Raw genomic sequence first — 114,805 nt, 5'->3', positions numbered from 1 at the left:
AAAAATCTTTTTTACTAAGTAAAGGGCACGAACTTTACAAATACTGAATAAATCCCCAAGCAAACCCCAAGTTGAAAATTGCAAATTTATACTACTGTAATTCAAAGGCAATAACTCTAACAAAACTGAAAAAATCCACATGCAAAGTCCCAGGTTCATAGCATCACAGTGAGGTGAATCATTATTCCTGTAATTTAGTGATGTTGATCATTATTCCTGTAAAGTTGGTTGATTCTAACTCAAGCACTCAAGGATCGAATAACAACATAATGAAACAGTTTTTACTAAGTCAAGGGAAATAACTCTACAAATGCTGGATAAATCCACAAGCGAAACCCCAGGAACAAACTTAATATGCTGAGCAACTTTCCCATAAGGTTTAATGACTCTATGTCAAATCCTTTTTGAGTTACATGCGACACATGTTGAAAATTGCAAACATTTTCTAAGTCAAGGGCAATAACTCTAAAAATACTAAATAAATCCAGACGAAAATACCCAGGTGCACAACTACACATGCTGATCAACATTCCTGTAAAGTATCATGACTCTAGGTCAAATACTTTTTGAGTTACATGCGACACAAGTTGAAAATTACAAAATTTTACTAAGTCAAGGGCAATAACTCTAAAAATACTAAAAATATCCAGACGAAAATACCCAGGTGCACAACTTCACATGCTGATCAACATTCCCATAAAGTTTCGTTGAATTCCACCCATTAGTTGCAGAGAACTACTCCGGAAACGAAATTCGGACAAAATTTTACTGAGTCAAGGGCAATAACTCTAAAAATACTAAAAATATCCAGACGAAAATACCCAGGTGCACAACTTCACATGCTGATCAACATTCCCATAAAGTTTTCGTTGAATTTCAGCCATTAGTTGCCGAGAACTACTCCGGAAACGAAATTCGGACGGACGGATGGACGGACGGACGTACGGACGGACGGAAGGACGGACGGACAACGCCAAAACTATATCCCCCTCCCGATTCCATCGGCGGGAGATAACAATCTTACAGATGGGTTTAAAGTCCCATATGTTCAAGACTGCTTGGACCAGGATTGTCTCTAAAACTAGGCAAACTAATTAACTGTTGTATTTCAAAGTTCCCATTTATGCTATCTCACTCTTAAACTTTATCTAGATATATGTTTTACTCTATTATCATACATGATGTTTTGTAATTTACCAAGTTTTGTTAAAATTTAAAAAAATAAATCTCAATAGATGAATTTATTCATTGATCTTTTTTATTGACTTAAATTCCCATGAATGGTTCCGTTAATATTTTTGATCATTTAGCCACGGTCAAGCATAATGTCTCTGACTGATGAATCTTTGTACACAGGATTTGTACTCAACAATTCTCTTATTTATAAACCAATCTAGACATTACATTATCTTTGGAATTTAAGCTAAAACATGTTAATCTGAAAATAAGAATTATTGGCTATTTTAATTGACGTCACTTTGAACATAGTGCATGAAGATATAAATTAAAATACTGTTTTTTAAAATCCTTGAAATTATTAAAATAAGTCATTTAAAGAAAAATCAAATCAATCAGGATTTATGAAATATCTTAAAACGGGATTGTATCTCATATTTTTTTCTCATTTTTGAACTGGCACTTTAAACTGGTAAGATTTAACTTTCAGTTCCCCATAAATTAGATAATAAATGAAGCATTATTAGTTTTGTTTTGCCCTGCACTGATTGTGCATACTTCTTCCGTTTCTAAGGAAATATAAATATCATATTGTAAACAGGTATATTTATAGGTCAAGTACAACAAATTCAAATGTACATGTTTTAGTAATTAATTAAAAACATCTATTTTGGGGTTCAGCTGTGCGATGTAGTCACGTTGTTACACCGTCCATTTGTCATTATATTTCATTAAATTTTGCATTGGCACCCAACATATAGCATGTTTGATTGTACAATGTAATTTGAAGTGGTGATACTAGATGTTGGTGCAATACATGATATATTTTATTTTTGTGGTTTCCTTTAAACTTAATTATTGTTCCAAATTGACTATAGCATCTTTTATGTATATTTGTTATCAAATCATGACTTTTGTCTGGATAAGAGTTTTTTAAAGTTAAGAAAAAAAAATATTGATACTTTAACTCGTATTTTAAATTAAGTATCTTGTAAGTGATTGTAAAACTGTTAATTATAAAGAATAAAAATAAAAAAAACTAATTATATTGAACGTATCCTGCTAACAAAGAGGCAAATGACAGCAACATTGATTTTGAATGTTGAACTGCTTATGCTTAAATGTAATAAATTTTCAACAGAATGCACGACATAATTATACAAGCAACATACTTAACATATATATCAAATCCAGCAAGATTGTCTGCTTGCTTTTCGATACGCACATGTGATACTTTGTTTTTCATTTAAGAAGAACAAAACCGTATTAAGAATTAGTGTATATATTTACAGAACAAGAGGGGAAACAATCTGGTGTATGCTGACCTAGATATAGCCGAATATCCTGACCTGGCAGTTAAGAGACCCCTTGTTACTATGCATGAGCAGACAGAATATGTGTCGATAGATTTCAGTAGATTTCAGTAAGACCGGCGCAGCAACGATAGCAGACAGCTATGGAGACGACAACTAAAGCGACGTTAACTATATATGGGGCAATAAAATAGTTAGAGGATCAAAAAGTAAAAAAGAACCAATTCCTTCACAAAATAGAGGGGTCATGGCCCCCTCTTTACAGCAAAAGAAAATAATAATAGAAATAGCCCCACCTTCCGTTTAAGCAAAACCTCTGGGTCAACTGTTTTGGCGAGACATTTTATTCGATAAAAAAACCCTTTTGCTAACATAGAAAATAGTATTATAGATAAGCATACAACGTGGAGAACGATGCATGATTTGTGAATTTATCTTCTTTTTTTTCAATTATTCATAAGTCTTCATTTATTGTTCATGATGTATTTACTTATCCGAAGGAACTAACTTTACAGCTGGTTATTAAAAAAATAGTTCGTAGTGCATAAAACGTAAGTAAAATAGAACAAAGTCAATATTTTAGCCTGTAAAAAGCGTTATCTAAATAATATACTTGTAAATTATAACCCGCTTTGATAATTTGATATGTAACTTGCTTTTAATGTATTTAATTTACACTGGAATATAATGTATGCATAATGGGAAAGGAATAAGTGGGATTTGGTAGGCGTTCGCTTTACAGCTGCTTGGTCGGTTAACGCAGTGTTTAATTGCAGTTATCATAAACAAGGCGAATATTTTAAGGGGAAACTAATCCGTTATACCAAAGCTTTTAACCATTCATTCAAGCATTCCTAGTGTATATGCATGTCATCATTTATAAATAAACCATTCTTTGTAGTACACAATCAATACTCTCTTCACCACTAACTGTTTCATTATACAGTGTAAATAACATGGCATTGTCTTGAAGAAGGAAGCAAAAATAATAATCCTTACACGTGATAAATGTTTAAAACTTTCACGATTAACATCTTTAAACCATGTTCATCTGACATGTATACTTATTTGTGATACTAAATAATTACAAGAGGTCACTTATTTAACATCATTTAACAACCGAACTTTTAAGATGGCTTTCTTAATAAGGACATGATTACTTGATATAAGGTCATGAAAACAACAACAACAAAAACGATTCAACAATGTTTGTTTATATTAAAAGGTATAAACATATTGGTATATGTTACCCTCACTGTAATTTAAGCGTGTGCAATTGCCAATGTCTTCATTTGTTTTCTGACAATGAAGAATCTTTTAAACGGAAATACGATATATGTTATTTTCCTTACTGTCATAGTGATGAAACCAACATGTAAGTGTTCTTTTTATTACTATCTGTCTTATTCAGAATGTTTTTTTTAAAAACATAAAGAGTAAATATTTTGACATGTACAAAACAGATGGTGGACAATTGGGCAATTCCTATAAAATAGCATAGACGACACCATTTAAAAGGGGAATTATATTGGTTTTGGTAAATTTGAAACCTGAAGCATAATATATTTTTAGGTACATGTACATATCTTTTAAGACAATATTTCCCTAAATGTTTGCTTGTAATTTCCAATTCCTTTAACATTTTTATATTTATTATTTAAAACATTTTTCAGTATACTAATAAGGAGATGAGAAATTCATTTAGGAACATGTACATGTATCATTTTTATATCTTTTTATAGAACATATGATATATCAAACTTACCATTGTGGATTCATAGTAAAGAGCAATTACAAACTGTCTTCAATTATATTCATTTTTATTTTTTAAAGAAGAAAATATGGCGTATTTTTATAATGCTTTGAGTAAAGGATGCTTTGCACTTTTATAATACCATTTGACATACGATTAGAATAAAAGTACAATCATAACTTAAATACTACCAAATATGAAAGCTATTCATTACCACATACTTATATTGCCCTGGATACTTCATGATTCAAACTTCAGTTCATCTTAACAGTTAAATAATTACCTAAAAGTTTATTCGAAAAATTAATTCTGACTAGAAATACACGTAGTAATTATTTATAATAAACAAATGGTAATTATTCGCACTTTTATCTTGACTTTCAAAGATCAAATAAAAAGAAAATAATACGAGGGGTGTTCGGGAAGTTTAAGGACTTTTACTGTAGTTTGATAAATGATAGGAATTGAAAAACAAGAAAAACACCATAAAAGTATTAAATTCTTTTACAGCCAGCTGTAAAAATTACAATGAAATACATTCAACAATAAGTAAATTACAAATAAAACAAAACATACACCAAAGCATACCTGGAGCACGCTAACGTCAGTGCTAAATATGTTCAAGTCAATTTTCCCCGATCGTCATATTGACACACTTTTCGACGTAATCTCCATTCACAGCGATACATTTTCTATGCCTCTTGACCCATTTGTCGTACGTGTCCTCGTACCAGATGTTGTCGAATGACGAAACTATTATCTGGGTTTCAATTTATAATTCCAACCCGGAATTAAAGCATCGACCACGCAGCTGTGCTTTGATTTCCGGAAAATCTCGGAAATCAAACATCTATTGACTCTCTTCCATTTCAGAAAATGTCGTGCCATCTAAATACTAGCGATCTACAGCATTTCGTTGTTGTACTAGATGCTTGACTCATTTTACACGTCTCCGTTGGTGTCTTTTCTATTCCAACACAAAACCTGATGATTGCCCTGACTTCAATGTCGCCTATTGACGTCATTTTTCTCTTGAATTGTGTAAGCACCAGTGATGTTAAAACCGTTGTTATTCAAACAATTGTAATGATTTACGAGTAGAATTTTCAGGAAATGACCTTGACGTTGTATTGAACGCTCGTGTTTCTTCGTGAAATTATCCATTGTAATTTAAGAAAATTATTATCAATTAAATATATCGGTACCATTAACTTAAATACGATAAAATCGGAGTGCTCCGGGTATGCGTTTTGCTGTTACAATAGAAATAAGTTTCGAGCGGTATTTGTCTATTCTTGTTAGTGAGCGTTATACTACATATTGAGCACATATTTAAATTACATTTTGTGAAGTATAGATAAAAACGCACCATAAAGGAAAAAAATACAGCAAAAGTCCTTAAATTTCCCGAACACCCCTCGTATATATCAATTTTACCACCAGTAAAACCATGGATAAATCGAGTTATAAATAGAATTACTATATCCATTTTAACTACAAGTTGTAAAGATACTGAATTTAACATTAGATTTTATAAATTAAAGTCAGGAATGACAATATAGTGAAAAAGGACTTTAGTTTTTTGTACTCTTTCTTCTTTCCTGGCATTTAGTTTATTAGATTTTAAAGCTCTAATGCAAGATGTATATATAAAGACATCAGTAATATTTGAAATTTAATTTTCAAACCATCTCACAGCCGTTACAATAAAATGATGATTCTTATAAGATTATTCTTATAAATCCGTGCAGTCTTACACCATGTTCAATTGCGACTCTGTAAATCCGTGCAGTCCTACATCATTCAAAATCGCCAGTCTGTTTATCCGTGCAGTTTAACAACATGCGCAATTTCCAATCTGTACATCGGTGCAGTCTTATTCTTATGTATAATTTTAGTGGTTTGCCTGCCCGTGCTAGTCAACTGCCGGCCTTGAGTTGCCGTACCCAATGATTTCCCAGGCCAAGTCTTGGGACAACAGTTCTCGAAGGGGAGGGAAATAATGTCATGACGTTGGTGGAACGTCATAAAACTGACATTGAGCATAATATATGCAAAAATTTGAGTAAGTAAATTAACATAAAGGAATGTTTCCCATATTTAAGGACAAACACTACTATTGGAAGTCAGCCAATTTTAAACGACAGGGCTTGTGTGCCTCAAAACGTTACAATAACAACCAGCTTCAGTATCATCAGACATATCAGATACTTAATTACAACCAGTTCCTATCTCATCAGACATATTGAGATACACGTCATTAATAAATGAAGACCTAAATTTTGTGTTTTTTTAAGTTTATTTATACTGGGCGTCGGCTATGCCATATGTCCCGGACTATCGGCCTTTGTGACGCGCTGGTCGTAGAGGAAGACTTTTTAAGCTGTCTGTTGTCATAGAGATCTTCTCCCAAGGAACACATTCTCCGCATCGTAGAAAAAATAAAGACAATAGTTGAAAGGCACCTCTTTCGGGAGGCAGAAGCATCTCTTCGCCGTTAGTAACACCAGCAAAATGACCTTACTGGGTCATCCATCTGGTGTGAACTTTGCACTCCGAGCGACGCGGATATTGCGAAGGAATGTCGGAGTAAAGACTACCTTGTTTAAGTTTATGGTTTTATATATTTGCTACCAACTTCCTGCGTGTCCAATGTTATACATATGAAGTGCCAGAATGCTTTTTAGGAGACAGAAATGTTAGCCACTTATTATAAAATTCAAATAGTTAATTTCCGTAAATATCAAGATTTTCAAGATAATTTTTAGAGCAACGCAAATGTTATACAAACCAGTAAATCTGAGTTATTCCCCACCCTTAACAATGAAATTATTTTCACTCGATATTTAAAAAGACCCAATCATTTGTAAGTGTGATAAAATTGGATAATGGACTCCTTTGTTGTTTCAATGACTTTAATTGTAAAATATTTCTATATATCTAGATACCTTTCATAATTACAATTAATGTCCTTGTTTTTCGATCGTTTTATATCCAGTATTGTTGCGTTATTTAAATAAAACAGTTTAACAAATCACAATGAAATCTTTAAAGGCAGCATGTGTTACTTTCGTAATAGTTATAATTGTAGGAATAAGGCCCTCGTGTGAGTAAAACTCAGTTTAGTTGATTATTTAAAAACAATTTTATTGTTTTTCTTTTATAACCACAAGCGTTTCATCTCGGCAGGTATAAATATATTTACTTTTTCTACAGTGTTGCAAGTGCTACAAAACTTTAAGGAAACGTGAAATAAATACCAGTTGGAAAAAATGTTTACTAGATCAGGGGCCTGTAGGTAATTGGTGTAAAAATGCCTAATAATGCCTTTTAAAAGTATAAATATCTTTTAAAAAATCGTATATTCAATATAGTTTTGTTTTTCTTATTTCTTTGGGACTGACGGATCTTTAAGCGGGGTTATATCTTGTAACTAGAATAAAAAAAAACATGTTCATAAAAGAATTTCATGATGAACAATAATTGTATAAAAAAACAAATAATATCTTTCTTCTTACAGGTTTTGCCTTGGAGTGAATTATTTTCTTTAAGTATTTGCACATGTACCTGTATGCATGTTTACATGTAAGGCTAACTTAACTTTAACAAATTATTTTCAAGTTTTGTGTGAGTTTAGACATATATGTGTATATATTTTGTTTTCGAGGTGTGTACAAATATGAATGAAACTAGGCCAATATCTCGCTTTTAACCACATTGAACAATTTCCATTTATCGCATAAATGGATTGTTTAAGCTCTCAATTGATACAATATATGTGAAAATCAGTTCAGTCTAGCTTTGGTATTATCTCGATTAACGCTATATACTCGTGTATAAAAAAGCTAAAATGGTTGGGAAAAGATCTCCTTTCAATGACCAAATACGGTCCTGTATCAAGAACTGCTTCGTGGTGTCATGTTGTGTTGTTGCATGACAATGCTTCGTCACACAAAGCGGCCATTGTATGAGACTATCTGAAACAGGAAAAGGTTATCGAGCTTCCTCACTTTCTAATTAGATAATAAGATCTTGCCCTTTGTGCCTTTTTCCTATTTCCGAGGCTAAAAACACCTTGCTGGAAGAAAATATCAAACGTGACAAATCTGGGTTGGGCTATTATCCAGTGTCTGAACAGTATACCTCGTAAATATTATGAGAACGCATTAAACATATATTAAAAGAGAACGCATTAAATAATATTAAAAGACTAAAACCTTGTTATCAAATGATAGTAAGTATTTCGATAATTATTTCAGTACTGTTTGTTTAGCACTTCTGAAAATTGACCCAGTTGCATTCATATTTAAACACCCCTCGTATTCTTCTCAATTTTAAATTTTTTGTTCTACAATTTGACTTGATCTAGGGACTTGTAGTTTTAAATTTATTATAATATTTAGAAGTTTTGTAGCAAATATGTAAGTCATTGATTGTAACTTTAAAACCAATTCCATTTACTTATCTTACTTGTTATAAAATTTATAAAGCTTTTATCTAAAACGATATACTACAAAGTATTTTTTCCACGTGGTTGCATTCGTGAAACATTCATTTTTATTCGTCTATTTAATTTCAAATATTTTAAAGAAAGGCGTTTATCAATCCATTAAGTATTTCTAGTGTACATGTATATTAATGTCATAAATTATTTCATTTTATTCAAATCTTTTAAAATTACACATTTCTTTTATAAAATCTATTTTTGCGAAAAGGCTGCATTATCATTTCTGAGATGTAAATCAAGATTGATAACTTTTAAAGATTCTCAGTCGTTGTGCTGAACCTTTCAAAGGGCTCCTAAGGGTAATAATATATCGTTTAATAAAAATAATACCACTACAAATAATGATAATAATAATGATAATCATAAAATTCAAAAAAAAAAAATCTTGAATACAATTTAACTTTCATCATAAATTTCAGCGCATCGTGTTGCAGAAGAAAATGAAAACCTCCATTCTTTCCATATTATAAGTGGCTCAGTTATATCTTTAAAGAAAACTTCCCTGGCTATTGTCTTTGAACAATGCAGTTCTGACATTTGACAAGTAACTTTATTATTATACTCAATAACTTAATCCTTTACTAACGACCTATTTCCGATCCGTACAGATTACTCTCTTAGTAATAACGTGTTCCCTCATTAAGTTCCTGTAGAACAACAGCAATGATAGAATTGCAGCAGCAGCAACAACAACAACAAAAGTAAACAACAACATCAGCAACAACAACAACAATAACAATGATAATAATAATAATAAAAATAAATAATGGTACAACATTAACAACAACAACAGCACCACCGTCGTCAACAACAACAATAGTAATAATAACAGTTTTAATTACCATTATCATTATTATAATGATAATCATGAAATAAAAAAAAATGATAATTACAGTAGTAAAATTGGTAGTAGATAGTAGTAGTAGTAGAAGTAGTAGTAGTAGTAGTAGTAGTAGAAGTAGTAGTGGTAGAAGTGGTAGTAGTGGTAGAAGTGTTTTAGAACAGATTTTATATCTTGTATGCCGTTTTCAAAAGATTGGTATTGCTTTTTATTTGTAGGCCGTAGTGGAATTAATTTTATGGTGTTTCATTTAGAATTTCTATGCATGTAGACCTTCATTTGATGATAATCATATATGTACATTATATTGAAATTCAGATTTAATGAAATTTGGGACCTTAAAGTTCGAACCAGAAACGGTAATGGAATGCCAGACAGCACGTCTAATTTACACACCAAACCAGGATAGCAAAGAACGCAAATGGGTCAGAGAAAATTCGGATACAGCAACAGCAGAAATAATTTATAATCACAAGAGAATACAAGAATATGATGGAAGTAAATACTTTGAATCAAAACAGGGGGACAAGTTCATCTTATTTATATCAGAGATTAATTCAACAGACAGTGGGGGATATTTGGTATATAATGGTTCAAGTTACACCGGTCGTTCACGTCTAACCGTAATTGAAAACTCTTCAGAAGGAGGTATTAGTTGAATCAATTATTACATTTTCATTAAACAGAGTGAAATTGTTGCCACGTCACAAATTACATCACTCCATTTTGTGTAAGAGATGATAGGGTTATGAAAACACTATTAAGCAAATATTGAGATAAAATAGTAGAAAATTCGCAATATGTCATCTCATATGTATTGTTTAAGGGGGCATTTTGATAGGGTCATCACAATTTCGTAAGCTAGTTCGACATTGAATTATCGCATGGTTTCATTCCTCTGCTTTTGAACTATTGCTTCCGTATTACAACTTTCTTTTGAGATATTAAATATTTCCACAAGGTATGACGATTAATAGTTTAAATTAAACATAACATGAATATAAAGAGTCCCTTCACATGAACTGAAAGACAACACATCCGGTACGAAACATTGAAGCGTATTTAGCTTGCATATCCACTGCACAACCGGGAGATGTGTACACTATTTTCAATTCGTATTCAACCTTTTAAGATGTTTCCTTTTTTACCTCTTTTATAATAGTTTGTAAGGGGCCTTAATCAATGTAAATGACAAGTTGGAGATATCGTCTAGTTAGGCAATTGATTCATCATTTAGATAGCAGGCCTCGACACTTACTTTTTCAGCAGGTGGTAAGTCGGACCACTGGATTTGAAATATAGGTGGTCCTTCTTGAAGTCAAGTGGTCCATCATGTTTTTGTTGTTGTTTTTTTTTAATTAAATAAAAATATTCAGACTTTGAAAAAAATACACAGAGATGTATTATTAACAACTGAAGAAAACAGATATTTTTAGATATATAAATTATTTTCATCTAATCAGAAATTAAGAAGAGCAAATCAGTAGGTATTTGTTGTAAAGTGATTTATTATTTTTACCTCATTTACAAATAGATATCAGGGATGCACTTATTTAGGCTAAATTTTATGTTGAATGGAATTCTTATTCGATTAGCGATACCACATAAGTCTGCCAAATTCTCTTACTGTTATTCAAATGCTTATTGTTGTTACGTGATACGTCTTATAATAATTATCTGTAATTTATAGATTAACATTTTTAATATAATTATTATATTATTTTATTGTTGTCTTTGAAAACAAGGAAATGTAATCAAAATAATAAGTACATTATAGTTGAATTTATTTTTTCACAGATTTGAAATACAGAATTTTTACCTCTCTGTTGCTTGTTTGTTAATATTTTTTGGCAAGGTATTTCAAACCTTATAGAATTTAATTGCGGAAAACAGATCTGTTATTGTTTAAATAAAGATAGATATGTTTTTTAATTTTCTTTTGTTTGCTGCCATTTTTCAAGTATCTAAAATTTAAGTTTATCCGATATCCAATACAATATCACAATTAAATAAAATTCATTACTAGTGTCCTTTAGATGAATCTTTTATCTAAATTAATAAAGCAAGTTCTTTTCTTTTTAACATACGTAAGCAAATCTTTAAGGATTAAGAACTTCTTTAATTTATGAGATGAATGAACATATACATGTGTATCGGACAAATGATTTTAAACAGCATGTATATAACATGTTTTTTTACCAAATCGACTTCCTCCCAGATGAGCCTTGCACCACTCTGAAAATTCATGTGGTCTGACGGACCAGTAAAACTAAGTGGTCCTTACCAAAATCAGGTGATAATGTCGAGGCCTGGATACATAATGTAAAACATATATTTACAAGTATGCTCAATGGGTTACCATTTTATTTTACACGGAGAAGTCAAATTTTTGGACCTAGGGTATAGAATACACGTGCATATTTAAAAGGAAATCAAATAAAAAAAATAAAAATATATAGATTTCTATACCTATCAGTGACATTTTTAATGTCATTTCTAGTTGGGCGCTGTCATTTTCAATGCAACTCCAGATAATAGGCGGGATATTCCGATAACGGAAATATCGCAACTGTTTGGCTTATAATTAATAATAATTGTCCAGATGTTCCAAGTGAAAACGGAAGCAGTGCATGTAATACTGGATGATACCTTTAAAACAAATCAACGATTCGTTTTAACCGACTTCCCTGTTCATAAGCTTTGTCAAATTTCATATTAATTTTCGTTTAATTTTGTCAACATTTTTTTATTAAGGTTGCATTGATAAATGTGGCGAACTTTGGGTCACAAAATCAAACATCACAGACGGAGACCCAGTTGCATTTCAATTCTTTGTTGTTTCTGGCAAAAACGTGACCTGGGAAAAGAAATTAGTTTCGGCCTTTAATCAACTGGTAGATGGGAAGTATGAGATAGCAGAGACGGAAGAGAAACGGATTCATACCCTCGATATTTCAAAGACAGAATTAAGCGATAGAGGCGAATACAGAGTAAATTGCGGTAACACAGTGTCGAATTCAGTATATTTGAATATTGGTAACTATCTTTTATTTCTTTTACATTATTCTAAAGATAAATCGTTAACGTGAAATATTTGTTAAACTTCACCCCCTCCAAAAAATGAATAAATGAATATAATAATAAAGATAATAATATACTGTGCGCGTCTTAGTTCACGGTACTTGCCGCTTTGAAATAAGAAGGAAAACAAACGATGAAATAATAATGGTATAGATAGAATCATATGCTGTTGCAATTAGGTATTTTCCGCAGAAACAACAACATACTAAATCAAAATTAGATTTAATGGGTCAGACGTACAACATAGACCAACCATTTTGAAAACACTATGTCATAATTTACATCAAGGAAAATGGTGTTACACTCAAGTTTATTTATGTTTTGGTTAAAATTACGTAATGTTGTAATGCTCAATTTAAAATATTAAAACTATGTTTACTTTTGTTACTCAAAAGTATTTTTTCGACAATCAGGAACATTTAGAAAATGATGATTGTTTCAGACATATACATGCATATTTATACTATTGGGACTTTATTGCAGAAATTTGTAAATTAATGTTCTGTTTTAATTTTAATTGCAAAACTGACATACATAATAGTTCCTTTGTAAACCACGCGGTAAGATTATTTTCCCCTACATATTTAACATTATTGTAAATATGTTCTGTCATATTTATATTTACCAATATAATGAACATTAATGATATTCACATATACAAGTAAAAGTCGATGATTTAAATATTTCAGTTCTACCAGTACCAGTATTTTCCAACGTTGAAAGCAAATCTTATTGCAAACCTGAAGGATGTATATTGGCCTCTCTATATGAAGCCGTGATAGTTGAATGTTCCGTTAAAGGTGGTCGATCACCAGAAGAAGTTATCATGTCAAAGAATGACCTGATGCTTACGAATGCAATACACACTCATAAAGACAAATTTAATATGACCTATACTTATGTAAAATACAGTTTTGTGCCAACTAGATCAGATATTGACACAACATTTAAATGTATGGTGAAAAATCAAGGTCACTCAGAATTTTCGTCGGCATCTGTAATGGCGTATGTTTCAGGTATGTAATCAATAAATTCGTAAAATGGTTTATATAATAAAGGCAGCAGTTATTACAGTATTGACATCAAATTTGCATAAATGTACAACAAACAACCTTCAGCGTATGTTTCAGGAATGTATTCAATAAATTCGTTAAACGGTTTATATAAGAAAGGCAGCAGTCATTACAGAATTGACCTCTCATTTGCATTAACGTACACAAAAAACTTTCTGCTCTATCTGTATCAACCGAATTTTTGAAAAGATGTATATTATATAACACTATATGCGGATGTATTGATACATTAGATCGAGTCAGTATCTTTTTAGAAATTGACCGAGTATCTGATTTGAATAATATGTTAAAAATCAGTTACGGATTCATTTAAAACTACAAAGACAATAATGTTTCCCGATGCAACCAGTAAATGTTAGCCTTTTCTGATAAACGAAACAATTAAAACAATATGAGCCGTGACATGACATTTCCAACATAGTGATCAAATGACGTAATCGTACAAACACGACGTCAAAGTTGACGCCAATATTCCTTAATGATATGACGCGTGCTTTTCCAATTACCACTGTGCGAAAAATAATCTGTTCTATCATTTTTTCAGATATTCGCTAGATTAAGTGTTAAATCGATGTAATATGTCAATTGCAAACTGATAATATCGTCAGTGAACATAACATGGTAAACATCGATAGATGTTTATTGTATAAAGATATACAACACATCACAGTCAAGTATGCTTGGTTCGTTTTTTGGCCCATTCATGTTTTCCTTTTATTATCGGTTTAACCCCGCAGACATGTATTTACACAATTATAGCATATTTCATTTCTGAAGTACACATAATTTGAATTTTATTGTTTTACCATACATTTGGCTATAGCGAATAATTGACAATTGCGGTGGACGACTTGATAAGATAAAGGTTTTATATTCTGCTTTTATGGTAAAACGTGTTAACTTTAATCTAACGTTGTGGCTATCTTATCGTATTGAAGTATTAAAATGATAGTCAGAAAAGGAGATATTGTATGAAATATGTTTAATATATTAGAATCGATTACCTCTCTAATCCAAAGTCTACTAAGCTACTGTTTCAGAAATTACTGATGCTTAACGATAAGATATTTAACTTTAATTTTATTTTGTCACCAGTTTGGATTGTTATTTGAGATTCATGATAGGATTAATAGCTGTCATATGTTGCGGTTCAGATAAAAAAATCCGTCCCAAGGGGACTTACCCATCGGCAGGTTCCCAAAGGAACGATATTCCAATCCGAAACGCAAACATATTTTAGATATTTTTTGTCTTTCATATTCTATTATATTTTAAATTCTTGACCTTAAAACAAATTTACATGGAATTTTATGTCATTACACCCGTAACTATTTTTATACAGCAGATTACACGGCGAAATACCGCCATCCTAAGCATGTAATTGTATAGCACGCGACTATTCTGGCACCCCCATGACAGATAAAATATCCGGCATGAGTAAAATTAAATAACACCAGTCTGATATGCAAGAAATACTTTTTCAAATCGTTTTAAAAGTTCAAGCTTATAAATGAGATTGAATTTCCATTTAGTGATATGTAACCCAGAGCATTCCAGTCATAGTGTTGTAAACATAGTTTTACTGATTTTTATTGGCCTACGTATTATTTTTGATTCCGTAAATGTCCTAATAGGTGTATAGTGTATCTTGTTCTTTAAGTATATTTCTCGATTCAATGACACTAACTGCACTAACATTTTTTCCACTGCAATGATGACATAATTCCGCAGTTAAACTCGTTTTTTTACCTTCAGCCCCTGAAAGAAACTCGCTCAATTGTATTTTAAGTCTATAAGAAAGAGAATTTCAAAAAAATTCATGAGTTGACAAATGTAATTTCATCTTGGCACTTGATATATTGTCCTTGCATCGAGAACACTTTCATGGCTTACTTACTTTAAGTAATTAAACAATAATCACATTTATTCCTTCGATTGTTATTTTATTTCCAATGTCAAGATGTTTTCCAAGTATTTCTCTTTATCCATATATAAAGTGACATGTAGGAACTGATGTTCATTATGTAAACCAGAATTAACACTTTATTGCGAATAGAATAAGGAAGATATTACAGCAAGTGGATACATTAATTAATTTAACGGAAACTAAATGATAAGAGTATATAATTAAGAGACAATGATTTAGAAAAGATTGCATTTTGAGAATCTTTAAAAAAAAAAAAAAAAAAATGTCAAATTTGACCACTATGTTGGAAATGTCATGTCACGGCTCATATGCTTGTAAAAATAATTTAATTACGCTTAGCACTTACGAGTGTATTTTTGTTCTACGAACTCCTATACCAGGTTAATACATGATAATAAAACAGGTTGTTTCTCTATCATTTTTATATGCATAACATTTCATTGGTCCAATAAAATTGTTATCATTATAATGTAAGAGATAATCAAGTTATATTATACATTAAGTAATAGAAAGAGCATCGAAACACGAGGCTATTTGATTTGTACGAGGGGTTGTAGCCCCGAGTATTAATCAGATTGCCGAGTGTTTGATGTTCTTTCTCTTTTGTACCATAGTCAAACATAAAAACACGTTCCCTGTTGTCACAATATGAAACCCCAGAAAAAAGGAATCAATGAACAAGCATCTGAATATGATATTTCTATCGCTATCCCTTTCTCTGCAGTCACAATAAGTAAACCCAGCAGAAATGAGACAATCAATGGGCATGCTCTGGAGTGCGGGGAACTGCACCCCAGTTAACGCACTGTGCATGTATATGTATACGATTTAACTCTGACACATTTTCAACAGAAAGGTCCCCAAACTATGATACAAATTAAGATTTACATACTAGTAATACTGAGTTATTAAGTGTACTTTAATATTTCAGTTACCCCAGAAAAGATTGAAATCAGTTTCAACGAGATAATAGAAGGAACGCAATGTGAAGTTCAATGTATTGCAATTAACGGCAGACCACCACTGAACTCGAATGTTTATATAGATGGTCAAAAAGAAACTGACACGATGAAGAAAAATGAAACAGGGGCTAGAAACATGTTTACTATAACCACGTCGATAACGAAAAATTTTACCCGGCTTCATAATCAGGTTAAGGTAATGTGCTGCAGTACTGTTGGTAATGGAATATGTGGAGAGAAGAAAGTCAATGTATTGTGTAAGTTTGGCCTCATATTCAACCCGGAATAAAGATAAATTGATTAAATTTTACAAAATGAAAATATGTTTGCAAACAAAATAGAAAACAATTTATGTGTTTTATAACGTTTAACGATTCAAGGCAGATTAAATAACCAAAACAGTTAAGACGTTGTGATAATACTGACAGGTTTAAGGACATAAAATACACATGTTTTATAAAGTTAATTTGAACAGTTAGTCCAACTGTCGCCCGTTGTATGATGAAAAAAGAATTTGTTGATATCATGTCTTAAAAGTGATAGAAATACATCATTGTATATTATTATATTTTCTTATAGCTTACCTATTGGTTTTTGTTGTCCACACGTGAATTCTTTTAAATGGTGTCCTAAAAATGCACCAAAGTAATGTCACATGAAATGTTTAGTTATAAACGATGTAAGAATACATCTGCTAAATATGTATTTTTGATTATTTGCCATACTTTGACTTCTTTGTATTGTTGAATTTCTTAAGAACGGGAATGATGGCTTTCATTTATCACTGCTGTCGACGAACAAAAACAATGAAGTCTATCCACCAGCTTTGTCAGTTCTCTATTGTTGGACATAACATTTATTTACCTTTTTGATAGTTCCACCAAAAGACATACATGTTGAAGAAATGTTAAGACAAAATCAAGACAATGGTAACACAAGAATTGAATTAAAATATACTGTAGCGGAATCAAATCCAAAGAGTTCTATTGCTTTGAGTGGAGTTGAAAATGTTGCACGAACGTTGGTTGATAAAACATACGAGCGAAAAAGTGGAACACATGGATGGGCACTTACAGTGGTAGGTGAAATGCTAAAAATCATATATGAAAGGAACTACAATCATAGAAACATAAAATTTAGTTGAAACAATATCTTATTTATAATCCATACATTTACATAATAAAGTACATAAAATAAAATTTACCGATTGAGTAGGAAGCTTGTAAAGCTTCATTGAAAACTTTCTCCGTAAACATAACATTTGAATTACTTAGTACATAGATCAACATGGACACTTAAAATATGGAAAGATGTGAGAAATAAACAATAAAGAAATTTAAATAAATAAATAAAAATCGCTATTCCTAGCCTTTATGAGTGAAAAGCGTCGCAACACTACTATTATTAGTATTTTTCACAATTAGATTAATTGAAAACGGAGTCAACGAATGATGTGAAATTTTGCAAACAAAAAGCTCATCTAGACTTGCATCAATTGAATATTTATTACTTAAATTTGAAAAAAAAATGTTTAATACAGTCATGTCAAAAAAACTCAGCGGAGTTCCTTATTAACAGAAGAAAGTATGCCATGTCATATTTGATAGCTTTCCTGTTTTATTTGTTTGGTCGTCAGACCCAAGAAAATAGTTCAGACAGAATTTCCATAAAAAAAGTCATTGTATTGTTTGGTTTTATTAACCTGTCAATTCCTTACTAATTACACGGTCAATGCACACAATATATTAATCTTCGAAAGATTTTCGTTAATTTCCGTGAGATGTACTCAGTGAGATTTGATTAAATATAATTTGTGCCTACGGAGCAATTATACTGAGCGGTATAGCGGAATAGGGTAAGCTACAGATTAATGATTTCTAAGTGTCCTAATTGTTGTGAGATCGAGACCGCGTATCTCCAATGTTTTTTTTCTTCTTCTTCTTCTTCTTCTTATAACTATTTTCAACATTATCGGAACTATATTTGCTTGTTATGTTGTTCGTTTTGATTTAATATGTTTAGCGATTAAATTCCTTTTAAATAACATGCTTTCAGAATTAAAATTTATAATGAATTCGGATTAAAATTAGAAAATGACATTTCAATGGCGAAAAACACAATACAAATTGAGACAATATTTCTAAGTTGATTCATATATGTGTAGACAATATTGGAAGCACTCGGCCATTTTCATGAAAATATACTGCAAAAATAAAGAAAAAGAGTAGGCCTTAAAACAACGGCAAAAGTAGGGATCGAACTACATACCTATATTAGACATATATTAGACAATCACTCTACCGTCTCTGCTATCGCGGATTTGACATGGCCTATGCATTAAGCTGGTGTGACTTTTCAAAACATTAGTGATTTACTCCATATTAATTCTCGTAAACTACACGGACGGAACCGAAGTGAAATCGAATATTTAAATGAGTGCTATAATGTATTCAAAATTGACAGGTCAATAAAATCAGACTATAAGGTAAACAGTGATCAATGTTCCAACAATAATGACGTAAATATTGCTTTTTACACGCAAACATGTTAGGAATAAATACATTTATAGTAAACAATGATGAAATAAATCCAGAAGTTGTAACAGTAAATGTAGTTTTTTGCAAGTACTAAATTTTGTATAGCATGTGTGATTTAGGATCTTTGTAAGTAAAGAATATGTTATCGATATATAAACAAATAGGAATACAACATATATCAATTTCAGCGATCCCATTGTCTAATAAACACATTGAATAGCCTGACCTATTTTGTTTTTGTAATGTTTATTCAATAATTGTCTTCATTTGTCTCCAGTCCTTTCACATTGTAATTTCGAAATAAGTATGATAAATTAACATGAACTCAAAATACACATTATGGTTCTCTGGAAACCTCCTACTGCTGTAGTTTAGTTTGTAAAAATAAAAGATAAGACATGTTTGAAGTTGAAATATTGGCATTTATCAACAAAAACGCCAGAAAACATGTTTTATATCACTTGAAAAACGGATGAATACAAGTTAAATATAGACTTTAAGCAATGATGAAGAAACCAAAACTAAGGCGAGTAAAACGAGACGAAGGTAGGTACAAGATTTATGTGTAAATTATCTGAGAAATTGTCAGAAAGTGAAACTTTTTGATTGGCAAATTGCGCAAAAGTTGGATAAGCCGTGGATAGATTGGCTGATGCAAATAAGAAAGTTGAATATTCACGTTAGTAACAAAAACATCAAAAAGGGAAGAAAATAGTAAACACGAAAAGAGACTTATGTTATGTATGAAGGTCCAACAACATAACTTATTTTATGATTGATGACAAAAATACATTTATTATGCGATTCACAGACTGAATGGGATTGTTGATTGCATAACCTTGTATTACCGCTCGCCCTTCGGGCTGTTGCGAATACAACTTTACAAAATTCTCTCGATTGATACAAACCATCAGAATATCACATTCATGCAATATTCCTTTCATATTCTATAATTACTGTTTAATATGTCCCAAGACTAAATCGGACCTTTGATCGCATAAAGGTGTATTACAGCTCGTCATACGGACTTGTATGAATACAACTATACAAAATTATCTCGATTGATACAAACGATCAAAACAGCACATTCATGCAATATTTACTAAATTGTCTATAACTACTGTTTAGAATGTTCAAGATAATATTCTTTATAATAACAACTGTACCTGGAAAATTTAATATAACCTTATAAGAATACTGCTCTATCATGAAAATTCATAACAAAAGGTAAAGTAATATTATTTAATTGTTCTCTTTCTGAAACGAATAAATTTCCTTTTTCAGATTTGGACTTTCAATTTTACAAGATTTGATGATAAGCGAGAGATAAAATGTCAAGTAAGAACTGACGGGTTTCCAGAACTAAATTTAGAACACATATACAAGCTAAATATTACATGTACGTTGTATTTCATTATTATCTTTTCTTGTTTTTTATATCTGTTTCACTGTTGCTGGTTTTGATATTTAAGTCAGTAATACTAACGATCAATTTATTTAACAGTGAAAATCAGTGAAAATCATCGATTTCAAGATTTACAGTTAATATTGCAAACAGTCATATCAATCTAACAAGAAATTTAATTTATAGCTATATAGATGATCCCACGACAATAAGATATCATTGCTATAACGATCAATTGGGTGTCGCAAACATTAAAAATAGAATTCTTGAAAACAATGTCGTGCTAATTCCAAGAGACCATAGTCGTTTCATGATACAAAGACACTTAAATCGTAATTTTGTTTTCATAATGTTGTTCAGGTGTTTATGACCTCAAACCGAAATGATTATTAGACTATTTCAATCGAGATTCTTTAACATTATTTATATTCTACGTATTGTATATAGGTTTTTGATTTGATATATTCTTTGTCTAAATTAAATATAACAGCATGAAATGTATCAAAGCTGTTTAAGAGTCTAAAAACTGAGACATTGAACAGGAAAAAGTATCACGTGATGTCCAAGCGAATGATCGCCGGATTTTATCAGTTATGTTTGAAAAGTTGATGAGCTAAGTACTCCTGGTTCGATCGATGTCCTTTTCAAATTTGTTGTGCCATTAATAGTAGCAAAATTTGCAGATGTTTTCAAATTATTGCATATTAGCATTTCGTGTTTAGATATGTTATTTTGCTATAACCTGAATTGTTTATAGATTCACCAATTATTAACATATCTTGGCAAGAAAACAAAGATATATTCGTCGGTGATGACGTTCACTTGACTTGCCACGTGGAAAGTAATCCACCGTCAACACTATCTTGGTACAAACAGTCTGGTTTAATTCAAGGCGAGTATAATACAGAAACCTGTAAATCATTGACAATATGCTACACTTTATGTACTCAATCAGAATTATCAATAAAAACCAAAAAACTGTCAAACCCTAATGATATGAATCATTTTAAGAAACCTTTGCAAATTATGTGAAATTCAACATTTACTGGTAAAATATGTCTTTCTCACATGCTAGATTAAAATGTGTCCAAAGTGATATATGAAGTAACTATTATCATTTTCTCTTTTAGTGGTTTACGAAACAAAAAGTTTTGATATCAATTTAACAAGCGTCTCGACAGACTATTCCGGTACATACACCTGCACGGCACACAATGGTATAGGTGGGATAACATCAAAAAGTATATCACTTATTGTAAAAGGTATTGTCTGTTAACCACTTGCTATGGTTATATTTAAAAACAAAACAACAATTGTGGAGCTCTCTCCCTATTGTATGAGTTTTTTGACATTGTCTTAAGTTTGTCAAATAATTATATCAATTTTAACTACAACAATGTATTTACAAATAATTGAACGTATTTTATCTTGAGCTAACATATCAGTGATCGGTTGAAAACAAATATTATCTACCTACTTTTTGCTTGTTTTCTATCAAAATTTGTGCATTTTGTCTTATTCAGAATCAAGAAAAGCTATGGTTCACAGCTATGTTTTGGGTCTGGCTATAGGTATACCTATAACTGCGGTTCTGACCTCGGTCATATCTTTCATTATGGTTTATAAAAGAAGAAAAGGTGCATTGTTGGTGACCAGAACAGACGGGATTGACAATGAGTATGTCCTTATTCAGATGTTATGTAAATATTTTATAGCCATTGTGTTGTAGAAATGGCCAGTGTAAGTTATCATTGTAAAACACTAACATCGAGTTTCTTGCTTTTTTCTTTTACGGGATGTCCGTGAGAGGTATCTGATACGTATTAAACTTTCATTCAATAGAATCATTTATGACATAAAATGTGACATTCATTCAAGACATAAAATGTTATATTCATTCAGGACATAAAATGTGATATCCATTCATGACATAAAATGTGATATTCATTCATGATATAAAATGTGACATTTGTATCACTCATCTTCAAAATTTATAACAACTACGATTTATAGAAAGAAATATCTTACAGGTAAAATAATTATTGTTTTCGAAGTCTAAAAATGTATGTTACTGAAATCTTTATACATGTGCACTATACCAACATTTAGAGATTGACGATAAAAAACTTCTAAAAGGAAAACTTATCTGTATTCAAATGTTTGTTGCTATAATGTTGCTATAATGTTTACTATTAGACTGGAATATTGTTGTTTTTACTGTGTTTTGCGATGTACAGAACCATTACGGAATATTCTGAATACCAAAGAATATATGAAATAAGCGTGTTAAAATGTCCATGAATAGTGTACAACAGGTTTATATTGACTTGTGCTTATATATAGTTTTATATTAAATAATGTTTGTAATAATATCACAAAATGTTTAATGTCCCGGCAATCGTATTTTTGATACTCTTTTCAAGGTATAATGGAAGCGGAAACGACGGTAAGAAAAAGAACAAAGCAGTTATTGGGAAGCTGATCTTACATTTATGAAGGCATTACATTTTTTGTTTCATGAAAGCATTACCATATGTGTTTTATCAAAACATAACTGTAACAATATGTATGTCATAAATGTTGAAGTTTTACAATGTACCTTATGAAAGCATAACCAAAGGATCTGTCAGTTTCATAAATGAATTACAATATGCTCTTTATGAAAGTAATACACCTTGCGTTTGACATAGTGTGTCACAGTATTACACAGTGTTATGTTCTTAAATCAAGTCTCCTGAGCATTGAACTCGCTAATCTAAATTGCCGTAATAACACCAAGTATATGAAAAAATAATGGCTATTCAATTGTTTTACAAAGAAAAAGACAGATAACAATTTTAACAATTTGTCTTCAACTTAATAAGGTCATAATATTATATTGATGTAAAATATATCTAGTGTTAGCACTATCTCATGCGCATTTCCCTTTATTAAGGAGGCGTGTTAAAAAAGGAATTTATCAATTTGCAATAAAGTATTTTATGACGGAACACATCTAAACATTAAAAGTTGACGTAAAATGACATCAATCACATTGCACTGATTTTTCTCCGTTACTTTCAGCTTTATATATTTGTTTTATTTCTTTTAAAACGAAATAAGTCGAATAATCAAGATCATTATAGGCCTCTTGGGAATGTACATTTCTATTTTGATCATATTTATCACTAAGTTTTCGCTTACATTTTAAAGATTTGAATTGTTCTGTATTTGTCTCCACAAATGTAAACAATGGCAGTGCATGCATTTCGGCTTACATAATTATTATAACTGTCGTTGTTTTCAGTCACAATGTTTCAGATGTGCTTTTGGCTTCAAATTTATTGTGATATCTATTTCTGAACTAAATCTTAAAAACTTAAATAAAGCGCATGCTAGTGATAATATCTTTGTCTTCTCATTTATCATTGCAAATCAAGATCGATAGTTTTGTTTGCTTGCTTTTGCTTTCAATGTAGTAAACGTATATCTGTTATTTATTTCATTTTTCTATTTAAATCGTTATCTCTTATATTACAGTTTCATTCTCAGATTACGTCCCATTGTGAAAGTAAATTGATGTGGCAGTAGCTTAATCAAAGCAATTTGCTTGACTATTTGGTCATTCATTTTGTCTTACCATATACAAATGCATATAGGAATTGAAATAGACTCATCATTTTTACACATCATTAACCACTTATTTGGTTGGTATTTTTTAAGAAAGTAAATTCATATGGAAATCTGATAAATTTAAGGTCGCAGGAATGCAAAAATTTTAACAACTATTCTAGCACATAAGTTAATTTTATAACAAAAATACAAATTGAAAACACTATTGATAAATTGCATTTGATTTAGTCTTCTGCTATCGCGACTATCGCGATTCTCTCCCTTTATTATGCTTTACAATTCATATTAAACCTTTGAATATAATCATTTCCTTTACAGATGTTTTTAAATTCGGGATTAAATTTATTGACTGAAAGTCATTTGAATTCATTGACAATTGTTCAGATTTGGGAAGCGTATATTGTCTGAATCTGAAATTCTTGTTTTGCATAAGTTATTATCATCAATTTTTTTTTCATGAGATCACGGATGGAAATCACTGTGATAATGATAATTTACTCAATTCGTGAACACATTATTGTCGTTGTGTAACTTAAGTTCTATTTCTAGACGTATGCCATATTTGTATGCTACTAAAACTTCTATTTTGTAGATACTGCCTTACAGGCCGGATATGAGTCGTTGGCAAGACAGGACACATCGAATGAGGAAGAAATGTATACACAAATAGGTTTGTAAATTTGTGACCACTATTGATTTGCTTTACAAAAATAAATGGTCTTTGTTGAGAAAATAATTGTATAAGCATTTTGTTACAATCAATTTTGTAAATGCGTATGCATATCTGGAAATAGTTCACATTGGTGAATCAAAAATTGTTTCCAAAACCATGACACTTACAATCAAACACTTCTGAAATGTTGAAATATTGATTTTGATAATGTTTGTATAATTAAAGCACAGGATACTACATTATTTGAGAATTCAATATTTTATCCCAATCTGACTGAAGAAATTAAAATATCACAAAATCAGAGAGTTTGCTCGACTATATCTTTGAATGAAAATACATATAACTAGTCAATCAGTTTAAAACAGAATATTTTGTTTCTTCCTGGTTATTTCACTATACATATCAGTCTTCATTTTGAAAGATACTTTGAATCTATTTGGTATAAAAATATAATTTTGCTCGTCAAGATTAAATAAGGTCATAACGTTGCTATCTTACTGAACGTCTTACTGAAACAAAACTTGAGGTTGGTCTTGTTGGTATTGAGTGATTTGTGAGTAGTGTTAGTACACATACCTTGTTTTCCGGCGTTCCTAACTGTATTGGATAGGTCGTGACTTCTTTGTTGCAATGAATAGTGACCACCAGCCTTTATATTCTTCACTTCTAAAATAGAAAAAAATACGACTGAAACGCCATAAACGACATATTTAAAAGGGTGGGTTGCAGGCTATGTTTTATTGAGCAACTTAATTGATGGTTAGTGAAAGTTATAGTCTATATAATAATGGGTTTCAAAGAACACGACAATGGTGAAATTATGAGTATTTGACATTTACAGATGTGTTTATACGTCGGCGATCATGTAACCATCAACAGGACACGTTCGCAATACTTGTTTTCAAACGTTGTATGGTCCCCAAAACATGTGTGTGTACCGTAAATAAAAAAAAAAACATTGGCAATATCAAATGAACTGGAATTTTGATAGATAGTTGATTCAAGTATTTTGCTTGCTTGTTTGTTTGTTTGTTTGGTTAGTTGGTTGGTAGGTTGGTTGGTTGGGTAATATGGTGCCAAAACAGGAACAATGTTTTTGGCTATCCACGGATTTGACTAAATTTTAAACAGCACCAGGGGTCAAAACCACCTCATCTGCTGGAGCTAAGAGATGCATATATTTCAATAATTCGAACTAATTAAGTCGCTTCATTCGATAACACTGGTTGCTGCAATTCTGATATCTCAACGCGTACACCACCCTTCAGCCAACAGGGATGAATTGATCAAAGTAATAAAGTCCTTCATCTGTTTGGTAAATGTTCACTGTATGACTCGTCTCTCCATAACAGGTGTATCCATTACCATAGATGTCCCTCCGTTGGCAGTACAATATGATACCTCTGCGCCATTCTAATGATACCTCTTCATATTCCATTATGTCATTTAATGGCTCATATATGAGCTAGACGATTGATTCTGTAACTGTCTTAAGTGCTGCAGTTGAAATCCAACCAGTGCCAGGTGATGTGTTGATCTTGGGTTCCTAAATCTTTTTAACCCAGTTAGTGTAAAATTAATCTAATAATAGAGGTTAGATTACCGTGGCAAATTGTATAACAATTTGCAACCAAGTTTTATCTACTGGACATGAACTGAGCTCGTTATGAATATTTTAAGTACATTCAAATGTGGAAAAATAAAGATAAAAAGTGATGCCAATAATGTAAAGTATGTACGTATGGCAAGCTCCATTCATCATACAGGTAAAGCCCCAATCGGCAATTTGCAGCGTTTTGTTGTGTTCAAAGTTTGTTCTTGTGATATCTATTGAGGCAGTTGACCCCAGCTTGTGATTATTGCATAATTGTCTAATACATTATATGATGAAGTATATGATGCTAAAAACAAAACTTCGAAATGTGCTAAATGTCTAAAGAGTATTCAAAAAAATAACTAAAGTACTGAATTTGACAGAAAACAATTTTTGTAAGCTAAACATTGTTTGGAAAATAGAAAAGAGACACAGCCCTGTGAAACAGATTGTGTTGTTTTTATCCGTTTCTTATCAACGATTATTATAATAAATATTTTGGCATTTTACAGATAATCGTAGATCCACAGAATTGCCTGTCTTCTATGAGAATTTACAGTTGTAAGTTAGATTTATAAACTTAAGCTTACATTTCAAATTACATTGTTTTGGTTAAATTATACTTTATTTTGTTAATTTAATTTAGTTTTTTTTTCAAACTCAAAAATGCCAATTATTTTCCTGACATATATTTATTTAAGTAAATTGTCGTGCGTCAACATCTGTAAGATCACGAGGACTCATTTAAAGCCCGAGCCAACGAGGTGAAGTTTATTAAGTACGAGCGCTGCTTTTGATGTAAATGCACGAATAATGAGTATTGACGCTTATCTAGCGTAAAATAATGAAAATGTTGTTGCTTTTTCATATAAAGAAATCAATTGTGTCTTGCTTTTTATGTGCTAGCGCGATGTCATGTGAAAGTTTCGTTTTGATCATAAAACAATCAGGTCCGTCAGTTCAATCAGCTTTTTTTAAAATTGCACCCTTAGTCTTGCATATTAAAAACCTGCAACCACGGTGCGTGTTCGCGTGATCCTATCTGTAAATGCATGTTTTCGTCTTCGGTAATGTGTACCTACGTGGGTAAATTTTATACAGAATATCTTTTAAAGTCTTTACTTACGTTTTCATTTTCCTCACAACTTTGTTTTGTTCTTTTCAGATGAAGAAGTGGAAACCAATTCGTGTGATATGGATATTTTACATCTTTACCTAAAATTATAGCGACGGAACTTAAAATCTAAATAATGTTGCTGGTTTGATTATTTTATTATCACATTGAGGTATTCAATTATGCCCAAAGCACTGACATTTACCTTGTCGGACATCTTAATTTTGCATACTTTAACTAATGATATGATTACTTAAACTGTAATTGGGATAATGCTCTCGTGTTGGTAGATTAATTAATTATTTCAAAACAATTTTCACAATATTTATCGTAATATGCTAGTGGCAAAAAAGACTTAGATCTATGAAATAATTTGCTCCCTTAAAGCACAGTTCAATCATGCTTTTATGTACACGTATCCGGAATGTGTTGTTTGGTTTGTGTACTAGCAAAATGTTGATATAGACCCTGGGGAAAAGGCGGGTCACAAAATATTTGATATGCATTATGCATATCATTACCGATAATAGTTGTTCACAAAATACTTATACTGGTATAATATGGTCATGGTTATTGTTTTAATTGTTGATTGAAGTTGACTAAACGTAAAGAAAAACTTGGATCTTGTCAATATTGTAAACCATGATATTGAATTTGAGCTTCCTTTGTTATCGACAACGGATTGGAGGACAGCTTTACATGTTATTTACAATTAAAATAATACCTCAAATGGGTGAAAATGTATAATGTAAAATGTATAAAAATGTGACAATAACGTATTTTCATTTATATCAAAACTATTACTCAGTTACATCTAATGTTAGTTATATTGAATAACTGATTTGTGTTTGTATTTTCAAAGCATTTGTATAATATTCAATCTTGATTATATGGCATTTCTTCTGGCTGATAATAGTTAATAAGCTAGTAAATTTGTTTTTAAAAAGAACTCCCAGTGGACCGTAAGCATTTGTGAATATATTGCATATATTATATAAGATAAACATAGTGTAAAACAATTTTGTATGGAAAGTTCATATGTAAAAATTCTTTGACACTGCCCTTTATTAGGACATCATTTATTGTAAATATTTTAATATAAATCATTTCAAAATTATGATAAGACCTATACAATAATTGTCTTATTTTTTGCCTCTTTGAACGAAGTTTTAGAAACAATGTTTGTGACTAATTTTGTTAGCATTAAATGCATCATAACGTTATCCGTATCTTTAAATAATTTAAGTTATAAACTAGCGCCATAGTTTAAAGGTTATAGACTATTTTCATACACAAAATACATAAGAATTTCAAACATTTTATGTATTATTCCTAATAGATGTTTATTCTCCTTGATTTGAATGTGTATTATATAATTAGTAAATTCTTTTTTCTCTCGATTCTTTTTATAAACAGTTTTTGCACATGAAATTTTGTTTTTGAGTTGCTAATTGTATTTATTTTGTTCGGTCATGTAAATGGTATTAAATTATATATTGATAAGTGCGATCGTTTATTTATTCCGTGGTCATTTAAGTTGACATATTCATCATTAATAAATTTATGTTGCTAATTGATTATATTTTGGAAACAGTAGCAAGATACCAGAATTAAAAATTTTTTTTTTTTTCAAAATAAAAATAAAGGCATTTCGGAGGCTTAATAGTTGTTCTAGAAAAATATGTGTAAGGAAATGATTTTAAAAATTTCACACACGTTATTGGTCAAGACCTTCATCAAATGCTGCACAAATTTGGAAAAATGATTCTAGACACGTCATGTCAAGAAACCATGATTTCGACTCGTATACTACTTTGGTATATACTAGGACATTATTGTTATACTCAAACATTACAATTGTTTAAAGTGCCGTTTGAATGTGTAAATCACTTACCTGCTTCACTTCAACATATTCTACTTTAAAATATATTTTCAAAATCTTCCTGAAAAATAATTTCGAATAACACTGACAATTTATACAAAATTATGGGTTAACATACACCAATATTGCCCATACACCTTGTTTTTCCTGACAGATTTGAACAACTTTTAAGAAATAATTAGTTTTACCAAGTTAGTAACATAAGAGACATCTGAGACATTTATTGTATCAAACCCGTTTTCCGAATCTTTAAATGATAGTAAGTTTTAAGCTTCCTGTTTTGATCCTTACGATTTTTTTCACATGCAAAATACGTAAGAGTTTTGAATACTTAATGATATACTATGCTCATCTTTGGTCCAAATACTTTTATTACAGAAATTTATTGAAATCCGAGTACACATCTAATTTAAAAAAGTGAATGTCAAAACTATGTTTAGGAAGTTAATTTTCTATTTTTTTTTGGTCTATTCTTCAAAAAACTACCAGGTTGTTAATGACACTATGCAACCATTATGTGATTACCTGTGCTGTCTAGAGTTTAAAACATAGCATATTTTGTCTGTGTGTTTTCGAAAGTGTTTATTTTACATTTCAAAGAGACTGTATTTATCTCTTTTTTATTATCAAATTTGAGCATTATATATCTTTAATGTCTTATTCCTTTGATGTACTTTTTTATCTTTAAATTGCTTGTATCTTTTTTTTTACTATGTAAAGTAGTTGCTTATGTTATTAGTTTTTAAATTGTTTCTCATTGTGTTATTTTTTAATATTTCGTTAACATTCATAACTTGATGTATGATTGTAATGTGTGGTTCATACAATCAGATTTCTTAAAAATTGTATTACATTTTAAAATTTGTTCATGTTAGTGATAGAAATTATATTTTGACCAGTGACATCGTTCATTATTTCTTAATTATTTTAGTTTATTTTAAACTTGGAACTTAATATTTCAGCGTTCATCGTTCATTATTTTTAATTATTTTAGTTTATTTTAAACTTGGAATTTTCTGGTCCTTCGGGATCATTGATGCCAGCACTATTAAGTGTTGAGAATTGAGTACCGCTCAAGCCGGTGCTAGGGGGCGTGAGAGATGTTGCACTTATTCATTATCTCTCATGTACAGACTCAATCAAACAGAGTCTGCAATTCTTATGTAATTTTGTTGTGATTAATGCTTCCGAGGGATCACTTTGTTTCCAGAATTTTGGAACTTAATATTTCATCGTGTCATAGTAGGTCTGTGTAAATATCTGTGTAGTTTATATAGTCAGAATTATGACAATTAAATCGGACGTCCGTCTGTTCAGGGCCACAGGGGTTTCATTTCACATATTTGTAAGTGAATCGGGTCATACTAGAAGTTATATCATTAATGATTTTGTTGACAGCATAAATTATCAAACCACGATAATAATATACACGAATGTCGTTGGTAAGATATAACACGCTAATAAAGAGTTCTTGAACGGAACATTACTTTTCATCACATACACGTTTACACTATATCACCAAGGACTTTACAGTATCAAAATTTTAATGAAGAAATATTATTAAAAACAATAATGGTATGTTTTTTTGAAAGGGCCTTTATAAAAAAAAGGGCTTTGTAAAACCAATTAATATGCGATAATAAACGAACCCATATTTTTCAAAATTTTTTACTTTTAAGTTGATATAACAAAGAAATGAGAAAAAATTTAAATTTTTGTTTCAAAACATGAAAAACCACCTATGAAAAAAATTTAACCTTTTTTTTAACCCAGTGAAATCATTTGGTAACTGTTATTTACAGTAAAAAAATATTTCCTTTATACCAGTGTCTCGGTTTTCAAATTCTTATTGGCTCTGAAATGACTCCCTCGTTGTCAACGCTTGACCCAGCCTACCTTTATCAGTAATATTTTGCTCAATATGTTCAAACAAAAACTTATTTTCTACATTTGATGGTTCAATTTCATGTAATAATGTATTTTCAACATAATGGCATGTTGCAACATCAGGATATGATGCAATCATATAATCATGTACATACGATCTAACAGTGAGTTAAGCAAGTTGTTACTTTTTATCATTATGTGTACAAAAATAGGTGTTTGTAGGTATCAATTTCCTGAGTTTTTATTAACAATAAATTAAAGATATTGTTGCTTCACTTTTCATCCTCTAAATATTTCATTTTTCATTTCATAAATAATGATATTTTAAGATATAACATGTTTGATAAAAAGTATTCTTTTTATTCCCTGACAACTATGTTGAATTTAAAAATAGCTTTTACAATTTCTAAATAAAATTATAATTGTAATATTTGTGTACAGATTATTATTAGCAAATGGCAGGTATCTCAAATCAAATACCTCTCTTTCTTTACTTTTCGATCAGAATAATGTACTCGGTTTAAATGAATGCTCTGATTACATCATTATTAAAGCCAAAGGACATCATAGGTAAGTAGAAACAAATAGTTGCATAATTGAAGTAACGTCATCATAATTTTAGAAATCCACTCAATTTAGAATTATTAAAATGTATGCACAAGAAAAGACTAAGCGCCTTTTTTAAACAAATTGCGTTGTAAATGATTTTGACTGTACTCTTTTTAAAGAAAATGCTTTAAAACTGAAAAAAATAAAAATAATCAAGTGTAATCTCCGAACTTTCAGAAAACACAATATTTTGTTTCATTGGTTATGAAAAAATAGGAAAATCGACCAGGAATGGTGGACATAACTAAATGGTGTATCGAATAAATAAAATGCCTTTAATATAATATTATTACTGATTAATTCCGCTTTACTTTAAAAGTATACCTAGAATTATAGGTAACAAAGAATTTGTAATAAGATATGGTGATTGATTATTAACAAACAGCTTTCGCCCTTTATTTTGAGAATGACATTTTTCCAGCACATCTCCTTGTTTATATTAATGACAAAAAACTTCCTGTTGTCTAAATTATATACATATACATACATATTAGATAAAAAGTGCTTGCGTAAAATTTATCATCTAAATAGGATTTGGTTTTTGTAAAAAGGGTAAGTACACCACGATGTCACTTCTTTGGCACATAACCATTTTGATGTATAAAAATGCCGTTTAACAGTATTTCTCCATGCCCACAAAATATTAAATATAATCAATACAAACAAGCTCCCATCTAATCATATAATTATGTTCGATAATTGAAATCAATAAACTCAAATCTGACCAGACAAGCAATATATTCGATAGCAACAAGTTCCTACCTGATCAAAAATAAGTGACATGCAATAGCAACCAGTTCTCATCTGATCAGAATTGTAAGACATTCGGTAATAACCAGCTCCCATCTGATCAGACATCTGAGATGACCGATAACAGCCAGCTCCTATCTGGTCAGACGTGTGTGATAACCGAGAACAGGTCATATCAAACATGTGAAATACGAAAACGGCCAGCTCACAACTGATCAACTGTGTAAGACAGCTGATAACACCTAGCTCCTATCTGATCAAACATGTTAGATATTCGTTACAGCCATATCCTATCTGGTCAGAAGTTTCGGATAAACGATAACAGCAAGCTCCTATCTGATCAGATATGTAAGATATTCGATTATTATGATCCGACACGAGGTACATTGTCATTATTATTATCCTTGCATCAAATTAATGCCCAATTTAAGATAACTTCAAGATCAAAATTTTAAGCAAAACGGGAATCTTTTCCAGAAAAGTTTCTCAATTCTTTTCGACATTTAATGTTATATAAAAAAACTCCAACAAAACAAAAAATTTTGAAAATCATACCTATACGGGGAGCGACACAATTACGATGAAAGAGCCATAATTTAATGGCCAGTAAGAAATCAACACACACTGACAAGTGTTTCACACCTCTATAGATGAAAAGCAGGTGACCATTAAGTGGTAATTGAACATGTCACCTGTTGAGAGTATATCTTCATCCACATTAAAATACAAAGAAAGATGACACTTAAATTTCTGTCCGGTTTTCAGAGGATTTGTATGCATGTTCAATATTAGAAGCCATAGAAAATCGTCCTGTATTAGAAAATTCGGAGGTTCCGGAACTTTGAGGATTTAAAGAAGAAATCATCTGGTTTTCAGAGGATTCCGGATTTTAGAGGGTACAGTTTTCAGATTGTATTGTAATCTAAAACTGTCAGCTTCTACCTTGTCAGATGTGTGTAATCACCGATAACAGCTTGCTTATCATAATAGACATGTATACATGTAAATGAACCGGAAACAGTCAGCCGATCTGACAAGTAGGATAACCGATAACAGCCATCTCCTTTCTGATCAGACATGTGAAATAACCGATAACAACAAGCTCCTATCATATCTGACATGCGAGATAACCGATAACAGCCATCTCCTATCTTATCGGACAAGTGGGAAAACCGATAAAAGCTAGCTCCCATCTGATTAGATGTATAGGTTAACCCATAACAGTCATCACTTATTTGATCAGACATTTGAGATTACCGATAACAACAAGCTTCTATCTGATAAGACATGTGAAATAACCGATAACAGGAAGCTCCTTTCTGATTAAACATGCGTGATAATCGATAACAGCCAGCTCCATTCCGATCAGAAATGTGATAACCGAGTCCGAAGGCGCTTGCCTACTGTTATAAATAAACTTGTGTAACGAATTGTCGATAATGCAAACTTCTTTTGACTTCACACACTTTAGAATACTTTTACAAATTGTGTCACAGGGTAGGAAAAATGTGCAGCCTGACCGAAAATTGAACCGTACTCCCCGGAATACCATTCCACGAGTCTACCAACTGAGCTATCCGGTCGCTTACATATCTGTTTGCCTATATAGTGCACAGTGCTGATCCGTGACATACCCCCGTGCTATATTGAAGTTAGTTCTTGCTTTTCTCCGGGTTACAAAGCAATGTTAATACTAGCTTTATGTAGTCATGGCCCCACGACGTAAGGCGTACTTCTATAAATTGTGTCACAGGGTGGGAAAAATGTGCAGCCTGACCGGAACTTGAAACCGTACTCCTCGGAATACCATTCCGCGACTCTACCAGCTGAGCTCTCAGGTGTAGTGTATCATCGCAAAACTTTCGATGTTTATATAACATATTTATTTACATAATCGTTTCTATAAATATCATACATGATTTAAGTCGATAATGTTACTGCATACGTGTTATACATGTTTTTATGGGTTGAGAATGTCAGAGCGTTTTCATTGAGGACAAAGGCAAAATATTAGCCACTTTTGAATAATTGCTTTGTTTGATATAATTTCTGTTGTAAACTTCTCGAGCTGTCTTGGGATGTTCAAGATGTATTTAAAAAAGAGCTGCGCACCCTATTATACAAACCAGGAAAGCTGAGCAAAAAAATAAAAATTTTGTTCAGCGGTCAGCTAATCAAAGTAAGCACGACCGCTTTCAATAGACCTAGAAATGTTTCATTGACTAACTTGTTGATATCAATAATCAGTTTTATCAAATCAGAATGAAATCTCTTCAGCCAAGAGTTTCGTTTGTTATCTTTAATATTTCGATAGGGATTTTACTTGTACATTGTTGTATGTAAGTAATGTTTAGTTGAAAATTGTGTACATGTATATACTAGAATCAAAACCGGTTCATCTTACAAAGGAGACAATTAGCAATTTATTGTTTTATTTACAGCTCAAAAATAAATGTCCTGTGAAATAACTGTTAATAAAAAGAAACGAGAGAAAAACATTTACTAATAAAATAATACACATGCAAATCAAGGAGAATAAACATCTGTTAGGAATAGACATAAACGTTTTGAAATTCTTATGTATTTTGTGAATAAAAAAGCCTATAGCCGTTAAACTGGGGCACTTATTTATAACATGATGTTATTTAAAGATGACTTGTGCAATGTAAAGGAAGGATCAAATAGTTACATCACAAAATATGATGAACAAGATCAACAAGGAAAGGCGGCGTTCAATGAAAGCAACAAGGTTTCAAGGTAACAAATAAGAACTTACATACAAAACGTATTTTATACCATGTTAATCTTATATAATATATGAAATATATTATACTCAAATGCTTACTGTGCACTGATTTAAATAAGATGGTTTTTACAAACAAATATATACTTTATCTTACTCGCTCATTAACTAAAATCAGCCAGAAGGAATGTTATATAATCAAGAATGAATATCATACAAATGCTTTGAAAATACAAACACCAATCAGTTATTCAATATAACTTTCAGTAGATGTAACTGAATAAAAGTCTTGATACAAATAAAAAAAAACGTTATTGTCACATTTCTATACATTTAAAATTATACATTTTCACCCATTGGAGGTATTATTTTAATTGTAAATATAAACATGTAAAGCTGTCCCCCAATCCGTTGTCGATAACAAAGGAGCTCAAATTTAATATCATGGTTTACAAGTTCTACTAGTTACAAGTGTTTTTTTACATTCAGTCAGCTTCAATCAACAATTAAAACCATAGCCATGAATATATTGTATTTTGTTAACAACTTTTATCGTTAATGATATGCAAAATGCATAACAAATAATTTGTTACCCGCCTTTTCCACGAACAACGTTTGGTTCTCCAGAGTCTATGTCAACATTTTGCTAGTACACAAAACAAAAAATACTTGCCGGGTACTACAAGCATAATTGAACTGTGTTCGTAGGAGCAAATTATTTCATAGATCTAGGCCTAAACATATATTTAGTACATTGCCTATTTGTCAGTGGCATATTACGATGAGTATTGTGAAAATACTTTTGAAATAATTTATTAATCTACGAACACAAGAGCGTTATCCCAGTTACAGTTTTAAAAAAGTGATAATCATACTTTTAATTAGAATGAAAAAAGATTCTCAGATTCTCGTCAAGGTCTAAAATGTCAATGCACTTGTCATAATTGAAAATCAAAATGTTATACTAAAAAAATTACATCAGCAACATTATTTAGATTTTTTCTGTCTCTAAGCATTTTAGGTAACGATGTAAAATATTCATATCACACTTATTGGTTTCCTCTTCTTCATCTGAAAACAACAAAGCAACGATGTGAGGAAAATGATAACGTAAGTAAAGACTTTCAAAGATTTTCTTGTATTTAATTAACACACGTAGGTATACATTAACGGAGAAGAAAAAGTACATTTACAGATAAAATCACCCGAACACGCACCGTTGCAGGTTTTTAACATGCATGACCCAGGGTGCATTTAAAAAAAAACAACTAATTGAACTGACGGACCTGATTGTTTTATTATTGAAACAAAACTTTCAAGCAATATCGCGCTAGCACATGAAAAGCAAGACAAAAATACTTTCTTTATATGAAAAAAAAATCAAAAACATTTTCTTAATTTCTTTATTTTTACGCTAGAAAAGCGTAAATACACATTATTCGTGGATTTACATCAGCTGTACATAGCGCTCGTACTTAATTAACTTCACCTCGTTGGTTCGGGCTTTAAGTGAGACCTCGTGCTGTAACAGATGTTGACGCACGAAATTATCTAAATTAATACATTCATGAAAGTAAATGGCAGTTTTGAGTTTGAAAATCAAATTAAATTAAGTGTAAATTAACCAAAACAATGTAAATTGAAATATAAGCTTAAGTTTATAAATCTATCTTACATCTCTGAATTCTCATACACGACAGGCAATTCTGTGGATTTACGATTATCTGTAAAATGCAAAATATTTATTTTAATAATCGTTGATAAGGAACGGATAAAAACAACACAATCTGTTTCACAGGGCTGTGTCTCTTTCCTATTTCCCAAACAATGTTTAGCTTCCAAAAATTGTTTACTGTTAAATTCAGTACTTTAGTTATTTTTTACAATACTCTTTAGACATTTAGCACATTTCAAAGTTTTGTTTTTTAGCATCATATACTTCATCATATAATGTATTAGACAATTATGCAATAATCACAAGCTGGGATCAACTGCCTCAATAGATATCACTAGAACACACTTTGAACATAACAAAACGCTGCAACAGACCGAATGGGGCTTTACCTGCATGATGAATGGAGCTTGCCATACGTACATACTTTACATTCTTGGCATCACTTTTTATCTTTATTTTTCCACATTTGAATGTACTTAAAATATTCATAACGAGCTCATTTCATGTCCAGTAGATAAAAATTGGTTCCAAATTGTTATACAATTTGCCACGGTAATCTAACCTCTATTATTAAATTAATTTTACACTAACTGAGTTAAAAAGATTTAAGAACCACATATCAACACATCACTTGGTACTGGTTGGATTTCAACTGCAGCACTTACGACAGTTGCAGAAACAATCGCCTAGCTCATATATGAGCTTTTAAATGACATAATGGAATATGAAGAGTTATCAATAGAATCATCTTGAACTGTCAACGGAGGGACATCTATGGTAAAAGATACACCTGTTAGGGAGAGACGAGTCATACAGTTAACATTTACCAAACAGATGAAGGACTTTATTACTTTGATCAATTCATCCCTATCGGCTGAAGGATGGTCTACGCGTTGATATATCAGAATTGCAGCAACCAGTGTTATCGAATGAAGCGACTTAATTAGTTCGAATTATTGAAATATATGCATCTCTTGGCTCCAGCAGATGAGGTGGTTTTGACGTCTGGCGCTGTTTAAAATTTAGTCAAATCCGTGTTTTTGGCGCCATATTACCAAACCAAACAACCTACCAACCAACTAACCAAACAAACAAACAAACAAGCAAGCAAAATACTTGAATCAACTATCTATCAAAATTCAAGTTCATTTGATTTTGCCAATGTTTTTTTTACGGTACACACACATGTTTTTGGGGACCATCCAACGTTTTAAAACAAATATTGCGGACGTGTCCTGCTGATGGTTTCATTATCGCCGACGTATAAACACATTTGTAAATGTTCAATACAATACTCATAATTTCACCATTGTCATGTTTCTTTGTAACCCAGTATTATATGGACTATAACTTTCACTAACCATCAATAAACTTGCTCAATAAAACATAGATTGCAACCCACCCTTTTAAATATGTCGTTTATGGCGTTCCTTTGGCAGCCGTACTTTTTCTATTTGAGAAGTGAAGAATATAAAGGCTGGTGGTCACTATTCATTGCAATAAAGAAGTCATGACCTATCCAATACAGTTAAGAACACCAAAAACAAGGTATGTGTACTAACACTACTCACAAATCACTCAAATTCCAAGAAGACCAACCTCAGCTTTTGTCTCAGGAAGACATCAAGATAGCAACATTATGACCTTATTTAATCTTGACGAGCAAAAATTATATTTTCATACAAAATAGATCCAAAGTATCTTTAAAAATGAATACAGATATGTATAGTGAAATAGTCAGGAAGAAACAAAATATTCTGTTTATTGTGATATTTCAATTTCTTCAGTCAGATTGGGATCAAACTTTAAATTCTCAAATGATGAAGTATATTGTGACTTAATTTGATGAACATTATCAAAATCAAACTTTCAACATTTCAGAAATGTTTGATTGTAGGTGTCATGGTTTTGCTCGAATTAATCCTTGAATCACCCAAGTGAAGTATTTCCAGATATGCATTCGGATTTACAAAATTGATTGCTACAAAATGCTAATACAATTATTCTCTCAACAAAGACCATTTATTTTTGTAAAGCAAATCAATAGTGGTCAAAATTTTACAAACCTGGTTGTGTATACATTTCCACCTCCTTAGAAAAGTCCTGTCTTGCCAACGACTCATACCCGGCCTGTAAGTCAGTATCTACAATATAGAAGATTGAGTAGAATACAAATATGGCATACGTCTAGAAATAGAACTTGAGTTACACAACGACAATAATGTTTTCACGAATTGAGTATATTATCATTATCACAGTGATTTCCACTCTGTGATCTCATGAAAAAAATTTTGATGATAATAACATAATTATGCAAAACAAGAATTTCAGCTTCAGACAATAAACGCTTCCCAAATCTGAACAATTGTCAATGAATTCAAATGCCTATCAGTCAATAAAGTTAACTACCGAATTTAAAAACATCTGTAAAGGAAATGATTATATTCAAAGGTTTAACATGAATTTTAAAGTATAATAAAGGGAGAGAATCGCGATAGTCGATAGCAGAAGACTAAATCAAATGCATTTTATAAATAGTGTTTTCAATTTGTATTTTTTGTTATAAAATTAACTTATTTGCTAGAATAGTTGTTAACATTTTAGCATTCCTGCGACCTTAAATTTATCAGATTTCCATATGAATTTACTTTCTTAAAAATTATCAACCAAATGAGTGGTTAATGATTGGTAAAAAATGATGAGTCTATTTCATTTCCTATATGCACTTGTATAAGGTAAGACAAAATGAATGACCAAATAGTCAAGCAAATTTCTTTGATTAGGCTACTGCCACATCAATTTACTTTCACAATGGGACGTAATCTGAGAATGAAACTGAAATATAAGAGATAACGATTTAAATAGAAAAATGAAATAAATAACAGATATACGTTTACTACATTGAAAGCAAAAACAAACGTCAAACAAAATTATCGATCTTGAAGTGCAATGACCAATGAGAAAACAAAGGCATTATCACTAGCATACGCCTTATTTAAGTTTTTAAGATTTAGTTCAGAAATATATATCAAAATAAATTTGAAGCCAAAAGCACATCTGAAACATTGTGACTGAATACAACGACAGTTATAATAATTATGTAAGCCGAAATGCATGCATTGCCATCGGTTACATTTGTGGAGACAAATACAGAACTATTCAAATCTTTAAAATGTAAGCGAAAACTTAGTGATAAAAATGATCAAAATAGAAATGTACATTCCCAAGAAGCCTATAATGAGTTTGCTTATTCGATTTGTTTCGTACTAAGAGAAATAAAACAAATATACAAAGCTGAAAGTAACGGAGAAAAATCAGTGCAATGTAATTGATGTCATTTTTTACGTCAACGTTTAATGTTTAGATGTGTTCCGTCATAAAATATTTTATTGCAAATTGATAAATTCCTTTTTTAGCACTCCTCCTAAATAAAGGGAAATGTGCACGAGATAGAGCTAACACTAAATATATTTTACATCAATATAATATTATGACCTTATTAAGTTGAAGAGAAATCGTTAAAGTTGTTATCTGTCTATTCCTTTGTAAAACAATTGAATAGCCACTGGGTGTTAGCTTAACGAGTTCAATGTTCAGGAGACTTGATTTAAGAACATAACACTGTGTAATACTGTGACACACTATGTCAAACGCAAGGTGTATGACTTTTATATTGTAATTGGATTATAAAATTGACAGATCCTTTGGTTATGTTTTTATAGGGTGCATTGTAACGCTTCAACATAAATGACATACATATTGTAACAGTTATGCTTTAATAAAACACATATGGTAATGCTTTCATGAAACAAAAATGTAATGCCTTCATAAAGGTAAAAACAGCTTCACAATAACTGCTTTGTTCTTTTTCTTACCGTCGTTTCTGCTTCCATTATACCTTGAAAAGAGTATCAAAAATACGATTGCCGGGATATAAAATATTTTGTGATATTATTAGAACCATTATTTAATGTAAAACTATATATAAGCACAAGTCAATATAAAATAGATAAATACAGAATCCCTAAAGAAAGCCAAACACGACAAAATTGAAAATGTTGCAGGCTCGGTTTGATTGAGCCTGTTCATGGACGGTACTGGAAAGTGCAAGCTACCGTCCACGCCCCCTAGCACCGGCTTAAGCAGAATTCAACATTTAAACATGAAATAGTAAAATTTTGAATTTAGAAACATCCGCAGATGCGTTCATACGGCGGTTATCATGGAACCTTCAATGTGACACTTCCGTGCCATTCCATGAAAAGCGGCGTATGGTCCCCAAGTAAAAAAAAGCGTGTGCCCTAAACGAGAAAACAATGGACGGAACTAAATAAAATGGAATTTTGAAAGGGGATCAGAGGTTATGAAGCCTGCGTATCACAGATAAGACGTCAAAAGACAAATTTAAAAAGCAGGCAACATATCCTAAGGGTGATTCAACATTATTCAAGCAGGAATATTGGAACCACCCAACTAGAAAATGACGAAAAATTGAAACTAAAAATACCATAAGCACAACAATAATGTCGTGCTGAACGATCTTCAAGGATCGAAAATATAACATCATATAAACCTGTTGTACACTATTCATGGACATTTTAACACGCTTATTTCATATATTCTTTGGTATTCAGAATATTCCGTAATGGTTTGGCCCAAACTCGTCTGTACATCGTAAAACACAGTAAAAACAACAATATTCCAGTCTAATAGTCAACATTAAAGCAACATTATAGCAACAAACATTTGAATACAGATAAGTTTTCCTTTTAGAAGTTTTTTTTATCGTCAATCTCTAAATGTTGGTATAGTGCACAGGTATAAAGATTTCAGTAACATACATTTTTAGATTTCGAAAACAATAATTATTTTACCTGTAAGATATTTCTTTCTAGATATCGTAGTTGTTACAAATTTTGCAGATGAGTGATACGAATGTCACATTTTATATCATGAATGAATATCACATTTTATGTCATAAATGATTCTATTGAATGAAAGTTTAATACGTATCAGATACCTTTCACGGACATGCCGTAATAGAAAAGAGCAAGAAACTCGATGTGAGCGTTTTACAATAATAACTAACACTGACCATTTCTACAACACTATTGCTATAAAATATTTACATAACATCTGAATAAGGACATACTCATTGTCAACCCCGTCTGTTCTGGTCACCAACAATGCACCTTTTCTTCTTTTATAAACCATAATGAAAGATATGACAGAGGTCAGAACCGCAGTTATAGGTATACCTATAGCCAGACCTAAAACATAGCTGTGAACCATAGCTTTTCTTGATTCTGAATAAGACAAAATGTACAAATTTTGATAGAAAACAAGCAAAAAGTAGGAAGATAATATTTGTTTTCAACCGATCACTGATATGTTCGCTCAAGATAAAATACATTCACTTATTTGTGAATAGTTAAAATTGATAATATTATTCAACAAACTTTAGACAATGTCAAATAAACTCATGAAATAGGGAGAGAGCTCCACAATTGTTGTTTTATCTTTAAATATATCATAGCAAGTGGTTAACAGACAATACCTTTTACAATAAGTGATATATTTTTTGATGTTATCCCATCTATACCATTGTGTGCCGTGCAGGTGTATGTACCGGAATAGTCTGTCGAGACGCTTGTTAAATTGATATCAAGACTTTTTGTATCGTAAACCACTAAAAGAGAAAATGATAATAGTTACTTCATATATCACTTTGGACAACTTTTAATCTAGCATGTGAGAAAGACATATTTTACCAGTAAATGTTGAATTTCTCGTAATTTGCAAAGGTATCTTAAAATGATTCATATCAGTAGGGTTTGACAGACGGACAAACATATAACGTGTACAATATAACAACTAATAAAGTAACTAAAATCAAGGAAACAGGGTTTTGGTTTTTATTGATAATTCTGATTGATTACATAAAGTGTAGCATATTGTCAATGATTTACAGATTTCTGTATTATACTCGCCTTGAATTAAACCAGACTGTTTGTACCAAGATATTGTTGACGGTGGATTACTTTCCACGTGGCAAGTCAAGTGAACGTCATCACCGACGAATATATCTTTGTTTTCTTGCCAAGATATGTTAACTATTGGTGAATCTATAAACAATTCAAGTTATAGCAAAATAACATATTTAAACACGAAATGCTAATATGCAATAATTTGAAAACATCTGCAAATTTTGCTACTATTAATGACACAACAAATTTGAATAGATAGATAGATTTATTTCGGCAAAGGAAGCATATACATAGTTGACAATATAACATAGGATAAAATAATGAGCATTATTAAATACTATATCACATACGAGTAAAATATGACATGCTCACCAAAACCAAGGATAACACAAAAAAGGGCAAAAAAGCTCTTATTTCCATTGTGGTCCTTTGTATTGGCGGCATGACATAGAGAGGCAAACCTAAATATAATCATGTTTAAAAATACTAATAAATCATAAAAATGTATATCACAGTCAAATCTTGAGTTAATGATACTCCTGTTTACAGCTAGTATTTAAAACACATTACTAAAATTGTAATAAGATAAATAGCAGACAATTTAAAATCCTGAGCCGAAATATGTAAAAACATGTTTAAAAAAAATTTAAATACTGTTTATAAGATTACTTTTGATGGCAACCTTAAAACTTTGTAACCTGTTGATCTCCGTTAACTTTACAGGTAAATCATTCCATAATTTAATACCAGAGAAAGCAAAGGATTTAGAACCCTGGCCTTTGACCTTAGGTAGACAATATCCACCCTTTTGACTAAGTCTTGTACTATAATTATGAATGGAATCTTGTGAAATAAAGTGTTCAGACATAATCCGGAGATAGGCCATTTTTTATCTTAAAAACATGACACAACATTATCTGTTCAACTCTTTTGTGGACCGGTAACCAGCTAAGGGACTTAAAGTGGGATGGGTCAATGTGGGCTCTGGAGTCCAAGTCAAGTACAAATCTCATTATTTTGTTTTGACAAGTTTGTAACTTATTTTTTAAAGACTGTGTCAAGCTATTATACCAAACAGAGCATGCGTAATCATAGTGACACTGAATAAGAGACATAACCAGAAGTTTCTTGGTATGCTGAGTAAGAAACTCTTTCTTGCGGTAAAGAAATTTTAACCGAGAGTTGGCCTTCTTAAGAACAGACTCAGCCATGGCGCAAAATGACAGATTTTGGTCTATAGTAATCCCAAGATACTTGATAGATGAAGTTGATTCAATGGATGTACCAGAACAGGTTATATGCAGGTTAGATTGTGACCTAAGCTTTTGCCTGGACCCAAATAAAATTGACTCGGTTTTACCCAAGTGCAATGACAACTTATTGTCCACTAACCATTGGCTGACCAATTCCATATCATCTGTCAATGCCTTTTCAACAACAGATAAACTTTTACCAGATACAAGGATACCAGAATCATCAGCATACAAAAGCAATTTATTTTTGACCACAGCTGACATATCATTTACATAAATTAAAAAGAGAAAGGGTTTAAGGATTGAGCCCTGAGGAACACCACATGTTATTTTGGAATTGGAAGAATAAGTACCAGAGACATCTACAAGCTGCTGTCTATCTGATAAATATGATTTGAACCAATTTAGGACGTCAATACTAAGACCTGATGCTTGCAGTTTCATTAAAAGAATGGAATGGTCGACTGTGTCAAACGCTTTCTGCAAATCCAGCAGCACCATACCAACAACATTACCTTTATCATTTTCATACCTGATAAAGTCTGTAAGGTGAATCAGACAAGTATCAGTAGAGAAGCCACTCCTGAAACCTGATTGAAATTAATACAGCAGATCTTTATCCTTAAAATAAGCTTCAACCTGGTCATAAACCTTTTCAAGGATTTTAGATACAACATTTAAAATGGACACAGGCCGGTAATTACCAACAGACAATTTGTCGTTCTTTTTATAGAGGGGAACAACTCTTGCAGATTTAAGATCATCAGGGACTTGACATTGGATAAGGGATAAGTTTATGATATGAGCTAATGGACTAGCAATAACTGGGGATCCATCTCTGATAAAACGTGAGGGTATACCATCTAAGCCAGTAGCTTTTTTGACACCTAATGAAGTTAAGTATTTAAGAACTTTACTTTCAGAAACAATGAAAAAAGAAAAACTGTTTGCAAAAACACCCTTGTTTGCATAAAAAGTATTAACAAAATTCGTACCAAATTTATGCATACTTTCTGGCAACTTTTCAACAAGTTTACATGCAACTGTTGTATAAAATTTGTTAAATGATTCAGCAATAAGTTTCTTTTCAAAACACACATAATCATCAATATTTAAACAAATATTTGAACTGGTTGAAGATGAACCCTTCTTGGAGGGCAAACCAAGATTTTTAACAGTTTTCCATAAAGAGGTTGAGTCATTTTTGTTCTCATCCAGTGTATAAGTAAAATTTTCCTTTTTTGCTTTGGCAACAAGATACTGAACTTTGTTCTTGAGAGTCTTAAATGAGTCAAAATTATCACACTTTCTATCACATTTATATCTATTAAAAGCTTTATCCCTTTCATTAATTACACTAAGAATGTCTGAGTCAATCCATGGTTCGGTTCTCTGTTTAATTCTGGTCTGTTTCACAGGTGCTATATTGTCTATCACAGATAAAAATAACTGTTTAAATATATTCCAGGCATCATTTACATTATCACTTAGCAAAACAGGAGACCAGTCAGTATCTAGAAGACTAGCTTGAAAGTCATCTTTGTTATAATTTTTCAAAGATCTTAAAGTGACATTGTTATGAAAACAAATAGGAATTTTACTGACTTTTCTTGTACAAAATATTAAGCTATGATCACTAAATGAAGTATGAATTACACCTGACTGAGTAATTTTATCATTATCAGACACCAATATCAAGTCAATAATAGTTGCACTTGTGATACTAACTCTAGTAGGTTCTGAGATCAATTGTTTGTAATGAAACATATTAATAAATGACTTAAAACATTGCAAAAGAGGATAAGACTTAACTTTAGACACATCTGTATTAAAATCTCCTAAAATTATAGATTCACATTGAAAAAAGTCACTACTTGACGAGCATAAAGAGTCTAAAATTGTATAAAAGTTTAGTTGCACAGGAGGTCTATAAATAACACCACATAAGATAGGTTTTGATTTTGGTTAAAGTATATCAATCCATGTAGCTTCTAATTCTTCATGCTTGAGATCATCACGTGTGTTGTAGGATAAATCCTTCCTGATATAAATACAGACGCCACCCCCTTGTCTGTTTCGATCCCTGCGCTGAATACAATAGTTGTCGATGTTAACTTCAGAATCTGGAACTGAGTCATCTAACCATGTTTCGGAAACACAAATACATGCGGCTCTAGATCTACGAGCTACAGAATTAGTTTCATGTAGTTTTGGTAAAAGACTTCGAGTGTTCACATGAATAAAATGAAGACCACGTTTATTGAAAACTTTAAAATCACTTGTGGTGGAACTAGAAGTGTCAGCTGAGGGTCCGGGGCACGGATGGATATCTCCACACAACAACAAGCATATAGGAAGTAAATCGTTTCTGCTCTCTATAGTACGAGAAACATATTTTCTAGTTGACACTGAGCAATTAATAAAGGTGTTAAAATACACTAGTTGTCCATAATTGACTGGTAAAACGTTAATACTGTCCGAAATAAAATTGAAAAGGACATCGATCGAACAAGGAGTACTTAACTCATCAACTTTTCAAACATAACTTATACAATCCGGCGATTTATCATTTGGACATGGATAGTTTTTCCTGTTCAGTGTCTCAGTTCTTAGACTTTTAAACAGCTTTGATACATTTCATGGTGTTTTATGTAATTTAGACAAATATTATATGAAATCAAAAACCCATATACAATATGTAGAAATTAAATAACGTTAAAGAATCTTAATAAATCTCGATTAAAATAGTCTAATAATCATTTCGGTTTGAGGTCAGAAAGACCTGAACAACATTATGAAAACAAAATCACGATTTAAGTGTCTTTGTAGTATGAAACGACTATGGTCTCTTGGAATTAGCACGACATTGTTTCCAAGTATTCTTTTTTTAAGGTTTGCGACACCTAACTGATTGTTATTTCAATGTTATCTAAATGTGGGATCATCTATATAACTATAAATTGAATTTCTTGTTAGATTGTAATGACTGTTGCCAATATTAGAATGTTAATTTTAAAATCGATGATTTTCACTGTTCGGGAAATAAATTGATCGTTAGTATTTCTGACTTAAATATCAAAACCACCAACGGTGAAACAGATATAAAAACAAGAATAGCAAATAATGAAATACAACGCACATGTAATATTCAGCTTGTATATGTGTTCTAAATTTAGTTCTGGAAACCCGTCAGTTCTTACTTGACATTTTATCTCTCGCTTACCATCAAATCTTGTAAAATTGAAAGTCCAAATCTGAAAAAGGAAATAAATTCGTTTCAGAAAGAGAACAATTAAATAATATTGCTTTAACTTTGGTTATGAATTTTCATGATAGAGTAGTATTCTTATAATGTTATATTAAATTTTCAGGTATAGTTGTTATTATAAAGAATATTACCTTGAACATTCTAAACAGTAGATATAAACAATGTAGTAAATATTGCATGAATGTGCTGTTTTGATGGTTTATATCTATCGATTTTTTTGTAAAGTTGCATTCATACAAGCCCGTATGACGAGCTGTAATACACCTTTATGCGACCAAAGGTCCGATTCAGTCTTCGGACATATTAAACAGTAATTATACAACATGAAAGGAATATTGCATGAATTTGATATTATGATGGTTTGTATCAGTCGAGAGAATTGTGTAAAGTTGTGTTCGCACGAGCCCGAAGGGCGAGCGGTAATACAAGGTTATGCAATCAACAATCCCATTCAGTCTGTGAATCGCATAATAAATGTATTTTTGCCATCAATCATAAAATAAGTTATGTTGTTGGACCCTCATACTTAACATAAGTCTATTTTCCGTTTTTTTACTCTTTTCTTCCCTTTTTGATGTTTTGTTACTAACATGAATATTCAACATTCTTATTTGGATCAGCTAATCTATCAACGGCTTATCCAACTTTTGCGGCATTTGCCAATCAAAAAATTTCACTTTCTGACAATTTCTCAGATAATTTACACATAAATCTAGTACCCACCTCCGCCTCTTTTTACTCGCCTTAGTTTTGATTTCTTCATCATTGCTTAAAGTCTACATTTAACTTGTATTAATTCGTTTTGCAACTGATATAAAAACATGTTTTCTGGCGTTTTTGTTGATAAATGCCAATATTTCAACTTCAAACATGTCTTATCTTTCATGTTAATTTATCATTACAATGTGAAAGGACTGGAGACAAATGAAGACAATTATTGTATAAACATTTCAAAATAGGTCAGGCTATTCAATGTGTTTATTAGACAATGGGATCGCTGAAATTGATATATGTTGTATTTCCTATTTGTTTATGTATTGATAACACATTCTTTACTGACAAAGATCCTAAATCACACAGGCTATACAAAATTTAGTACTTGCAAAAAACTACTTTTATTGTTACAACTTCTGGATTTATTTCAACATTGTTTAATATAATGTATTTATTCCTAACATGTTTGCGTGTAATAAGCAATATTTACGTCATTATTGTTGGAACATTTATCACTGTTTACCTTAGCATGACTTTTTATGGAAATTCTGTCTGAACTATTTTCTTTGGTCTGACGACCAAACAAATAAAACAGGAAAGCTATCAAATATGACATGGCATACTTTCTTCTGTTAATAAGGAATCCGCTGAGGTTTTTTGACATGACAAGACATTTTTTTTTCGAATTTAAGTGATTAATATTCAATTGATGCAAGTCTTGATGAGCTACTTGTTTGCAAAATTTCACATCATTCGTTGACTCCATTTTCAATTAATCTAATTGTGAAAAATACTCGTGATAGTAGTGCTGCGACGCTTTTCACTCATAAAGATAAAGGCTAGAAATAGCGACGCTTTTCACACATAAAGGCTAGTTTTTATTTATTTATTTATTTTTATTGGTTCTTTTTCACATATTTCTATTTAAAGTGTCCATGCTGATATGTGTAAGAAATTCAAATTTTTATGTTTCTATGAATTTGGACCCCATTGGAGTTCCTTTAATTTATTATTTTTAGCATGTCACTTACCACTGTAAGTGCCCATCCATGTGTTTCACTTTTTCGCTCGTATGTTTTATCAACCAACATTCGTGCATTATTTTCGACTCCACTCATACCAATAGAGCTTTTTGGATTTGATTCCGCTACAGTATACTTTAATTCAATTCTTGTCTTACCATTGTCTTGATTTTGTCTTAACATTTCTTCAACATGTATGTCTTTTGGTGGAACTATCAAAAAGGTAAATAAATGTTATGTCCAACAATAGAGAACTGACAAAGCTGGTGGATAGACTTTATTGTTTTTGTTCGTCGACAGCAGTGATAAATGAAAGTCATTATTCCCGTTCTTAAGAAATTCAACAATACAAAGAAGTCAAAGTATGGCAAATAATCAAAAATACATATTTAGCAGATGTATTCTTATAACGGTTATAAGTAAACATTTCATGTGACATTACTTTGGTGCATTTTTATGACACCATTTAAAAGAATTCACGTGTGGACAACAAAAACCAATAAGTAGGATATAAGAAAATATAAAAATATTCAATGATGTATTTCTATCACTTTTAAGTAATGATATCAACAAATTCTCTTTTTATCATCTACGTATTGAATACAACGGGCCACAGTGGGACTAACTGTTCAAATTAACTTTATAAAACATGTGTATTTTATGTCCCTTGAACCTGTCAGTATTATGACAACGTCTTAACTGTTTTGTTTATTTAATCTACCTTAAATCGTTAAACTTTAAAAAAAAAAAACACATGAATTGTTATCTATTTTATTTCCAGATCTATTTTCATTTCGTACAATTTAATCTATTTATCTTTATTTCGGGTTAAATATGAGGCAAACTTACACAATACATTGACTTTCTTCGTTCTGCATATTCCATTACCAATAGTACTGCAGCACATTACCTTAACCTGATTATGAAGCCGGGTAATTTTTTTTATTATCAATGTGGTTATAGTAAACATGTTTCTAGCCCCTGTGTCAATTTTCTTCATCGTGTCAGTTTCTTTTTTACCATCTATATAAACATTCGAGTTCAGTGGTGGTCTGCCGTTAATTGCAATACATTGAAATTCACATTGCGTTCCTTCTATTATCTCGTTGAAACTGATTTCAATATTTTCTGGGGTAACTGAAATATCAAAATACACATAATATCTCAGTATTACTAGTATGTAAATCTTAATTTGTATCATAGTTTGGAGACCTTTCTGTTGAAATGTGTCAGAGTTAAATCGTATACATATACATGCACAGTGCGTTAACTGGGGTGCAGTTCCCCGCACTCCAGAGCATGCCCATTGATTGGCTCATTTCTGCTGGGTTTACTTATTGTGACTGCAGAGAAAGGGATAGCGATAGAAATATCATATTCAGATGCTTGTTCATTGATTCCTTTTTTTCTGGGGTTTCATATTGTGACAACAGGCAACGTGTTTTTATGTTTGACTATGGTACAAAAGAGAAAGAACATCAAACATTCGGCAATCTGATTAATACTCGGGGCTACACCCCCTCGTACAAATCAAATAGCCTCGTGTTTCGATGCTCTTTCTATTACTTAATGTATAATATAACTTGATTATCTCTTACATTATAACGATAACAATTTTATTGGACCAATGAAAAGTTATGCATATCAAAATGGTAGAGAAACAACCTATTTTACTATCATGTATTAACCTGGTATAGGAGTTCGCAGAACAAAGATACACTTGTAAGTGCTAGCGTAATTAAATATTTTTTACAAGCATATGAGCTGTGACTTGACATTTCCAACACAGTGGTCAAATTTGACATTTTTTTATTTTTCAAAGATTCTCAAAATGCAATCTTTTCTAAATCATTGTCTCTTAATTATATACACTTATTATTTAGTGTCCATTAAATTAAACAATGATACCCACTTGCTGTAATATCTTCCTTATTCTGTTCGCATTAAAGTGTTAATTCTGGTTAATATAATGTACATCAGTCCCTACATGTTACTATATATATGGATAAAGAGAAATACTTGAAAAACATCTTGACACTGGAAATAAAATAACAATCGAAAGAATAAAGGTGATTATTGTTTAATTACTTAAAGTAAGTATACCCTGAAAGTGTTCCTCATTGCAAGGACAATAAATCAAGTGTCAAAATGAAATAAGATTTGTCAACTCATAAATTTCTTTGAAATTCTCTTACTTATATACTTAAAATACAATTGAGCGAGTGTCTGTCAGGGACTGAAGGTTAAAAAAGAGTTTAACTGCGGAATAACGTCAAGATTGCGGTTGAAAAAACTTAGTATAGTTATTGTCATTGAATCGAGAAATATACTTAAAGAACAAGATACACAATACATCTATAAGGAAATTAACAGAATCATAAATTAATACGTAGGCCAAAACAAATCAGCAAAGCTATGTTTACAACACTATGAGTGGAATGCTCTGGGTAATGTATCACTAAATAGAAAACCAGGCTCTTATTTACAAGCTTTAGATATTAAAACGATTTGAAATATTATTTCTTTCATATCAAATTGGTGTTGTCGTTAATTTTACTCATGCCGGATATTTCATCTGTCATGGGGGTGCAAGATGAGTCGCGTGCTATACAATCGCATGCTTAGGATGGCGGTAATTTGCCGTTGTGAATGAATTTGTAATTTCATACCCTGCTGTACGAAAAAAGTTACGGGTGTAATGACATTAAATCCCATGTAAAATTGTTTTAAGGTCATAAATTTAAAATATAATAGAATATGGTAGAATATGAAAGAAAAAAATATCTAACATATGTTTGCGTTTCGGATTGGAATATCCGTCCCTCGGGAACCTGCCGGTGGTCGAATCCCCTGGTGACGGATATTTTGATCTGAATCGCAACATATGACAGCTATTATTCATCTCCAATAACAACCCAAACTGTTGACAAAACGAAATTTACGCTTAATATCTTATCGTTAAGCATCAGTAATTTCTGAAACGGTAGCTTAGTGGGCTTTGGATTAGAGAGGTAGTCGATTCTTAATTTATTAAACATATTTCATACAATATCACCTTTTTGATTGTCATTTTAAAACATCAATACGATAAATATAACAACGTTAAATTAAAATTAACAGGTTTCACCATAAAAGCAGAATACAAAATGTTTATCTTATCAAATCGTCCACCACAATTATTACTTATTCGGTGTATAGCCAAATGTATGGTAGAACAATGAAATTCAAATTATGTGTACTTCAGACATGAAATATGCTAAAGTTGTGTAAATACATGTCTGCGGGGTTTAACCGATAATAATAGGCAAACACGAATGGGCCAAAAAACGAACCAAGCATACTTGACTGTGATGAGTTGTTTATCTTTATACAATAACGAGATATATATCTATCGATGTTTACCATGTTCTGTTCACTGACGATATTATCAGTTTGCAATTGACATATTACATCGATTTAACACTTATTCTGACGAATATCTGAATGATAGATCAGATTAATTTTCGCTGAAAACTTCACAGTGCCGATTGGAAAAGCACGCATCATATCATTTAGAAATATTGGCGTCAACTTTGACGTCGCGTTTCTACGATAACGTCATTTGACCATGTTGGAAATATCATATCACGGCTCATATTATTTTAATTGTTTCGTTTATCAGAAAAAGCTAACATTTACTGGTTGCACCGGGAATCATTATTGTCCTTTTCGTTTAATGAATCCATAACTGAATTTTGACATGTTATTCAAATCAGATACTCGGTCAATTTCTTTCTAAAATATTGACTAGATCTAATGTATCCATATACCTCCGCATGTAGTGTTATATAATATACAGCTTTGCAGAAATTCGGTTGATACAGATAGAGCTGAAAGAGTTCTTGTACGTTTATGCAAATGATATGTCAATACTGTAATTTAACTGATGCACTTATTATATAAACCATTATACAAATTTATTAATTACATACCTGAAACATACGCCATTACAGATGTCGACGAAAATTCTGAAAGACCTTGACTTTTCACCATACATTTAAATATGGTGTCAATATCTGATCTAGTAGGCACAAAACTGTAATTTACATAGGTATAGGTCATATTAAATTGGTCTTTATGAGTGTGTATTGCATTCGTAAGCATCAGGTCATTCTTCGACATGATAACTTCAACTGGTTTTCGAGCACCTTTAACGGAACATTCTACCATTACTGATTCATTTAGAGAGGCCAATATACATCCTTCAGGTTTGCAATAAAATTTGCTTTCAACATTGGAAAATACTGGTTCTGGTAGAACTGAAATATTTAAATCATCCACTTTTACTTTTATATGTGAATATCATTAATGTTCATTATATTGGTAAATATAATTTTGACAGAAGATATTTACAATAATATTAAATCTGTACGGGAAAATAATCTTACACCATAGTTAACAAAGGAACTATTATGTATGCCAGATTTGCAATTAAATATAACACATAAAACTGTTGATTTTACAATTATGGATTATGACTTTTGTCCGGGTCATTTCTTGTATCAATTGATGGTAGAGGACGTTCGGGATCAGGGATCGTATCAGACATATAGGAAAACGAATACAAGCTTCTGTTTAAATATGTGACTTAATTTGCGTTCCTTAAGAGTTATTTTTAAATAATGATATTATACTACATATAATGACTAGTATATCAATTTGAAATTAAGTTTGAAATATGATTATATACCACTCTAACTTTAAAATACAATACCGAATACCGGGCGGTTATTCCCTAACCGCTGTTTAGCATTTAACGTTGTAGCATATGCAAATGAATACCTCGTTTTTCTGACGATTTTGTCTTTTTTATCATAAATCAGGAGTAAAGTATTGATGGGTAAACATCTTAAATTTAACTAAAAAAGTTTTAATCGTCTACTTGAAATTTCATTTCATTCATTTTCACATCAAAAGGCATGTTGTTTTGAAGAAAAGGCAGAATTAAAGTTACACAATGCAGCAGAAATGCATTTTTCCCAATTATTTAGAGATGTGAAACGTGTTTAAAATCTTTTATTAATGCATTTAGAGCATGTTTGATGTTGCAACTGAAAAATGTAACGCAAAATGAACAGTAATTTATAATAAACTTAGCATTATGTAAACAAAGTAGTATTTTGACTTCCAATTTCCAATAATTTTACCAATTGCCATAGTGCAAAAGAAGAAAATGGTGGTTCATATGTATAGCACATGTGTAGTTCATAGAAGCTGTAACAAGATACCAAAAAATAAGATGTTTTTTAAATATAAAATGATAGCACTACTGAGGTATTATGGACCCCAACAATTCATTGATATTATATCAATATTCTTTATTATCTACATGTAACATTATTAAAATTATGTCCATTATTCCCATTCTATTATAATAATTATAACTATCACTTCTATTGTCATCGTTATTTTTTTAATAATACTACTTATATATTTTAACCATACACCTGAACATGCAAACTATTTTAAATATATAGATCTTTTCGTAAAACAGAACAACAATTTAGAAATTTCTGCCAAAAAAGTCCCAAATAGTATTTATATGCATGTATATGTCTGAATCAATCATCATTTTCTAAACTTTCCTGTCGAAAAAAAATACTTTTGAGTTACAAAAGTAAAGATAGTTTTAATATTTCAAATTGAGCAGTATAAAATTAAGTAATTTTTACCAAACATAAAAAACTTGATTGTAACACCATTTTCCTTGATTTAAATGATGACATAGTGTTTTCAAAATGGTTGACCTATGGTTTGGTTTTCCTTCTTGTTTCAAAGCGGTAAGTATCGCGAACTAAGATTAGCACAGTCTATAATTATTATCATTATTTTATTTATGCATTTGCTTTATAAGAGAGGTGGAGCTTATAAAAATCACTTTAATAATTTATCTTAAGAATAATGTAAAGCAATACAAGATAGTTACCAATATTCAAATATACTGAATTCGACACTGTGTTACCGCAATTTACTCTGTATTCGCCTCTATCGCTTAATTCGGTCTTTGAAATATCGAGGGTATAAATCCGTTCTTCTTCAGTCTCTGCTATCTCATACTTCCTATCTACCAGTTGATTAAAGGATGAAACTAATTTCTTTTCCCATGTTACGTTTTTGCCGGAGGCAACAAAGAATTGAAATGCAACTGGGTCTCCGTCTGTGATGTTCGATTTTGTGACCCAAAGGTCGCCACATTTTTCAATGCAACCTTATAATGAAAAAAAATGATGACACAATTAAACGAAAATTAATATGAAATTAGGCAAAGACTTTGATTAAAAAGAATTGTCTTTGTTTGTTGTAAAGGTGTCATCCAGTATTACATGCACTGTTTCCGTTTTCACTCAGAACATCTCGATTTTTATTATTTTAATTATAAGCCAAAAAATTGTTATATTTCCGTTATCGGAATACATCACCTATAATCTTGGAGTTACATTGAAAAGCGCGACGTTCAACTGATAATTTCACTAATAGGTATAGAAATTTATATATCTTTCATTGTTTTTATTTGATTTCCTTTGACACGTGAAGACTTTGACTCCCCAGTGTAAAATAAATTGGTAATATATTCAATATACATATAAATATGTGTTTTACATTATCTATCTATTGCAAATGATAAATTAATTGGTAATCCCTTTATCCCAACTAGACGATTTATACCAACTTGTCATTTACGTTAGTTAAGACTCCTTACAAAATATTATAAAAGAAGTAATAAAGAAATATTTAAAACGATTGAATACAAATTGAAACTATTGTACACATCTCCACATTGTGCAGTGGATATGCTAGCTAAATACTCTACAATGTTCCGTACCGGATGTGTTGTCTTTCAGTTCATGTGAAGGAATTCTTCATATTCATACTATGTTTAATTTAAACTACCAATCGTTATACCATGCGGAACTTGTTTAATATCTCAAAAGAAAATTGTAATACGGAAGCAATAGTTCAACAGCAGAGGAATGAAATCATTCGTTAATTTAATGTCAAACTAGCATAGGAAATTGTGATGACCCTATCACAATGCCCCCTCGAACAATACATATGAGATGACAAATTGCGAATTTTCTATGATATCTCAATATTCGCTTAAAAGTATTTTCATAACCCATCCTCTCTTACACAAAATGGAGTGATGTAATTTGTGACGTGGCAACAATTTCACTCTGTTTTAATGAAAATGTAATAATTGATTCAACTAATACCTCCTTCTGAAGAGTTTCCAATTACGGTTAGACGTGAACGATCGGTGTAACTTGAACCATTATATACAAAATATCCCCCACTATCTGTTGAATTAATCTCTGATATAAATAAGATGAAATTGTCACCCTGTTTTGATTCAAAGTATTTGGCTGCATCATTGTATTGTATTTCCTTGTGATCATAGATTAATTCTGCTCTTGCTGTATCCAAATTTTCTCTGACCCAATTGCGTTCTTTGCTATCCTGGTTTGGTGTGTAAATTAGACGTGCTGTCTGGCATTCCATTACCGTTTCTGGTTCGAACTTTAGGGTCCCAAATGTCATTAAATCTGAATTTGAATATAAAGTACATATATGATAAACATAAAATGAAAGTCTACATGAATGAAACACCACTAAATTAATTCCACTACAGTCTTGCAACGGCCTACAAATTAAAAGCAATACCAATCTTTTGAAAACGGCATATAAGATATAAAATCTGTACTAAAATATATGTTGATTTTGAGAAAATTATTATTTACCTTATTTCATATGCATAATCATGTTAGGTTACACGGTTTTTACCAAGATTTAATTTAATTTTATGAATAGAAGGAATTGATACAAGAATAAAGTTGATATTTAAAGATCTTGTAACCCAAAATTGTTTATGGTTATATCATAAATATGATACTTAAATGAAGATTTATGCTTATTTAATAAATAATTGTTGCGTTTTGTTTTTAATGGTATATTTTTCGATTAAAAATCATGACATTACTATTATAGTTAAAAGTTACACCGCAATTATGAGTATAAACTTGAATAACTTTTGTATGCGCATATCACATCATATTCAATTCATGGCACACTAGTCAATAATTATAAAGTAGTGTATTGTATTGTTTATTATTGTATCAACGGAATTGAAAATCTAACCATACCAAAAAACTTTTTAAAAGCATTGAAAAAAAAGTTTTTTTTTATCACATTTACAACTGTCCAACTCCTCCAAGACATAGCATGGTACATGATGTTTATAGATATCATTTGCGCATGTGATTTAATTCAATAAAAATGCCGATCATTTTTACATAGAAATTTATATGTTGGTCTTATCGCCTATAAAATAATATAAATACCACCCAATTTTATTTATGATCATTTAGAAAATATTTGATAGATAAAAAAATACAAAAAAATAGTAATTCACTTTAACAAGAAAGTAAATAAAATTTTGCATCAGAATGACCGTCTAACGCCGAGTATTATGATAATTTATTATGTCTTATATCTAAAGCTTGTTAAAATTTTGTATGTTGTTGTTTCTGCTGTGGCCTCTTTTCCTTCAATTGTTGTTATTAATATATTATGCTAACCACCACTACCACTACTACTCCTACTACTACTCCTACAACAACAACTACTACTACTACTACTACTACTATTACTACTACTACTTCTACTACTACTACAACTACTACTACTACTACTACTACTACTACTACTTCTACTTCTACTTCTACTTCTACTACTACTAATACTACTACTACTATTATTACTACTACTTCTACCACTACCCCACCACCACCACCACTACCACTACTATATGCAACTTCCACTACTTTCTACCACTACCACAACTTCTACTACCACTACTACCACTACCACAACTACCACTTCTACTACCACTACTACCACAACTACTACTGCTACTCCTGGTTTTAATGGTGTTGTTGTTGTTGTTAAGGTTTTACCATTATTTATTTTATTATTATTATTGTTGTTGTTGCTTTTATTGCTGCTTCTATTGCTGTTGTTGTTGTTGTTATTTTTGTTGTTGTTGATGTTTATTATCATTGATTTTGTTCTTAAGGAACATAAATTAAGGATACACGTAACTACTAAGAGAGAGATCTAAACGGATCGGAAACAGATCGTTAGTACAGAATTACGGTTATTGAGTATAACAAGTTTGTTACTTGTCAAATGTCAGATATGCATTGTTCAAAGACAATAGCCAGGGAAGTTTTCTTTAAAGATATTACTGAGTCACTTATGATATGGAAAGAAAAGGGTTTTCATTTTCTATATTACTGAGCCACTTTTGATATGGAAATAATTGGGGTTTTCATTTTCGTCTGCAAAACGATGGGCTGAAATTTATGATGAAAGTTAAATTGTAGTAAAAAAAACAACATTTTTTTTATTTAAATGATATGACTATAATTATTATTATTATTATTATTATTATTATTATTATTATTATTATTACCCTTAGGAGCCCTTTGAAAGGTTCAGCACAACGACTGAGAATCTTTAAAAGTTATCAATCTTGATTTACATCTCAAAAGTGATAATGCAGCCTTTTCGTAAAAATAGCTTTTATAATAGAAAGAAGTAATTGAAAAGATTGGAATAAAATGAAATCATTTATGACATAAACACACATGTACACTAGAAATACTTAATGGATTGCTAAATGTCTTCCTTTAAAATATTTGAAATAAAATACACGTCGAATGAAAATGATTGTGTCACGAATGCAACCACGTGGATAAAATACTTTGTAGTGTATGGTTTTAGATAACAGCTTTATAAATTTTATAACAAATAAGGGACGTGAATTGAATTTGTTTCAAAGCTACAATCAATGACTTACATATTTGCTACAAAACTTATAAATATTATAATATATTTAAAACTACAAGTCCCTTGATCTAGTCAAATTGTAGAACAAAAGAAAATAATAATTGAGAAAAATACGAGGGATGTTTAAGTATGAATGCCTCTAGGTCAATTTTCAGAAGTACCGAAATAAATATCTCAATTCTTCAAAATACTTACCATTATTTGATAAACAAGGTTTTAGACTTTTAATCTATTTTTAATGCGTACTCATAATATTTTCGAGGTATACTGTTCAAACACTGGATAATAGCCGAACCGAGATTTGTCGCGTTTGATATTTTCTCCCAGCAAGGTGTTTATAAAGCCTCGGAAATAGGAAAAAGGCACAAGGGGCAAGATCTTATTATCTAATTCGAAGGTTGAGGAAGCTCGATAACCTTTTCCTGTTTCAGATATTCTCATACAATCACCGCTTTGTGTGACGAAGCATTGTCATGCAACAACGAAACAGTTCTTGATACAGGACCGTATTTGGTCATTGAAAGGAGACCTTTTCCCAACCATTTCAGTTTTTTATACACGAGTAAATATCGAGAGCTAATATCAAAGCTAGTCTGAACTGATTTACATATGTTTTTATCAGTTGAGAACTTAAACAATCCATCTATGCGATAAATGTAAATTGTTTGAGCAAAACTTTGTTAAAGGCGAGATATTGGCCTAGTTTCATTCATATTTGAACACACCTCGTAAACAAAATACATGTATATACACATATATGTCAAAACTCACACAAAAATGAAAAATAATTTGTTAAAGTTAAGTTAGTCTTACATGTTCATGTACATATACTTAAAGAAAATAATTCATTTCATGTTAAAACTTGTAAGAAGATTGATATTATTTGATTTTTCCTACAACTATTGTTTATTATGAAATTCTTTTATGAAAATGTTTTTATTCTTGTTAGAATATATAACCTCACTTAAAGACCCTTAAGACACGAAGAAATAAGGAAAAACAAAATAATACATGTATTTAATTTACGATTTTTTTAAAGGTAAATATATACTTTTATTAGGCATTTGACACATAATGCCTACATGCTCCTGATCTCGTAATTAACTTATATCAAGTGATATTTAATACACGTGTACTAAAATTTATTTTTTGTTTTCTTTTTCATTTTTGTATAAGCTGAGATGAAACGTTTGTTAAGTAAAATAATCACATTATTTTTAAATAATCAACTAAACTGAGTGTTACTCACATGAGGGCCTTATCCCTATAATCATAAAGAAAACACATAAAGATGCGGCCATCAAATATTTCATTCTGATTTGTAAAGATGTTTTAAAAACAACGCACAAATACTGAATATTAACAAAGTCTATATCATATATTTTAATACGATCTAATAAAAAACAAGGACATTAATGGTAATTATGAAAAGTATCTATATATAAGCAAGAAATGGATTCCAATTAACGTCATTGAATACAACAAAAGAGTCCATTATCCAGTTAACCACACTTAAAAATGAATTGGTATTTTTAAAATATTTGCGTTGCTCTACAAAATCATCTTGAAAATCTGGATATTAACGGATATTATTTGTGCAAATTTTATCACGAGTGACTTTTTTCTGTCTGTCCTCAAAAAAGCATTCTGACACTTAATATGTATAACAATAGACAAACATGAAGTTGGTAGCATGTATATAAAACCATGTACTCAGACAATGTATGTTATTATACTCCGACATTCCTTCGCGATGCGCATGTCGCTCGGAGTGCATAGGTCACACAATTGTCTGTCTTTGTTCTACGATGTGAAAAATTTGGTCTCTACGTAGAACAGACAGCTTAAGAAGTCCTCCGTAGCGGCTTTACGACAAAACAAAGGTCGATAGCCTGGGACATATGGCATACCCGGCGCCTAGTATGTCTGATGAGATAGGAACTGGTTGTAATCAAATATCCGATATGACTGATCGTACTGAAGCTTGTTGTTATTGTAACGTTTTTAGACACACAAACTCTGTCGGTTAACGACTAGCTCACAACCAAGAGAGGTTTGTGTCCTTATATGTTGGAAACATATGTTAATTCACCAACTTAGTTTTTGCATATACATGTATTATGCTCATTATCAGTATAATGACACTCTACCAACGTCGTTTCATTACTTTCCCCTCCGAGAAGTCTTGTCCCATGACTTTGCCTGTGAAATCATTGGGTACGGAACCTCAAGGCCGGCAGTTGACTACATCCCCTACAATGGCAAGATCAAACTGAGACCTCACATATTTTTTATATCTTATACAGAGTATACACTGACTGATGAAAAGTCCAGATATTTCAGGCAAATATTTAACAATGTTTAACAATCCCGTCGCTTAGGCCAGATTAACATAAAAATACAAGAAAGGAGCTCCATAAAGCAGTAAAGCGCATTGTCAGACTGCGACGAATTAAGGGGAGGTCACTGCGTGGAGTTTGACATGCAACTTGAATGTGAAGAACACGAATGGAATAATGAACATACATGAAAGCATTAAATGAGTAATGACTAATTGATGACGGTGGGAAATACATACCAACGAATCAACGTAAACAATGCGGGCCGAGGAGGTCTCCCTAATCTTACTCGGCAATATCCTACTTGAAATCACACATTTGTATATAATTTCCCGCTTTTTTTCTTTTGCCATTTTTAATCATTTACAGTTTACCGAGATGCAATTGCAAGATGACCTATTGTTGTGTGTGTATCCGAAGCATTGAACGGAACATACAGATTCGAGTATAAATTATTCCGCTATGTTTTCATGTACATTGTAAGACAGATTTGTGAAATTTGTCACTTGTGTTTATCATTGTTAGGATAAGGGGACAACGCTATAAAGTAAACTTAAAGTCATTTGCATTTAAACTAATGAAATTCCATAATATTTGGATTTACCAATCTCGTTTTATATATTAAACATAATTTTTGGTGGTAGGGCATAAAAGTTAATTCAGATTATCACCATTTCCCTTTACCTACACTTTATATTGCTCTGATCGAATGCATTTTGTCTTATAAATATATTTATACAAACAACCATTGAAACTTCTGAAAGGATGCCTTTTCAAAGATTGTTCTCTAGTGCATATATTACAAATATAGTTTTGCTTATGTGGCCGAGCCGGAATTGAAAAGAATAATGAACTTATATCAACTTCTCCTTCTATGAAGAAGTGAAATCTTCGCTTGTCTCAACACATGCTTAAAATGTTCTTTTTTTATTTTCCTGTCAAAGTCAGCATGCATTATAGGAAGGGGTGGTGGTATTCGTAATCAAAAATTCATTTAAGAACCGTTTGTTAATAAAAAGCAAAAGACATTTAGAAATATGATATCATTTAGTAGTTTTGTCTGTAGACTATGGAACAGAATTAGTGCATTTATTCCATCTTGCTTGATGATATTTGGACTATTATTATGCTTCTTTCTATACCTCGTTATGACAATAAAAACCTACGTTTTGCTGAATACAGTCATGCATTATGATTACTGAATGCACTATCATGTAATTGCAACTTCATGTGTTCCTTTCTGAACCATCAATCTCACGTATTTTAATATGAAATGTGCTTAATTGCATCTTTTTTAAGGACAGCGTATTTTGTTCTGTGTTTAAGATAACATTCTTTGTTTGTTCTTGATATAACTAAATGGAATATGGTAAGTTCCTGTAAGTACCTTTAATGTTGCTATAAATCTGCAACTTACATTGTCGACACTATTTCACAATAAATAATTGATTTTGATCAATACTTGGCGAATTTGACGTGTCTTAGCATTCATTTGCTTCAATATATTCACTGATAACAAATATAATGAAATACATGATCAATGCGCATCGACATCGAAGATGACAACAATAGCAAAATTATAGACAAATATTACAGTACGCACCATGCAGTTGGCGGTAAGCATAACTATGCAGTTTGCGATAAACATAATGTGAGTGGCAATATTTTGTTTTCATATTATGACAGCAGGTGTCGCTTTGTCGGTACATCCCGTTATTTTCCGGATGGTCCCGCTATTTTGGCGCGTGGAGTAAATAATGTTACGTCCCCTTAATAAAGGGGCGTATACCGACAGTGTTAGTTGGGGGCTGACATGTAAGTGGAAGATTTTGAGAAAATCAGTAGAAAACGCGACAGGCGAAAAGTGCGTTTTTTGAAGATTCGGCCAGCATGTGACCAAAATTTAATAGATGTCTCTTATAACCCATCCTACAAGTGGCAAAACACCTCTTATGCAATGTTTTTACAACTTTTTGAGCGTGTGCCATAGTCGTATGTGCAATACTGAAATTGAATTTAAAGATATTTTATGCTCAAACTTGATATTTTAAGAAAGACACAATTTTACTTGACCCGCAATAAGGAACACAGATTCCCATACATTGTGTGTATTTGTTTCTATTTAAATAATATATATTCAGTAAGAAATAAATAGATTTCAATAAATTTCTGTAATAAAAATATATTACTGAAAGATGCGCATAGTTTATCTTTAAACACACATGTATATGAATGAGTTGGTGTGTGAGGGGTTCTGTGACACAGTAAATTGGTGACTTATAGGCCCATTGGGCCGTATACTATAATCATACACACATATGCTCATTATTTGTTATTAGCTATGCACATGTAACAATAATAAACAACTTCCTTCTTTCCTCATTATATATTGTACTGCGTAAAACACCTACTTGCCACTATAAGTGACTCTGAAACATTTGTAAAGTTAATAGGCCAATTAAATTTGCCTTTTAATATTCAAGTCATTAGATAAAGACCTTTGCAGCACTTAGACAGGCGCATAAGAGTAATACAAAAAAGATCTAAACCGTATATAGTTTGTATAGAGCATGAAGAAAGGTAGCTTATACATAAAGGTATATGACGTTAACATTTTAATATTCCAAAACAGTACGATAAACGGCTTGTGCAAGTTTAATAGTTATCACTCAATGAAAGAATTAGTAACTGCGAAAGTTTGAATGAAATAATGAAAAATAGAATGCAGCTTAATGCAAAGTTTAAATATCATTAAGCAAGATGGAATCAAGCATAATGCAAGTTGCAATGTCATCAAGCAATATGGAATCAAGCATAATGCAAGTTGCAATGTCATCAAGCAATATGGAATCAAGCATAATGCAAGTTCCAATGTTGCCAAGCAAAATAGAATAAATGCATTAATTCTGTTCCATAGTAGACCCATATACATCGATATTCGAGCGTTTTAAAATTAAGAACATTATTTTTTCATTGATATTTAAGTGAAAAGTTAAGAATCGGACAGAAATAGAGATAATCAAATATGTGTGTTGAAAACCCAACCAAGATGCTTTTATGATTGAATTGACTGAGGAGTGAAAGTAAGTGTGAAAAGTGTAATCGCCTCATTATACTTTAATGTTATAACTTTTTCGAATATTCAAAACATACAACCTGATAAGTTAATATGACGTTTGTGTTCAATTTCTGGATCAGAAATGAAATATCCTGTAAGAACTTTTGTTTTATCATTTTTACTTACAGCGTCGATGCAACAAATATGTTTTTTTCTTGAAAGTGCATTACGACACTAAAAAGGACCACCCAAAGAACAATTGAAGCATGCGGACAATCGTTGTAAGTTGAACACCCTTCTTGTGAATCTTTGCATCAATCCTAATTAAGTAATGACAAAAAATATATATCATTTCCGAGTTCCAACATGATATTTTAAAACTATGAATGTCAGATTGATAATTATGTTTAAATGTATGCAAAATGGCTTAACGAAGTTAAGAAAACAATCAATTTTGAGTTTCCAATGTTTCTGTAAATGATAACAATATGGCATCTTTCGATTTACGGTCATGCATTTATAAATTCTTATGATGACAAATTCAAACTCAAATATGGAAACGATTCAATACTACAGAAATAATGAAAAGAATAATGAAAAAAAATGTTAATACAAAATGTATTTTATTATTTTTTATTGCCAATGAACTGGTATGTTGTTAATGTCGGTCATCAATATTGCCATATACAATTGTGAAATATATAATGAATAAAGAACATATTAAGAGTCAAACAAAACCAATTGTCTTTCGGCGTTATTGTATTAAACTCGTTTTTTCCCGAAATTTGTAAAGTAACAAAACCTTCTGTTACTGTGAGGGTGACGTTGCATTTTTTGTGCCAATTTAATTATAGTTAAAATAATTTATGTACATGTATGCATTTCGTATCAGGTTGCATCAACTTGCTAAATATAGCAACATTTAAAAACAAAAGTGAAATGAGAAGTTAAGGGGAAATAACACAGCGCTAATAATCTTTACAAGAAAATAAAACATATTCTTACTCGATTGATAATTATACAGATTTTTTTGGGACCGAATCTTGCATTGATATGTAACTATTTACCAGACAACTTTACCTACTGTATTACGCCGATAGTTGGTAAATTTGTCGATATTTAAATTTATATGGCAAGCCTGCTTGAATTTAGATATTAAACACAATCTGATAACTGTTTTACACCGTTATAATGGACTTGACCAACGCGTCACTAAATAATTATCCTAAACGCACAGTATATAAGGATGTTTATCATTTTATACATGTTATAAAGAGCAAAAGTTTTGAACCTTAATGATAATACTTGTTATATTAAGTTAAAAGTCTCCTCGAATAAACTTGTAATTAAAATAAAACTTTGAATTGAATGTCAAAACAGCTCATTTACTTCAAAAGAACACAAATCATGTTAATAAAAACCACAATTTATGTTTAAGGTGACAACGGAGTCAATTATCACTGAAAATACCTAAAATGAGATTTTTTGCTTAGTAGATTTATCAACCTTTTCTGAACACATTCGTGATTTAATTTTAGAAGCAGTTAGTCCAAAAAAAGTGTTTTTAAACGTTTTAAAACGGTACCTGTCCCATTTTTATCTGCTATTCGCGTAACCTGTCAATTATCGATTACGCTCCGCCCCCTGTTGAGGCATCAATGAGGGAAATCCGTGAATTACCGCTCCATACTACCCGTAATACATGTATCGTACAAATACTGCACATCTTTTATGAATATCTCAACATAATATCGTCTACCTGTCTACCTTTTATTTAAAAGCTTTTTTTTATAAATTAAGAAATTGTCGACAAATGTACGCAACATAATGTATGTAACATAAGTAATTAAGCATAGCGGCAAATCGCACGACCACGGGGTTGATTAAAAAATGTAGTTGCTAAAATATCCATAATGTGTGAAATAATAATTTGTTTGTCCCGTCAATCTGATAGATATTACATTGAGTTTATGGACTTTTTGTACGGATTCAAAGGCTTGCTTTACATTCAACCTCGTTTTCTTATAATGTCAAGTAAAACAACAACAAAAAACAGACAACATTTTTTATGTGAACGCCTATATGACATGTGGTAGGTGTCCCTGACAAATTTGTAAACCATTTTTACGATTGTTTCTCTATGAACCAATAAAAAAAAGATATTATAATATATTATCAGTGAATGCTTTGAATAAATTGTTCGCCAGTAAATCGAACACAGTACCATGGATTTATATTACATATATAAATCCGTGACAGTACTAATAAACCTGGGACAAAGTATGAAACTGGATCTCTATGCCATGCATAGATGATATTCATGAGAATAGAAGTCAAGAAATTCAGATCAATTTGGTGGAAAAAATATAATATCCCGTTCTTATTTGTTCATCTTTCATGGACTTTAAACGACTGTCAGAACCTCAATTTTTTTGTTATTTTAATTTATATTTTAACAGAATTTCATACACGAATACACTGGCAGAGTGACACTGGTATTATATAATAAGAATGCTGATGATAATAATAAACTTCAAAAGTGAAACAATTAAATACCCCGCTAGCGGTGCGCAAATGCGTTCCATTTCCCCCCACCGAGTGCCTCAAATTTTACCGATAGTCACGTGACATCAGTAAATCACCTTAAGATTTGAAGAAATTTCTGCTATAAATTGATATTAATCAGCAGCTTTTTAATTGGTCAGATGTCACTGGGTCATAAAATGTTGTTAGAATATGTAACCGCAACTTGTGACCCTCTCTTGTGCGATATATGTGTGTTATGCAGTTAATAAGCGTGAAACGTAGGGGTCCGAGAGACAACAGCCGATTTATGACACTTCGTTTGATGCGGGTCGGACTTACTTTGAATCGGCATAACTTTTTTAATAATCAAGCAATTAACATGCGGTTTAAAGCACATGAAAGGAAATTCAATTACGGAGGGAACCGTGTCAGGGATTTTTGTTTGCTCAATCAGCGACTTAAGTATCTTTAATTACGTAATATGTATGGTGAAAAAAGTCGCATAAAATGTTTGACGTTACGTAATATTTTTTTGAGAAAAGATAGAAAAAAATTGAGACACGGTTCCCCAGATATTATAAGTATGTTTATATTCCAAAAGTTTGATGACAAAAAAGTAAAAAATGACTTTGATATGACGATTTAAAATTTTAGGATTATTATTCAAAATCAATCATTTACAAAGACATTTTTTTCAAATATGTTATTTTTTATGATGATCAACGACATTTAATGCACAAAGATTAAATAAATAACAATTATTACTAAAATAAGTTGGTTTAAATGACATTTATGCGAGTACCACGGAAAGTGTCTGTTGTCGCCTTAAATTGTAATCCTTTTCCAGATTGTATCCGTTAAGAGAATTGCAACAACTTCAAAATTAGTTTACCTGGCCCTTTTCTAATATGCGACTTATTCAAATCCCAGGATGCGATCAATAATTAGATTGCTGCTGTTGACTACGTTGTTTTTTGTTTTTGCTTTTGTTTTTTTTTTCTAAAATTTTAATCTGACTTAATCAGTGGCAGATCAGTTTAAGTACAATTTGTTATTAAGTTGCCAAATATTTCTTTTAGCAAACCTATAACATTGACGTTTTTATGTTTGATATATATAGAGGACATTTGTTTGGTTTTTTGCAAGATAAAATAAAATAACTTTTTATACAAAACAAAGCCAAACAAAAAAGTTTTATTTTATGCTTAAATACAAGTTAAAATGAAACTTCCTCAATAGGAACTTTAATATCAAATAATTTTCCCCACGAATCAATCTACTCACAAGCATAAATTCAAAAAAGTTATTGATTTCGTAGTTTGATTAATCTAACAGTGGTAAACTAGTACCGAATTTTTGCCGATGTTTTTTTAAGACATGTGTATGTGTATGCGTGCGTGCGTGCTTGCGTTGGTGTTATTCTACAATAACAATAACTTGTAGGAGTCCATAATATAACATTTTTAAACCTATATAAAATACAATTAACTCATTTGCATTGATTTGAATTTATTTATGGATGCCAAATCAGAATTGATAGAAAAGAGAAATGAAAGATAGAACGAAAGATCATCATCATACATATAACATTAATTCAACATTACAATTTAAATCGATGTTAAGCAAGCGCATTTGAATGTAGTCATATATGTATATGTAAGAAAAAAGAGAATAAAACAGGGTTCATGTCCATCATCATATATTTTATCAGGCAATATTTCGGCTTGTATCGTCTGTCCGGAGCGTTGTACTATTACTGTTACAGGATGTTGAGAAGGAATTCAGCAAAACCCGGGTGTTTCGTCATTACAGTCGAACCCAGTTGGACAGGGTTGGGGAAGTGTTTGGCATTCGTTGATATCTGTTGAGAAAAAATTACTTTTAACTTCCATACTGTAAGTTATGTAGACCTTCATTTGCATGTTGTAAGAATACGATAACAAGAAGCATTTAAAACGAATACTAATTTGGGCGGGATCGCACATCATGTTTTAAGTAATGTAAAGCTATTCTGACGTAATTAGTAAAACATAAGATGATATGACAGAATTGGTTAAAACGTGGTGTATAATTAAATATCCTTGTCACATTAGACATGAGTATGTAGATGTTGCATTGTCCATTACCAGTTATACATTTAGTCTTGAAAATATTGTAGAAGAGTATGGAAAAAACTGTTATTTAAACTTAATGTGGTGACAGCAAAACTTGTTAGCAATCGCATTTTAACTTTGAACGGATAGCATAAAGCATACGCCTCATCTAAGGTTTCATTCCAAAACTCTTTAGATTTTATGTTAGGAAACACAGTTATGACAAAAAAAGGTAATATACTATTTCTTACTTTGGCAGTTTCCGGGTGATCCATCCCCAGAATATTCAGTGTTACATGTACAAGAGAGGCTTCCATCGCTATTCTGGCATGAAGCATTAGTGTCACATGGTGAGGGTGAGACATCGCATTCGTTGATGTCTGCAAATGTAAAACATAAAATTTCCATATAATCAACACAAAAATTTTTTTTCTTAAAAGAGACTTAAACTATTTTTTCTCTGCTTTCTACAAGTTAAGCTGTCAATATAACAAGAATTTGTATGCATCCATAAGATTACATTTTTAAAAAGAATGTATTGTCACAAGTCAATTTTCAATATGATACTTAAGGGTAAAATGACGACCATTATAACATACCAAATAAGAGTAATGCATTTGCACTCATTTCGACTGGAGACTTTCATTAAATACCTTAAGAGGTTCAATATGAAATACAAAAAAAAATGCATACGAACAGTATGAATAATGACAATAATGTACGGATATAAAGGCTTTCTTATTTCTCACTATTTGCTGCTGGCTGTATACTCGTGGCAATAATTAACTACATTTTGTTACAGTAGGTCATTTATACTTATTATTCCAAGTTTTTTTTACAGACATAATCAAAGAGGTCCATTATGTTTTATACTACATCCAGTCATGAACTTTTATGTCCGTGATTTAGTCAAGACCGAAACGCTTCATGAGTTTTAAACATCAATAATTACTGATCTACGCACGAAACGCCATCACCAGTGTATCCTTCGTTACAGGCGCACGTTAAGCTTCCTACGGTGTTTGTACATTCGGCGTTCTCATCACAATTGTCCGTATTAGTTGTACATTCGTTGATATCTGAGATACGTAAAAACGAAAGACAGTAATATATACATGTACATATTGTCTCATATACTTGACTTAATTCATTTTTATTTGTGCTATGTCAGAAATAATATAGAGTAAACATTTAAGTTCATATATGGTAAAAATAACAAGACATCAATTCTGCAATAATTTGTAATAATCATGTACATTTGAGTTCATGCAGAAATAAAATAGGCGCCCATACCTGATATATTGATATATGTTGCTACACGTGAAACATTTTTAGTCCTTAACCAGCTGAATTTCATTGATGCCACCTTTTCATTATTTGGAATTACCAATATGATCAATATTTTGAAATATTTGAATTTTTTGAGCTATCAAAGGGGAGGTTAATTCAAATTTCAATAGAAAATAGGAAATGTAAGCAATGCACAAGTTATTTGTAACAAAACCTAGATTTGCGTTAATAATGCATATAGTGACATGTAGACAGCTGATTATTAACTTATTAGGTTATTAACTTTCTCATCGTATTTTCTATATGATGCACAGAAATTAAGTATATGTTTTGAAAAGATACCTGACCTTTTACTCTGTTATTAACAATTTAAGTTGACAATAATACGAACTTCAGGTTATCCAATATATTTATTGGTCTCAATCATTTTTGACAAACTAAGGGATAAAATCACGACAATGTTTTACATACTGAATTATTTAGCGTAATAACTTTGTCCTGCTTTGAATTGGGGGAGGAGGAGGATGTTTCTTTGTCTAAAAACATTTTTACAAGTACGTAAATAATGAGCAACAAACGGTTTTAAGCTCGGCCATACTGTAAGGATATAAAGGCTTGCTGGTGCTGGCTGTATACCCGTGGCAATAATTAACTACTTTTTGTTACAGTATGTCATTTATACTTATTATTCCAAGTTTTTTACAGACATAATCAAAGAGGTCCATTATGTTTTATACTACATCCAGTCATGAACTTTTATGTCCGTGATTTAGTCAAGACCGAAACGCTTCATGAGTTTTAAACATCAATAATTACTGACCTACGCAGGAAACCCCATCACCAGTGTATCCTTCGTTACAGGCGCACGTGAAGCCTCCATCGGTGTTTGTACATTCGGCGTTCTCATCACAATTGTCCGTATTAGTTGTACATTCGTTGATATCTGAGATATGTAAAAAGACAGTAATATATACATGTACATATTGTCTCATATACTTTACTTAATTCATTTTTAACTGTGGTATGTCAGAAATAATATAGAGCAGACATTTAGATTCATAAATGGTAAAAATAACATGATATCAATTCTGCAATAATTAGTAATAATCATGCACATTTGAGTACATGCAGAAATAAAATAGGCGCCCATACCTGATATATTGATATATTTTACTACACGCGCAACACTTTAACCCATTAACCAGCCGAATTTCATTTATACCACTTTTTTCTTTTTATTTGGAATTACCAATATTATCAATCTTTGGTAATATTTGAATTTATTGAGCCATCAAAAGGGGAGGTAAATTTAAATGTCAATAGAAAACAGAAAATGTAAGCAATCTGCAAGTTATTTGTAACAAAATCTAGATTTTTATGTTAATAATGCCTATAGTGACCACGGCCGACAGGTTATTAACTTTCTCATAGTATTTTTTATATGATCCACAGCAAAAAGTTTAAGTTTTTTAAGATACCTGACCTTTTTACCCTGCTATCTACAATTTAAGTTGACAATAATACGAACTTCAGGTTATCCAAAATATGTTTCTTGTCAAAGTAAGTTATTTTGATACTAATCATTATATTTTGAGAGACATAATAAAAGAGGTTCATCTAAGTCTGATAAGGTGCGTGATTTAGTCAAGGCCGAAACGCGTTGTGAGTTTATAACATTAATATTTACTTACCTACGCACGAAACGCCATTACCAGAGTATCCTGCGTTACAGGCGCACGTGCATTTGTGTTTGTACATTGGGCGTTATCATCACAATTGTCCGCGCCAGTTGCACATTCGTCTATATCTGATACATGTAAAAAGCACAGACAAAATTATATTCATTGTGTCTAATACACTTGAAATATTTCATTTTTATCAGAAATGAATAATATTAGCATGTTATTTCATGTGGTGAATCTAACTGGACATGAGATCTGCAATAACTTGTAATTGTATCACTGAAACACAATGCAGACGTGCACTTGAATGTGCAACACTTTTAGCACTATCTTAGGAAACCCATTTATTTGAAATCGCCCATTGGCATTATAGGGGAGAATTTGAAGTTTATTAGCCAACAGTTTAGAACCACTGTAAGGATATGTAGAAGCTTATCCGTTTAGTCTTATGCAAGATAAGAGTTAGTAATTTAAATTTCAAAAGCAAGTAGTATATTCATTATGTATGCAAATTATTCATCAATTGAGCTAGGATTGAGTTAATAATTAAAGTTGTGTAAACTAGATGATTGAAACGTTATGAACATATCTAATACTACATGTTGTATTAGCAAAAATTAAACACACAGTATACTAGTAGTTTGTTGAAAATGCAAATGACATGATAAGAGTCAAAATGAAAATCAAGAAAGTCGGACAAACCAACGTACAGACAGGTGTATAGGCATGCTCGAAGGTAGTATCTTACCAGTGGTGCATGTTGATCCTGTATATCCCGACCCAGTACAGTTACATACCACATTGCCACCCTTTAACCTACACTGACTTGTCATGCTGCATGGGCCTAGAGATATAAATATAACATTCTTTAAAACTTAAATACTAAACATTATTGACCTGAAGATGCAATCTGAGTACTTTCTTTACAAAAAAATAATTTTCGGCATTAAAGGGACTCCACTGAGGTTTTTAGACATGACGGGACTTCGAGATTAATGTTCCATTTGATGTTGTTGTTTTGTTGTTTTGTTGTTGTTGTTGTATTTGCCCGAGCTGTTCTATGTAAGAAATTCAAATTTTATATTTAAGGGTTTGTGACTTAAGTGGAGTTCGTTTAACGTATATTGACTTTAAAGCTGCATGCCTCCAGATGAGCCAAAATATTTCAAGAAAATAAAACTTGAGAAAAATGTATTGAGGTTTTATGAAAATATTTCAAGAAAATAAAACTTGAGAAAAATGTATTGAGGTTTCACCATATTTCTACTGCGTTACTAACGCAGTAAGGGTTAATTTTGCATATTTTGACCCCTGTTTTGTAATTTACATTGGTTGTAAGTGCCGTTTGAAATGTGCATATCATTTTCTGTCAGCTTAACAATGTTTTACTTTTGAATACATTTTCAAAATTTTCATGAACATTAGCAGGAATCTGGATGCGTGCTGCTTTAAAAGAGAGCATACTTTGAAACGGATGCCTCCGAAAACATAAATTCTAGATTTAAATTGCATGATGAAAAGTTGGTTTGTAAATTTAAGGTGTTTGTTATCTCTGCATATAACATTATATCGGCTGTCGCAACAAAGAGCGATAAGTTTAACATAAATTTGACTTTTATGAATACGGGATTAATATAAGAAAAAACAGTTTGAGTGAAAACTAAATAGAATTAAGAAAAATCGTTTCTGAAAATAAATGCGTAGGCACTCGGATCATGCTAATCTGCTTACAAATATAATTATTGTGACAGATCTCGTCAGAGTAAGTTTCTTGCTCATGTTTTTTTGTTTTGTTTTTTAATTGTTTATATTGTGCAGCAATGAAAAACAAATTCTCATTTTGTTAGAATGATATTGTATGCTTTGTGCCATAGTATCTGTTTTAAAATTGATTGTCTTGCAAAATATAACCTAAGTTTTACTATTTTTAATATATCTTTACAGATCTGGAGCTTCAATTTCACTAAAGATGATAATTTGAGGGAGATTATATTTGAAGTGGAAACTGATGATTTTCCTAATCTTGATTTAAGCTATGGGTACAAACTTAATATAACCTGTATGTTGTTTGCTTTATTACTCCTTTTGCTTTTGAGTATCTATGTTCTTAACTTAAAATATATTATAAACTTAGTTTGCAAATAATAACGGTATGAATTTTATGTTTAAGTCATACTATAACCTATTCGAACGGGAATTTCATTGAATTCTATGTTGAAAGACTCAATAAAATTGTATTTCTTTGAAACCAATGCGTATTTTGACCTAATAATTTAACAAATTATCATGTTGTTTTGTATGGTATTTTTCTTTTTTTTTCAGATTATCCCGTTGTCACTTTATCAGATAGAGAACAAATACCCGTTTGCCTTGGTAAAGATGTTGATTTGGTCTGTAGTGTGGACAGCAATCCCCTTTCAAATATCTCGTGGCACAACCAGACCGGCATTATTGAAGGTTTAATGCAGACAATTTATTGTTCTAATGTTTATAGAGCATAAATCCCTCTAAACCGTTTAATATTACTTTTCTAAGCAAGGTTAATTGCCATATACACAAGACCGATCTATGTTAAGAACCTGACTTCAATTAATTTGATTAATTAAAAAATTAGTTTGATATCATACACCTGTCAGTTTACTTCCTATTTAAATCATATTTGAAAGTCATTTCAACACCTTTATATGTAGGTCACTTCTGACTCTTTTATATTGTCAAGAAAATAATGTAAGGTTCTACGTATATGTTAGTATCATGCTTGTATGTTAGTTTTGTTGCATTAAAAATCACGCTGGTACTGTACGTAAATGTCATATAATGTTACTATTGTTCAGCTTTACTGGGAAAACCACATGTGCGTCGTTGTGCATTATTTTAGAGCAGACACCCAACTTGAACCACTAAAATTATGTTGTATAGCTTCCAAAATTAAATGATCCAAAGTCCGAAAGATGGAATGTTAATACATAGCGGTACAAAAGAAATCCTTTGAATTTAACGATTTTTATCATTTGCCCACAGTGCCAATGTGATAATGTGATAAAAACATAATTAACGCAATAGATCGATCAACATTTCAAATAAAGTTTATTCACTTCTTTAGAAAAAATTGGAGCAAACAGAATTGAGCTTCGTTTAAAAAACATTTCGACTGACCATTTCCAGACGTATAGTTGCAAGGCACATAACGGAATTGGTGGAATTGTAACAAAAAATATAACGCTTATTGTGAAAGGTATTATTTGTTCACCACATACTTTGATGTTATCGTTGATGTAAAAGTGATCTAGAAATGAAATGAACTTAAAGAGGTGCGCTTTCTGATACATTGTTATTGGTATAAAATATACTATTCCTAAAGAGTTTCTCCGGGTGTTCAATACTATAAATCAACAATTATTAACAAGCTATAATATTTTGAAAATTAGTTTAATCACCTGGACATGTGTAGTTAAGAACATAGTGTTACCATATCTAGACACATTACGAATAAGAACATTTAAAACAAACAAATGGTTTAAATTTATTCCAAACGATTTCTCTAGTGTCTCTTAACCCTTGCGTTATGACACACATTTCTGTTTGTATTGAATCTATTAACCAAAAAATCACAACACTGTTAAGACATCAAATCATACTAGGTTAAACAGCATAGTTTTCCTTGTTGTTTTTGAAACATTTTATGCAACAGCCATTTATTTTTCCTGATACAGAAATATGAAACTTTCTTGAAACTGACTGACTGGTCTTCAAATTTTAGGTTTGTTAGTCTATCTTAATGTGATAATATTATAAGTCATTCAAGAAATAATCCTGCCATATTTTTTGCAAAACATTATCACAATACATTGGTTTCAGGTAAACATACGTTCTTATTATTACTCATCAATATTAATAAAAGAAACTAGGTTATTAAGTTTCAGAATCCTTGTATACTTAGTTGAGAGGTGTTCAATTTCTGAAATAAGTTATATCAAATATATAATTATATTCTCTTATATTTTGGCCATAAACAAATTATTGACATGAAAATCATTTCATATCTACATCTGTAGTAATCCAAACTCGCCCAGTGAAGTTACCAGAATATTAAACTCACGCAATATTCCATATCTATCAACTAAGAAGATGAATTAATGTTTCCTTGGATCGTTCAAACCATGTAGCATTATCAAGTGCAATTTAGTGTTAAAAATGACGCAATTGTGTGGTCATTGTTACTTTATCTCAAAAGTGCAAGTTTATAAGTGTTCAATAAAAACAACACTATCAAATCATCCTCGGAAAATGTTTACATCTGCGGAATAATTCGTCAAAAAAAATCAAGAAACAAATTAGAGACAAGCAATATTTCATTTGTTTTTCAAAATTCAATGTACATGTAGAGAAGGAAACGATGAATTAGTTACCCATCATTTCAAATATTTGTTTCTTATTATCAGGCAAAGAATGTGATTTAGTTCTCATCAATTGCTTTTGAATATTCTTGTATCTGGACAGTACATTTGTTATTGGCAAGCAAGATTTCTTTGAGCATATTTGAATATGTTAGTTTCTGAAAAACATATGTATGGCTGACCGATAGTTTTTCGCATTAGATATACACGATTATCTTTTTCCATTTTTTCTTCAAAACAGAACTAAGATTGCTCTGAAACGTCATATTTCTTCATAGATTTGGAAAGAAAATTATGTTCTGATGAACATATATATATGAATTATACACACAAAAGAAAAACTCTTAATGAGGAATTGTATTATGATCATTTTCAATAACGTTTAATTGTTTTCCTTTTCTCCCTCAGATCCATCAGAAATTGTAATATCCGAGGCAATAAACCCATCGGCCGAGTCAAACATTGCCTGTATCGTGGTACCGATTATAGGTTGTATAAGTTTTGTTTTTCTGTTTGCGGTTATTGTGGCTGTAGTCATCCGTTGGAGACGACAGAATGCACCATTAGACAGGACGAACATTCCTGAAATTGAAGCTGAAGAAAGGAAAGCGTATGTATAACGTATACATGTACATAGATCTCGATTCAGCATTGTCCATTGTATCACTTTGTCTTAACATGCACATAGGAGTCCTTATTTGTCTACTTTATCCCTTGTGTGCAATTATGTAAGTGGAGAATATCATGATAAGTCAATAGCAGATAAGAGCAAATAATGAGAAGGACATAAATAGAATTATTTATCAATTTATTTCTATGTTTTATGAAGTCGCTTAGGCTTAAGTCTTAATGAGCATTTTTGGTCGGCTTTGACGCCACGCCAACACAACGAAGGGCCTAATGCGACTTTCTAGCTTTACTGGTGTGGGGCCTCAGGAAACTCTCCGTGCATCAATGAGGGCATGATAAGTCACCTGCGTATAACTACCAACGTTCTTTAAGCCAACTGAATTCGGATACGCAACTGATTTAATGAATTTGAGTGAGAAACCTTGGCATTTTTTAACAATGCAGTGTATACGGGATGTGTTCTTTGTTTTCCTACCACGGAAGTTATATGCAAATAATATGTCCTTACCATGCTATATTTTCAGAGTATTACATCCTTCTGGAAACGGTAAGCGAACTTGAACATTTTTGCGTTTGCAGGTGTTTAATATGTGCAAAGAGGAATTTAAATGATAACTAAACTTTTAATCCTTAACTCATTCCTCTGCATGATGTAAATACCGCATATCATATAATCTTTGTTATGCCAATATCCCTAAGATTTTCATAGATTGTCTGTCCCGTTTGTGCAAAACATATAGTAGGTCGGCTATAACAGTTACAATGTTTTCATTTTTGTTTTGGCAACAAACAAATTAATATTGGGTTGAACTTTGATGCAAGTAATATAAATAGCATCGAAATACGAGGCTATGTGATTTGTACAAGGGGGCATAGCCTCTTCCTCTTTAGCACCATATGTCAGTATAATACACATTTCCTGCTATCACAATATGAAACCCCTGAAATAAGGAACAAATGAACGAGCATCTGAATATGATATTTCTATCTTAATCCCTTCCTCTGTCGTCACATTGAGTAAACCCCAGAAATATTGAGCCAATCTTTGCGCATGGTCTTGAGGGCAGGTAACTAATACCTGTACTCCAGTTAACGCACTGTGCATGTACTTGTAAACGATTTAACTCTTGACACATTTTCAACAGAAAAGTATCCAAACTATGATACAAAAACAGATGCTATCAAATGATCATTCAACACTTTTCTTTTCATTACTTTATCTTAAATGGTTCTCTATAAAATTGATATTTTTTCAATGTTGAGAATGAGTTTTGTTAAGTTTTGTAACCAATTTAAGTCAAGAACTATGTCAGAATAGGCTTATAAGACCACAATTAAGACTTCTCCTTGTCAACATACTTAAAAATCAGGTTTGTTATTAAAAAGCTCAACGTTTTGTGGAATACATGCACATTTAGTACGGTGTCGCTATAAACAAACACGAAACATTCTGTTACAAGTATATCAGTTTAAACTATATTTATTTGAATTTCGAGTGATATGTCTCGTACTTAACTTTTATTTGTTATATTTTACTTGTTCTTCTTAATCATTGATTCTGGCACTTTTAAGTGGTGAAAATTGAGTACCGCTCAAGCCGGTGCTAGGGAACATGAAAGATGTTGTGCTTCTTTCAATATCCTTCATGTACAAACTCAATCAACCAAAGTCTGAAATTTTCATGCAATTTTGTTGTTTAAATGCTTCCGAGCGATCACTTTTTCCAGTTATATGACCAACATGTTAAAATTGGCGTCAAGAAATATAAAAACGATATTAAAAGAAACTCCGTTTTGTCATGTCATTTTTTTACTTTTAAGTGCCCATAAACAACAGCTTGTCAGAGTCTGGAAACGCAGCAGAACCGCCAGTATACGCATGCGTCATTCCAAAGAAAGACAGAGGGAAATTCCATGCTAATAATGCGACTGGAAATGATGCAACTAACAAAAATGTAATCATTGAAAAACTTTGTTATATTTATTTACTGATATTTGATGTATTGAACTTAATATAAGGCATAGAATGTTTCTCTCTTATTATACAAAGCACAGTTAAAACATTTTATACGGTATTTTTTGCACAATAGGTCACAATTTCAGTCTGTGATGGTGGACTTTAGAATTGTTTCATTCTTTATTAACAAACTCGAGTAAGCCTGCAATTTTCTTTAACCCTGTAATATTTCCCTTGTTAAATTTTTAACTTAATTTTTACTTTTTAAATGAATAAAGTTTTGTATATTGTTTATTGTTATATATTTAGGTTCATGCAAATTTACGCATGCAAATCTCTTGTTATTTGGAAAGAACGAAGCAAAATCAAGGGTATGTGTGTATGATTACATTAAAATTTTACAGAACGAATGGGAAGACAATCTAGTGAATGCTGACCTAGATCTAGCCGAATATCCTGACCTGGCAGCTAGGAGACCTCTTGTTACCATGCGGCAAAGTATGTCTCAATAGATTTTAGTAAAACCGGTCTAGCAGCGATAGAAGACAGCTATTGAGACACAAAAAGCATGTCAATTAAAAAGCGGCCAATATTATTGTAAAACCAACATTAACAACGAAAGCCCAATTCCGTCACAAAAGAATATCGTGCCATGAACATTTATGCAAATGATGAAAATGATTAAAATGTCTCCATTTGACTCCATTTGATAAATATTAATCTCTAAAAATATTTATATTTTTATGAATGGCTTCATATACCATTTTACTGATTAAAAAAACACGATTTGTGATACGATAGAGCAGGTATGTTTTAACCAAGTGCATTAGGGTAACAGTTTGTTTGCTTTGTAAATATTTGATTTCAATACGTATATCAAAATTTGATCTTGTTTGAGAGAATATTCCGACACTGAATTATTTATGTTATGTAATATCTAAATCATTTTTGTGTTTATTTTAAGATTTTGACCAACCTTAAAAAAGTTTGGTTCACCGATATAACGACACACGACAAAATTATTTACGAAAATGGACTCTGGTACTTTTTTAAGATTTTGATTCATGTACTTCACTTTTCATATTATTTATTATTCCTTTTTGTGATTGATGTTGTTTTATTGTTTTTTTTGTAAAAAAAACTTTCGCAAGTCAGTGGCCAGTGATCAAGACAATTCTAACTACCTTCTTCAGTGGAATAAAAAGAATGCTTTGAGGCAAATAATAGAGATCAACAAAAGACATTAAAATATATTACCAAATTTCCAAAGAATATCAAAGTTTTCCACCTCCCCCTCTCAAATATTACTAGGTGTCCATGTGATTGATAGCAAAAGAAAAAGTAAAAAAAAGAACACATTGTCGGGTATATTTATGTGTCGGAAGTTATCTCTCCATACAACAAGTAATATTGAATTAAATCCCTGTAATATATTTAGGTAAATAATATTTAGTAGCATTTTCAAAGTAATTATTTCATGATTTCATTACCAATCTGATTTTATAGACGGAACTTCACATATATGTATGGATCAGTTATTTACCTGTCATTTTCCCCCGTAATAGATATTGAAGTAAATAAATAATTTAGAGAGAATAAGGTTTCTTTTATTAAATTAAGAAATGCAAAATTAAACACATCTAGAGTATATTTTTGTTATAAATTGGGGGTGTTATTTGTTTAACAATATGATTTTCTTTTGTATGAAAGGTCATAATATCATTATAGTTTAATTGCTGATTTTGTGTAAAGTTCAATGTAAAAATGTTTAACTTAGTGATTGATTAACAACTGTTGTCTGTCTTTCATGCTTGATTTAATAACATTTGTTCTGTTTTAAGTCACAACCGGCATGGGACTTATGGTGACTTTCCAGTATACTACTGGAGTAAATATTTTAGGTGTTTCTTCTTTGCACAAGAGGGCATATTAGTAGACCCACTGATCTCCAGAATGTTTACTTGAGAGTTACACACATGCGTTATTTCAAAGTATTGGCTTGGATTCAAACGCGGATTCAAATGTGATTTAAAGGTCCACAACACTAAGATTTTGTATACATTTTGATCGCTAGATATGTGTCATTATTTATTATGTTTATATACCATTATACAATAAACTATCCTAATTTATTTAGTTCGATTCTGTTAAAAGCTATATGTTTTAAACACTATCGAATCCATACCTGGAACAAGCCAGTACTAACCAATGAATGAAAAGTATATTGCTCAAGGAAAAAAACGGCTTGCCCCTTACATGGTTTAAACCAACGCGGTCAGCAGTCTTAATATTACTAGTCCGACGCGTTAACGTCTCGGCCACGCCGCCACTCCCGTGTACATATAGCTGACATATTTAACTTGATTTAATTCTAATGGATAATAAAACGCGATATTTTACTTAACAGTGTGACTTATTTTTCCGGCCTTTTCAATTTTTTACTTCCTGTAAAATTAACAGAGAAGAACTGAATTTAAAAAAGAGTTTTCATTGGTCATTCTAAAATTACAAACTGAAATCTGAGAAACTCATTTGCAATTCTGAAAAAAAAGTAAAGTGTAGTTCTTGCCATTATGAAATTAAATGTCGAGGATAGTTGTAAAACAAAATTTACAGGAAAGTTCATTAACTTTCTAGTTAAATTGCTCTGATATTTAATGTATGTTTAACAATACTTCTTGCATTCCATTCAGATCTCATTACTTTTTCTATCGAACAGTTTAATTTACGTAAGAACTTACGGAGTTTATTTAACACAAGATCTGAGCTTTAAATGTTGTGCAAATAGCAGGAATAATATCAAAATTATAGGTAACCTATGTTTATGATGTTCAATAAGTGTCTATTCTAATATATTATATGATGATTGATGTGTTAAATTAATATAATTATATCTTTAATTTTTTATATATTTTTGCAAATTAATAAAGTACAATGCATTTATAGAAATAATTGCTTTACCGACTGCGTAGATTTTGGTGTTTGAAATTGAGTTAATCATAGGAACTCGACAGGTTTGTTTACAAACACATGCATTTTTAAAGTATTCAATTTTTCAAGATAAATAACGCTACAAGAAATGATTATGTTATTGATATACAAGCTATGCTATCATGCCTATATAACTTTGTATAGAAAACAAAGAACTAACATATGCAAGTTAACCAGTATAACGTTTTTTTAAAGGTATGTCTTGTTTAACTTTTCTGCAGCAACTTAGATTTATAATATCAAATTATGAGCAATTATGATTTTAGCAGAGTAACCATTGTCTATTTCGCTATAAGCTTAGTAACACAATGTTATAAAAGTAATAGTCTTCATGGGTATTTTAAGATAATGTTGATGTTAAATGTTATCTAGAAAATTAATTATTTCATTAACATATCTGTCAATACTCAAATAATTTCATGAAAGTACTTTTAACTGGTAGTACAAATTTTCTATTCAAAATGCAGTGACGCTACAGCAATATGTGTAATCAATTATGTTACGTACAGGCTTTCTTAAACATTGTTTTTATTCATTTACAGAAAAAGACAATGTTAAAAATGTAACTGATAGTTGTTTGAATATATCTATCTATTGCTGCGCCTAGTTGGCATCGTGTTTTAATGATTTACACGAACATTGTCGTTTCTTCATGAACACACTGGACAAACTAAGTGGAAATAACATTTATCAGAAGGAAAATATATCTTAATCGGTGCATCATGTTGCATGATTGTGTTGCATGTGTTATATAAAACTTTTCCCACGTTTTTTTATCCTTTCATGAACACTCTAGACAATGCTTGAATTACAGTTAATAACACCCAATTTAAATAAAAATTGTTAAAATATCATGTATAAGCTTTCAAAACTTAACATTGACATGATACCAGTATGTCAACTTTATAATGATATTCAGAAGAAGGAAGATAAATGTAAGTTATACGATTCTTTAATATATATTTAATACTTACATAGGATACAGAAACTACTACACAAATAACATGTTTACTACATAACACGAATAAGGCATAAGTAATATAGAAAAATCATAAAAGTAGATAGGTTGATTTCATAGTAAACGCTTCAATTGTTTTATACCATTTTAATTGTTAAGTGCTTTTTTGTGTTTAATTTTATCACACAAGACTTCTTATTTTTAAGTTAAATTGAAAATGTCATAATTTCAAAAAAAATGAATTTCATTCTTAAGGTTTCGTTTGACTTGTGTTGAACTTATCACCTTTAGTTGTTGCGTTTGTTCTGATGTTGTGTTTGTCAATTATTTCTCTAAAAGTAAACAGCTTTGTGAAATTGTTCTTTAGTTTTTACTGTTTCCACCCGACGATCAGTCATGAGATAAAACTAATTGCAACCATCTTCCACCTGATCAGACTTAAGAGAAAACCAATTTCAACCATCTTCCACCTGATCTGATCAGACATGTAAGAAAACTAACTACAACCATTTCCCATCTGATCAGACTTGAGAGAAAACCCATTACAAAAACCTTCCACCTGATCTAATCAGACCTGTAAGAAAACTAATTACAACCATTATCCACCCGATCAGACATTTGAGAAAACTAAATACAACCAGATATCACCTGATCAGACATGTTAGAAAACTAATTACAACCATCTTCCATCTGATCAAACGCTTGAGAAAACTAATTACAACCATCTTCCACCTGATCAGACATGTAAGAAAACTAATTACAACCATCTTCTATCTGATCAGACTTGAGAGAAAACCAATTTCAACCATCTTCCACCTGATCTGATCAGACATGTAAGAAAACTAATTACAACCATTTCCAACCTGATCAGACATTTAAGAAAACTAAATGCAACCATCTTCCACCTGATCAGCGTGTGAGAAAAACTAATAACAACCATCTTCCACCTAATCAGACATTTGAGAAAACAAATTACAACCATCTTCCACCTGATCAGACGAGTGAGAAAACTAATTATAACCATCTTCCACCTGATCAGTCATTTGTGAAAACTAATTACAACCATCTTCTACCTGATCAGACTTGAGAGAAAACCAATGTCAACCATCTTCCACCTGATCTGATCAGACATGTAGAAAACTAATTACAACCATTTCCCACCTGATCAGACATTTGAGAAAAATAATTACAACCATCTTCCACCTGATCTGACATTTGAGAAAACTTAAAACAACCATTTTCCACCTGATCAGACATGTAAGAAAACTAATTACAACCATCTTCCACCTGATCAGTCATTTGAGAAAACTAATTACAACCATCTTCTACCTAAACAGACTTGAGAGAAAATCATTGTCAACCATCCTCCACCTGATCTGATCAGACATGTAGAAAACTAATTACAACCATTTCCCACCTGAACAAACTTGAGAGATAACCAGTTACAACCATATTCCACCTGATCTTATTAGACCTAATTAGACCTGTAAGAAAACTAATTACAACCATCTTCCACCTAATCAGACATGTGAGAAAACTAATAACAACCCTTCCCCACATGATCAGACATGTAAGGAAACCAATTATAACCATATTCCACCTGATTAGACATGTGAGAAGACCAATAACAGTATATTTCTACTTGATCATGTAAATGAGTTATCGAAAACAAGTTCCTCCATAAGCAGAACAGTGTTATAATTGCTGATAACCAGTTTTTACCTGATCAGAAACGTTGGATAATCGACAGCCAGCTGCCATTACATGACCCGCAGACATGGGGTTATTGTAGTTGTGTGGTCGTAATCGATTGCAATTAATTACAAGTTGTCCATGCATGTAATTCAATGTCTTCAATTACTATTTAAAAGTCAAATATATATAAACGTAAAAAGTGGGCAAAAAGTGGTGTAATCGTAGATTAAATTTATGTTGCAAATTAACAGTTTTTGGCAAAGAAAAAAATCAAATATGGAACTGCTTTATTATATTCTTGTGCAAAAAATATAAATAATATTAAATATTAAAAATACTGCAAAGTGTACTGGGTGTAGTATAAAATAACAAAATATATATTATATTGAACATAAAATTGTATACATAAAATTTATTGTCATACAATTCAGATACTGTGTAATGGAAAGGGTTATAAACTTATACAGTAAGTTAGCCGAGAAGTGTTGTTGACAAGTAAAAACAAAGGTTACGACATATCTAACAGAGTTTGCATAAACATAACCATACATTTTAGAAACAAAGAAGAAAGATATTTGTTAACTTTACATTATATCACTATCACTAAGATGACATAACCGTCATATGTTCTTAGCATTTGTTGTCGTAGTTATCTCCCTTTTACCAGTCTGCATAAGGAAAAACAATGTTATGGATGCTAAAAGAGTAAAATCTAAAGTTGTGTCTTTCCTTTAAATGAATAATACACAATACATAATCGTAACTCAATGGATTATATTAAGAAGTATTCGACTTCATGTGTGATGACCTGACACGTGAGATAATCGGGAATAACCAGCTCCTACCACATAATAAGATAAGTGAAATAATCGACAACAAACTTTCTTCTCATGAACAGATAATCGACAAAAAGGGCCCACCTTCTGATCAAACACAACAGACGACCAGCTCCCCCCTGATCAAGAACATGAGATTATCGACAACCATCTCCCCCCACATGAACAAACACGTAAGATAATAGACAACCGGCTTCTTCCACATAATCAGACACGTGAAATAATTTAAAATAGCCAGCTCGTAGTTTTATTTTTATTTTTCATTAGATAACCGAAAAAAAACCTAGGTCTCATTTGACAATACTTGTGAGAAAAAAAATCAGTGTGCGACTTAAGCTTTTTAAATACAACTCTCCCCCTTAACTATTCTATCTAAATAAATGCACAAATTTATACCAGAAAAAATCATTAAACTGTACAAATAATATATATTGTCATATTTAAAAAGTATGTGTACGTTGATTTAGAGAAAGAAGAACCTGTTATATTTAAGCAAATCAAAATGGAATCTCTTCGTTTGGGATTTACAGGTGTTATTTTCTTTATAGTGGTAGGAATCAAGCCGTCGTGTGAGTATTAATATTTGTTAACATGTATAAATCAACAACGCGATATCCTATATGAAACAAATAATGATATGCATACAACTTCGAAAATGTTCTGAGATCCTGTATTTTTGTGTAATCTTAACTCACAAAATGCAAAACAAAATATTAATATATTTTAAGTAAAGTGAATTAAATATGTGTTTTAAAATTTAGGTACCCAGTTGAGCACCAAACAAAGAAATATATGATGAATAGAATATTACATAAGTAGTGCATATGAAGTTTGTTTAGCTTTACAATTAAAATAGTGAATATATGAAAACCAAACGAACTTCCAAAACCGCAAATTAAAATTGTGGCAGGCTCGGTTTGATTTTGCCTGTTTAACGATACTGGAAAAAGAAAGCCTTTGCCCACGCTACCTAACAGCAAGTATATTAAATCTTTAAAACAAAATTAAATATCAAAATTAAATTTACTGATTTCTAATTACACAATTTGGTATCTGACGTACCTGCAGGAAAAACATATCCCGATAACTAACTTTTTAAGGCAATGCTAACAGTTAGTGTCCTGACCTTGAAAGAAAAACATAATCTAAAAATAACTATAATCTAAAAATTAAATTTAAAGAATGGCGTTAATCAACTGATTTACGAATCACTGTAATATTTCTCGTCTATACTAATGTTATCATTTACAAACAATACACACTTAGTAATACAACTGGTTACAGTATTTTTTCTACACAACCTAACTTTCACCAAAGATAACCAGAAAGTATCTTATAGGAGAAAGCACACGAGAAGTGTTTAAAAATATTCACGTCATATATCTTTGAAATCACATATAATCTGACATGTATAAGGGCGTCCGTAGCAGAGGCATTGAGATCGTTGACTTCAAATCAATTGTTCCGCACTGTTGCGGTTTCGAATCGTATAGAGCTTCGACTCTTCCATGTGAGAAAGCTATGCAACTATAGGCTACAGAAAGTTGGTGCTTCTACTCAGATGCCCGTCCGTGTTTAAAATAATGCACAGAAAGATATATGAGGTTTTCTGCAACCAGTAAAGTTAGAACGTCGCTATTTGACCTATACTGTATTGGTGTGACGTAAAACAAAAACAAAAAATCTGACATGTATATACAATGGTGGCTGATTTATGCCATTTTTTCGCCCCGCGACCCCGCGAAAAGTCGAAAATTAACAAGTTAAAATGGCGAGGGCGCGCAGCGAAAACACGCTAATTAGCAAGGGCGCCGGGCGAAGTTTAATGAATAAAACTTCGCCCCGCGGGGCCGCGGACCGAGATTTAAGAAATAAAACGGCGGGGTCGCGGGACGAAAACACGATAATTAGCGGGGTCGCGGGGCGAAATTTAATAAAAAAATATTCACCGCGCGCCCCCGCTAATGAGCGTGTTTTAGTCCCGCGACCCCTCCAAGCGAAAAGTCGATAATTAACATGTTAAATGGCAGGGGCGCGCAGCGAAAACACGCTTATTAGCGAGGGCGCGGGGCGAAGTATAATAAATCAATCTTTGCCCCGCGGGAGCGCGGAGCGAGATTTAAGAAATAAAACGGCGGGGTCGCGGGACGAAAACACGATTTTTAGCGAGGGCGCTAATTAGTGTGTTTTCGCTGCGCGCCCCGCCATTTTAACTTGTTCATTTTCGACATTTCGCTTGGCGGGGTCGCGGGGCGAAAACACGAATGGCACAAATCAGCCACCATAATATACTCATTTGTTAAATCTCATACATTACAATATACCACTTAATAAACATCTTTCACTAACTGATCTATTTCCGATCTGTTAAGAAGGCTCTTTTGATATAAATGTAAGCATCCTATGTATAAGTTAACAGTCAAATACATGTACAATCCACAACCACATTATATCAAGCTCTTTTATTTATTTATTCATTTATTCATTCATTTCATTCATTCATTCATTCATTCATTCATTCATTCATTTTTATTTATTTATGCATAATAGTAAATGCCGTTAACTGAGTGTTTGTCTCTTAACAATAAAAAAACCCCTTTGAACTGTTTCTTCCACATCATTTTTTCCAAGACCCAATTGTATCCATAGTTCTATAAAAATGACAAAAAACGTTGGCGCTCATATTAAAGTTTACTTATATTTGCGCTGTCGATTGCAATCACCCTGTGTGTTTTACTGTTAGAAAACAAAATATTCTAGTTCAGGTGCGATAACAATAACCTCAAAAATTTTAATCACACTTTTCATGCATTTTTTTTGCTTTATCTCAAATAAATAAATTCATAACACAACTTGCACTGTAGGCAGGCTGTATTTAAGTGTTTGATACATATATAGATAATATATACTTTATTAACTTAAACTTTAACAAATTATTTATAATAAAAATTTACAATCACATGTCAATGGCATACATAGAAACAATAAACACACACACACACACACGCACGCACGCACGCACGCACGCTTACACGCGCGCGCGCGCACTTACATGGTAAATGAAAACATTTATCACACGGAGAAGGAGGATGAGTTTTTGAATACAGTTGCATACAAAAATTATACACAACCTAGATTAAGTAAAGTACAATATGCGAATAAGTAATAGTAGGAACATAAACTGCATTTTTTTGCATTTGTAACTTTTTTTAAATGGAAAAGCAGAGTAAAATGTATTTTTTTCTTATTCTTAAGCAAAACGTTAGATCTGTATTATATACGCGCTCTACACTTTTAGCCCTTTGATAGCTCAGCCGGTAAGAGATGTGGTACGGACCTATTCTGAGGGTCCAGGGTTCGAATCTGGGTCAGGCTGCACATTCTTCTCACCCTGTGACATTTGGAGCCCAACTTGGGCCTGTGACTGAATATAGTTCAGAGTTAAAATCACATTGCTTTGTATCCTGTGAAACTTGAGGATGAATTTTCAATATAGCCGGAAAGTATCCCAAGCTTAAGAACTTTACTATTTAGGGGAGAAAATGTATAAGAAGCCGTATAGCTCAGTCGGTAGAGCAGCGATATGGTATTCCGAGGGTTTTAGGGTTGTGTCCCAATCAGGCTGCACAATATTTATTTTTGTTTTGTTGTTTTCTTTACTTTAATTTCCATCTTTTTTGTCATTTTTCCTGTACTGACTGCGATATTATTTTTTTTAATAAAATAGATGGGAAGCAGAGGTAACAGTATGATGAAATGCCAAATTTAAGGCGGTTGTACCCGAAATATGTGGCAACAAAATGAATTCTTTATTGTCGCATGAAAAAAATTGTCTCCACTCCCTCATTTTCTTTATTTGTGTTGTCGCGGTTGAAGGGCCCATTCACAAAATACTGACAAAAGGTAAAAAATGCGACAAAATAAAAAATAAATGTTTCTCATTCTGACACTCTTTCATGTTTTTGCTACTTGTAACAACCACATGTCACGGTTCAAAACTATTAACTTTTTAGGGGGAATATAGTGTAAGCACCCAGATAGCTCAGTTGGTAGAGCTGCGGTACGGTATTCTGAGGGGTTGAGGGTTCGCGTCCCAGCCAAGCTGCACATTTTTTTTCACCCTGTGACAATTGATGCCCAACGGAGGACTGGGACTTGATATAATTCAGAATTTAAATTACAATGCTCTGTAACTCTGTAAATTGAATGATGAATTTCAATATAACACGGGAGTGTCACGGTTCAGGGAGTGTCACGGTTCAGAAGTGTTCACTTATTATGGGAGAAGGTGTGAGAGCGGCTGGATAGTTGTCGGTTGAGGTGCAATACAGTATTCCGAAGGTCCCAGGTTCGACTCCCGGTCAGGCTGCACATTTTTCTGACCTTGTGACACACAAGCAAACAAAATAACGAAATAGCAGTAACCAGACGCCATTGTTTTGTGAAAGGGCAGCACTAAAATGCAAAAGTGGAGTTCTATTTGTTAATTTGAATTCTCATTTTTGTCTAAATGATATGTTGAGTTGAGAAAACGTTTTGTAAAATAACACCCCTTGCAAGTTTTAAAAGCATTTATTTTCATGAATTTAATACTTTTAGAACCTTGCAGGTTTTTTCAAAATGCTCTTTGAAAGATGCAAAATTTGGCGATTTAGCTCAATTTAGAGCATAAATTCTGAAGACAATAAATATTGTCAGAATATTCAAATACATGCACTGAAATAATAGTTCTATGCTGAAGATTAATACCAATTTTCAAAGCGCTTTGATATTAAACAAAGTCGCAGGCAAGTTTTAAAAAACATGTACAAACCGTGGTTATATTACGCCCGTGTGATTATTACGCGACACCGGATGTATTTCTAATTCAATTTGCATTATTTTTGTATCGGCTCTACGGAGTAGTGGCGACATAAAGGGGTTTAATTCTCCGTCGTCTGTCTGTCCAGCTGTCCGTCACAAATCTTGTCCTCTTATATTACTAATAGAATTTCAAATGAAACTTTACAGGATTGATCGGAAGCTCAAGTTCTTGTGCTTATGACACAGGTTGAATATTTTTGTCCATTTATGGCTATCATGAGGCGACACACATGATCACTGAAACTTATTTTGATATGAACAACTTATTTAAATTCAGATTTAATCACATGTGGAACTTTAAACTTCGAAAATCACACAGTAATGAAATGTCAGACTGCACGCTTAATTTACACACCAAACAAGGAACAAGCACATGAAATGCGCCAGTGGGTCAGAGAAATGTACCCAAACTCCGAGACGATTTATGACTACAAGACGTCAAATGATGAAAGCAAATATTTCGAATCCAAACAAGGCGAAAGTTTCGTCCTGTCTATATCAGCAGTTAATTCAACAGATGCTACGGCCTATCTTGTTCATTGCGGAGGCGGGCATTATACTGACCGATCAGATTTAGGCGTATCCGTTAATACTAATGGTGAGTTATTTGTTTGCTCGTTTTTTTGTGTCGCCTCTACGGAGTAGTGGCGACATATAGGGATCACTTCTCCGTCGTCTGTCTGTCCGTCTGTCCGTCTGTCCGTCTGTCTGTCTGTCTGTCTGTCCGTCTGTCCGTCCGTCCGTCACAAAACTTGTCCGGACTACTCCCCATAAACTACTGGTGCAATTTCATCCAAACTTTACAGGAATGATCAGTACCAAGTCTAGTTGTGCATATTGTCAGGATTTTCCGGTTCAATGATTTTTGTCAGAGTTATGGCCCTTTAATAATTTTTAATTTTTAAAGTTTGTCCGGACTACTTCTCTTATACCACTAATGCAATTTCAATGAAACTTTACAGGATTGATCTGTAGCTCAAGTCCTTGCGCATATTGCACGGGTTTTCCGGTTGAATGATTTTTGGCCGAGTTATGGCCCTTTGATAAAAGGTTTCTTTTTCTGTGTGTTGCCAGATACACAAAAGCTTGTCCGGACTACTCCTCATAAACTACTGGTGCAATTTCATCCAAACTTTACACGAATGATCAGTACCAAGTCTAGTTGTGCATATTGTCAGCATTTTCCGGTTCAATGATTTTTGTTTGAGTTATGGCCCTTTAAAAAATTTTTATTTTTTAAAGTTTGTCCAGACTACTTCTCTTATACCACTTATGCAATTTCAATGAAACTTTACAGGATTGATCTGTAGCTCAAGTCCTTGCGCATATTGCACGGTTTTTCCGGTTGAATGATTTTTGGCCGAGTTATGGCCCTTTGATAAAAAGGTGTTTTTTTCTGTGTGTTGCCAGATATGCAAAAAGCTTGTCCGGACTACTCCTCATAAACTACTGGTGCAATTTTATCCAAACTTTACAGGAATGATCAGTACAAAGTTGTTAGTCTAGTTGTGCACTGTCCGTCTGTCTGTCCGTCTGTCACAAAATTTGTCCCAACATGAAATTGGCCATCATGAGGCGACACATGTGATTACTGATCGCTCTTGTTTTAAGTATTTGTTTGAACAGCCAAAACGAGATAAGAGATTCCGATTTAAAGTTTTCATTTATGACTTGCATTTATATATTTTTTTTTATATTTTGCTTTGATTTACACATTTATTCCCAGTAGTATATATAATGAATATCTTCATAGAAATAATCAACAAAACAAAATAGTTTACATACTGGAAAAGGATGAGAACAAAAGACTTGTCTTATATAATTTTCTGCTGCAAGCGACTGTAAATAAAATTTGAATTTCGAGCCGGTTCGAGGATCGAAATTCAGAATTTGCAAAGGCCAAATTTCGAGCAGGGGTTTTATCTCGAGCCAGCTCAAAAATCTAAATTATGAAATTTGCAAGGCTAGATTTCGAGCTAATGTTGAATTTCGAGCCAGCTGTATTGCTAGCTGAGTTGAAGTTCTAGCTTACATGAACATCGAAATTCTTATGATCAAGCCTGGATTGAATTTCGATTTTCCTTGAACGTCGAAATGACTAAAGTAGAATTTTGAATCATTTCGAAGGTCGAATTTCAACATAAAATAGAGAAAAACAGAATCCCTAAAGAAAGTCCAACACTACAAAGTTGAAAATGTTGCAGCGTCGGTTTGATTGAGCCTGTTCATGAATGGTACTGGAAAGTGCAAGTTACCGTCCACGCCCCCTAGCACCGGCTTAAGCAGAATTCAACATTTTACACGAAAATGGTGAAATTTAATCAATGATGTTATATTTTCGATCCTTGAAGATCGTTCAGCACGACATTATTGTTGTGCTTATGATATTTTTAGTTTCAATTTTTCGGCATTTTCTAGTTGGGTGGTTCCAATATTCCTACTTGAATAATGTTGAATCACCCTTAGGATATGTTGCCTGCTTTTTAAATTTGTCTTTTGACGTCTTATCTGTGATACGCAGGCTTCATAACCTCTGATCCCCTTTCAAAATTCCATTTTATTTAGTTCCGCCGCCCATTGTTTTCTCGTTTAGGGCACATGATTTTTATTACTTGGGGACCATACGACGCTTTTCATGGAATGGCACGGAAGTGTCACATTGAAGGTTCCATGATAACCGCCGTATGAACACATCTGCGGATGTTTCTAAATCCAAAATTTTACTAATTCATGTTTAAATGTTGAATTCTGCTTAAGCCGGTGCTAGGGGGCGTGGACGTCAACTTGTACTTTCCAGTTTCGTCCATGAACAGGCTCAATCAAACCGAGCCTGCAACATTTTCAATTTTGCCGTGTTGGGCTTTCTTTAGGGATTCTGTATTTATCTATTTTTTTAATTTAGAAACGTCCGCACATGTGTTTATACGACGGTTATTATGGAACCTTCAATGTGACACAGTAGTGCCATTCGATGAAATGTGGCGAATGGTCCCCAAGTAAAAAAATGCGTATGTCCTAAACGAGAAAACAATAGGCAGAACTAAATAAAATGGAATTTTGAAAGGGGAACTAAGTTATGAAAGCCTGCATATCACAGATAAGACGTCAAAAGACAAATTTAAAAAGCAGGCAACATATCCTTAGGATGATTATACAGTATTCAAATAGGAAAACTGGAACCACCCAAGTTGAAAAGGGCCAAAAAGAAAACACTAAAATTACCACATAACATGTATGCACAACAATAATGTCGTGCTAAACGATTTTCAAGGATCGAAAATAAAACATCATTGATTAAATATTTAGTACGGGAAGACTTTTTACAGCCGCCGCCACACGGCACTCATAACACGGATGTGACAATAAAATAGAGAAAAACAGAATCCCTAAAGAAAGTTAAATGTCCAGCTGGGTTAAATTTTGAGACAGCTGGAAGAACAAAATTCAAAATTTGCAAAGGCCGAACTGTGTGCTAGAATTAAATTTTGAACTCGCTCAAACATTGAAATTCAAAGAAAGTTAAAGCCAAATTTCTGCATGGAGTTGAATTTCGAGCTAGATTTAAATTTAGATTTAGCTTTCAAATTTGACAATTTCATTTCAATCACGAATTTCGAGTATCGAAATTCAAAAATAGATAGGGGCGAATTTTGAGATGTATTGAAATTTCGAAGTAGTTCGAATATCAAATTCGAATAGCTTATTAAGCTAAATTTAAAGCTGGTGGCAAACCAGCTTGAAGATGAAATTTAAATGTTACAAAAGTCGAACGAATCTGAAGCCAGATTGAATATCGAAATTGGAAGGCAGCTTATGCCAAATTTCCAGCTTGAGTTAAGGCCGTATTTCATTTAGCTTTTGCATTGAAATTCACTATATTCATTTTACGTTTATACATGTATAGGAGAAAATTGATTATCAATTATTTAAATTAAATTCAGAAAAGAGGAACTGTAGAAATAGAGAAAAAAAAGATAATTTATTGGTTCAGCCTAGTATAAAAGACAAATATTGTCAGCTAAAAATTCAGATTTTTGCAATATTAATTTCTATCTTCGAACTTGCTCCACAAACAAACTCTAGGTCTAAACTCGGTCTTTAATGACTTTGCAAATTATGAAACTCTAGCTAAAAATTCAGCTCAAGCTCAAAATTTGGCTTCAGCTTACCAAGGCTTTTGGTCTTCTGACTAGTTCAAATGTCAACTCATGCTTGAAATTTGGCTTTAAATTAGCTATCTAAAATTGTGATGTTCCAGCATGCTCGAAATTGAGCTCAAGCTCGAAGTTCGGCCAAGCTGTTCTTCAAGCTGGCTTGAAATTCAAATCCAGTTCGATATTCGACTTTTGCAAATGTTGAATTTGGCCGAAATTTAAATTTCGATCTTTTACTGTATCGGGATTCAGCTTTGGTTAAATTTGAATTTCGATCTTCGAAGTTGCTCGCGGTTCAAAGCTAACTCAAAACTCAATAAAAACTGAATTTTGATCTTCGATTTCAATGCTAACTTTTCGATGCTTGTTATATATACCTTGTAGTTGTAAGATGCAGACAAATACATGTAATTTGTCAGGAATTGTTAAATTTTTAAAATAATTAAATCTAAACTACACTGTAGATTGCATGTGATTGCCTCGGAAATCTAATTTCGCCTATTCCTTTCTGAACTTTGTTATAAATCTTTTATTCATCTTAGGCTGTCCAGAAAGATGTGGCAAACTTTCAACTACAAAAAGTTACGTCATAGAAGGAGATCCAGTTGCTTTTCAATTTTCTGTTGATCCCGGTAAAAACATCACATGGGAAAAGAAAGTCGAGACTACCTATACACAACTCAAAGATCAAAAATATAGTATAAGAGTGCTACAAGAGAGAAAAGTGCACAGCCTCGATATTTTAAAAACAGAATATAGCAATAGTGGAGAATACAGAGTAAATTGCGGTGACACTGTGTCGAATTCGATCTATCTGAATATCGGTAACTAAAACATACTTTACCACCTTATTGACATCAATTTTTGCAAAGAAAAAAAAATAACTATCGTTATTCTTTTTGAACAAGAGCTGTCCAAAGTGCATCACCATCAATTTTTCCTAGTGCAAGTTAATATGATAAAAGTACAATAGGAATTATTTTAAAAAAAAATAACAAAGCAAAGCTGACGGGAAATTACCAGCACCGAAAAGTTAACAAGTATTTTCTTATATTTGGTGATTTTGTGGGCAAATAAAAAACATGTAAAAAGAGATAATTAAACAAAAATAACTTTCAGAGTAATCTGCATTTTAGAAAACCATTTCAGTTTGATAAATGTTCAAAACTTCAGCACAAACACTACGAGTTTAAAGTGAATATCTTCCATATTTATTTGAGAATTCAACTTATCAAAAGGAATAACTAAGAGTTAAAATTAAGTTAAAAGACGCATAACTTTGCCGACTATAATTTCAAAAATATCCGACCTTTTGATATGGCTTCATATTTTGACAATAGATAAGTGCTTAGAGTTTGAAAAAAAATGATAGTCATGGGAAAATGGAATTTAACACTTTACAGTTCCATGTGAAGTTGACCTTTGACATGTTGACATGGCAACGAGTGTGACAGGTAGCGGTATTTTATCTGAATCTGCATATGTAATTTTATGTTCCTGAGTTATTGCACTTTTACAAGTCCCAGTGACCATTTGTCCTGAAAAAAGTTGTGACAGGAAAAATCTACATGCACAGCAATTTATCGGTGACAAGTTTTATAGTTTATTATTACAGGTTTATGTGATCTTGATATTTGACCTTATGATCTTAACATGAGTTTGCTTGTAGAACTCATCAAGATGCATCTTTAAAGTTTTAAGTTCCTCGGATGATACATTTCGCTTAAATAATAGCCAATTTTGTTCAGTCATTACAAAGCTTGTTGACAATGAAGTTCCATGGAAATGAAAACATTTTTAGCATTGAATATAATGACCATGCATGAAAACCTTACCAACGACGATGCTTATGCTATCCCCTTGATAGCCTTTGACAAACTTTTATGTAATTGATATTGATCGGATTTCGAGACGTTAACGTTGTGATCATCATTTTAAACACGAATTTTAAATTGCTATTGCAAATTCAAATGTTGTTTTTTGTTGTTTTTTTTTTCGCACAACGTCATTAGCAATAGGCATGGCATTTTAATGTATTGTGCAATAATGTTAAATAAACGTCTCAAAAAAGCGCCTACATCAACGAACTGCACAGAGTGTGTATAACCATGGATTTGTTTGATATGTGCTACAGACAAGTTATCTGCGTTTCCAAGTTAGACATAATATCTGTTTTTTGGTATTGCTCTCCGATTTAGTTTAAAATAACACAATCTGTTTCATTAATTTTCCTTTAATTTCAGTGTACAGTCCACCATCAAACCCAGTATTTTCCAATGTGGTATCCAAGTTTTACTGCGAATCCGAGGAATGTATATTGGCTACTCTAGATAAATTAGTAACGGTAGAATGTTACGTAGTAGGCGGATCAAAACCCATAGAACTTAACATGTTTAAAAATGGAGCTAAACTAACGAATACCAACAAAACCAGTAAAGATATAAATACCATAACTTATAACTATATCAGATACAGCTTTATACCAACTATGTCAGATATAAACGCCATGTTTACATGTACAGTAAACAATCCTGCAATTCAAGAACCATTGGCAACGTCTATAATGCTATATACTGAAGGTATGTGTTTAATACGTTCAGAATGTTTTTGGTGGGGTTTAAGATGCAACATTACTGGGGGAAACCACCAGTGCTCATCTGTGCAATATTTCTGGTAGAAACGGACACATTATACAGAAAGTATTTGGTAAAATATTGTATCAAAAATTGGTTCATACACTAGTCATTTTGTTACAAAAACAAAACGTTCTTTCTGTTCTGTAATTCATTGTTACTTTACCAATATTAATATTTCAATTGGTAATGTATAAAAACCTTCTTAACCGTATCACATGCATTTATCATTTAGCAATAAAACGAGCGTTTTGTTTTATTAAAGATTTGACGTCTGGTTAGTTTAAGATAAAGAAACAAGAAAAGGCCGATGAAAAAACTTGTTGATAAGCTGTATAGCAATATCTAAAGTACTTTTATATTTTAGTTCCCCCAAAAAGTATAGAAGTTAATGCCAACGAAGTAGTAGAAGGAGAACAAGCTGTAGTTCAATGTATTACAAAGAATGTCAGACCACCGTTGATGTCGGACCTATCCATAGGTATTGAAAAGCCTAATACAACAAAGAAAGTTGAAAAAGCTCCGGATAATCTGTACACTATCACCACGTCGACAACTCAGATTTTTAAGCGGATTCATAATCAGGATAAGGTATATTGTTGCAGCAAAATTGGTGAAAATAAATGCGAAACGAAGAACATTAACGTATTATGTAAGTTCCATTTAAGATTTAATTTTTATTCTGTTTTTGGTATTATTTGATTGATTGATCATTTTAAAAAAATTGATATAAACAGTACTTGTATTTATTTATTTATTTATTTATTTATTTATTTATTTATTTATTAGTTAACATTCTATTTTTGACAGCTTGTGAAAATTTTATCCTTTTGGATATTTGACTAAAATGTTGCATCAGATTTGGAGAACAAATATGAATATGTTAATTTATCACATATAACATTATATAGACACGATAATGAAAATGGTATGTACATTTGCTGAAAGTGTTAAAAAGGTGTTAAGGATGACAAAATATCAATGCTGGGGAGTTGGAGACATGAAAGATGTAGGTGCTTGTTGTAAATATTGAAAGAAATATACTATTTATATTGATAAACGAGACTTAAGTTAAGTGAGTCCCGCTTTATATATTAGGTTTAATCATGTAACAGCATGACTCTGTTTCTGATATCTTAACCGATCACTTTTATTTTCACATAAATTAGTTCCACCGAAGAATGTTACTGTTGAAGAAATTTCCAAACACAATAAAGAAAATGGCGACACCGTAATGACATTGAAGTTTATAGTCGCAGAATCTAATCCTAGAAGTTCTATTGACTTAGGTGGTCTTAAACATGTCCAGCGAAAGATGGTCGATAAAAGGAATGACCCGGTGAATGAAACGCACGGATGGATATATACATTGGTAAGTGAAATATTTAAACGCCTGTCTCTGTCTCTCTCTCTCTCTCTTTTCTGCCACTAATAATAAATCATTCGTAAACAGGATCTGATCTGGCTCAATATTTTATTCGTGTACAATTTGGAATCGTTTTGTAAATGATTGTCTTAAAACGTTTTGAGGAGATTCTTTGAAACAATAATCTATTGAAATAGGAAATGGTTGTGTCATGGAATTTATTCGAAATTACATGTTTATTTTCTAATTTCTAATATAAATCTGGCTATATACATGTATTTTACTGTACAAGAAATAAAATAAACACATTTCTTACATAAAACATAATAGCCATATATTTTCTATTGCGAATTATTATACTTAAACATTTCGTTACAGTATACATAAAATATTGGATGGTTTATTTGGCTTTTCCCTAAGTTAAATGTTAGTACACATTTTGTTTGTTGATCTGCATTTTCACAGACCCGTTCAACTGATATTTACTATTTTGAATAATTATCAACGCATAAGGTTTGCTTGTGTTTTATTGTGAAATAAGATGAAAAGATATTCTTGTATATTACTTCAATATTTTTATTATTTCCAGATAATATTTCTATTATTTCCAGATCTGGAGCTTCAATTTCAAAAAAGATGATGATAAAAGGGAGATAAAATGTGATGTGCAAAATGACGGTTTTCCCGACCTTGAATTGAGTTACATATATACATTAAACATTACATGTGTGTGTTATTTGTTAAATTATTTATATTGTGTTTTGAAATTCGTTATCTTAAAAAAACTTTAAAGCTTTTATAGAAAATCCGCAAAATCTTTAATAAAGATTATTATTTTTACAATTCCTCTTCTAAATAGAAATTCAAAAGACTGTCATGGAATGCTATTTTGAAACATTCTTTGTCAATCAGAGAAACTATATACATGTGCCATATGAAACACCATTTTTGGATCTTTATTTACTTCCGTTATTTCAGATTATCCAATAGTAACAATATCAGAAAATGAACATAAAACTGTTTACCTTGGTGAAGATGTTGATTTGACATGCGATGTAGACAGCAATCCCCTATCAACACTTTCGTGGCACAATCAGACGGCCGTAATTGATGGTAAATAGCAGACAATTAAATGTTTTTGAAAATATTAAAGAAAATAACAAACCTTTTCACCATATAACATTATGAAATTTAATGCTTACGCAAGGTAAGTTTTCTATGCAATATCTTTAAATTGAAAGCTATTTCATTTGTTTTTTTTTTTTACTTTTTTACTATTTTATATTTCCGCCAGAAATGTAACGTGTGTCTATGCTAGTATTCTGTATGAGCTTTTTTATTTGTTGCGTTAAACTCACTCTGGTACGCACAATTCAAATGGCGACTTTTTTAAGTTTGCTAAGAATACCTCTAGGGTCGTTCTTTTACGAGCAGGTACCTAGGTAGAACCACTGATCTTTATAGCTTCTGCACCTGTGAAATTAGGGGTTATTGATTTGACGTGAAAGACATTAAGCATTCGATCAAAAAGTCCACTATTTGTTTGTTAAAACACATTTTTAAAGTACTCAAAATGAATCAATAATCTAAATAAAAGTTAGATTTTGTATTTATTTTTATAGAGATATTCGGAGCAAAAAGAATTGAACTTCATTTAACAAACGTTTCGACAAACCATTCCCAGACATACAGTTGCAAGGCCCAAAATGGAATTGGTGGAATTGTATCAAGAAATATAACGCTTACTGTAAAAGGTATAACTTGTACGCTACAAACATTATTGTTATATTCATGTTGTCTTAAATGAAATGCAAGGGATAACTTTAGATACATACATGTATATGTTGTTGGAAAATAGAATGTGTCCATAAAACTAAAAACTCGTATTCTCTTCAGTGATAAGAAGTAATTTAAGCTAATCTAAGTTACTAAGTATTAAAAACTATAACTAAAACTATATTTTGATAATTTGTTGTTTAATCCCATAGGGAAGTGCAGTAGACAACTTGGAATCACAAGGTCTTTACAAATCCTTTTCAATGTGTTTGAACTTTGTTAATTTTTCAAAAATTATATTTGTCCTTAAATTTGATCGTTTTTCTTTAAAGAAAAAGCACGATTATATATCAGCATACAACTCATATTTTATTTCAAAAATTAATGTTTGGGCAAATTTGAATATCTTACATTCACAACTTCACTCTGAATATGGCTTGAACGATCGAAAATTTGTAAACACACTGAAAAGTCGTTTTTTATTCCAAACTTCAGAAGGGTAATTTGTGTTCTGATCAACTTATTTATAAAACCTATTCAACAATTTTGATGCATTCTATTTGATTCGATAGATTAATTGCCTTTTCGCAATTCTCTAGATCCATCTGAAAGACCAGTAACAGAAGCAATCAAACCATCGGCCGAGTCAAACATTGCCACATTGGTGGGGCCTGTAGTTGGTTTACTTTTTGCGATACTTATAGCAGTTATTGTGGCTCTTATTATACGTACGAAACGACAGAATGAACCATTAAACAAGAGGAACATTCATGAAATTAAAATTGAAGAAAGAAAACCGTATGTATCATTACTTAAGATATATATTACTTAGGACATTTCATTTCCATTCCGTTGATTAATTGTACACACAAACAAAGGAAGCCAATAAACTGCAATTCTTCTTCATTTTTCTTTTTGTTACGAACAAACGAACAAACAACATATTGAATTGTCAGATATGAAATGAAATTAATCGGAAACAAACTATTTGTATTCAAAAGAATAATTTGTAGATATCAATCAAGATACTTCAAACAAGAGATGGCATGTGTAGAGCTGGTAGGAAAACTCGCGTACCACAAAAACATAACAATAAACCCGTATAGTTACAAAACGAAACAAAATGTTTCCTAATACTGTTTTTTTTCTTTTTCTTCAGAAGTTTACATCCGACTGGAAATGGTAAGGGTACTAAAACAATGCATGCAGTATTGTTATTGCAATTTAACTTTATCCCTATGCAAAATGTAAATAAAGCCTCTTCAATCCGCTGTAATATACCTATAACGGCCCTCCAACGTATTCAACCGATTTCCGATATTGATGGCATTGACCTTAAATATTGTCTTTTGGGGCAATATCACTAGGTCAGTCACCACAGAGGCATATTTAATACCTAAACAGAAGGTTTAGAGTAGAACTTTGCGATGCAGTAATGCCATTTAAGTTAAGATATATAGCAGAATTTGTCCAATTAAATGATACAATCGTCTAATTGTCATTACATTGTGTCGAGATGTTGCATTCGTTACCAACAGAAAGTTGACATGACAAAACATGCATGTTGATAGCATTTTTCGGTTTTACTTTGTTAAAAGAAGTCATGATACCACGAGTTTTTGGTGCAAGACGTTTACATATTTTTCTTTATAATTACTCATTTTACGCAATAAAGACATGTTATTCCATTTACAACTATGTTTCATTCGGATACATTATTTTACGCTCCATGTTAATGTAAATGTTTAATATCATGTATACGTACTGCAATTAAATGCACCGCTACGTCTTTTCTCCTGTCTTTGTTAGATCATGTTCTTATTACACAATTTGTTAGAAACATAACTTTTGTATTGTATGAAACTCTGTTTTGTCTTTAATCCGAAAGAACCCGTATACAATAACACGGCAGCGGCGTCTGGAAAAGCTGAAGCGGTCGAACAGCCAGAATACGCATGCGTCATTCCAAAGAAAGACAGAGGAGAAACTAACAATGAGGCAATTAAAGATGCAGGAAACAAAAATGTAATTATTGAAAAATCTGTAATATATAATTTGTAACTGATTAATTTAAAACAATAATAGCTGTTTTGATTTTTCCATAATGATTTATTATTTCCTCATATAGGTGTTGATATTATTTAAGTTTTAAGATGGAAGTTCAAAAATTTGTTTATTGAAAACTGGTCATTGCGAAGAAGTAAATGAATATGTCTAAACATGATGAATGATTTTATTAGCTCACACACGATAACAAGAAAAGTGTGGTATCTCTTATGTTCAAATCAGAACATGATTTAGTTCTTCTTAGCACAGAGTGCGTTTTGTGATGGGGTGATGTCAGCCGTTGAGTGTCGTCAGCTGCTAGTCGTAAATCGTTATCTATAAATTATTTCTTAAGACCCCCATTCTGAAATAACTAACATGCACATTTATTTAGATTTTTAAGCTCCCCGAAAAATTTCGAGGGAGCATATAGTCGTCGTGTTGTCCGTCCGTCCGTACGTATGTATGTACGTACGTACGTCCCGAATTCGTGTCCGGTCCATAACTTTGTTATCTGAAGTCGGATTTTAAAACTATTTCACAGAAATGATCACCATATTGACACGACGTGTCGCGAGCAACATTTGGATCGCTACCTTGAAGGTCAAGGTCACAGCATGACCTTGCAGCAAAATCGTGTCCGGTCCATAACTTCATTATTTGAAATTGGATTTTAAAACTATTTAACAGAAATGATCACCATATTGAGATGACGTGTCGCGCGCAACATTTTGGATGCTACCTTGAAGGTCAAGGTCACAGCATGACCTTGCAGCAAAATCGTGATCGGCTAGTAACTTCATAATTTGAAGTCGGATTTTAAAATTATTTCACAGAAATGATTACCATATTGAGACGACGTGTCGCGCGCAACATTTTGGTTGCTACCTTGAAAGTCAAGGTCACAGCATGACCTTGCAGCAAAATCGTGTCCGGTCCATAACTTCATTATATGAAGTCGGATTTTAAAACTATTTCACAGAAATGATCAACATATTGTGATGACGTGTTGCGCTCAACATTTTGGATGCTACCTTGAAGGTCAAGGTCACAGCATGACATTGCAGCAAAATCGTGTCCGGCCCATAACTTACTTATTTGAAGTCGGATTTTAAAATTATTTCTAAGAAATGATCACAATATTGAGAGGACGTGTCGCGACTAACTTTTGGGTCGCTACCTTGAAGGTCAAGGTCACAGCATGACCTCGCAGCAAAATCGTGTCCGGTCCATAACTTCATTTTTTGAAGTCGGACTTTAAAACTATTTCACAGAAATGATCACCATATTTATACGACGTGTTGCACTTAACATCTTGGTTGCTACCTTGAAGGTCAAGGTCACAGCATGACCTTGCAGCAAAATCGTGTCCGGCCCATAACTTCGCTATTTGAAGTCGGATTTTAAAACTATTTTACAGGAATGATCACCATATTGAGACGACATGTCGCGCGCAACATTTGGGTCGCTACCTTGAAGGTCAAGGTCACAGCATGACCTTGCAGCAAAATCATGTCCGGCCAATTTCTGCGTTATGTGAAGTTGGATTTTAAAACTATTTCACAGAAATGATCACCATATTGAGACAATGTGTCGCGCGCAACATTTGGGTCGCTACCTTAAAGGTCAAGGTCACAAAAATTGTGACCAGCCCATAACTTAGTTATTTGAAGTCGGATTTTACAACTATTTCACAGAAATGATCATCATATTGAGACAATGTGTCATGCACAACATTTTGGTTGTTTTTACACTTTGAACTTTGTCTGTGACACTACAACAAGAGGTATACCTTCCTGTGTCCAAAACCTATTCGGGGAGCATCACCCGGTTCAACCGGCTCTTGTTTTAGAACTTTATGACACTAGGCTAAGATAATTTGGTCATGGCATTTCAAGCGTTTATGAAGAAAAGACGAATGAATTATATTGTATACATTAATAATACAAGTTAGGCCTGTCTGGGAGGCCATTTCTATTGCATAGACATATAGCTTCTACAATTCTCACTGAAACGTTATGCAGAAAGCTATGGTACTTGGAATGCAAAAACTGCCTAGTGTACCCTACAAAAGATATCTATCCTGACTCTATGGTCGAAAATTAATCTCTGCTCCTTGTTGTTACTTATTCTATCCAGACCAAATTATTTTTTTCTCAATCTACATGATCAAGGGCTTCTATTTTTAGCAAAATTAAAATAAAGCAGAACTTTTGTTTTCTTACCAACCATTTATCTACACGATACGCTATAGTTAGAGCACACAAAAGTGTGCGTTACGATGTTTTATTCTTCTTTGTCTCTAATGACTAACACAAGTTAGTCTGCAATGTCAAATTGACACTATTTTCTTTACCCAAAAAGTGTCTCCCTGTTTTTATGTTAAGCAATATCAAAAACAAATGCTTATTTTTACAGAACGAGAGTGGAGACAATCTGGTGTATGCTGACCTAGATCTAGCCGAATATCCTGACCTGGCAGCTAAGAGGCCACTTGTTACTATGCATGAGCAGACAGAATATGTATCGATAGATTTCAGTAAGACCGGCACAGCAGCGATTGCAGACAGTAGTGGAGACGGAAATTAAAGCATGTAAAACTTAATTTGGGACCATCTACATTGTAACTGTTACGGATACAAATGAGCACAATTAACTTTATTCCGTTACACTAGAAGGTGGGGCAAAGAAAATATCGAAAGAAATTACCCCCATCAGGCAAACCTTTTAAGCTAAATAATTTATTAGATTAACCTTGTTTTGTATCTTGAATGATTATTTATTTTGTCTTTAATTTTGGTATAAGCGGCTGAAATGGCAGTCCAAAGATCTGGGAAGTTTTTCATTAGTGTTATAGACTAACTTTATTGTATTTTGTTTGCATTCTCTTTATTTATCAATTTTGTTTTGTTTGACTTTTTAAGTAATGTTTTATTGATTTTCATTTATAGAAAGAAATTTGCATATTTACTATATGATAAATGAAAACTGCTAAGCCCATATTGTTTATCAGTAACATTAATCATATTTATAATTGTTCATCTGATATCATTAGACAAATGTCACATACATATATGAATCAATTCTGTCCAGGTCACCTTGATGTTCAATTTCTTCGTTTTTGTTATTTAAAAGAGGTTCTCTTCTGCTTTTGTTACAGATAAGGAGTAACGATAAATTAAACACATCAAGTATCACATTTTATTACATTAGACAGTTATTGAAAATTATAAACTTAGTGTATCTGATAAGTTTTGATATAATTCTTGTTATTTTGGACAAAATCTAAAGTAAAATAAACTCAGTCAGTTCTTAAGTAATATAAACTGTTTACTAGAAAATGTAATGATATCTGCATGCGGTCTAAAATAATTTGTGGAAGGAAGTATTGTTAAACAGAATCTAAATATCTGAGCAATTTAACTAGAAAGGAAAATAACTATCTTGACTTTATATTTTATATAAGTACTATCCTTTACATTTTATTCAATCTGACAGTAACTATCCTTTAAATTTAGGTTAAGAACTATCTATTTTAGAATGACTAATAATAGTGAATATTTTCTTTATCAAAATACAAAGATTCAATATAAATGAACTCATCAAAGTTATACATTAAAATGAATTTGTTGCGTAATTTGTCCGTAAAGGTATTGTTTTTTGCAAGAAAGGTTTCGATTGTAAATTTGTGCGTTTGTGTGTTTTTATGAAAATTATTTCAAAACTTTATCATCATTCTGTTGTTGTTTTAAAAAGATTGCCTCATACGTTTGGACAAATAAGAAGTTTGTTCAAATACATTACTTTTTGTAGTGGGATTATATAATTGCTTTATCATTGCGTTTTGTTTGAATGTCAAATGTTAAGGTTTTATCGATAAATATTAATCTTGAATAATCGTATTAGTCCAAATTTAGCGCTTCATTTAATCAAATGTGTTGAGCTTTAAAACAAAATCGGCATAGCAAAAAATCACTTCTAAAAACTGCTCATCTTTACTAACGAGGGAATACCTCAAGGGGTTTTTTGTGCATTATTTCTGGCATGAGCGAGTACTTTGTAGCTAAGTTTATCCACCGATCTCATGTAAGCTACCAGGATAGCATTTATACATGAGTCCAAAATCCTTGTTGGATTTCAAACCCACAGCTTCAGCATTTACCTCGCTAAAATGAAGACTCCTAATATTTCATCTGGTATACATTTTGACGCTAGAAAAAGTTTCACTCATACAGCAACTTTTTCACGATATTGCAATAATACCTAGTTCTACTGTTGGCAACCATTCTAGAAATTTTAGCATTGATCAATTTGCAATAAGCTTACATTATGCCATGCTGATAATAGTTGATGTTATCTACATACTATTAATTAGTTTATTTCTTATTTACTTAATTGACAATTACATTTAAGTAATTTATTCAAAATAACTTTTTCCGTTCGTCCAGAATATCTGTCTAAATTGCTGCAACAATGTTATAATCAGTTATGACATTAAAATGCTTTATTTATGCACCGTTGCTGTTGTTGTTGTTTCTTTAACACAACAGACCATGTTAACATAGCATTTGACAGAAGTATAGTATTGTAAAGATATTGATGACAGTATAGTATTATAAAGATATTGATAGTAGAATGTTTATTGCTGCAACATGTTTGATATGTTGTTTTAGGTAGTCGTTGCTGGGGGACATGGGCGGTAACATGCACTTTTCATTATCCTCCATGAACAGGAACCATCAGATCGAGCCTGCAACAGTTTCTATTTTGCCGTGACGGGCGTTATTTTAGGATTCCGTTTTTATCTATTTTTTACGTACTTCATACTTTCTTCATGAACATACTAGACAATGTAAAATTAATGTAATAACTTTTGACAGTATGAATAAACATCACCTATATTTAATATTTATAACATGAAGAAACAGAAGTACCTGTCATATTATTTGAGCCGCGCCATGACAAAACCAACATAATGGGTTTGCGACCAGCATTGATCCAGACCAGCCTGCGCATCCGCGCAGTCTGATCAGGATGCTTACAAACCCTATAACAAGTAGTGAAACTGATAGCGAACAGCATGGATCCTGATCAGGCTGCGCAAGCTGGTCTGGATCCATGCTGATCGCAAACCCATTATGTTGGTTTTGTCGTGACACGGCTCATTTGATCATTGATACGATATAACACTAGTAGGTCAAGTACCAAGTTAATTTTTTTAAATAATGTTAAGCAAAAGGAATATAAATGTCAAGATTTATTAGAATTTGATACTTATAAAGATTATAGATTTTTTTTTTTTTTCTTACTGAAAACGTGTGTAAAAAAGTTACACGCATAAGATAAGAGTAATTTGAAAATGAAAATAATGTCATAAAAGTAGAAAAGGTTTCTATTCTATTGTATTGTTTTTGTTGAACAAGGATTTGAGTTGTTTTACACTAATATATCTTGTAAATTAACAGAGCTCATGCCTCCAGATTCATGCAAAGTTTCGTGAACATTTTGAAAATGTACTTAAATGGAATATATAGTAAAGTAAACAAAAAAGATAAATAACACAATGCAAACGACACTTAAAACCACGTTATTTACAATAAAGAGGTCAAAATATGCAAAATAGCCCTAACGGTGTCATTCGAGCAAAACTCTTTTTACTTTTATTAAGAACTTTGTACAATTTTTCACCAAGTTTGATATTTTAGAAACATCTTAGCTTATCGGGAGGAATACAGCTTTAAGTGTTTTTCATGTGTTTAATTTTGAATAAATTAGGCTGGACAGTTTAAATTATCATAATTTCTAAAAAAAGAAGATAATTTTTGACTTGTGTTGAACAAATTGTTCTTGTAGTTTAAAAAGGTGATACAGTGAAGATGGTAATTGAAAGACGTGTCATGAGAAAAATAAAAACTCATTTCCTGCTGTTTTGTTATTATCTCTCTTTATTCATTCTCCTTACTGAGATACAACTTTCTATTGATTACTCTTGAGAGGATTGACTTCGAATACCAAAACCGAGCAAAAGGAGAAATGTTCCGTATACGTAATCATTCCCTTAATGTGGGTTTTCTTTTCAAAAACATAACTCAAAATTATACAAATATTGGCGTGAAACTTTTAAATAGATACGTGACATTAAGAAACTATTTAGCCATATTTTCATGTTTTTCATTTATCTCATCTTTGCAAATTTTCTTGATTGTTTTCCTGAATATGACCTAGTTAGGTTGACTGAAAACATTAATTAGTATAAGTTGAATATCATTATTGGTGAAAAATCAAAGAAATAATAAATTACCTAGGTCTTCTCTTGCTGGCAATGATCATAAACCTAGAATTATAGTTTCTGTATTTTGTACTTGTATCTGTCCCTCTTATTAGTGTTTATCCCATTTCCTTAATGAACTTGCCCAGTTTCTTTTTTTAGAACTGTCCTTTGTCATGATTACGGAAAGTATAGAGATACCTAGCGATATAAAGCCTGGTTGTATCATAGTTTGAGGGCATTTCTGTTGAAATTTTGTCAAAGTTTAATCGTATACATATACATGCACAGTGCATTAACTGGAGTTCAGGTATAAGTTACCCGTACTACAGAGCATGCCTATTGATTGGCTCATTTTGCTGGGGTTTACTTATTGTGACGGCAGAGAAAGGGAAAGCGATAGAAATATCATATTAAGATGCTCATTCATTGGTTACTTTTTTCTAGGGTTTCATAGTGTGACAGTATGATGCAAAAAGAGAAAGAACATCAAAACACTCGGCAATCTGATTAATACTCGGGGGTATACTGATTAAAAATCCTGTATGTTTTGAGATTGATATTGTAACTGTGTGTATTCTACACTTGCAAAAAATTATATAATGTATATAATTATGCAGACAAAACAATTTTCAAACACCGAAGAATATGTAAAATGTATACTGCAAATATTTGTGCACATTGTATTTAATCAATAAATTTCATGCATTCATTTCTTATTGGAAAATTTCACTGAGAATTTATAGAAAATAAATTTCTAATAACCTCCCTTTATTTACATGAAATGTTAAAATTGGGTACCATATTGAAAAATCTTAATTTGAGCATCATATCAATGAAATAAAACCATGAAAAAATTGTGTAACAGGATCTTTCATACTCGGGGGTATACGCCCCTCGTTCAAATGAGATAGCCTCGTGTTTCGATGTTCTTTCTATTTTTTGGACTGGCTATGTGCAGGTTGGCCTTGCTCTATACTGGTAGCAAAGACTCAACACTTTTAACTAGTAGGGTAAACATTAAAAGCGCTGTGCCGATGTACTAAACACCTTAAATGTCACATTTAGTTTTTCTTTCTGTGTGATATGTTTTTCTTATGTGATATACAAGTTATAAAAAGTAGTCAATAAATATTATGATCGTGGTTATGACTCAAGCATCTCAATAATTCATGAAGTCAATTACCTTTTAATGTGATCTTACATTTTACACATGATGGGTCACGTCTGACATTTTGTATGTGTACCTATATTAATATATATGTGTCAGGTCATAACAGAGCAAGACTTTCATTTTTACCTCAAAATCTCTGCCTCTTTACACCACAGGCACGAGTATCGGACCTGGGAAGAAAAAATATGACCAGATTGATAAAAAACAACCTGTGTCCATCTTAAAAGTGTAAAAAAAACAAAAAAATTAAATAATGCCCCCCTATAAAAATATATTATAAGTTAAGAGAAGGCCGGAAACTCCAGATTCGAGCCTACGAGCAAGGGATTCATTTCCCGGGCCGTTGTGAAAACAATTGGCCAGAGAATTAAATAAAACTTTTATCACCATTTCATGTTTATTTTAAGCTTCAAAATGAGACCAACCCCAAGTCTCTAGCCCATCCCGTTCATGAAATATCTATCAGGAAACGAGCGAATTCGTGCTAAAAATCCTTGGTAGACAGAATTGCGGCACAACAATTCGGTACGTAAACATAGACTAATACATGTATGTCAGCTGAGTACGGGTCAAAATCACTTGAATTTACTAAATAATATTACTAAATACATTAAGTTGGACCACTCACAATTGTCAGGAGCATCTAATACACACGAGATTCGAGTTTCAAACATTTTCAGGGTCTTTCAATAGCTTTATACGCCATTAGGCATCCTTGTGTGAAACGTTGCGGTTTCCGTTGCTATTGGCCAATCAGAAGACTCGTTACAAAATATCGAACAGCTGATTGACAATGGCGTAGAAAGGAATGTAAAGAACGTGAAAAGGTTTGATACTCGTGCCTGTGCTTTACACACTTCACTGCGTATCATCAATATTATTTTATAAGATATACCTTTCAAATCATATTTCAATGATGATATTCTTAATAAAAAGTGGCCCGCTTAATTAATGAACATCGAATTATACATTGGGGACAAATTAGTCAACTCATGTAATGGACTAATATGAATTATGTACATAGTTGGGATTTTCTTTTCATTTTTTTACCTTTGATATTTGTCCGCTTTAAGTGATATGATAGTTTGTGTATTATGTAAATTGTGTATATAAAATACCTAATTTATATTATCTAAACCATCAATGTGAAGCAAGATGAAATAAAATATGAAAGAATATTACTGTAAATAGGAGGCAACATGACAATAGAGATGAACATGACTATTGATATTAAACAACGTGACTATCGATATGAAGCAGCATGACTATAGAAATTGAGCAGCATGGCTATAGATATGAAGCAACATGGGTATAGATATGGCAACATGGCTATAGATATGAGGCAATATTACTATTAATATGAAGCAACATGAATAGTATAATTTTTGAAATTGTATAGTCTGTTTCAAAGTTTATTTTACAAAATAAGTATATTTTTTCAAATGTTAAGTATGTTCCACAGCTTTTTTTGTATGGGTATATTTATTATGTATGAAATAGTTAGCCATTGATGTCAATTAACCTATGTACTTGAATATATTGTAAATATGTTGCCTCTCATGGACCAGTCTGGCCTAGAAAGATATTTCATTGAACATAAAATTGTACACATACAATTTAAAGTTATACAATTTAGATGCTGTTATAAATGTTTTAAACTTTTTCATTAAGAAGCCGAGAAGTAATGTTGACAAATATAAACAAAGGTTGAGACATATCTAACAGAGTTTGCATGAAACGGCTTAAACATGTAGGAAAAAAGAAGAAAAAATATTGTTAACGTTGCCGAGAAGTACTGTGGTATTGTTGACAAGTATAAACAAAGGTTACGGCATATCTAACAGAGTTTGCATAAACATGCTTATACATGTAAGAAACAAAGTAGAAAGATATTTGTTAACGTTGCAACATATCAATATCCATCAATTAAACGGCAATAATTAATAATTCTAAGGTGAATGTACTTAGCATTTGTTGTCGTAGTTATCTCCCTTTTACCAGTTTGCATAAGGAAAAAAGAATGTTTATGGATACTAAAGGTTAAAATCAAAAGTTATGTCCTTTGTCTTAATGCATGATAACTATTTGTTTTGATATTTTTGCTTGTCATTAGTGTTTTGAATTTCTGCATTTTAGGCCATCTACAAAAATATGGTTTTAAAAAAATTTCTACGCAAATTGTCATATTTTGTGCCTTTCTTTTTCTATTTCCAGATTGTGAGCTGATAGTCTAAATTTCGTAAAAATAATCCTATGGCTTTTTTTTATTAAAAACGCTTATTAATTAATACATACTTTTCACTCTAAAATTCGTGTTTAAAATGACTGTTAGACGAACGTCTGTAAGAATTATTGGTGTTTGAATACTAATTTTGTTGGTAAATATCTAAAATTCTTAGTTTTTAATATGTTAAACTAGTTTTATTTTTAACAGATCCAATTAAAGCTGAAATTCATTTAATTTAAAAAGTTTTACTTTCTTTAAAGTTTCATTTAAAACTGAGTTATTTAATTTAACTGTTTGACTATAAACAATCCTTCAGACTAAGTTATGACTTAATTATATCCAATAAATATTTTCACCTTTTTTATCAGTAACAAACAACTTTTATATTCTGCCTGAGGTTTAAACAAGTATTTGTGAACTCAATAACTGATTTTGTACAATAATACCTAGCTTGTTGTCCCCTTATTGAAGATAATTGGTATCATCGCGCAATAGAAGTTAGAAACCAGTTCATGATTTTTTGTAATATAGTCCGAGAATTTTTTTTTAATAAATACGTGAAAAAATTGTGCACCTTCTGTGAAGGCATGAAACTCGGCATGCCAAGACATGCCATTCCAAGTTATTTTAGCCTTGGATCCACTTTTTTAAAGTCAAAGATGGCCGCCAAAATCCAAAATGGCCGCCAAAATGTACAATGTACACGGGGCGTGACAGAATTAAGTTATTTATGGCATTAAAATGATATAAATTGACATTATAGGTCAATAATAGTAATTTCTTTGAAATGCTGTAGTAGCATTGGTACAACATTCAAAATAGCTTCAAAATCCAATATGGCCGCCATAAAATGATGATATTTTGACAAATTTCTATAATTAAGATCAACACTTTTCAAACATATAACACACTAAAAATTGTGGCATTCCTGCATAAAATGCACACACAGGTGTACATTTACAGAGAGAAAAAACTTGCATTTATGGATAAAACCATTCGAACACATCATTTAGCTTGATATTTCAAAGATTAGGGAGCGATATTGTACACCAAAGGCTTCAGCTTAACAGTTCGGTTTTTCATGCAAGTGGGTTTTGTAAAAATTACATGATGGAATACGTTTAACCCTAATACACTTACTTTAAAGCATAAAAGAAGGTCACTGTTAAAGGTCAATAACTCTATCATGGATTTTGACAGAATTATGTCCCTTTTAAATATAGAAAATTCTTCATAATCTATGTTGTTTATGTTTAGTTATCAAGCACAGAGAACAGTCGTGCACTCTATGATGTCCTGCCGATACGATAGCTCTTGTTAATTTGCACGATTCTGACACCATGCAAAAGCGCTGATCTTAATGATGGCCACCAGTTACCTTATTATTGAAACATAAATCACAAGCGATTTAAAATCAATACAAAACCAGTTTCTTTATGCGGAAAACAACATATCGTAGAATCACCTAAACAGATTGACTCTAACACATTAATTTGGTGCATCAACATCTACAGAAATTGAATTCTGAGCACATAAAATGAGGGCTCAGAATGCGTCCTCGCGCTTCTGTAGATGTATATGCATGAAATTGATGAATTAATCCTCTATTGTATTGAATATTTATTGAATATTTATTTGCACACAATTCCTTAGCTTATTCGAACCAAATGTTCAGTATGATTTATTCTAGTTAATGTCAAGGAGGGTTTCTTTTCCTGTCAATTCTTTTATTAAATAAATTTAGTTTGCATCATCCTTGTGATCGTCTCACTGCAGCTGCGAGTTCTTTTTTCATTAGTAATTTAAGCAGCATATTTTTTGTCAAAGATAACGTAATCAGACTCTTATTATGTCATTATTTTTACAAAGTTTTGTGAATATACAAGAAATGATAATGATATTGAACAAAAATATCTTGGGTTTTTTTGTTATCAAACTAGGTGTTTGGCATTATTGAAATTAGTCATTCATGACTTTATATGAGATACAGTTTAGACTTTTGCAGCTCTTTCTATTTGATAACTTTGATTTTGAGATTCCATTTGTAAGATTGAGCTGCTAACTTACTGACTTGCTGCGAATTTCGGGACTGCATTCTAGGGGCAACGCTTTTAATGTATTTTCTGATATTACAAATAGTTGATTTCTTATTTCATTTTTTTTGTTGGAAAAAATTCAACAAATTATAAATCTAAATGCCGTTGTTGTTTACTTAGATTAAATAATTTCTTTTCGTTTACTTCTTTCCACAACTGTTCACAAAAATAAGTGAAATCATGCCGCATTTCGTTAAATGCATGAGGTTGTTTAATGTTATTTGAAAATCAATGAGCATGTCATTTGTTCAGCCTTTTTTGATTTTTATTTACACTTTCTAGAATCACAATAACAATAAATTATTTACCTTAACTTGACAGACATTCAGATACTAGATGAATAGGTGTTTATTAAGAAATAATATACCCCAAACTGTGATTTTATTGCTCAATAACATCACTGTTTGGAGTTCGGATGCGCGGAATTATAGCCCGAGTGATATAATGATGCGCATCCGAATAACACACAGTGATATTATCAAGCAATATAATCACCGATTTGGAT

At 31.7% G+C, this 114,805-nt stretch overlaps 5 protein-coding genes and 1 long non-coding RNA gene across 6 annotated transcripts; 3 read left to right on the top strand and 3 right to left on the bottom strand.

Annotated features, from left to right (window-relative positions):
- Positions 1-3,670: 3,670 nt before the first annotated feature.
- LOC132726576 (uncharacterized) lies at positions 3,671-20,961 on the top strand. Its single transcript, XM_060711913.1, has 8 exons — positions 3,671-3,864; positions 9,909-10,238; positions 12,345-12,626; positions 13,361-13,687; positions 16,603-16,890; positions 17,509-17,711; positions 20,455-20,569; positions 20,936-20,961. The coding sequence occupies exons 1-8, from the start codon at positions 3,795-3,797 to the stop codon at positions 20,959-20,961; spliced, it is 1,641 nt and encodes a 546-aa protein (XP_060567896.1). The 5' UTR covers positions 3,671-3,794.
- Positions 20,962-35,122: 14,161 nt separating this feature from the next.
- On the bottom strand, positions 35,123-50,679 carry LOC132726581 (cell adhesion molecule 4-like). The gene is made up of 10 exons (XM_060711917.1): positions 50,208-50,679; positions 49,368-49,570; positions 47,494-47,608; positions 43,105-43,239; positions 42,672-42,803; positions 42,267-42,420; positions 40,990-41,012; positions 39,181-39,258; positions 37,115-37,163; positions 35,123-36,510 (listed from the first exon to the last, which is right to left on the bottom strand). Exons 1-10 carry the CDS (start codon positions 50,557-50,559, stop codon positions 36,507-36,509), a joined length of 1,245 nt encoding a protein of 414 aa, XP_060567900.1. The 5' UTR covers positions 50,560-50,679; the 3' UTR covers positions 35,123-36,506.
- Positions 50,680-53,321: 2,642 nt separating this feature from the next.
- LOC132726575 (uncharacterized) lies at positions 53,322-60,623 on the bottom strand. Its single transcript, XM_060711912.1, has 4 exons — positions 60,496-60,623; positions 56,612-56,941; positions 55,324-55,605; positions 53,322-53,656 (listed from the first exon to the last, which is right to left on the bottom strand). The coding sequence occupies exons 1-4, from the start codon at positions 60,557-60,559 to the stop codon at positions 53,322-53,324; spliced, it is 1,011 nt and encodes a 336-aa protein (XP_060567895.1). The 5' UTR covers positions 60,560-60,623.
- A 10,783-nt stretch (positions 60,624-71,406) lies between these two features.
- On the bottom strand, positions 71,407-73,076 carry LOC132726580 (uncharacterized). Its single transcript, XR_009625217.1, has 3 exons — positions 72,983-73,076; positions 72,244-72,359; positions 71,407-71,495 (listed from the first exon to the last, which is right to left on the bottom strand). It is a non-coding gene; the product is annotated as an uncharacterized LOC132726580 (long non-coding RNA).
- Positions 73,077-73,930: 854 nt separating this feature from the next.
- Positions 73,931-81,346, top strand: LOC132726574 (cell adhesion molecule 3-like). Its single transcript, XM_060711910.1, has 8 exons — positions 73,931-73,996; positions 74,179-74,293; positions 74,557-74,691; positions 75,338-75,469; positions 77,040-77,241; positions 77,786-77,808; positions 79,082-79,215; positions 79,622-81,346. The coding sequence occupies exons 1-8, from the start codon at positions 73,931-73,933 to the stop codon at positions 79,727-79,729; spliced, it is 915 nt and encodes a 304-aa protein (XP_060567893.1). The 3' UTR covers positions 79,730-81,346.
- Positions 81,347-86,135: 4,789 nt separating this feature from the next.
- Positions 86,136-107,052, top strand: LOC132726579 (uncharacterized). The gene is made up of 13 exons (XM_060711916.1): positions 86,136-86,266; positions 90,838-91,158; positions 95,257-95,538; positions 96,958-97,293; positions 97,715-97,999; positions 98,517-98,719; positions 99,325-99,439; positions 99,692-99,826; positions 100,336-100,467; positions 101,089-101,287; positions 101,649-101,671; positions 102,378-102,514; positions 104,954-107,052. Exons 1-13 carry the CDS (start codon positions 86,200-86,202, stop codon positions 105,122-105,124), a joined length of 2,406 nt encoding a protein of 801 aa, XP_060567899.1. The 5' UTR covers positions 86,136-86,199; the 3' UTR covers positions 105,125-107,052.
- Positions 107,053-114,805: the final 7,753 nt, after the last annotated feature.

This window comes from Ruditapes philippinarum, unplaced genomic scaffold, assembly GCF_026571515.1.
Source record: "Ruditapes philippinarum isolate M1 unplaced genomic scaffold, ASM2657151v2 ctg2997_1_1_1_1, whole genome shotgun sequence".
Classification (NCBI taxonomy): Eukaryota; Metazoa; Mollusca; class Bivalvia; order Venerida; family Veneridae; genus Ruditapes; species Ruditapes philippinarum.
Note: the sequence above shows the minus strand (reverse complement) of the source record. Positions and strands in the feature narration are given on the sequence as shown.

Excerpts from the sequence above, each read along its gene's own strand:
- LOC132726579 (XM_060711916.1), top strand. The coding sequence starts at position 86,200 with ATGGAATCTCTTCGTTTGGGATTTACAGGTGTTATTTTCTTTATAGTG. Across the intron at positions 86,267-90,837 it reads GGTAGGAATCAAGCCGTCGT|ATTTAATCACATGTGGAACT; the intron begins GTGAGTATTAAT and ends ATTTAAATTCAG. Across the intron at positions 102,515-104,953 it reads AAGATGCAGGAAACAAAAAT|AACGAGAGTGGAGACAATCT; the intron begins GTAATTATTGAA and ends TTATTTTTACAG.
- LOC132726576 (XM_060711913.1), top strand. The coding sequence starts at position 3,795 with ATGAAGAATCTTTTAAACGGAAATACGATATATGTTATTTTCCTTACT. Across the intron at positions 17,712-20,454 it reads ATGGATGGGCACTTACAGTG|ATTTGGACTTTCAATTTTAC; the intron begins GTAGGTGAAATG and ends TTCCTTTTTCAG. Across the intron at positions 20,570-20,935 it reads ATACAAGCTAAATATTACAT|GTGTTTATGACCTCAAACCG; the intron begins GTACGTTGTATT and ends AATGTTGTTCAG.
- LOC132726574 (XM_060711910.1), top strand. The coding sequence starts at position 73,931 with ATGCGTAGGCACTCGGATCATGCTAATCTGCTTACAAATATAATTATT. Across the intron at positions 77,242-77,785 it reads GAAGCTGAAGAAAGGAAAGC|AGTATTACATCCTTCTGGAA; the intron begins GTATGTATAACG and ends CTATATTTTCAG. Across the intron at positions 79,216-79,621 it reads ATGATGCAACTAACAAAAAT|AACGAATGGGAAGACAATCT; the intron begins GTAATCATTGAA and ends AAAATTTTACAG.
- LOC132726575 (XM_060711912.1), bottom strand. The coding sequence starts at position 60,559 with ATGAAATATTTGATGGCCGCATCTTTATGTGTTTTCTTTATGATTATA. Across the intron at positions 55,606-56,611 it reads TGGAAACTCTTCAGAAGGAG|GTTGCATTGAAAAATGTGGC; the intron begins GTATTAGTTGAA and ends TTTCATTATAAG. Across the intron at positions 53,657-55,323 it reads TTCAGTATATTTGAATATTG|TTCTACCAGAACCAGTATTT; the intron begins GTAACTATCTTG and ends TAAATATTTCAG.
- LOC132726581 (XM_060711917.1), bottom strand. The coding sequence starts at position 50,559 with ATGATACAAATTAAGATTTACATACTAGTAATACTGAGATATTATGTG. Across the intron at positions 43,240-47,493 it reads ATACAAGCTGAATATTACAT|ATTCACCAATAGTTAACATA; the intron begins GTGCGTTGTATT and ends AATTGTTTATAG. Across the intron at positions 42,804-43,104 it reads ACAGTCTGGTTTAATTCAAG|TGGTTTACGATACAAAAAGT; the intron begins GCGAGTATAATA and ends TTTCTCTTTTAG.